The sequence below is a fragment of the Stegodyphus dumicola genome, chromosome X2, assembly GCF_044657685.1.
Source record: "Stegodyphus dumicola isolate Sdum_Otavi_A_Nest chromosome X2, ASM4465768v1".
NCBI lineage: Eukaryota > Metazoa > Arthropoda > Arachnida > Araneae > Eresidae > Stegodyphus > Stegodyphus dumicola.
Genome location: NC_140781.1, coordinates 38,697,859 through 38,842,037, shown reverse-complemented (window position 1 = coordinate 38,842,037; position 144,179 = coordinate 38,697,859). Strand labels below are relative to the sequence as shown.

The window sequence follows — 144,179 nt, the reverse complement described above, 5'->3', positions numbered from 1 at the left end:
GCGATATACATAGCTGTGCAGGTGCATATTTCAAGATGTTATCTATTGTAGTGGGTACAGGCAACATGTTTCCAGGACATTATATATTGCATGCATTAGAAACAGTCATGTTGTTCTCACGTTACAAATCATTTTTGTAAACATGATCTGTTTACTATCAGAATTAATTAAGAACTATAAAATTGTTTACAACGCTTACATTTAAGTACTGTTGTAAAGTTGTGCTGAAACTTTAACAGCTCAAGTTTGACGATTCATTATTTGCTTTAACGTATGCTTTTATGTTAATTGATTTTCAGAAATTATATTATTGTCTAGCAGTACATTGTTATTTGCATGTAAAAATTGATTATGACATTACTAATTGTGGTGGCTAGAAGCAACTTATTTCTAGTGTATAGATCATGCCTACAATCATGACTTGTTTACATAATTTTTTTTACAAATAGCTTTTACAAACTTTTTTTTTTACAAAAGTTTGAGAAGAATATAAAATAATAAAAAAGACATAAATAATTAAATCTGAAAACAAAAGAAAGAAAAGAGCTTCATCTGCATACTTATGCGTACTACGTACTCTTATATATATGTGCATACATATGCTGATACATTGCCAACTTATATTTATCAGTTCATTGTATGCAAGTACATGTGTTTTTACAATAATTAATTTACATGAATTACATTCTATGATACATTACATTGTTGATACTTTACCAACTCAGTATTGGCTATTTATTGTACGTGTTCACTTATCAGGTAATTGGTGATCTTATGTTACAAAGAAATGTAGGGATCATCTATTACCATTCACCTGAAGTAAACAGATAGGAGCCCCTTACCCTACTTGTGAGTGACCTATTTTTGTGCTTCATATGGTTTGCGATGCTTATTTCTTCCTATAAAGGTACGCCCGCGTACATTATATCTGCATTTAATTGCTTTATTTTGCTATGGCTGGAGCATTTCTTTGAAGGTTAAAGTACACTACATAGCTCTTGACTTCTAGCTGCCAAAAAGTCAATAACCTTCGTAATTTTATTCCTCAAGTGTGCATATCTTAGAAATGGGAATAAATCCTCTTCTGAATTCGGCTTCTTTAGATGAAGGGAATCTGTAAACAGGCAGGAAAATAGATAATGCTCGGGGTGACCTTTTCATCACATGCACAGGAGTCTGATGAAGAGAGATTTCTTGCATAGAGGTACGTAGGAAAGGGACCATGTCCCGTGATAAACCACGTGATATGTCTGGAGAGATGGATTGGAGGAGAGTCAACTTTGGGGAAGAGGTTATAAACTCTTCTGCCTGTATTTGCACCGTCCCACCATTGTTGCCATAAGTTTTTAGTTGTGATCTGAAGTTTTAGTTAGAGGTGAGAAGCTGGCCAGGGGATGCTTATTTTCTTGGCATTGATTCCTTGTGCTGCCTCCTTGGCTAATATGTCAGCCTCTTCGTTTCCCTTACGACCAACATGGGCCTTGATCCAGATTATAAAGAAGTGTTGGCCTTGTGCATTGGAGGACTTTCTAAGAATTTCCTGAGCTAATGGCGATCTATTATTTGGGTTCGTGAGTGCATGCATTGCCGAGAGACAATCTGTATAGATGTAAGTTCTCGGAAAATGATGAAATCGCGAACATTTCCGACTGAAAAACGCTATTCTCTTTGTCAAGTTGGAACTTGAAGTCTTTTGTTTCATGGTCACTGAGATATATTTTTATAGCACATCCTTTTCCGTTGTTTATGCCAGAACCATCTGTGTAGATCTTTAGATATAATGTTTGGTACCTATTCTGCCTTATGCATAGTGTCATATTATTTCGGCTAGCTGGGTGTCTTTCATATGAATGAGTCGGTGAGGTGTAGGAGCTGGCAGCTACTATCTCATTTTTAATTTTGCAGTCTTTTCTTAGCTGAAGAACTGAAGCCTTTGCATGTTCCTGCTCCGCAACTAAGAATAGGGGGATGCTGTTGAGCTGAAACAGTGCAGCATTTGAGGTTGTTCTGTAAGCACAGGAATAATTTAAAAGGAAGGGCCTTTGGATGAATTGAAGTTGCTTTTGTTTTCTCACCGTCATTGGTGACGCCCACAGTGCTATCTTTTCTATAACAGTGTTATAAAACAGCTTTTGTAGCTGGGAGTTTAAGCCCCATCCGACACCTTGCATTCTTTTCAGATTGTTAGCTATACTGGAGGTTTTCTTCTTAATTTGCTGTAGGTGCTCAATGAAGTTTATTATCTATTGTGATCCCAAGATATCTTAAGGATTTGACTATTTTGATTTTGTTGTTGTCAATGTGAAATTTCGGTAATCTGGTTATTTTTTGAGAAGGTTTATGAAATATCATGGCTTGAGATTTTTCCTGTGATATTGTTAGTTTTTGGTGCTTGCAAAGTTCGTTAAATTTTTCCAGAGTGGTATTAACATTGGCCTCCAGTACTTGTCTAGAACTTCCACTGATTATAAAGGCTGCATCATCAGCAAATGCAATGCACTTTGTGTGGTCTGGCCATTGATGTTGTACTATTTTGTTAAATGCTAAATTTCAGAAATCATCGCTTAGACAAGAACCTTGTGGACAGCCTCTTTTTTGGTTTCTCTCGATGGTTCTGCTGTTGGTTATTATTATGCTCTTTCTATTGGAAAAATAGTTCTGGAATACTTTAAATAGGTTCTTCGGGCATTTGATTTCTTTAAGTGTGCCTAATACCTCAGGACACCAGAGTGAGTCGAAGGCCTTTCTGAGGTCTAGGCATAGTAGAGCAGGATGCATATTTTGGGCTTTATTGTCAGAAATTTGGATTACTGCTTCGTTGATTGCATGTATTGTGCTTCTGTTGGGTGTGAATCCAAATTGCAAGTTACTGATGCTATTTGATTTTCTCAAATGGTGTCTGAGGCGATTCGCAAGGGCTCTTTCAAAAACTTTTCCCAGCGCTGGGAGAAGGTTTATTGGCCAATATGAGCTCGGATTGAACGCATCTTGAACTTTCTTGTTGAACAGTATTATCTGTTCTATCTTGAAGCAGGAGGGAAAAATACCATATTGTAGGCATTTGTTTATTAGTACCGGGATAAGAGAAGGGAAGTGTTTGTTTATTATTTTTATTATTACGTTATCTTTCCCGTCTGGACCTAGAGCTTTTTTCTTTGGTAGATTTTTAATAATATTATTCATTTCGAATTCTGTGAAGGGAGGGTCATCTTGTGTGCAAAGAGGTTGGGTATTTTCTCTTCTCGATCTTTGAGCTGTTGTATCACCTTCTGCATCGTCGTTTAGGAATACGGCTTCCATAATTTTTTTCTATTGCAGTTGTAGTAACATCCTCTGACCCTGAGGTATGTAAAACTGAATGGGGGATTATTATTTGTGAAGGTTTGAAAACTTTGTTTGCGCAGATTTTGTATATCGGATCATAGGGGTCTTTGCTATTTGATATGTATTTTTTCCAGCAGTTTATTTTTGCTGATCGAATTTCTCTTTTATAGAAAGCTCTCTGTTTGGCTAAAATTATGTACGCTGCAGTTCTATCTGCTTCTGTTTTTGCTTGTTTCATTCTTCTCTTTAAAGCTCTGGTTTTATTGCGTTCAGATCGAAGTAAGGTTGTCCACTAGTTAACTTTCTTGATATCACTAGGATTTTTAATGTCAAAGATTTTTCACAGTGGGCTTGAATTGATTTGGTCAGTTTCGTAGTTAAGTCATCTAACTGAATTTCATTAGTGGAATTTTTGAGTTCATTTATTATTAAAGGAACTTCCGTGAAGATTGAATTTACAAATCTTTTGATCCTGTTATTTGTGGTTTTGAAGCGCTTTGTCGTTATTGCTACAGTCTGTGCGACAAATGCATATGATATTAATTTGTGGTCTGAAATTACTTCGTCCTGCATGACCGTCCAGTTCATGATCCGGTGGGCCAGAGCATTATTTGCAAGCGTTATGTCGGGCCACCCTTTTCCAGAACTTGTTTAGAATGTCGGCGGGGCAGAATCTTCATTTATTAATGCTAGATTGTAACTATTAATAAAATCTTCAACTTCTATTCCCCTTTGGTGAGTACGAGAGTAGCTCCATATTTGGTTATGGGCATTAAAATCTCCTCCAATGATGTGGAAGGAACCGGGGAATCTATTGATGATGTTACCTAGTTGGTTGAGGTTTGTAGATAGCTCCTCTGCTGGAGAATTATAGAAGGAGGTGATGAGCAGTTCTTCCTTTGAAGTGTTTAAGGCTATTGTAACTAAATCTTTAGAGGTAAATATTGTTGATGGGGACCAATTCTTGTTGTAGCATATGATAGCTGCTCTTATTTGATTTTCTTTTTCGTCTTGGTGTTGGATTAAATTGCACAATTCAACCTTAGAGACCAAAAGAAGCAGCATGGATTGGAGGCATGAAAGTTCCCCGCCGCTCAAGAAAAGCAAAACGCAGCCGTCCGCTGGAAAGATCACGGAAAGTGTTTTCTGGGACATGAAGTTATCCATGTGGATTTTCTGGACAAAGGGAGCACATTTAATGATCAGTATTACTCCGCATTGTTGAGTGGTGCTGTACGAAAGTCCACTCGCAAGAAAAGGCGTGGAATGTTGCCTGGAAATGTCATTCTTCTCCATGACAAAGCCCGCCTCACACGGCCAATGTGACAACCACAACTCTGCCCTATCCCCCTACAGTCCAGATTTAGCCCCCAGTGATTATCATTTGTTTGCACCCCTTAGGCCCATATCACACGGCGTTTGTTTCACACACACGAACAACTGTTTCGGACAGTTTTTCTGCCTGGTTTACCACTGAAAGAAAGACATGCGACATTTGTTCTTCCGAAACAAACCGACGTGTGATAGCAGCCTTAAAGACCATCTGGGAGAGAAGAAATTTACGACACATGAAGCACTACGCAACGATGTCCTTCCCTCCAGTGGCTACGACAACAACCGAGTTCTTTCTACGCAAAGGAAATCGGGAAGCTGCCACAAAGATGGCAATGGTGCCTCAATGCGCACCGAGAATACTTTGAAAAGCTGACATAGTTTGGTGCTTTTTTGCTATCTGTTTCCTCTGAAGAAATAAAAGTCCCAGTCAACGTTGAAAGACCCGAATATATCATAGTAATGTAGTGAATGATAATATTACATTGATTAACGTAAATAACTAATGATATGCTGAATGCTGACTTTTATGAAGTTCCAAACATTACTACAAATATAATTTATAAAAATTTTTAATTAATTTTACCTGATATATATACAAACTGAAATGTACCAATGTAGTTTCCGAAGCAAAATGCTAATTCTGAAAATGTTGTTATTTAGAAATTTAGTCAGATATATAATGTAAATGAACGCTTTTTGAGAAAGTTTTCAATGGTGGTTGACATATCCATAATTCTTTAGCGCCTGAAAAAGTATGTTAAGATAAATACAGTGGTACCTCGACATACGAGTTTAATTCGTTCCGTAACCTTCCTTGTATGTCAAATTGCTCGTATCTCAAAGCAATTTTCCCCATTGAAATTAATTGAAATGCCATTAATCCGTTCCAGCTCACAAAACACCATCTCAGTTGTTTTTGTTAAGTGTTTTTGAATAAGAAAAATGTATTTACAAGAAGAAACATTTATTTATAAATAACAAATACATATTCTATAAAAACATAATTAAAAGAAAAAGTGAAGTGCTTACGGAAGCGCTTTAATTTTCGTCACTGGTCTTCGCTTTTTTCGTCCCGCTTTGCTCATTTTCACTTGCAGATCGTTTAAAAAAACTGTCTAAGGAGGTTTGTTTCTTCCTCCCTTTCAGGATGTTGCGCAAATGAGTTAGGAAAGTTTCGTTGAACAACCCCGATGCACGGCCAGTTGTACCTTTTTCGGGGTGATTTTTATCCACGAACTCTACAACTTTCTCCCACATTCCCAAGATCTCCTTTATATCTCTTGTAGGGATAACCTCCTCCATCTCTGGCTCGTCTTCACAACTAATTATTCGTTGAACCACTGTATGCTGCTGCGAATGTAGATCGTGCAACTCCTCGGTTGTCAGCTCCTGAGACTGTTCCACGACGTCATCTTCTTCGGATCCATGGTTATACCCAACTTATCAAAAATCCTTCGAAAACGAAGGAAACAAGCACACAGACTGAGGTCTAGTCTGAGGTGGGAAAAACTATTAGATGCTGCACACGCCAGCAACATGCACGCGATTCCTCGTATCTCGAATCTTGCTCTCATCTCAAAGCAAAATATCACTCGCTCGGCGGCTCGTATCTCAAAACACTCGTATATTAGGGCACTCGTATATCGAGGTACCGCTGTACAACGGAATAAATGGAATAAAGCAACATAAAATGCAGAATTAAGAGGTGTTAAATGTTAGAAGTAGTAAAACAAATTGCGTATAAGTACATGAAACAGTCAACATAATTGTAAAATTACAAATGAAAACTGAAATTTCATTCTAATGATTCAGAATATACGAGTATCAATCTGGCTTAAAGGTAATCGGAGTTCAAAACTGAACATTAGGTGACATCAAGAAGCTTAAATCATGCATTCAAATATAGATTATATTAAAAACCATAAGGAGATATCTGAACATGCAGGAATTTATAAATATTGAAAATGTGGATGAATTAATAACGATACAAAATACTAGAATTAGTAATGGTAAGACTATTACAGAATGAAAAATTGCAAGTCATGTAAATTAAAATAGAACTATAAAATATAAACTAAGTAAAGACTTTTTAATGTATAACTTACGAATAATCATTAGCAGTCGTAAAATAAAATGCTTAATTCGAAAATCCAGGTACGTTTAAGAAATTTAAATATCTGAAGAAATCACATAAAATTAATTGAAATGACAACAACTGTAAAATAAAATGTTCAATTTGAAAATCTCAGTATGTTGAAGAATCACGTAGAATTAAATGGAGTAGCAAAATAAATAAAATCAAAAGCGTTCAGTGTCATTATTAACAGAAGATATAAGAAGTAAATGCAAAATTCAGAGTATGTTGGAAACTAGTGATGAAAAAAAAAATGTCAAGAAGTTAAAAATTAGTGTTTAAATAATGTGCTAAATAAAAATCGTGCATTTGAACAATTACGCTGGTAAAATATAACAAATAAGTTAAAAATTAAAATATGCTGAAAATTACAAACGTCAAGAACTACAAAAAAGTTAAAAAATTACATCTAAAATTAAATAATGATCATAAATATGGTCAGAAAACATAAGAAATAAGTTAAAATTAAGAGTATGTTGGAAATTACTAAAAGGATGTGAACAAAAATCTGTGTAAAATAAAATAAAAACCATAAAAAATTAATACCATTTTCCCGAGACAAGCACTGAATAGCTTAAATGACAGAATTTAAACAAGAGGTCGAAAATATAGAACTTTTAATTTTCATCACTAGAGGGCATCATGAGCGTTTTCTCCAAAATTAAGATACGCGACCAGCAAAAATCCTGTTACTCGCCTATCTGTTGCTAGTTTTGAAAAACTAAACTGAAATGCGAAACCGAAGCTACAAGAAACATGAATCATACTGTAGGGTTTATATTTATTTTAACTAACATTTATTTTAAGTTTAAACTATCTTTCCTGTCAATCCTTACTTTCCCCTGGAACTGCCAATGCCAGAATATGTAAATTTGAGTAGAACGCGCAAGCATTCAAATTATCAGCGGAAGTAGTATGATTTAAATAGAAGGAAACAAGTTCGGTGAGAGAGAGTTATTCTTACTTAGCGAGCGCGGAGGTAGTTATAGAGATTTGAAAAACCCCGCGTTGCGGCCTATGTGCTTGGCGGGAAGTAGTTGCAATTGTTCCAGTGAGCTTCAAGTCTGCTGAATTAGCAGCCGTATTGTAAAACGCGGTGAGTTAGTTATTTGAGAGAGCCTCGTAGTTAGAATATTGTCTTTAATTTCTTTTCAGGTTTTTATTTTTATTCTGACTGCCGAGTTGGCACCGTTTGTAAGCGTCAAGAGAACGCAATTGTAAATTAGTACGTTGAATAAAAAGGGACTTAAACCCTTTATAAGACTCTGTGGTTTATACAAGCTTTCACAGTCACCTCTTGGTTGCGTGCTAGTTAGAGGCGCGCAACGTTATATTGGCGCCCGAACACTTATCGAACTGAAATGGCCGAAAACTGGATGGAAGCCGCTGGACAACACCAAGAAATGACAACGCAGTTAGAAGGATTTGGATACCTGGTCCAGACTTTGAGAGCATCAATCAAGCCAAACGTCTATTTCGACGGAAAAAATTCGGTGTCCGTATTTTTAGAAGGTATAGAAAACCACTTTCAGCTCTATCCTGTGCCCGAAAGACAAAAAGTTGCTATCGCCACATCAGCACTAAGAGGACAGGCCGCGCTATGGTGGAAAAATATAGGCAAATTTCTTCTAGGTGAATTTGGAAGCCCGACGTATACTTTTGAAAATTTCAAAAAATCGTTAGTAAAGGCCTTCCCCATAGTGAAAGCTCGCGCACGGCTGGAAGCCGAGCTATATAGTTTCTATCAACGGGATACAGCACAATTGACGGACTTTATTTTACGAAAAATCAAGCTAACGGATATGTTGTATGGGAAAAAACCCGATGCGGAGATTATTGAAATAATATTACCAAGATTGTTACCCGCTGTCCAAGACTACTTTGAAATTAGAAACCCAACCACATTGCAGGAACTTTTCGAATTGGCGGTGAAGTTTCAAAATCGCAGAATCGCGGAAAGAGCGAGAGGGGAAACATATTCTCAAAGTACCAGAAGGAAGGAGGAAACAAGAAATGGAAATCGCTCATATGGGGGAAAGAACTATCAAGCTAACGCATCGAAACTTGAAGGGCAAGGCCCAAAAAGAAAATTTGAAAATAAGCATCCGCGTACCCAGAAGACACAGACTGAAAGGAAAGCTTTAAACGACTAGAGGGGCCTGTGAAAGGGAGGGTCCAGACCCCGGAAGTTTTAGAAAAACCCTCAAATAGACATCTAAATACAGTCATCGTAAAAAAACTCACAGCTACCAATTATACAAGTCCTGGTTGGCGATGTACCAGTAGAAGCCCTCATCGATACAGGGGCAGAAGGCAATTTCATGAGTGAAAAGTTCTTCAAAAAGAATTTTTATAGGATACGACTCTTTAAAACCAGAAATACGGAAATTATAGCGGCGCAAGGAAAAACATGTCACTGCATCGGGAAAGTAGCATTAAACGTATAGGTAAAAGAGGAAAATCTCAAAGTATTAATTTTTGTGGTGAAACACCTCCAACACTCTCTTATTTTAGGTATGGACTTTTTAAGGGCCGCGAGGGCCAAATTAAATTTTCAAGATAGTTCCGTGGTGCTGGAGATAGACCAGAGGGTGGTGGAACCGGTGGAGACACCTGAATTGGACCTTAGCCATTTGAATGACCAGGAAAGTAAAGCAATACAGCAAGTGGTGAGTAATTTTTCTCATTTATTTTCAGAAAAGCCGGGAAACTGTCAGATTGTAACTCACAAGATTCAATTAAATGCCGAAAAACCTTGTAGGACTAAACCTTACCGCTATGACAAACAAAAAGACGTAATCATCGAAGAACATATTCAGGAGATGTTAAAGAATAAAATAATAACGCCCATAAATAGTGAATACGCGAGTCCAGTCGTACTATGTAGGAAAAAGAACGAGTTCCTCCTTCGGATAAAAGGGCTTGGAGGTTTGCTATCGATTATAGAAAACTAAATAGCATAACTAAATTCCCAGTTTACCCTTTGCCGGTTATAGACGAGATCATTAGACAGATCAAATCGACGAGATATATGTCTACTTTGGACTTAACGTCTGGCTACTATCAAATAGCTATGAGACCCGAAGATATACATAAAACCGCGTTTATAACAAAATCGGGCACTTATGCATTTTTACGCATGCCTTTTGGGTTGTGTGGGGCCCCGTCAACATTCCAGAGAGCTATGGACATTGTTCTAAAGCCTGTCCTAGGAAAATCAACTTTAATTTATCTAGATGATATAATTATAACGAGTAGTACGTTGGAACAACACATTAGTGATCTCGAACAAGTTTTTAAATTATTAAAAGAGGCCGGTCTTACAATTAACGCCTCAAAATGCAAGTTCGCAACTAAAGAACTTAAATATCTCGGTTATAAAATTTCGCAAAAGGGTATAGAAACGCAAGATTCAAAAATAAAAGCTATTAAGAATTTCCCACCGCCCAACACCGCCAAGAAACTTTCGTCTTTCCTTGGACTATGTTCTTACTATCGATCTTTCATAAAAGATTTCGCTAATATTGTTGAACCACTCTTAGTAATCAAAAGAAAAAAGAGTAAATTTACGTGGACAGCGGAAGCTAACACGGCTTTTGAAAGATTAAAAGAAGCGCTTATTAATGCCCCTGTTTTAAAATTCCCTGAGGGGGACGAAAACCTGGAAATTGCGGCAGATGCATCAGACTATGCGGTGGGTGCGGTTCTTATGCAAAATAACCATCCGCTGGCATTTTTTAGTAAAACATTGAATCAAACACAAAGGAATTATACAGCTACAGAAAGAGAAACATTAGCCGTATTAATGGCTGTACACAAATTTCGAGTTTATTTCGGCAAATCGCCAGTAACTGTCTTTTCGGATCATGCGGCTGTTGGTAGACTTTACTCGGGAAAAAACCTAACGCCCAGGTTAATAAGATGGGCTTTAAAACTCCAAGAATATAATATCACAATAAAATATAAACCGGGTAAGGAAAACAATGTAGCTGACGCACTTTCTCGTATAAAACTGGACGAGGAAGGTAATGAACTTAAATGCGCTGTGTTGACTTCAAAAATTTTAGATTCTAGAGATACGGTTATTACTGAACTGAAAGCTGATCCTGAATTTGGAAATATCTATGCTTATTTGAAAGACCCCGAAGGCTTTGAGCATACAGATATCGATGCGATAAGAAATAGAGCAAAAAACTATGATAATTTATTATTCTATACGAAAACAACGAACGAAAATCTTGAGTATAAGCCAGTCATCCCAGCCTCGCTTCGATTAAGCATTTTGAGGGAGTTGCACGAAAAAAAAACAGCGGGCCACCTCGGGGTCAGAAAGACTTTAAAAAGGGTACGCGAGGCGGTATATTTCCCGCAATTATACAAAATAGTAACGGCGTATGTCAGGTCCTGCAATCAATGTCAGTTAATAAATGATATTAATTACAGCCCGGCCGGGTACTTAAATAGCATTCGCGCTACATTTCCGAATGAAATTTTAGGCATAGATCTCCTTGGTCCCTTCCCCCAGAGCGAGTTAAATAAAAATCGTTTTCTTTTAGTAATAGTAGATCATTTTTCAAAATGGATAGAAATTGTTCCACTTAAACGCGCGTCAGCCAAAACAGTCGCAGATGCATTCTTACAGATACATTTTAAAATACGGTGCACCGATAAAAGTCATTAGCGATAACGGAAAACAATTCATTAGTCAAATATTTGAAAACATATGCAATGGACTTGATATACGCCATATCAAAATGGTTCCGTATAGACCACAGTCTAACATAGCAGAAAGAGTTAATAAAAACATTGTAAAAATAATTCGCAGTTACGTTAGCACACATCACAAGCGCTGGGATGGCTACATAAATGAATTAGCTTATGCTTTAAGAACGGCACATCATGATACTACGGGAAAAACTCCAGCAGAATTATTTTTAGGCAGAAAGTTAATTACGCCTTTAGATAAATTATTCTTTGTGCAACAAAGAGAGCAGGAATTCAAACAAAAGGACGTGCAAAAGTTGATTGATCAGGCGCTTAAAACCTCGGATACGGCAAGAAATAGGCAGAAAATTTATTACGATAAAAAACGCCGTGAAGCAGATTTTAAAGTTGGTGATAAAGTATTGAAACGGAAATTTTCTTTATCAAGTGCCCCAGACAATTTTATGGCAAAGTTAGCTCCAAAGTTTGAAGGCCCCTATGTAATTCAGGAAATCAAAGGAGTAGTTTTATATCTTAAAAACGAGAGAGGGGAAATCTGTAAAGCAAGTCCCGACCAGGTGAAAAAATACTATAATCCCAATGATTTTGAAATCCTTAAAAGTTTCTTGCAGGACTCAAGTCTAAACGAAATAGAAGGGCCAGAGACTGCAACAACTATTCCACCACCCAAGAAACGGAGAACTGAAGAGAGACCTAGCACTTCTACAACCCGGACGTCGGTATCAAAAAGAAAAAATGATTATCAAACTCCGGCGTTTAAGAAAAACAAAAGTACAGATGAACCGGGTAAAGAAACCGTGGTAAAAAGAAAAACACCACCTACAAAGGATGGCAGGAGGAATTACACATCAAGAAGAACGCGCACACGGCCACAGAGTCAGGTGCCAGCAAGGCCGCCGTTCCGGAAACTGAAACGCCAACACGAAGCACAGAAGTACGAGGAACAGAAGAAATTCAAGGACTCCAGACCGGAGGACGTCAAGACCAGCCGTCCCAGGCAGAAACGCAAAAGCCAACAACCAGACGATTACTCCGTCAAGAGGCCAGCATGTAGAGGACGCAAAAGAAAGATCAACGGGGACGACAATTGGAGATCAACAAGGAGAAGATTGACATCCATGACACCTCTAACTTGGGATCAATTTTGTCAAAAACGGATGACGGAGTTTCAAGCATCGAAAACTCAAAGATAAGTTAAAACCTTCTATAAATATTTTTCTCTTTTGTTCCGAAATGTTATGCATAAGTACGAAGTTCTATGTTTTGACGAAAGTCAATATGTCTCGGTTGAGACTTAGTTTTGTTTTACTTTATTTAGCTAAGGCAAAAGTATTATTTTCTTTAAGTGTAAAAGCTAAAAACAAGCATTTTCTGTTGGTCGAAAGACTAATTCTGTTATGTTAAAGCCAAAATTTGGCCGGAGATAAAAATAACTTCGTATTCTTGTATGTACTAATAAGAATTTTAGTTTCAGTGCCGCCAGCTTGGCGAAGGATGAGTAAAGTAAAAATTTATTTTCTCTTATTCATTTTATGGTAAATTGTAAAAAGCATATGTATTAAACTTTTGTAAATGTATGTAAATACTTGCATGTTATGTAAAAGTAGAATTTAGTCTAGAAGCATAAAATTGTAGATGCTAAAAGTGAATGCTTAAAAGCAATGAAGTCAAAATTTAAGTATTAAACTGTAAAGTCATGCTTTAGAGCGAAAGCCTGCATGTTTAAAAGATGAATGAGGGGGAAGTTAGAATGAATGTGTTTTGTAGGGTTCTCCACCTACATTTGAATTTTTAAGAATATTAAAGTAGCTCATTGAGTTGTAGAATGTCGAGTAAGGTGTGTCTATTTGGTTGTTGAATTCTAACAAATCATGGTGGTTAGGGGAAGTGTTGTAAGACTAAAACACGAATATTCCCGTTTGACACCACACACGGTGGAGAGCCAGGGTAAAGTTAAATTAATGCTTGAAAAATTGAATGAATGTGAAGTAAGCAATAACTAAGAAAAACGAATCGTTAAAAACAAAAATTTATTGTGTCAAGAAAGTGTAAATTATAATGTATGTAGAAAGATACTGATACTTATTCCTTCCAGATGCTGGAAGGAAAGACCAAGATTGATTGATGAAGTCCAGGAAAAGTTGCTGTAAGAAGAAACCTTTGTAAAGAGTAACAGAATTTTAATTGTTACATAAGATTATTTTTGTGTAAACGAGGCTTTCGCCAGTTAGTTCAGAATTAGGTAAACTTACAACAGGTCGTTTGTAGGACCTGCTTCCAAGTTTTCCAAATTCTGGCAGCGGCAAATGTAGGGTTTATATTTATTTTAACTAACATTTATTTTAAGTTTAAACTATCTTTCCTGTCAATCCTTACTTTCCCCTGGAACTGCCAATGCCAGAATATGTAAATTTGAGTAGAACGCGCAAGCATTCAAATTATCAGCGGAAGTAGTATGATTTAAATAGAAGGAAACAAGTTCGGTGAGAGAGAGTTATTCTTACTTAGCGAGCGCGGAGGTAGTTATAGAGATTTGAAAAACCCCGCGTTGCGGCCTATGTTCTTGGCGGGAAGTAGTTGCAATTGTTCCAGTGAGCTTCAAGTCTGCTGAATTAGCAGCCGTATTGTAAAACGCGGTGAGTTAGTTATTTGAGAGAGCCTCGTAGTTAGAATATTGTCTTTAATTTCTTTTCAGGTTTTTATTTTTATTTTGACTGCCGAGTTGGCACCGTTTGTAAGCGTCAAGAGAACGCAATTGTAAATTAGTACGTTGAATAAAAAGGGACTTAAACCCTTTATAAGACTCTGTGGTTTATACAAGCTTTCACAGTCACCTCTTGGTTGCGTGCTAGTTAGAGGCGCGCAACGTTATAATACAAATCATCTCAACCAGCATTCTTAAACAATTCACCTCCACTCGGTACATCATTGATGACGCTGCACGTTGCGAATGTGACATCGCTGGTTGCACTTTCTGTGACATCACTGGCCAAGCCCTACATCGCAGGTCAGTAAACTTCCACTTAATATCTACAACCATCATTAACGGGCTGTACTTCTACTATTTCTGCCAGTCTCCAATGCTGCAGCGGAAGATTCTTATCTTGATAAGCAGTAATTTAGCCCTTTAATAATTCCTTATTTTGGTGAGCAGTAATTCATCCCCTTTAATAAGTCTGTGTTTTCTTGTATCCATACATCTGATTTCGCGGTAGGCGGCGTGCTTATGCAAGACGCACAACCGGTAGCATATTTTACTAAACACACAGTCCAACTCAAAGAAATTATACAGCAATATAACAGGTTAGTCATATGCGAAACCCCTCTTACGTCCCAGTCTTTGTTATGTCTTCCCAGTTTCGGTGTACTCCTGCCGCAACAATCTCAAACAGTTAGAAACGGCTGAGAACTGCTTCCTGAAACAAATTTCTGGGTGCTCGTGGTATATTAGAAATAGTAAAATTCGCGGGAACTGTGAATTATCCAGCTACGTGCCTACTATGATTTTATAGCCTATAATTTTGATTTAAGCCTCAGGAAAAATAGCAATAGCATTATCTCAGTTTATAACTATAACTACTGCTCTCCAGAAAATATGAAGAGACCTATGGTCATTTTAATAACCTAATGTAGATTGCATGCCACTTAGATTGCATGTGACTTATGTAACTGTTCGATGTTATTCTTTGTATATTAATGTATTTTTCGGTTGCCTATTCTGATTTAATTTACCTTATATGCTCAGTTTTTACTTCATCTTCAAGAGCTCCCCACACATGTCGTTTCTTATAACGAACCTGCATGCATCTCTCGAACTTAAGAACTTTGAATTTGAGAGCAGTGATGCTCAATGCTCGCAAATTTGAAAGAGTCGGAATTCTCGAATCTAGCGCACAAGAGCTATTTTGCCCTAGTTAAAGAGAATTCCCTTCGCATGAAACAGACCCAGGTTCTATTCCCCGAGGCCAACGAGCCCCTCGCACCGCACTTCTGATTCGACCCATAAAAGTCGCCACGAGCAAAGCCTCCGCTAAAGCAGCGAAAGCGTCGCGCAACTGTAAGCCATACATCATCTCGACCCGCGACTCACTTTTCCAATAGTGAATTATCATAGTAGTGAATTAATTTCGAAATTTGGTATTTTATACCTAAATCATTTGGACCCGTGAAATAATTATAAATTTTGCATAATTATAAATTTTGCAGTTTTGACAGAGGTTGGTCTCACGCCCGAGTATTCTGATGATTACATCCCTAATGCGTACCTTCTAAAATTTCGAATTAATTTGGCAAAAGAGCGCTTACCATATATACGGGCGATACGGTCATTGTGCGCTTGTATTCGGGGACGAATTTGCCACCCATACTCGTAAAATGGGCTCTTAAATTATAAAAATGCAATTTAATAAAATTACGTACTCCCGGAAAGGAAATTTTGTAGCGGATGCCCTATCACGAATGAAACAAGATGATGAGAGAAAAGAATTAAGAATGCCATGTTAACTGCTAAAATCTTAGGACCACGAGAAACAATTATTTAAAAACTAAGTAGACCCAGAATTTAAAACTATCTACACTTATTTGAAAGATATCGATCATTCATGACTAACGAATGCTCTTCTCTTTTACCAAGGTCAGATATTTGGGAAGTGTAGAAGTTTTTCTTTTCCTGTTTCTCGTAGTATTACGGAAACGCTACGATCATTTACTTTCGTTAAAACAGACTCGACTGAACTACGCTATGTGGCAAGAAAAAATACGCTTCATAAGAGTAATAAAAACATAAATGTATTTACTAAAATACATTACTACAATTTTTTACAAATAATAATTTTATAAGTTCAGTCTCTTAGGAGTTTTAATCTCACGACCACATACCGATCGTTTTGGTACAGTCACATAAAGTTCTTTTAACTTTTCTGTTGCCTTCTGGCTCTCATCACTTCTGAGCTGGGCTACGTCTTCTGTTACATGAGCAGCATCTTGATGTCCAACAATTTCCATCAGATAGATTCTTTGCATTGGTTGTAACAATATGCTCGATGCTGCCTTAACATGCACAATTCTCACTTTACAGTCGTGGTCTGAGATCACTGGGCCTCTATCACTTTCGCAAGCGGCCATTCTAAACGTATTTTTTATTATCACTTCTGATTAACACGAAATCATCAACATTTATCTTCTTCGACGATCTTTTTTCTTTTTCTTTTTTTCTTTTTTTTCTCTTTTTTTTTTTTTTTTTTTTTTTTTTTTTTTTTTTTTTGCCTCCACCTTCAGTTGGCTCAGTATTCACGACGAAATCTTCGCTGCAACTCTTCTCTCAATCTTAGTCTGTACTTGAACCGTTTATTGATATCTTGAGCTTTTATCAAGTCTAGATCAGCTACCACAACTTTTTCAACATCATTCAGGAGCATATTAGGATTCAAGGGACCTGGATTACTTGGATCTTCGGAAATGTAAGTTAGAGGACGAGAACTAACAATTTCTCCACAGTCACAGAGAATTGTCTGTAGTTCTTCGAAATCCAGCAACGCTTTCCCAAGAACTTTCCTTAGCCCAGCTGTCATTATCTCCCGCCATCCGCCCCACCATGTTACAGAAAGAGGAATGAATTTCCAGCTTATCTTCTTTGCAGAGTTGTAAACCTCAGTTTCCTTCCACTTAATATTATTTAAAGCACTAGAAGCTCCTACAAAATTACTTTCGTTGTCGCTATAAATTATAGATGATCGTACTGTACGTCTAATAAATCTTCTGAACCCTCGTGGAAAACGATCAGTTGACAGAGAAAAAACCAGCTCGAGATGTACCACTCGATATATTCCACGTGTAAATAGGCATATTCATGCTTTCTTCTGGGTCGTCTTCCCTTGGCTTTTGAGGTAAAAAGGACCAACTAAATCTACACTTGCTATTGCAGAAACCTTCGCATTACGTACGCGATCTTCAGGCAAGACAATTGGTAAAGCCTCCATATTTTTTACTTTGTACCTGTAGAATATGTAGAATATATATATATATATATATATAAAATATGGGATATTGGGCAGACCTGTTTTTCACTAGCAGCGACATCTGGTGGCCCACAGACAGCAGCCGACTCTCGGAGCGTATTAGAATAGGTGTCCAGAACTTGAAGGTTTTATGAGTAAGTTCGTGGCTGCCCCGCCTCATGAACTGAATCACATTACGGGTCTACTCCCCCTTTCAACCTCCACTATTACCCTTCCAGGGGAGAAGTGCACCACCTGGATACGACACCAGGCAGCACTGGTCGTCAATTGCTCCTGCCGGTCTCATGGGCAAGCCCGTCGCAGTGGGCTGTTACCCAGCAAACCGGGGGGAAAACCCCTGGCTACGGATCCGTACCGCTCAGGACATGCCAGACCCCGAGCCCGGCCAATACGTTACCTTTCCCAGGGCCTTCAGAACCACCAAGTTCATTAATTGTATACCCCCGTGGCCGGGACTGCCTAGGTACAGATCCTAGTCAGTAGCTTTGCAGTTTTATGAGTTTTAGTATATTTATGAGTGAAGCATCTGAGGTTATGAAGAAGGCACAGTTTGATTTGGGAGGCTGGGAACGCAGTTGTTTAGAGTATGGAAGTAGTGGAAAGCGCGGAAAAAGAGGTTGCCGCGTCGTCAGTCAGGCTTGTCCAGTTGACGTTCCAAGCAGATGATGGCTTTGTTTGTGTTCTCACAACTAATTTTTCATATTTAAATGAAGAATATGGTCGTAGATCGTCGGCGAATTCATAGAAAACATGACGATGCTTTTGCTCTTCCAGTAGATATTTTCATCATTCATTCTTTTCTATTTTAGACTGGCAAAATTTATAGTTATTTTAATTTGCGATGAATTAAGAGAGTATTTGGAGCCACATTCAGAAAACAATAACGCAATTTCTACTGAAAGAAAGGTTATTTATACTTTTCCTGAAATAATATACATTCTTAGACAAAAAAAAAAAAAAAAAAAAAAAAAAAAAAAAAAAAAAAAAACACGCATCGCACCAAGAAGGAGTTATCCGAAAGGGACGAAAATCGGTATAAATGATGTACATGTACAGAAAAAAAAATGATTACAGTTTGAGAAAAATTGGATGATTTACTGAAGTGATAGAGCTTTACAAAGTGAAAAAGTCAGTAACGCGTTTGTTCACCTCTGGCCCTTATGCAAGCAGCTATTCGGCTTGGCGTCGATTGATAGAGGTTCCGGATGTCCTCCTGAGGGATATCGTGCCAAATTCTGTCCGGCTGGCGCGTTAGATCGTCAACATCCCGAGCTGGTTGAAGGGCCCTGCCCATAATGCTTCAAACGTGCTCAATAGGAGAGATCCGGCGACCTTGCTAGCCAAGGTAATGTTCGGCAAGCACTAAAGCAAGCAGTAGGAATATGTGAAGTGTGGGGGCGGTCATTATCTTGCTGAAATGTAAGCCCAGGGTGGCGTGACCATGAAGGGCAACACAGCGGGCCTTAGAACTTCATCGGCGTACCGCTGTGCTGTAAGTTTGCGACGGATGACAACCAAAGGGGTCCTACTATGAAATGAAATGGCACCCCAGACCATCACTCCTGGTTATCGGCCTGTCTGCTGGAAGACAGTCAGGTTGGTAACACACCGCTGTCGGGGGCATCTCCAGACTCGCCTTCGCTGGTCATCGGGGCTCAGTTCAAAGGGGGACGCATCACTGCAGACTATTCTACTACAGTCAGTGACATTCCAGTGCGAATGAGGACGACACCACTGCAAATGGGCTTGACGTTGTACAGAGGTCAATGGTAGTCTGTCGTTTCTCTAGACCTACCGCTTCCTTCTTAACGCTGTGTGTGGCCATAGTTCACCGATTCCTGCCCACATCGTCTAATAGTGGCATCGCTCCTGCTCAAATGTCGAGCTATTCGCCGATAAGACCACCCGGCTTCTTTGAGCCCACTACACGACCTCTCTCAAATTCTGACATCTGCGCATATCGTTCGCGCACCTGTATGCGAGGTATTGTTACTGTCTACCAAAGTACACGGAATGAAATTCGTGAAGAATTTATGGCCTGGAATCGTAATTTCTCTTAAATATACTTCCAGTTACGCAGATCAGATGCACTGTAGGGGCAAGCGTTCATTCACTGGCAGTCAAAATGTAAAATTTTGCATTTTCCGTCGAAACCTGTATGCATACCAATTTGTGTCCAATTTGCTTTATATCTTCTCGGTGCGACTTTTTTTTTTTTTTTTTTTTTTTTTTTTTTTTTCTGGTCTAAGAGTGTATATATATTATAATATATTTTATAAGAGAAACGTTTAAAAACTAATGCTAAATACATTTGGCACTATAGTTCCTTAGCAAAAATGTAAAACCATGTAACAACTAGAAACAATATTAAAGTATTAAAAGCTATCTCGTAAAAACTAAGTGTACAAATTACAAATCAAGATGACTTCATAATCAAAAAGGGTGAGAAAAAATTAAGAAATTTTAAAGCACAAATAATTTTAAAAGTAACTCTTGTAAAAATTAAAAACATTTCAAATACACAGCAAGTATGTGCAAAAAATTGCAATAAATGATATATAGCTCAACTCGACGTTTGAGCTGGATTTATCAAGGGAAAAAACAGCTCAAAACTCGAATCAAGTTAATACCTATAGCGCGTTTAGTCAAACGATAATAATTGAGACTATAAACGTAATTTCACTAATAGAATAGTCCAACTTAATAATCTAAAAAAGTTTAGTAAGTCTCAATTATATAGCTTCTTTTCATGACGCGCTGTAATTTAAACTTTGTGTATGCTGTAACCTTGTTCTGTGAGAATTTCTTTAGTTTCTTTTGCGTCTATATCAATTGGTAATACTCGAATAACGACTTTATTTGGTCATTGATGGCATGCACTGATGAGGTAGTGTTCAATAGTTCAATATCTCAAGACTTGTGTGAGTATTCTGTGGTCATCAGGTGTGTTAGGCAAATTTTTAAAAACGCCCCACTAGAAATATAGTAGTGGTTTGCTTGGCAGGCTGCTTGAGGTATGCTTTATGTTTCATGTGATCTGGTGGTTTGATCATTACGGACGGAATTGTTTTAAGTTGTGGTGGTGTAGGAGATTGTAGTGCAGTTGTACTTGGATATTACAGAAATGATTGACACAACGGCGCTCAGAACGAAACTATTACAATATGCGAAGGGAAAAGAGTGAAATAGACACAAAGGGGAGTTAGCTACTCAGAATACATAGGTGGAGCTGGCCGCAAGTGAACGGAATAAGAAGTGAGACCCATCGTCGCATGGTGTAGGTGTGCGGGAACAAAGCACCCTCCAGGCGTATCGTATCCCGTTGGTTGGCCAAGTTTAGCAGTGGAGTGGAGACCGCAGCCAAAGATGTCAGGGTGGAACGACCAGCAACATCGCATACGGCACCAAATGTGGCAGTGTCGGATTTCATCATGGTAAATAGGCGCATAACATTCAAGAAGATGCAGGAAGAGACAGAAACACTGCATTGCTGCTTGCGCAAGGAACCTTGTAGGCGACTGTGCATGGTGATTTGGAGATGACAAATGTGTGTGCAAAATGGGTGGACCTCGGACCTCGAACCAAGACTTCGGACTACGTCTTGCTTGACAAGATGAAGGACGTAGTCAGGGGCCGACATGTTGAATCTTCTGCAGAATTGCATGCAATTGTCCATAGGTGGTGCACCAATACCCCCACAGACTCCTTTACCAAAGCCCTTCGGGACCTCCCAGTCAAATGACAGAAGTGTATCGACATGGGCAGGGATTATTTCTAACTGTTAACTACTATCAGTTTTTTGTTAATAAATTGTATTCCGCTCTGTTTCAGCATTTGTGCCATTCATTTCTGTATGACCTAAATATATGGTTGTGCATCAGAAATAACCTCATTCTGAGTGTTGGTGTTATTTTTGTCAGAATCCAAAGGGCTGAATTTATTTTTAGTGGTGATCTAGAAGCATCCGTGAGATTAATGTCCTTTTTAACAATTTTTGCGTAGCATGTAGGCTTAGTAAAGCCGTCATCCTTGGTAGAATTGTTATCAGAATTATCCGAGGTTTCCTGTTGTTTAGATTGTTTGGATTACTAGCAGGATTAGTAGGAGGGTTTATAGCACACTGGGAAACAAAACATTCACTTACCCCTTAGGAGCTCCAGTTCTGTCCTCATATATTAGCCATGGGGTTATGCTTGTCCGGGGCGGAAGCGGGACGAGTAGCATTCATTTACTCCTCGAGGTTGGTTGGTTGGTGTGTCTATATTCTGGCACAAAACCTTAGAGGTTATACGCACCGAACCACATGCCAGACACTTAAAACACAGCTGATAGATAAAACAGACATATACACAAATAGACAGACAGGGTTAAAATCAAACGAAAAGTATAAAATCCAAAACTGATGAAATGATCAATGCTCAGATGAAGTTGGGAGTAAAATTCTAAAACATGAAATAATTTAAAATACATTTCACTAAAATACTAAGGTGTAACAGCAAGACAAGATCAAATTAAATTATAAAGACCTGTCTCTTTCAGGTACTCAAATAAATTTGTATTGGCCTCTTTCCCTATTATAAGGTCCAGAGGCGAGTCAGGGGCAATGTATTTCATTCGAAGTCTGTTAAAATGTGGACATTCTATTAAAAAGTGACGAACAGTTAAAACATCATTACAATTTGCGCATACAGGTTAAAACTCGGCCTTCAACAGATAACCGTGCATGGCTAGAGTGTAACCAATACGAAGGCGGGTTAAAATTACCTTCTCCCTCCGGTTTCTGTTTGTCTCCCAGTACTCTAATTTAGGTTTGACACTTTTCAATTTATTCAAAAACTGATCGTCCCAGAATAATGCCGTTTATTTGAGATTATCTGCTTGATGGCTATTTTGATATCACTAAAAGTAACAAGCGGATTCAACAAAGCAATTGCAGACTTTGCAGCTGTGTCTGTTAGCTCATTACATTTTATGCCTACGTGTCCAGGGATCCAGCAGTAAAGAATATCGTACCCTTGGATCTTTAGTTTTTATGCATTATTAGAATGTCTACTAGTAGAGGATTTCGAGTCTCAGAAAAATTACTTAAAGCCTTTAGAGTACTTAAAAAGTCTGTGTAAATTATAAATTTGTTCTGGATTTGTTTAGAGATGAATGTAAGAGGGATATACACAGCAGTTAATTCAGCAGTAAATACAGAACATGAATTTTGCAATCGTTTACTTTCAGTGTGGTTCTGAGTTACAAAGGGCGCTCCTACATAACCGGCAGATTATGAACCGTCTGTATAAATGGGAGTAAAAGTGCTGTATTCATCTCTATGCTTAAGAAAAACTTGCCTGTATATTACCTCATTAGTGACACTCTTATTAAGATTTTGAAAAACATCCAGTAGCTCAATTTTAGAATTATACGAAGGTGGGAATTCTAGATACTTTACTGCCTGGACCTTGATATCAGACAAGCAAAATTTTTCTATCAGCATTACTGCTCTTTCTAAGAAAGGAAGTACGTTAAGAGGTCGTGCAGAAAATAGAAGTTTGTGACAGTCATCAAGCCTGCAGACCTGGAGGGGATGATCAGATTGTGATATAATATTGGAAAACTAGTAAAGAGACAATTGCTCACGCCGCAGTTGAAGCGCCGGTTCATAACAATCAACATATAGGCTCTGGACAGGAGACGTTCTGAAAGCTCCCGAACTGATCCTCAAGGCCCGATGATGCACGGGATGAAGTTTCGCTAACACAGAAGGCCGTGCAAATCCATATACAGTTGAGCTATAGTCTAATCTGGCGCGTACAAGCGATCTGTAAATACGAAGTAAAGAGCCACGTTCCGCACCCCAGGAGGAGTTCGCCAGTACGCCAGTACTTTTTGTAGATTTACTATTTTGAAACACTTCTTCCTTAAGTATAACACATGAGGAAGAAAGGTAAGCTTACGGTCAAACACCACACCTAAACATTTTACTTCAGACAGGACTAGAATCAACGAGCCGTGAAGGTAAAGCTCAGCCTCAGGATGACGGTTCCGCTTTTTACAAAAGTGCACGCATAGTCTTTTCTTTTGAAAATATAACGCCCTCACCATCTGACAACTTTTGAATTCAATTCAGAGCTATCTGCAACTGTCTCTCCACGTATCTCATATCTGAATCTTGACAAGACTTTATAAAAATTAAAATTGTTTTGAAAATTTAAATAAAAATGACATATCAAATATTTTCTACATGTACATTTATTGTGCAATTTATGTTGTATGGGAAATTTTGAAACAATTTCTATGCTTATTTAGACATGATGCTATAGCGCATTTTTCACATCCAATAAATGTTTGAAATTTTCAATTTGGCCCTTTACAATGAGAGCGATTTTTGTTCCATATAGGAACATGTTGAATTTTATCCTGTCGCACGCAAGTTGGAGGAATGTTTGATGCAGGCCTCTATATCTTTTCACATTGTAATCATTTTGTAAAAGACTTCTCGGTCTTCCACGCTTAGGAACTGAACTTTCACCCATTTCGGAACCAAACCAACCCGGAAGGCGGCCAGGTTTAGCAAATCCTTAAGGTTGGCTTCATTCTGTAGAGACACTTTTACGTACAGCAGCCACGCATTTATGACCGGAAGGTCTAAGAAGTGGTAAAAAAAGATCATATAACACTTTTTTATCTCAGTTATTTTGTATTTTCCTATGTGGCTATCCTGCAAATCTACGCCCCCCATTAGTTTGTTGTATCGTTTCACAACATTCGAACAGTCCACAGTAACTCTCTTTTTTTTCTTCCTATCGAAGCTAGATATCTGTTCAATGGGGTATTTCTCAGCAAACGCAGACAAGAGGAGCACATTCTTCTTTCCACATTAAATTACATATTTCAGTTCCATCACAACCTGCAACGTATTCAACGTTGAGGGGATTCAACTCTTTCTTCAGCTGCTCATCTGTAGGGAGCTTGCAACCTGGAATTCTGTTCCTACGCACTGTTCCCAAACAAAGAATGCCCTCATCAGCTACATAATTCATTATGTCAAGTGAAATAAAAAAGTTGTAGAAATAGAATTTGAAATTTTTATTTCGAGGTATCTCTCTAGAAAGTCTAATCACAATACTTCCACTGGTGTCCAGTTCTACCTCATTTGCTAAGCAGTTGTGAGGTAGATTTTCTTGGGCTGAGTATACATCAAAGTTGTGATCAAATCCATCGAACCCACACAAAAGATGTTTGAAAAAATTACTCACTAAATGACCATAAATAAAAAAAAATCAAAGGAATTTTCAGTACAAACAAACAATATACATACTACATAATTAGAAACAAAAAACAATATTTTGTGACTCTAAATAACAACAATGCACGCAAATATCGAGTGGGTATTGCTGATATAAAAATAAGCATGAAATAAAAGGTATTATGAAGTCTTATGATTAAAATTCCACTCTAAATTTTAACCTGATTCATGCATAGTGATGCATATATGAATCAAACAGAAAAATTTAAATATTTCATTTTAAAACAATTCCGTGGTTAAATCTTAACACAGAAATGAGAAATGCATACCTTCAGCTATATAGAATAAAATTTTTAAGCCTCTAATATCGAATTTATGAATAACACAAAGCTACCGAAAAATTGACCACCGAAAAAACAGAAACGAATTCTGTGTTCTTGGCACTAATGAAATACATAGTACAGTTTTATTTTGCTACCTACTCAAGAAAAGAACAACTAAACATTGACATAGATATATTAAGATAAAAATCAGCCCAGTAAACCGTTTGCTTCGTGATTTTTTCAATGCTAAATTCAGTAAAGACTGGTATGATTCATATGTACATCACCATGCATTGAAGGGTTAAAGGTCACAAAATTTAAGGATGTCTTGAGTGCAACCTTAATGCTGAGTATAATTATTATTGTATTCTGCGAGTGTAAAACATATGGTTTTGGTCTATATTTTGAAGAGCATAGAGAAATCTCTCATACAATGAAAGGACTTAATTTTTGCATGTAATAGTGATAATACTATATAATATGAATTATCTTTTGACTCTTACAATCCCTACTTCATTAACCTTTTACAAGTCAAACTATGATGTGAAAGTAAAATAAACGTTTTGTTGTGAAAAATCGATTTAAAACTCAAATATAAGAATTATGAAAAAAGAAAAAAAAAATTAAAATTTTTTTTTAATGATTTATAACATGTTCCATAAATGGAACATTGGCGAGAAACAGTTTTTTTACATGAATTTTGTAAAAGATGATTATCGACATTCTAATTCGAAGCTTCATTTTTGTCTGCACTTTTTGAGCATTAGCAAGTGAATTTGTCAATGTTATTCGGAAGTAACATAGATTAAGCAGAGAAATAGGGAGCCTACACGTTTATAACTACAAAGCTACTCCACCAAAACTTCTTAAAAGATATGAAGCTTCCACAGAAAAAAGCTTTCGTAATAAATTAAAACAAAAATTACATAGCTGATAAGCAAGTATTTATAAAAGAATTCTACATTAATTGTTAGCAGTTTATACTGAAACAAGGAAAAGAGTTGTAGAAATAAGTAACAAATAATCTCCATACAAAAATTCACACTGCAGGAATGGAAGATGCCGAACTGTTGAAAGTTTTTTTCCAGTTCTTCACAAAAAGGAGAGACTTTTCCTGTTTTATCTCCTAATGCCAACTTGGTATTATTTATAATATGAAAATATTTTTTCAGTTTTCGAAATCTATTTCTTGGCATTACAGAAGAAACTACTGGGACAGATAAATCTTCTTGAGTGCTACAGTATAAATCTTCACCGGGTACTCCATGATACCCACTAAACAACAGTAATCCAAAAAACTGTCAAATATCGTTTTCATCTACAGCTAAAATTTCTCCTTTCTACATTCCATAAAGACCTGTAATATTTGCTAAATGCAGCAAATATTCTCTAGTTAGGAATTTGTGAAAAATTTCAACTGGAGATAAAGTAACTAGTTCAGGACACACTTCACAAATATTTTCAATGCTGCCAGTTTTTAGAATTTTTTTTAATTTAAATTTTTCCCCCCACCGATGTTCAATGATTTTCTCTTTCACATTTAGTTTTCACTTCAAATTCTTCCTTCCCTTTGAAGATTAAGGATCTTGAGGATCGAACGAAACTTCTTGAGATATTTCATCATCATCTATTTTATTAGAAATTTCGATTTTTCCACATACATCTGCTGGCAGAACAGGCTCAAAAATATCTTCATTTACATCTACCTCATCTGTCAAACATCCACTTCCTTTTGGAGGCAGTTGACAAATATCAATACACTCTTCATCATCTGATAATGAATAAAAATATTCCAATGCTTCTTCAATAGACTGAAATGGTTTGAACGAGCCATCTTATCAGCGGAGCGTATCTTCACGAACTGAAAAAAAAAAATGCAAACAGTGGGAAAATAATGTAATCCACACTCCAAAATATACGCCTTTTTCACTGAAAGTCATAAACAACCTCTAGCGCAAGGATGTCAAACTCGCGGCCCACAACAAATATTTTTGCGGCCCGGCCAATATATCGGCAAATAATAATACATAATAATAAAATAACATATCGACGAAGAAAAAAATGAAATGTTTACTGCTAAGTAATTAACGATAATTTATTCAGTGTTGTTAGATTACTCACAGCGAGCTGACACACACACTACTTAAATTACAAATGCGTGTGAGTAGCTTGCGTTCAGCTACCTTCGGCTTTTGGGGGACACGTGCACTCAGAACTTGTACGTATCCCCCGATAGCCAAATGTGGCCGAACTCATGGTCTCAGTTTTCCAATCATAGTTTTGTACGATATATTGGTGCATGCACTTTGCTTTATTATTAATTATTATTACTTAATTCATACTGTTACGGATTTCATAGTTATTTATTTATTTAGTTTTTTTTATTTAGAATTGTAATTAGATTTGCTTCATGTTGCCTTAGCAACGCAGACGATTTTTGAAAAGACAGCTGCGTTGGAAGGTTAAAAATAGAACAGCGCATGCATTTAATACCTAATAAATAAATATCTCGTAGTTGCTGTTGCCATCCACAAAAATCCAGATATTTATAGATGTTTCCAGTATATTCAAAAAATTAATTATAAAGCTTATAAAAGCCGAGAACGAACAACTCATCTCAGTAGTAGCTGTAGTTCTAGCGAACTGTTTGTTTACTTAATGCTGTGATTGATTTGTAGCGATTTCGCTGTGAGATAGAATTAGTTTCTCTGTTTTGAATTGATTTTTGCTAAACGTTTGACATTTTGTGATACTGTTAGAATATTTTTGAAGAAATATTTCAGCATTTTGATTTATCTCTTGTGGAAAGAATAAATTTTTGTTAACTTTTTAACGTTAACCATGTTTATTCCAGCCCTTTGTATTCAGTATGTCTATATCAAAACCAAGTGGTAGTAAAATTTAACGAAAAATCGCTGACAAATATAGAATATTCCAAGTAAAATGGGAATTAGAATATTTTTGCTGTGAAATAAAAGATAAAATAATCTGCTTGATATGTAATAATACTATTAATGTACCAAAGTTACATAATATTAAATGTCATTATGAACAACACAAATCGAAATATAACAATTACGAAGGATTAATGAGAGAAGGAAAGTTGAAAGAGCTCAAGTTAGGAGTGAAAAGTCCATGTTTAGTAAAGTATTGCAAGAAAGTGAAGCGGCAGTACATGCAAGCTACGTCTTGTCCGAGTTGATAGCTAAACATTCGAAGCCTTTTACTGACAGTGATTTCATCAAGGAATGCCTAATGAAAGCTGGAGAAATTGTTTGTTGTGGAAATGTGAAGGCTTTTCAATCATTTTCATTGTCTCGAAATACAGTTGCGGAAAGAGTTACTGATTTAGCCGCGAATTTAAGTGATCAGATCAAAGCAAAATCATCTAGTTTCGAAAGTTTCTCCATTGCCTGTGACGAGAGCACGGACATTAGTTGCAAAGCTCAATTAGCAGTGTTTCTTCATTCTTGTGACAAGAATTTTAACATTTTTGAGGAATTACTGGAAGTAATACCGATGCCTGGTACTACCACAGGAGAAGATATATTTACTTGTGTTTTTAGACTTCTGCAGAAATACAATCCAAGATTCTCAAACAATTCTGGGATTTTAAAGAAGAAATATGTCAGTTTTTAAAAACGAAAAATCAAGACGTAAGTTTGTTTTACGATCCAATATGGATACAAGATTTATCTTTCTTGGTTGATATAACCAAACACTTAACTGATTTAAATTTATCGTTACAAGGTTTTCCTTGATATATCATATCTTTACGAACATGTTTGACATAATTAAAGCATTCAAATGTCAACTAGTTCTTTGGGAAAAACAACTTAAAAATGAAGATTTGACGCACTTCCCGACGTGCAGCATGAACAAATCAAGTTTAGATGATACTTGTTCGTATCAATAACACGCAGAAAAAATTGCAAATTTAACAACTGAATTTGAAATGAGGTTTAATGATTTTAGCTCCCTCAAAGACAAACTTTTTTTGTTTTCTTCGATTTTCTCAATAAGTATTGACTCAGTACCCAGCCATATGCAAATGGAGGTGATCGAGATTCAATGCAACTCAAATTTGAAAGCAAAATTCATTGAAGTGGGCGTGCCTGAATTTTACAAATATTTACCAGCCAGGTTTGAAAATACTCGAAAATTCACATATGAAATTATTTCCATGTTTGGTAGCACTTATCAGTGCGAGCAGTTATTTTCAGTCATGAAAGGTAATAAGTCTCCTATTTTTTTCCCATTTGGAAAATCTTTCTCCAATCCTTCATGGCAATCAAAGTAATTTCATCATGTTAAAAAATATACCTTTACATGCCAATGTTCCCTTTCTGGAACATCCACATTTCTTACCTCATAGTAAAAAATAATAATCATCTTTCTATGATAACTTACTGTCTATGCATAAAATGATCCTTTTTAAATATCCTCATTGAGTTTTAAAAACATTTGTTGAATTTTTAATTTTATATGAATTTCTGAATTTTGCTCTTAGAAAAGAAGGAAAAAAGGTGAAATAATAAATTTTTTTCCCCAAGATAATTTTTCTCTTAGAAGAATTATATTGCTACTAAAACATCAATCCATATTTACTCTCCATGTAATAATTTATACAAAACAATATTAATAAAACTGTGTTTATAAAATTTTTAATTCGATGTTCCATTTATGGAACATTGGCGTGTAAAAGGTTAATATATAGAAAGTATTTATGTATGATCATTAGTAGTAATAATGTGTTTTTTTTTTTTTTAAATTTCTATTTCAATTGCATGAATCATAATTTTCAGTTTACATAAATAAAGAACAAATTTAAATAGTGAATGCCAGAATCTGAATATTTCAATAAAAGCAGATGTTATAGAGCTTTCTTGTCACATGTTAGACTTAACAACAAAAAGTGTTCAGGCCAACAGTGATGCTTAGTGCTCCAAGGTTATAGGCCATGGAAAAAAATCATTCTTCCTAAACCAAATTAAAACAACCCTCCTAAACTATCTCTAAAAATGAGCAGCATTTCAACATTTCATTAAAAATGTTTTGATACTAGATCATAAACGTTGATACAAGCATAATGTTTCTTTAATACTACTGCTGTTTATTATTCAAGTGCATGTTATCATAAATATCTAAATCCTTTTTGATTGTATTTTGTTTTCATGAATGATTGCAGTATTGCATATTGATTTACTTACTTATTTGTTGCTTTTAGAATGAGAATTTAAGGTTTTATTTTGTATTTAACTGCCTGTGGGGCTGCTTTATTTTTTTATTCAAGTGTTACTTTTTATATAGAAATGCAGATTTTTTAAATTCTGAGTACATTTGAATTGTAGAAATAGCTCTAGTGGAATGCGAGATATGAGCAACAGCCCTTGAGGAAAATTGCCAAGTTTTGTCACCAACTGCCAACTTTCTGGAAGATTCAAGAAAACACATTTTTGAAGCTCTATGATCGATTCTTCCAAAGGCCCATAGTAAAGTATATAAGTATGGGTCTGAAGCTAAGGAGCTAGTTAATCAGTTGTGAGATTTAGCAGTCAGCTGATTGTGATTTAGCATTTATTCTGCAAGTAATTTTGAAAGTTTACAACATTTCTTGTGCGCACATTACCATCCACATTCTCATCAAACTATTTCTAGCTATTTATTTATTGCGCAGTGTGGCATTATTTTTACAATAAATTTTTAATTTCTTCCTGCTTATCTGAAGGGGTTGTTTAAAGAGAATTCAAAGAACCTGTAGTCCACAACAATTTCGAATCTGCATTAAGTATGACTGCAGAGAAATTTTATATAAAACGCTGGAAAAAAAAAAAATCATAGAACAAAAACAACAAATTGGTAAAATATTGTTATATTTATTATAAATACAAAAATCTAACAATTGTTATTACACAATTTATCAAAAGATGTTTCAAAATCAAATATTACAATGACAATTAGTATGACAAGGATCAGAATGGAATGATCTTGTTTATTTCTCATTTCTTATAATTAGAAGTGACCAGGCTGGGCTAAACCTCATAATTCATCATGCCTTACTCTCTAAAACATACAAAATTGTTTTATAGTCAGATACGAAGTACTATACAGAAGAAAAAATATTTACATTTGTCAATAATAGATATATATATATATATATAATAAGATAATTAAGAAAACCCTATCATACTTTTAATTTGAAATGTTAAAATGAGGAATTAATATAAGGGATACAACAATTATCATGCATAGTCACAGTTTAGAATGAAATGGTTAGAGAAAGAGAGCAGATTTATTCAGCATTAAAAAGAATCAGTGATATAAAACTGAAAAACATGCTTAAAAAAACTCATGAACTTGATCAAAGAAGAATTACCAAATAAGAGTACACAGAATATATTTAAATACCTAATAAATGTTCTCAATAATTTCTAATTACAAAGGTTTTTGATTATGTTCACTAAAAACAACACATTTGAAGATTTCATATTGAAAAGAAGGCATACCCATTTTGATTAAACAGGCAAAAATACACTTTTTTCATCGGGTTAAAAAATAAATAAAATAAAACAAAATAAAATGGTATAAAAACAGCATTTTCTCATTCTAAAGAATGTTAACAGGCTCCCTCAATACTCGATTTATTTTCTACAGCATTGGTTTTCAACCTTGGCCCATGCACCCCTTTCACCATTGCTTGGAAGATCATTTGCCTCGTCCTCTCCAAAACTCCGAGGGGAAAAACCCAAATAGACATTTATCTAGATTTCGATTTTTCTAAAAATGTTTTACAAATTCAATAAAAAACAGAATATACTGATAAATAACAAAACAAAAGTATTTTTTATATTCATAAACTAAATACTTAACAGCTAAATAAAATATTGACTGCATTTTCCCCCTGAAACTACGAAATTCCCCACAGGCAAGAATTCCTCCTTGGTTGAGAACCTTTGCATTAGAGAATGATTAATAAATTAGAAAATGCATGCTTAGTGAGAATATATGTAGGCTGTATGTGAGTAAATGCATATATCACATTTATGTCACATATATTTGTACATGTTTTTCCAGTATTATGTATCTATAAAAGTAGTTTTTTATATTCATAAACTAAAACTGAATACTTTACAGCTAAATGAAAGGCTGACCGCATTCCTCCTAGAAACTATGAAATCCCCCTGCGATCGAGAATAATCCATATGACATGTATAGTACATGGATTGTGACAATATCAGGAAGGAATTGAGAAGGGTAAATGACAATTGCTACTATGAAGGAGATCCTTATAAAGACCTCCAGCAGTAATGTTTTATACCAAAAAGTCCTAGAATTTATGTCATAACCAGGTGGGGAACTTGGATCAGATGTGATTTGTTTTAGAGGGTTAGTAAACTATCAAGAACATCAAATGCTTTATATCTGCCCTAGATTAAATGAAAGCAGAAGATATAACATATACCCAGAAAATGATAAATAATAAAGTGAAGAATTTTTGAAGTTCATGGTTTCATGTACTTGCCCAATATGATTTAGAGTTTAGAAGTATTGAGAATGAAGAGAAATTTACAGCTATGAAAGACAAACTTGATGGACTTTTCAAAACCAAACTGAATTAAATGTAAAGAACAATCCACACATGGAAGACTAACTATGAATGAAATACATTTCCACCATTTTCATTAAATATGCTGTATTGGTTTCTATTGAGGATGACTGGTGCAAGGAATTCCTGAGGCTGAAGTGCCAGAGATTTATGTTCCAAAACATAGAAATGTTTTGAGAGTTATCCTGTACAGTAGGTTTCTCAAAATCCAGTAAATGTCATATTTACTTCCTAAAGATGGTTAGGTTATTTTTACAGTGTTTAATTATTTATTCAGGAATGTATAAAAAAAAACTAAAAGTTTTAGAATCGAATATAAACATTTCACCAGCACATTTGGATATCCATTTTTAAAATTCTTCTTTTCTCTCAATAATTAACACCTTAAACACTTCACTACTTATCAGATTCACAAGACATGATTTACAATGATCACTATACTGTACCAAAAAATAATGCAAGAAATGCCTTTATAAACATTTTAAACTAACAAATCAGTTTCAGCTATTTGAAAGATGTGCACTCCTATCAAATTTTCATTATTTTTAACATCAGCGTCACATATTTTCATTGATTACTCTTCTATATATTTAAAAATATAATCTTTAATATGCACTAATTACCTAGTGAATAAGATCATTGCTAATTCATCACTGGTAACTGATCTCGGTTTTAGGTGTTGACGAATGAAGTAGCTGCAAGGAGTATTCCCATGCACAATGCAAATACCCCTCAGTTATATCTTGAAAATTCTCCACAAAGGCATTATTGTCCTAAACCCTTATGTGCTTTGCTGTATCCATTAAGGTGCACTGAAAGCTTAAAAAATTTTTCCTTTTCAAAATATTCCATCAGAATCTCAAAAACAGAGAAAGAAACTGGTACAGCTACACAGCTCCTAAACGAAATCTGTATTTTAAGCACATTATTTATAAACAAAAATCAAATTGTTTGATAAACATGGGGCATAAAGTAAAGTAGATTTTAAAGTCAGTAAATTTCTTCGTATTCCATTCCTTCCTGCATGCTGTTGCGTGCGTACGTGTATGTAAATTGAATGTACAAGTCCGATGAAAAGTGAATAAAACTTTTTCTTATCACAACAAATAAAACAAAATGATGAAATTTCTTCAGAGACATTTGTACAATATCGCAATATCTTATAGTAGTTATATTTTAAACTACTAAAATGTTTTCCAGAACACAATTCAAAGCAGAGAAAGCTAGTCCGATCTCACTGCGAATTCGCTACAATCGATGACAGTGGTAAGTAAACAACTACAGTTATCCAAACAACAACTGAATTGAGATGTTTTCCTCCAGCTTTTATAGGCTTTTTAATTATGCACAAGCACATTGTCATATTTTCTCGATTTTTCTGCATAGCAAAAGCAATTATAAGATATCTATTTATTACATGCACATGCTCCTGTATTTTAACTTTTACGGTGTAGCTTTCTCTTCAAATAAAACTCGTATTGCATTGCACGGGTATATAAAACAATTTCATTTACAAATTCTACTGAAAATAACTAAATAAATACAAAATCCGTAACAATATCAAAGCCATACCATTGCCGTATCTTTAAGTTAAATCATTGTATAAAAATTCATACAAAATGTTCATCTATTGCTTCAAAGATTTTAGAAATTAATCAGACAGTAATTGACACTAGTTCAGAATGATTATAGGTTCATTTGCTTAAGCCAAAGAATGTTACTACTTCATGGTGATCATATTCTAGCATTCTATGAACAGCAATATTTGGTTTCTTTTTAATATGCTTGCTATTCCTTATTTAAATTTTCGTTACCTTTGACCTGTCTTGCACATGTGATCCAAAGAAGTGAACTCCCACGCTTTACATCATTTTTAATGTTATTTAAATGATTTTCTTTAAAACAATCAAATAAACAAAATTCAATTATTTAAAAAAATAACAGCCTCTATTTCACTGGTTCTCAACCTTTTCTGCCCCACGCATCCCTTTCATCATTGCTAGACAATCATTCCTGTAGTGTAACTTCTTATCCAAAACTAAAAAAATACATAATTTATCTCAAGTTTATTTTTAATGTGTTTTATACATTAAAAACGACAAATAGTACAGAAAATTTTGATAAACTGAAAAACATGCTTTAAAAAACCCATGAGAGAAAGCAAAAAGTGGAAAATATATTAAAAAAATTTAATACATTTTCCAAATTTTACTTTCTACAGTTTCACAGCATTTACTAAGATTTAACTTTTAAAAATATCTCTCATTAAATTAGCATTTACTTTTCGTTTCCTAGGAGGTAATCAAAATGAATATTAATAATTAAAATATAGATACATATGTATCCTTTTGCTTCAACTTTTTTCTTATAAGAAATTGTACCCATATTGATAACAGTCAGGTCATACCTTTGGTCAATTGAGTATCATCTAATGGCATATCAGTGAATTCGGTATACCCTGGTGGTTCTCGAAGGTTCTATTCTCTGCTGCAGCTAAATAAAACTTTTGTTTTTTCTCCCACAAGTACAATGAACATATGGGCCAGTTTCAGGTGGAAAGTCCTTATCAAATGCTCACCAAAGGTTGAGTGATAAAAAAAAAAAAAAAACCACTGAATACTGGTAGTTCAGTCTGGGATTCGAGTCCCGGCCAATGGGCTGACTGCACGGTCGTTTTTGAGGCCTTCCTCATGTGTAACGTACATATGAGCCAGTTCCCCTTAAAAAAGTCTTCCATGAAGCCTCCCTCCCTTTTTGAGTAGTGCCTAATGGCGGAGGACATAATAAATGAAGCTCTTAACGATGTAATTTTTTCATATAGGCAAACAGCACTAGCATAATCATACAATCCAATTCATCTATACTATCTAATTTTATCTACATTATCTAATTTATCTTATTTCATATTTTACCAAAAGATTGGATTACTTTCCTGCATAAGCCTTTTTTTAAAAAAAAAAAATTAAGAATGAAACTGTTGTCACTGTGGTGAAGTAATAATGGGAAATGCTATTTTAATTACATCTGTAATTTCAGTATTTCTCACATTATTGTGCTTAATGAAAATGCAAGTTAAATTCTTGCAGAAGTGATTTACATAACATCATCTGTATTTTGACAGGATAATTATCTGTTTATGACAATTCCAGTCCTTATATGACCAAGGCACAAAGGGCCATCTGCCCAATTCATGGAGGTCTTTTTAAGGGAGATTGGTTGGTACTCATGCCACACATGATGGCACATACAGCACCAGAATGTGAACCAAACCTAGCTATCAGTGTTCATCGATTTTACTGCTCAATCTCTAGTGGGTCTATATAAATTAATAAATAAAGTTAATAAATTCATATGAAATTTTATGATATAAGTATTAATTTTGCCAATTTTTCATTGTTATCGAAAATGTATTTCTCCCGCTTTTTATTCTAATTTTTGTACTTAACGTTGTTTGAAACATGCAAAATGCAATGCAATAAAAATATAATCAATAAAATATTTTCTTTATAGTAAAAGAGAATATAAAAAAAAAAAAAAAAAAAACGCTAAAGAAGAAATAAAAAGCTTTTATGGCAAAAACACAAGAAAGAACAATGAACAATGATATAGTTGAAAGATAAAAAAATTAATGATACAATGGGGAAAAATCAATAAATTAAAAAAAATGAATAAGAATACCAATGAAAAAGGTAAACGAAACTAATATCACAAATATACAAGGGGGTTAGTTTAATATATAAATATAAGCTGTTACAAAAAACTTTATAACAAAATGAATGCTAACTGGTGTTTTATACGAGAGGCAAATATAGTTAAACATCATTTTCCTTCAGTACATGAAATTCTAAAATAAATTCAATTTGAAAACAAATAAAAACCGATTAGACAATGTACTGATTTTAGGTGTACCAGGGATGTATTTGCTGCTAAGGCCAATTTTCATTATAATGCAGAGTCAAAAGTTAATATTTTACTATTCGACAATTACTTAGCTATGGGATTTCACCATCATATGATTTCCTAGTTGAAGGAAAAAGAGACACAGAAAAGAAAGGAATTTTCTTTGTATTATGAAAATTAACAAAAGCGACCTCCAAAGGCGACCCAAAAGAAAGGTTTCAAAATAGCAGTAGTTTCCCTTTACAATGGCAGCTATAAAGGGGTGGAATGCATTTGGATTACTCAACCTTTTAAATGAAACTTTTCGAAGCTCCCCAGTCTTTTAAAGGTTAATCATCAAGATATAATCTGCTCTGGTGTGACCCTAAAACAAACACCAAATCTTGAATAAAAGTAGATTTTTATAGTCATAAATACACAATAAGTAAATAAAAGAGAAAACTCTTCTGAAACTATGAAATTTTCCCTAGTTGAGGGTCCCTGCTCTATTTGATTCATAAACTTTTTATGACATACATCTGAAAAGTAACTATTAAACTGCTAATTGTTCCAATTACTGAAAAAAAACCGCAGAAAAAAGAAAAAAATTTAACTAGAAATATGAATATATATATTTCTGCCACCTGATATTTAATCAGTATAATGTTTCTATGAAATTCACGTTACTGCAAAACAAAGAGATTCACATATATAGCACGTAATTTAATTATCAATTTTTGCTGCACTCTTGAGACTGCCACCCATAGACAATGCCCGAGTTTGATTTGCCTGCTGCATCATGGTAATAATAAAACTATACTCTATGGAAGGGGACGGCGAAAGAGAAAAAAGAAACTCCATGAAAACTACTGACTGGCACATTAAATCTGCTTTCCATATAAAAATAACCTTGTACAAGCAGTTTCATTACAAATTTAAATACCAGCAGAGAGAAAAAAAGTCCCATTTTGATATTTTAACTTTGTAAATAAAACATACCTGAATATTTATGGTCAGTTTCTCTTCTATAAATGATATAACTCCATTAAAAGTTAGAGTATGTATTTCTTCTGCAATTGGATTCTGAAACAAGCAACAAAGCACATTTCTAAATATAAAATAATAAATAGTTATACAGAGCTAAAAATGTTTACTTATTTCCAAATATTTTCCTAAAATTATGAATACTTTTCACTGAAATTAAAAATTTAACACATTCTAAGAAGAAATATTATATGTGTGCATATTTATGTTTTTTAGTTTCGCCAATGAAGCCAAAATGGCAAGCCTGTATGTCCCTACTGCTTCACATCTCTTAGTTTAGACTGGTGTCTAATGAGAGTGCTCGAAGTTCTTAATTACCTCCTGTGTGTTCTAATTAGGTTTTTCTCAACTATGTTTTATAAATTCACTCACATTTTAACTCGTTGGATTATCTGTTTAAAGGTAAACATTTTGATTTAAAAATTTTTCACTAAAGTATTTTGTTTTTTCACTTTCGTTTTCAATTTTTTTTTTTTTTTTTTTTATAAAATAGAATTCTCTTTATTTAAGGTTATTCTAATTAGAATTTACTTTATTTTTTCCTTGCTTTGAGGAAGGGCCAGAATTTTCGGCTGAACTATTATAATTAAAATACATTGAAATGGTTCATTGGCTAATTCTGGATACAGAAAAGGAAGGATTTTTGCAGAAGAGAGATTTAAATTGATTTCAATGTTCCTCTCCCACCCTGAAGAAGTAGCATTGAGGTTGATTGAATTCCTCTTCTATTTTTGTTAATTTTTTTTAAAATTTCATTAATTTTTTAAATTAATGGGGCTTTGCTTGTTTAAAAAGTTTTAGTTTTAACATTTTTAAAATTCTTTGTTGCATTTATAAGATTATTTGAAATTTATTAATTATGAATTTCAATTTTTGGTCTGTGTGAAATATTAGTTCTAAATTCCTTACTTTATGTCTTTAATGATAATTTTTCTGCAGCTTAATGTGCGAAAATACTAGGCATGTTTATATTTTGTTTTCAAAAGTTATATAAAAAGCTTTCAAAAGTTTGTAATAATATATATAGTTTCAGAAGAAAAGTTAAATTTAATCTAAATAATTGCACCACTGCTGCAAGGAATGATATTTGAATTTAACAAATATTCTCTCATTCATCTAAAGCTAATTCATATTTAAATATTAAATTATGAAAATTTAATTGTATACAAATAAAAGATTAATTATTGCTGCTAACTAATTTGTAATATCATTTAAATTGAAACAGCATATATAAATTAAGCGCAAATATTTAAAACCATGAAAAAATATTTAATAATCCAAAAAATTAACTCCAAATATTTAAAGAATTTTTAAGACTAAATTAATTTGCATAAAGTTAATAATTGTTGAGTAGTCAGGAGACAGATCTTTTCAAGGAAAAGTTGCCTCCAAACCTAACTCTTTAATTACTCAATTCGTGTTTTATCATCCATATAGGCATGAGTAAAGTATTATTCAAAACCAAAAGTAAAAATCAAATGCAGTGAATTGTTTAAATTAGAAATTTATTAAAGAATTTTGAGAAATTTAGTAAGCAAATCGACTAGGAAACAAAATTATTAATTAAAAGTACACAGCAAGTGAAAGGAATTCCAATGGGAGCAAACAGTTCTACACAAATATGTAACCAATTTCTTTTTGCTAATGAATATAAATTCCAACTAGGGTTGGATAAAAACGAATTAAAGTTATCTGCAAATACATTTAGATACACTGATGATATTATAACTTTCAATCATGATTCTGCTATTGAACAATTTAAAATTTACTCAAATAGATTAACACTTAACAGAACTAATACGAATCAAGATCATATTGACAGGGTTCGTAGACATTTCTGCACACGGAAATGAAGTACTTTTAAGAACCTTTAATGAAAAAAATTAAGGACCTATGACTGGAACTGAATAAATTCAATTAAAAACATTATCTATGCCTGAACTTCACTTTTGTAATGCCATCCTAAAAATAAAATATAGATCTGTAAGTAGGATGCATTATTATTAAACATAAGTTAATTAACATTATTATTAATAAGTCTGAGAATAAAATAAATTTTATGAAGTTTATCAAGTAGCATTAAATATTTTACACTTATAATAACTGGACATATTTGAAGGAAGATAAGTGACATTTTATTTACGTTTTACAAACTTACCTTTATGTTTATTTATTATTATTTATATCTCATTTTGTCACATACTCACTCAGTCAAGAGGTTTAGTAAATAGTAAGCCTATTTTATGTCAAGTGGCACAGGTTAAAATGAGAAATAAGATCATAATCAACATGCTTCATAACAAAAGACTGGCTGTTGTCACCACTGCCTAGAGAGAGACCTGCCAATCAGAACAAACCTAAAAGGCCTGATGTAGGCATAGTTGACAAGTTCTGAAATTTAGCTGGGCTCTATCTGATGCAGTTAGTGTTTTAGCTTCGTGTAGAGTTCCAGGGGTTGTGACTCAGATAATATACTTTAAAGGTTCTAATAACCAGAGGTGATAAGTTGTTTTTCAATGTTTTAAGTCTCACTAGATGCAAAGAATAAGTTTTTACATGAATTTTTACATTTTTGTGTTTTCTCTTTGGCCAAGGTAAGGGTTAATGAAAAGCAATAACTCGCTTTAATATGCAGAGATCATTTTTAAGGGTAAGCAGTTAGTTATAAGTAATGGAATTAAGTATTAGATTAACCTTAGTTATTATAGATTTACACGGCCACTATTAAATTTTATTTTTTAACAATATTTGTTAAAAATTTTTAATAGGTCCTTTTTTAACAATATTTGTTAAAAAAGGACCTATTAAAAATCACAATCTAATGAAATTTCACAGTTTAAAATACTTGTAATTTATGACATTAATTCTAAAATGATATTAGGATAATAACACATTAAAAGCTAAATATTTATGTGTCTTTTTAATCTGAAGCCTTCCCAGATATTTTGGCTAATTTATATAAATTTCCTTCTCTTTAAGAATCTTTTCTAACAATTAGAAATTTGTCTCAATACGCAAAAGAATATCGTCACTAGTTTCAGTGTGTTTTATCTCTTAACCTGTCAACCTCTCCACAATATACCTATGAGGGTTTATTTGATCTGGTAAAAGTTAAATAGTCAAAAAAAAACCCTGGCAGATACGAAGCAAATTATCGCTATGTCTGAAAGTAACTACAAAAACAGACAAAGGTTTAAATAAGCTTTTTTTTTTTTTTAAAGTACTTAGAACATAGAGGCATATTCTTATGCTAACAAAATCAATTACTGCTCGTGGGGATGTAATTGAACAAGAAGAGTTAAATTCAAACTAAAAATATTGACTAGTGGTCAAAGACTAAACAACTTAATTTCATTTTAAGCTGGCTCAGTAACTCTATCATCATAACAAACTCAAATGTCCACAGCGGTAATGCAAAGACAAATAATTACAAATTATCAGAGCTGGCAGGAACTAATGCAGGGATCAAGTGGAGGTCAGAAACACTCTTGTCTTACATTTCAAAAACCTCAGTTTAAAAACATTCTAAGTGATTTGCATTTTGATGAGGAAATAGAAGTGGTAAATAATAGTAAAGGCTGAAATTGTAAACAACTGGGCAATTTACATAATAATAACTGTACATATCTTTGAATAATAATTTTTTTTATGAATTCAGTTTCTTTCTTCCACGTTTACTTTTCATTTTAGAATTTCTGGATTTAAATAAAGATTTGTGTTATTCTAAATAAACTAAATGCATTTAGAATGTATAGAAAAAGCTGATAATTTTATTTCTTTAGTAATATGAACATTCAGAAGAAATAATAAATATATACGATAAGTTTCCGGTTACAGAGCTGATATTGCATAATTTTTAGAATTTAGTGACACACCGAGCAAAAAAATTCCAGAAATGGCAAAACTTTTAGAATTTAGAACAGGCATTGGAAGCATAATTTAGAAAGGCATTAGGCAGCAAAATTTAAGATCCACAGAGACTGTATCAGGTGGGAAAAGGCATAGTGCCAGCCATGTTTAGGATGCATTAAGACACATTAGATGAAACTTTTAAGTTGTCAGTTATTAATTTCTTTATTAGTAAAAAAATTTCTTTCTATAATGCCTGTCCATACGATAAGATTAGAAGCATTTTTGATATTTTCCATGCTTGTGTCTAGTGAAAAGTATAGAAAATAAAGGGAAGATAAAAATGTTAAGAAAAAGATTCTAGTATCAGAAGTAAAACATTCAACTAAAACGTTTTCATTGTTCTTCCAGATGTTCTCCAAAAAGTAAGAAATTATGTGTTAATACCCTGGACACATTTTTCATTTTGTCACATTTTTCTGGCATCTGCTAGAATCATGGGTCTATACATCTTGACTTCATATCTTTCTAAACTTTCCAAGCTGTGATGTCTAAGAGCCTAAAGAAAAATTACCCCTACCAATTCCGTAACAGCATAATATATTTTTTTTTGGGCAAAAATATTTTTTTTGGGGGGGGAAGCAGGAAAAAGTGTAAATTAATTTTATAAAGATAACCAGGGCTTAAATTCTAAAACTAGATGTGCTGGAGCCCTGCAGAACACTGTCAGGAAAGAGAGAAAATAAATAAATAAATAAATTACTAATAAAATCATTAATAATTAAAAAATAAGTGTCAAAACAATTTACTAATTAATGCTAAAAATAATTAAATAGTGTAAGTTAAAATTTAACAAAATATGAAGAGACAAATTAAAATTTAATAAGCAATTTTTAATATAATTTTATAACTAAAAATAAAATTTTCGAGATTTAATTTATACTGAAATTTAGCTCAGGTACATAAAAAAAGTGTCACAGCTTTCTTATTTAGGACTCCAGGTAGAATTATGAATTATCCACAAAACTAAGAAGTACGAGAGCAGGGCTCCTGTGGGCTCGGGGGTAATTTAAGCTCTGGAGAAAACTGATACATATTCTGAAATAATTACATGGGAAAAACTCATACCACGAAAAATTCATTTTTAATTAATCACAAAGCTATTTTGCTTTTGCTAAGAAATGTTTCATAAATGGTGCTTTACAGCATTATAACTTACTTATTTTTCACATTCAAAATATTATATAACAAGTGGCCAAAATAGAACTTTATAATATGAGAGCGAAAAATAAAAATGCTTTATTTTAATGTTATTTCCAAAATATTACCATTATTTAAATAAAATTTATCAATGTTACAATGTTCTAAAAAAAAAAATCGCCGAAAAATTCTCATATCCCAGAAATAAAAATTTTCTATAGAAACTGATCTTAAAATTGCCAAAATGTTGATAAGTCACCAAATTTAGAACTGTTTAATAAAAGAATTCACATCCCCCAAAGTGAAAAGTTGTTTAAGAGCTTTTTATTAGAAAAAATGACTTTCAAAATGCTTACGTTTCACTTCTAGCTTAGAAACTCAAGTATCCCATCATTTATATTAGAAATAGAAACAAATTATAACCCATGAACCCATTCAAAAGATAACCATATACATCAGTGAATCGCCAAAAATATTCCTCCAAAATGCTAATTCACACTCAAAATGGTAGTTCTAAAAACAGACATAAATTTCAGATGATGAAAATTAAGAACCTTCTGCCGATTTTGGTCGAAATTAAGGACTTTTAAGGACCAAAAATCGATTCTAAAAAACTTAAGGACTTTCAAGGACCGTATGAACCCTGTATTGAATACCTACACCTGCTCATTATTAAACACAGCAAAATTAAATTATGATAAAAAGAGGGATTTCTAGTTTGAAACTATCAAACTAATTAATTAGAACTCTAATATTTCTAAAAAAGGTAATAGGTTACACTTTTAGAGCCAAATAATTAGAATAAAAATATCTGTACTGAAATAGAAGATTTAAAGGAAGAAATAAAATATGTTAATTAATGTTCAATTAAATAACCAGGTCCCACTGCAATTTATTAATTTCTACATTAAAAGGGCAAGCATTTACTCTTTTAGTTAAATTTTTGACTCTTTATGGTATGATAACATTACCTTAAATCTTAACTGGAGGGTAATGGAGGATTTTAAAGAGTTAAAGGATTAATTCTTGTAAATAGTAATTATTTGTAAATATGTATATTTTAAATCTATACTAGATTCTTTCCTTTTACTAATGAAGGGCCAACTCTTTTCAAAAGTCTCAATCATAGTCTGAATTGAGTGAAGATTTTTATCTTTTTCTAATTTTCCTTACGTTTGGTCAGTATTTAGTTAAAGTTTTGATTTAACTATTGTAGAACTTCAATTTAATAAATTCAGTTTAATTCAAAAAGTTTCTTACAATAAAATCATTATCCATTTCTTTCAAACTGCATATTTAAATTTTTTTTCAAACATAAAATTTTTTCAAACTTTAAATTAATTTAATTCAATTGAATTAAAATGCTTATTTGAAATTTTAACTCATTAAAATTTTTTAACCTTACTTCAAAAAATTTGTTTCGAGCTTTATTTCAAAAAAATTTTTTTGAACTTATATTTTTAGAATCCTTATCAGTTTGCACATTTTTACAATCCTTAGCAGTTAGCATTTTTTAATGTTTTTGCAATCCTTAACATTTCGCAACATTTTTCACACAGAATAAGCATTTTACATTTTACTTTAGAGTTTGCAGCATAGGTATTTGTACAATAGATCACACAAGTAGCATCTTCACACTCAACTTTACATAGTATTAGCAACCTCTATTTACCCAGTTAGCAGAAACACACTACTTAAACTCACTTGTTTAGCAAATCCTACTTCACTCTCTGATGTACAAAATATGTAGTTAGAAGGTAAGTTAAATTAAAACTTACCATTTACTTGCATTTTTAGTATTATTTATGTATTTTATATATTGCATTTAGTTTATTTTGGTTTACAAGCATAATTCGTGCCGGGGAGGTTTCAATAGTCAAGGGTTTCTAAATTACTTTGGATTTAAACTCTTAATTACATTAGCAATGTACTTTTAATTAATAATTTTGTTTCCTAGTTGATTTGCTTACTAAATTTCTTAAAATTCTTTAATAGTTAAAATTTCTTATTTAAGCAATTCACTACATTTGGTTTTTACTTTTTGTTTTGAATAATACTTTACCCATGCCTATATGGATGACGAAACATGAATTGAGTAACTGAAGAGTTAGGTTTGGAGGCAACTTTCGCTTGAAAAGATCTGTCTCCAGCCTGCTCAACAATTATTCACTTTATGCAAATTAATTTAGTCTTAAAAATTCCTTAAAGTTTTAGGATTAATTTTTTGGATTATTAAATATTTTTTTATGGTTTTAGATACTTGCACTTAATTTACATATGCTCTCTGAATTTAAATGATATTGCAAATTAGTTTTCAGGAATAATTAATCTTTTATATGTATACAACTAAATTTTCATAATTTAAAATTTGAGTATAAATTAGCTTTATACGAATGAGAGAATATTTGTTAAATTAATATATATATTGTTATATAATTTAAGAAAGGAGAACAAACTAAAAAAGACCTTGAGTAATAACAATGTTCACATACCTGTGTTTTTCCTCTTTGTGCTCCTTGATAAAATACGACAGTAGGGTAAGCACGCACAGCTGCTTGCCTGCAAATATTTGGGAACTCTTCACAGTTGATTTTTCCAACTTTTACCTCTCCTTTCAAATTCTACAATGTTAAAAAGATTATTTAATGCACCACATTTCAAAATAAAAAACTTTTATAATATATGCAGAATAATTACCTATCATATAAAATATAAAATAATAGAAAGGACTGTATCATTGAATAAGAATACATGCTGTTTATTCCTTAATTCAAAAAGTTTCTTACAATAAACATATATTTACACAAGAAATTAAACTGCATGCACACGCACACACATATCAAGAAATAATAATTAAATAAAAATACAGAATACTTTAATCTTAAATAAAAAATACTCTTATTACAGAATACTAATAAGAACAGCCCAAGAATTTTTAACAATCACTTACTGAATTATATTTGGATGACTATAAATTCTTCAAATAATTTGAAAGAAATTGTGATATGAAAATTAAAAAATGAATTTAAAATAATAATTTAAGGTTATTAAATTTCAAAAAGAAAAAGAATGCAATGAAGTACAAAAATAAAAATTAAAAGTTTTTTTTTCTTTTTTTTTTACATTTTAATTAATCATCAAAATATAATCAAGTAATACTATAAAATAAGAACTCTAAAAATTAGAGATCAGGAAAACCATTGGGTAAATTAAAAGCAATGGGTGAAACAAATACTTGAAATAAATTGTGAACCAAAGAAAATGCAAAACTGCTAAAAAACACTGTAAATCAAATATAACTATTGCAAATCAAAAGTATATATATTTTAAAATTAAAATTTTCTGGAAATGACACTAATTTATTTTGGAGGGAAATTTATTTAAAAAGTAAAATAAATAAGTTTTAATGATAATTTATGCCTCCCGAAAAAGGCTTTCCAAATAGAGGGGGGGCATGCAAATGAATGGAAGGTTTATTGCCTAAAATTGAAAATAATATAAAATTAATTTGCCTAAAATTATGGTTTGGTTTGGTTTGGTTTGGTTTATTAGATTACGGCAAAGCACTCGAGGGCTATCTGCCTTAAGAGAGGGATGCCTTTGTGGAGGACATTTTAAGGGGAACTGGCTCGTATACACGTTACACATGGGAAAAACAATGAAAACACCCATGCAGCCAGCCCGTTTGTGGGATTCGAACCTCGGACCGAACTACCAGTGTTCAGTGACGTTACTGCTTGGCCGCTGGTGGACCACCTAAAATTATGACAAAGAATTGAGTAAATATTAAACTGAATCAATTAATTAAATTGAAAAATAATATGAATGGAATAGGGAAAAAAAAGCCAATATTCAAAACCTCGTGGTGAATTTTTGACGAGAATTTAGAGAACGCTGTTGTTAAATGCAGAATCAAGTTGTGTAGTAAGAGGGTAATTTGATAAAATGGAAATAATAAAAAGCAAAAACTGAGTTCAGTAGTATAGATATAGCCTGCAAAATTGAAAATGTTGGAGACTGTAAATGCAGTAATTAAATTTTGAAATTTAATTACAGAAATGAAATAGTTTAAAAAGGTGTGTTTGGTGTATTTAATTATGGCAAAGCACAAGAGGGCTATCTGCCTAAGGGAAGGGGTGCCTTCGTGGAGGACTTTCTAAGGGAAACTGGCTCGTATACACGTTACACATGGGGAAAACCATAGTTTAAAAAGGAAAAATAAATTGTGAAAAGTTAAAAAATAAAATAATTTTTTTTTTTACTGTTACTCTTCTTTTCACAATCTTTTCTACTCCCTACACATCACTTTTCGTTTTAAATTAATGATATATTTATTTAAATTCCGTTTTAAACCCATTTAGAATTTATTAACATCTTTACTTTTTTAAGCACACTTAAAATACTTAGTAATTTAAAGTTTGAAAAAAAAAAAAACACTTTTTAATTTTTAATTTTTTTTCTAATTTACAAATTAATTTTTTCATTAAAATTAAGACTTTAATTTCAATTTTTAATTTCCTTTCACCATTCATTTTTAATTTTTCACTATTTTCCTTATTTAAAACATTAAATTTTACATTTTGAAATTCTTTTATTTCTGTAATTAAATTTCAGAATTTAATCACTCTGTTTACAATTTTCAACATTTTGATTTTTCAATTTTACAGGCTACCTCTACACCACTCAACTCAGTTCTTGCTCTTTATTAATCCCATTTTATCAAACTGCCTTCCTATTATTAACTTGATCTTATACTTCCCAACAATGGCCTTGTCTTTTTACAGTATTTCCCATTTCATTCTATCATTCTTTGTAGGATTCTGCTATGTCTAGAAACTTGAGTCAAAGTCCTTCGGACCCAACTAGAGAAACAAGTGAATTATCAATTTAGTCTGAATTAAGTCTTAGGAAGATTAAAGTAACCATTTTAATGAGCTCTTTAAATTAGATGGGACCACTTGTGTTTCAGAATATAATTCCATTACTGACAGGTATTTGAAACAAGAAAGATGTTAAATCCAAGTAATGTAGTTGAAGACTACACTAAAATGGCCTACTTAAACTGCCTCAAGCAATTAACAGCATGTATCTAAACATTGGCTAACAAAATGCCTGAAGTTGATAGAAACTGGCACAGCTGGCAACAACACATAACTATAGTGCGAGGTTGCCAGAAGTTACGAAATCTACAACCATTCAAACCCTCAGCTTAAATACACAACTACCACATATTTCTGAATATAAGCTGAGAATTCATTTTTCCTTAAAAAATTCCCAAAGTTCAAAACCTGTATATAAGCTGAAAGGGGGTGATCCTACAATTTTAATACAAAGAGAAACCAATGCAAAACATTAAGAAAAAAATAAGTACTTAATAATAAACTCTTAACACAGGCCTTTGAACACAATATATGTTGTGGCAGATATTACAAATGCAGTGAAAGATAAACAATAATATCTACATTTGACAAAAATTTCAATTTTTAGAATGAAATTTAGAACACTGCATTATATATATAAATTATAATTATAAATACCTCAGCAATTTTTTCAAATTCAGGTGCAAACGTCTGACAGTGTAAACACCATGGTGCATAAAAATCAATAACCCACGGTTCAGTATCTGCCAAAACTTCTTTGAAAAGTGAACTTGTTAGGGATTGAACTTTTGATGGTAAGAAGTTATAAATCCAAGCTTGGAGTGACGATGCATCTCTACTCCATCCATTGAATGAACTGTAAATTAAGATATTTATATTTGAATCCATAGTATTAAAAGAGCAAAAAATCATGACTTAATAATAAACTGGAGTTTACAAAAAATTTATGTTTAAATAATAATAAATTTTGAATTCATTTTATTGTTAAGCCAGAAAGATCTACTCACTAAAATCGATTGGGTCCCATTTTCCCTCTTGGATATAACCTTATAGTTGGATAACTGTTTACTTCATTAGTGTTACACAAAGAATAGTAAATTTGACAATCAATCTCAGCAATATGCACAGAAGGTGTACGGACTAGCATCTAAGTGAAAAAAAAATTAGATTAAATAAGCTCAACATGTATTACATTTTAAAGCAATTAAAAAAAATACCTGCACAATATAAAATGACGATATTCAGAAAAATAAGCTTCACTTGATGGAAGATTTTATGATGAAAAAGCCTTTTTCATAAAATTATTATTGGTGCCAAAGTATTACATGGTTCCAAATACACTAAACAAAACATTTTGCTCACAAGATGCTTTGAAGGAGCAATAAAGAGAACATTAGCTCGTTCAGGAGATGGAATATAACACTCTGAAGGACTGAAGAAACAGGGGTGATATGGGGCATAGGAATACATAATGGTTTTCTCTGCGTTATTTCCATTCATGCATTCTGCTCAGAAGATGAGAAATGAATGCCTCTGTAATGGCTGCACCATAGGCAACAAAATATAGTTTTCATATATAGTTCTGAAAGAACTGAAAACTGACCACAGTTAACCAGCTCCCTTAACTTATCAAGACCCCTTAATGACAGATTGTATGGCAGACTACTGTCCAATGTGTTTACAGATGTTTTATTGATCACAGCTGCTACTGAAAATATTGCAAGTCTGACTAGAGACCATTACCAGTATGCAAATTCATGCTAACCTCCTGGAAAATGTCAGAGGCCCTTCAAGAAGGATATAAAAGTAGGTTGCATACCTTCACTCACTATCACAGAGCTGTTGGCTGAAAGAGCTTTCTCTGGTGGTGATGATGCTAGGTTGCGCTAATGGATCTGCTACTCAAGGGTGACTATAACCCCATTTCAAAAATCATGAAATACATTGTGCAGTAAAAGGTCTGCAAAAATTTCATATAATTCAGAATATGAATGTGAAACACATACATACATATATGCATGCATATACACATATCTTCCAACTATTACACTAGCATAGCAAAAACGTATAATTTTGAAAAAAATAATAAAAACTAATTTATATTTCATTACACCACTTCATATAGATGCCTGTGAATTTGGTTTCTCAAAATTTAAAAATAATTGTGTTTTGCTTAAGTGTAACTTGTGTTTTTTTTGCGGGGGGACCTTTCTGGAAGCTACTGAGTTTATATTTTTCATTGCTAAAAATTGAAAATTCAGTATGATCAGCAAGACAGTTTGATTTGACTTTTCACTTAACTCTTAAGTATCATATTAAAACTTGCAGTATGTTTAGTGACAAGTGTTAAAGATAATGAACTGCTAGAAAGATGAGAATTGTTCACGGAATGTAAAGAATTTTGGTAAGCAGTCCAATTATACAATGAATTATCTTTAATAGTCATAACAGCGATTCCCTGATCCATGCATTTTGTGCAGTTTTCCATACAATAAAATTTCTCATAACCAGAACCCAATTAACCAGTAATTTTAAAATAATAACACTTCTGAAGTAGGGATTGACAGGTTTTCAAACCCGATTTTTAAGGTAAAGTTGTCACATTCGAAAACCGGTTTAAAGAATTGATATTATTATGTAAAAATTAACTTCAAACTTATTTGATCTACTATTCAACTGGCAGCAAACACATTTTTTTCTAACAAGCCAATTTACTAAGAAGTGAAGGTATATTTAAATTTCTGTCAAATGAATTAAAAAATTTAAACACTGAAGTAAGTTTGAAATCATTATATGCTTTAGAAGAACAAATTCAAGAAAGAACACAAGTAGAACACAAGTAGTAGTAGTGAGAAATTAAAATTAGTGAAAATAATATAAATATTATTTGTAATTTTTGTTTGAGATTTTGTTATTTTGTGTAAGTAATATGTATATGTAATCCTTAGTTTTTTTATATTTTGACTTTGATATTGATTTCGTTTTTTTTTTTTTTTTTTGTTACTTTATATAATTTAAATAAAATATTTCCCCCTATCTTATTTTTTTGACAAACATTTGAAAACTGGTTTTTCAAGAAATTTGGTTTTTGTATAAACCCTATTTTGAAGGTCTAAATTTAAACTTAAAATTTAGGCTTATGAGATAAAAAATCTATAAGCTAACAATCTGAAGACTTAAATATGGAACATTTGTGTTTCTGCTGTCCAACCTCAAAATCCTTAACCAATCAATGGACCAAGGAATTATTTAGAATATAAACGATCAGTCTCTTTTAAGAGTACATATGTGAACTTTACGATAGTGCTTATGATTTTCAGAAACAATTCCCATTGAATGATGACAAATTTACTTTGTTTCTTGTTTGAAAAGATATAAAGAACAATATATCATTGTTAGTAAAAATTTTGGCCTATGAATATGTTCATAGATGATGAGTCCAATAACGAAGCTTTTCTGGGTTTTAAAAAATGTTTGGTGCCCATACCCAACATCTTGGATTCAGTTACATGCTTGGAGAAGGTAAGTATCAGTAAAAAGGAGGAGCAGGCTTGGATAAATGTTAACAATTCTGTTCCCATTATAATCCACATGCATTGAAAAGTAGAATGATGATCAGGAAGAGGAGGAGGAGGGAAGGATGAAGATGATGTCAACACATAGAGTTAAAAAAATGGCATGGAAGACAACTGATGAAGGATTTCACTCTTTCCTTAGATTTTCCAAACAATGTTCATCCATGTCAGCATAAGATGTTATGAAGCTTTACTGTATACACAGCAAAATTTTTAAAATTATAGCTACAATCTTTTAAACAGGCAGTCGTTCAAAGAGAAATGTGATCACACTAAGAAATTAGTAACTTTCATCTGATAATATATATCGTAATTTTAACATATTTAAATTTGTTTTCCTGAAATACAAAATATCGTGCACATGCTTTAATTTTAAATAAGCAGAAGATTTTCGATATTATTTATTTAACTATGGCCATTAGTTCAAAGGAATTCTACATTAGTTTTAATAAATAATATTTTAGACTATGCAGCATCTAAGCTACTACTACTATTCTGACATATCACCCATATAATTACATAAACTTTCAGCACTGGGTCCATAGAAGCAAGTTAAAACAGATTAAATCAATTTTGTCTTTACTGGGTATACCTGTTTTCCCATCTTCTTTTAGTAAGAATACTTCAGCCCAAAACTTTACAATATCAAATTTTTCTGTTCCTGTATATGAAAAACAGCAAAAACAATTTTCCTATACAAAACAAACGTAGGCTGCTCAGACAAGATGTCTCACTAAATTTTCCACAATCAAAAATTTTTAAACTCATGCTATTTTTGAATGATATAGACTTGTTGTAAAACAAAATTTTAAAAAGTCTATTTTACAGATTTACCATTTACAGACTCTACATTTTACAAAACTGGAAACTCCAGATTTAAGTAAGAAATCCAGAATGTCTGGACCACAATTAACCAACTATCATTTCTTCCAGGCATTTCATCATACTTTTTAAGCACGAAGAAAAAAAATATTTTTGTGTGTATATATGACTAAATATCACTAACATGACAGTTTTGTGCTGCAAGCTTTGGTTTTGAAAATTAGCATTTAGACTGCATCACAAACTGATTTTAAAAAGTCCCCCTTTTAAAGATAAGTATAAAATAAATAAAACACTTATAAAATAAAGAAAACCATGAGCTGTTCTTGAGGATGCTAAAATCATCTATTTATAGCTCAGTTTCAGGAAAGACAAGCAAGAAGTGAAGTACTGTTGCATACAATATGAATGAAAACATTAAAATGAAATGCTATAAATATTTTTTCCTTGATATCAGATGTTTATTTGTACGAACAATGTAAAGCATACAAGAGCTACCTATCTAATGGGAGGGGAGATTTCATGGAAAACTTTCTAAAGGAAACTCAGTTTCAGAGAATATAATACTTGAGTGTGTTTAATTATACTTTGTAGTTATATATATGTGTGAGGAAAAATTAATGTTACTTTAAATGAGTTTGATTACACCTAGATTTCTAAAAAGTTAAAACCATATTATATAAAATGTAATTACTCAGCCCATATACTCATCATACTATATAACTTTCCACTTGGCTAATTAATAACTATTTTAATCCACTTATACCTATCGTCCTAAATGTAGAACGGTTTGTTATACGTTGTATTACTCTAGGTCCATACAACACAAAATACTTACTTTTTGTTTAAAATTTCCGATTTTTAGCACTTTCGGCATAAATGGGTTAAGTTTTTCAATAAATACCAGGTACAACAGCTAAGTATTAAGTAAAGATATATATATATATATATTTTAAATTTGCTAAAATCTGTTTAATCAAAAGACAGTTTTTAAAGCGTATCAAAACAATTTTTTTTTTTTTTGGTTATAATTGCTCACGCAGGAAATTTAACAATTATTTCAAGGAAATGATTCTGTAACTTCTCTTTTCTTCATATGAACAATTTTAATTTCTACTGTTTGATAAATATTGCATAGATACAGCAGCATCACTTTGAGTTTTTGATTATTGTAATTTAATATGACAGGTTTGATAATAGAATTTTTTACAACTGAAATAAAACCAAAGATACTAGGCTAAATGTACCTGTAAGGTACACATGGAGACATAAAAGATGCCATAGATAATTAACAGAAAAACTGCAAGTTCGTAAATTTTAGTACGGAAGTAGGATCAGGAAAGGTTAGAAGAAAGAAGTCTTTAGGGACATGGAATCACTGACAAACTGGACAGCAATTAGAGTTTATTCAAAAAAGTTAAATACGAACACTTCCTAATGAACAGAAGTAAAATTAGTGCAAGCTAATAAAATTTCCTGATGAGAAAAATGTTCTAAATTTTACAACTTAGATATCTGCAGGGAGAAGTTATTAGAAGATAATATTGAAGGAAATTTACCTAAAAGTTTTCAGATGTTGTACACAAGAAAAATCTTACCAGTGATCGATCTGCTACTCAAGTAATGGGGCATAAGTTTTGGCACCTGAAGAAAATATAAACAGCACTGCAAAAAGGGAGCAAAATCTAGTCAATTTCCAAATGAATAAACAGAGAAATCATTGAGGCCTTATGCATGAATGCTGCTAAGAGTTGACCACCACCATTGCGGAAGGGCCCAGGTTCAAACCCGGGAGAAGGCATGGATGTTTGTATCTGTGCAGCTTGGGGACATCCTAAATATGGGACAAGGCAAACGTCCTCTTGAGAGGTTGAGGTAGGGGAAGAGGGGTGGGACACTCTTGGACCTACCCCCCCCAGGGTGCTTTCTTCATAATTGGTGGCAGAACTGAGCAAAGTCATACTATCACCTATATGGTAGCCTTGAGTACTATACAGGTGACAGTATGACTTTGCTCTTGCTAACAGGTGCAATTTAGCACTCCTCTATATGATGAATTTTATGGGCTTATTCTGATATTACAGTCCAACAAGCAAGATAAAGTCACAACAACAAGTATTTAAGACTAAATTTTCAGCTTGGCAGTTTAACTGAATTCTCTATTTGAAAAATGAGCTTTCAACTGAACTAATTCTAGAATCACAGATATACTTAACACGCATTAAAATGCTGCTTAAGCTATGTATGTCCTTGACACACATCCCTTATCCTTTTTTTTTTTTTTTTTTCTAACTGCAAACAGATTATGTTCTGATCACGTACCACTGCACAAGCACAGAAGTTTAATTCAAGAAGGTACCCTGGAAGTCTTCAGATAAGCAAGTCTTGAGAAATTTTAGACAGAATAAATAAACAGAACTTATTACGATTCCTGAAAATTAACCACAATGCAATTCATACTGTGGTTAACAAAATTAAAGACAATTAAAGTCTCTTCCAGTGTACCTTGTGAACCAGACATATGAAGGACAAACAATAACGCATATGGAGTGGCTAATATGCTCCTCAGGTTTGAATTTGACAGAACATTTTACTGCTAGACAATGACCTTCAATTGATGCACCTTCAGTTGCAAAATATCCTTTTGGAAAAATTGAAAAGTATTTCTTTAAGCCTCATCGAACACTTCATTAATGAATGCCTCAAAAATGGGAAAGAGGCATTCAAAGTGGCCACGTGGCTTACTGGACAGATGAAAAAATTTATCAATGCTTATTTCAAATTGTAATCATTTTTTATGGCACCAGGTGAATTCTTCATAAAATGATCTTTGTTTACATTCAAACAATTTCAACTGTTTGATTTTTTAAAAAATTTCTTGTCCCTTTTAAAAATATATATTTTTATATTGTGCTGCATACTTACAATCAATTATTGGTTTTCGTATAATCACCAGTTCCTCTAATTCTGTTGAGCAGACGATACTCGGTTTTGTGTTTGGTTAAATGCTTTAATGATTATTTAGATAAAAAAAGATGCCATGACAAAAACATTAATTTTGGACTAATTTGTACAAAGAATCGAACCTTGAGGATCTGGCTGATGATAACTTGTTCTACTTAATATCTAACACAGTTACTCAAATTCAAACCCTTGGATGGAAAACATCAATAAATATTTTGTGAATAACTTCTGCTGAATGACATATTGAAGGAAAGGGGAATTATCACATGAGTTAATAAATATCACAGATTAAAAAAGAAAAAAGGATTAGAAAGATAAAGAAGAAGAAGGGAAAAAAAAGCAGAAGGGAGAATAAGTCTGCTTGTATATGTAATATCAAATCCAAGAGAAAGCTGATGCAACATTATAAATACAAAAAGAAACCTACAAGGCTTGTAGCTACAATAACATAAATATAAAAGTGCTTTCAATTAAAAAACTTTTATTAATTAATTTATTGATTAAAATCATAAAAAAGGGAAATAGAAATAATTTTTGACATCAACATACAAAAAATAAATTTGAAACATTTCTCTCAATTTGAGACTTTGATGCAAACTTTTTCGCTCTTATTTAACATGGAACAATTATTCCCTATTTTAGTAGCCTCAGGAGCAGTTTGGTGATTTTATTCATATTACATCCAATTTTGCACTCATCTTCAAAAGAAGGAAAATTTGCTGTTGTCTACTAGCAAAGAATCTAAGTAGTAACCTTTTTTAAAGTTGAAGTGTGTAATAAAATTATTGCCTATAAAAGGCATTTTATTCACTCTTTAAAAGGACTCTTCTAATTTTCATAACTCTTTCTAATTTTCATAACACATACAAAATTATTATCCCACTTTCTTAGACATTTGGAAAATCCAAAATATGATTTTCTGCTTAATTACTAACATGCTTTATTAATAAACCAATATTCTTACATATTTCAATAAAAACACAAAAATGACAACTGCTATAGCTATATTGATGCTAGATTTTACAATTAAATAGTCTAGTAATATTTTGTACATTTTAATTGGAGCAGTCTACATTCATTTGACAGCCCTGTAACTACTAGTCTACTAGAAATGATGACTTAAAAGTCATCATTTTCTTGCACAGACTTAACTACAGCTATTACTGTATCAAACACCACACAAACATAAAACAAAGATAAAAAAAAACTTTGGTCTGCCTAAGATTTAAAAAAAACTCAGAGCAATCAATTTGGGCCCCAGTCACTTGCCCCTCACATTTAATAAAAAGCACATATAAAAATATTCTTTTAATATCTCTGGCTACTCATTCTTACTGCAGTAAAATTTAATAAAATATTTGCTTTTTTATTAATTGCACTTGTAGTATTACACACAGCAGTATAATTTTTTTAACAAAATGTAGATTTTACAAGGTTTTTATCGCTCAGCATACGAAAGGAAAAAATTTAGTAATATGGACAGACTTACTTTTGCTAATTTTCTCCACTGGGGAGCAAGTTGCTGACAAGGTCCACACCAAGGAGCATAAAAGTCAATCACCCAAATTTCATCACCTTTCTTGTCTTTTATTAACTTTTCAAACAACTCTGGATTTAAAATTAAGACAAGGGGGTGCAATATGTCCTAAATCAAAAACAACAAGTATCTGTATAAATAAAGCCCAAAAAAATCCCATTTAACATGAAAACAGAATCCTTGAAGTTGTTAAATAAAACAACAAAATTATAGAATAATAAAATACTAAAATTCTTTGGCATCAAATGTGAATAAAATTTCATATTATAAGAAATAATCTAGAAGTGAAAAAAAGATTAAAAATGAGGAATTTAGTTATCACAAAATTACAATATTCTGCTAATTAATCTCATAAGAATATTTATTTCACACTTCTCAACTGTTACTTATAAGCTGTTTATAAACTGAATGCTTTATACAGCTAAAATTTTTGAAGTAAACATATTTTGGCAATTCCACTTTTATTAATTTTTTTTTCAATCTGCCATACACACTCATATGCAAAACTGAGAATGAATTTGCACATTATGTCAAATTTCTGAAAAACTAATAAACAGATTTTAATCAAATATGGTATGAAAGTAATTTTATAACAGAGAATGAGATTTACCATCAAAAGTTATTTTACATATGCATGATTATCAGTAAACATCATATTGCAGGTATGTCCAAAGTCAACATTTTCATATCGAAGAAAAAATTAGTCTAATATGGGCAATGGTACCCTCTCACAGCCAGACAAGTCATGCAGCATGATGGCATACTGCACAGGAGGCAGCTAATCCCAATCTTGCGGCAAGGCTGCTCTGGGATGGTTTTTCGAGGGGTATGCCGAGATGAAATTGCCCTCCCAAGAGCATCCCAGATAGGAGATCTGGCTGGCCAATCAATGCAGCAAATATCCTCACTTTCCAGGTAATCATCCACCAGCGAAGCCCTATGTGGACAAACACTGCTGTCTGTTAGCAGCAACCCAAGACAAATGTGCCCCGGAAAAGTTGAACACAAGGCTCCTCTCTATACCTCATAGCAGTCAGGGATCTCTTATCAATGACATGCAGGGGAGTGCACACATCCAACATAATGCATACCCAAACCATTACACCTCCACCAATATAATGATCTTTTTCCCTGATGAGGGAGGGATGGTATTGTGCTCCAGGCTCTCTCCATACACAGGTACTCTGACAATACTGACTCATCCAGCCTCAATCTTGACTCATCTATAAAATGCAAAGTACCCCATTGAAATTTGGTTCAAGGTGCATGTTGTCTGTACTATGCTAAATGCCTTTCTCTTGTGTGCTGCAGTGGCAAACAGCAAGTCTGACATACAATTTGATGTCATGAAGCCTTTGGGTAACTGTAGACTGTGAAACTTGGGCTCCAAGAGGCAATATACAATTCACATGAGAGCTGTGAAGCAGCAGCAGTATTGCATTGCCACACTGAAAGTGGCAAATAATTATCAACATTGATCACTGAGGATCTTGGTTGACCTCGTCCAGGTGTTCTTGATATGGATCCAGTGTCCTGAGACTGTTTCCACAAATTGCAGATGACACTAGGTATTCAGTGAGCTCTGTAGCAAGCTGTGCTTATGATTGGTCTGACTCCAATCTCTTGACATCTACTGACAATTCTCTATCTCTTACTGTCTTCCATACATTCATGGTTACTCATTTTACCTAACAGCTTATAAGATTTACCCAACTCTTATGAAAAACATACCGAATATTATGAAAGAGCATAAGAATACAAATTATCAAAAACTCGGTGCGCTTATATCCCCTCACAATCACAGCTTTGCAGACACACCTGTGTATGCTTATGTATTTGACTCTGAATATTTTCAGAATTCTTTGGTGCCATAATTATTATCTTTGGTTTAATACTTTTCATAAAAATAGACATAATTTGCACGAGTATACATTATATGTGGTAATGGTGTATTTAATTATGGCAAAGCACACTAGGGCTATCTGCCTAAGGGAAGGGATGCCTTCGTGGAGGACTTTCTAAGGAAAACTGGCTCGTATACATGTTACACATGGGGAAAACCATGAAAACACCCATGCAGCCAGCCCGTTCGCGGGATTCGAACCTTGGACTGAACTACCAGTGTTCAGCGACTTTACCGCTCAGCCGCTGGTGGGCCGAGTATACATTATAAACAGAGTCTTTCCCATTATAAAAAACATTGCATGCATATGCGTATGTGCTTGTAATATACTGAATGCACACAGGTCCGATTATAGGTTGATAAAATTAATTTTATCAAAAGAAACATTTCAGTTTCCGGAATCTTCCACAGAAATACTTGTACAGGTGTTCACAGTACCACAGAGTACAGTCATTAGTTATACTTCAAACTACTAAGAAATTTAAGCTCTATGCAATAGAAAGCGCATCTGAAGAGAAAGCTCACCCGGAGATATCTCAGTACTCCAAACTCATACTGAACTGCTTGAAACAGGAACTGATAGCAGATGCTCTCTTTGGCCTTATATAGTTTTCACCCAGCTGCTAAGCTATTTCAAGTATTTTCTGCTTCTTGAAATTACTGGAAGGCATGTGAGGACCGAACTACGGTTACAGCTACACATAACATCAATTACATTTATTCAAACATAATACTTATAATGATGATACAGGGACCAGACCTAAATGCCGCCAAATGCATTCATGACAAAACCGTTGCCAGATTGTCCTTATCTCGCCAAATTACCGATAACCATTTATTCAATGTTAAATGGACTTCCCTTGTATTCTTACTTTTTGGCATAGCTTTTCCCTCTAAATTTTTCATGTCACATTGGACAGAAAATACAACAATTTCATATATAGTTACACTAAAATCCTCTATCTATGTACAAAATTCGTAAAAATACAATAAATGATATACAAAACTATTACAGGACATAAAAAGCTTTCTTATACTACCTCCACAAATTCTTCAATCTGATGATGAGAATGCGAGCCAGTGAACTTATGAGGCACAGAATGGTTATAAAGGATGGCAGTAGGATATGAATTAATGTTATACTGCAATGCAAAACAGAAATTTAGAATCAGGTTTGTATAATATGCATATCCACACAGAAACATGATTTACATACACATACTACCTTTTGCAATTTTTTTACTCTATTTTTTTCAAAAACTACAGACTTTGTGCTATAACAAAAACTTTTTTACTATTGAAACTGAATGTTAAACTTTTTATATTCCTCAAAAAATAAAATAAAAATAATACATTGGCTCTAAATGTTTGTTACTTCAATATACTTCATTTGAAATATTTTAATTTGGCATATTTAAAGTATTCGGAAAAAAAATTTACAGTATAAGATGATATTGGCAGCAATTTAACGCTTTTCATTCCCACATTCAGATTTGGATTCATATCTGTCCTATATGGTCAACCTTTCATACATTTCTTTTCTTTTGATGATTAAATTTTTAGCATCATCTTTTGGTGTTATTCAGGGTCTACCTCAGCAAAAGCAAGCTCTGTAGTACCCAATTTCATTTTGTGACTTATATAAACGGTACTCACGGAACTTTATCTAAGAGGAAGTGAAATTAATGCTAATTTAAACAGGTATTCCTTTTGTAATGTGAAATTAGCAAGGAGTTTTTTTTCTTTTTTTTTTTTTAATAGCACAGTTTATTAGACCAAACAAACCCATAACAGAAGTTGAATTTTCTGGAATGTTGACCTACCCAAGAGCTGAGATAGTGAGGTTTTATTGTACTTCCTTCTTTTCAAGAATTAAACTGCTAGATCTCATAAAAGTCATATTTATAGCTGTACATTAAATTACCTCATGCCATTAAACAATTTTACTGTTTCACACAATATTTATAATAATTAAGGAGAATTACCCTACTTAATAATTTTCAAACAATCAAATCTTTTTATAATGAATTAATGATGCAAAATATAAAATTCAATTTAAAAAATAAGGCTTACATTTTGAATAAAATGATGCAGATTTTTATATCATTCAGTTAATGCCTTCTTATTGAAAAGCAAAATATTCTTATAAAGGAGGAAGGAAGGAAGAGGTTGTGATAAGACACTTTACCTAATTTTCTACCTCTATTACTTTGGAAGTCCTGTAAGAGTATCAGACACTTTTATGAATTTTTAATACTGTACAGTACAAAGTCTGAGATGCAAAAATCACTACAACCTCAGCAATTTTCGGATTTTAGATCATCATTTTAAAACTAAGATGACATGCAAAAATTGTAAAATTAAAAATATGAAATAGTTATTTATGAGGTAATGAATTTACAAAGTTTCACTGCTCAAGTCCTGAAATTTCTATGTCAATCCTCACTAAACTGTCAATCAAAATTTTTTTCATTCTCAGCAACCTCTGTGTCATTTTATTCACTACTGATAATGATAATTTCCGTATTTAGAATCATACTACAGATTTTTCTATTACTTGACAGACGACTGGGGTATTGTCATCATAATGGAAGGCACCTGTTATACCATCTTCATTTATTATCATTATTTCCTATTCCTTCACAAATTCAATAAATTGGAAAATTTTGCTTTTTGCTCGAAATATCCCCAAACCTTCAAATCACATGTATTACTACCACCATGAAATATAGCTGGCCATAAACTATGCCAGGTGTTTAAAAAATATCTGCAGACACATCTTTCCATGACCTTGCAATGCTCCACAGATCACATTTTGTTAAAATAATTACAGGCATGAAAGTGCAAGTTGGCAAAAAAAAAAAAAAAAAAAAAAAAGCTGAACAATGCGCGGACATAAAATTACACAAAAACTAAATGCGCACGCAAAACCTAACAAAAAAAAAAAAAATTAATAAAATATAAACCTTTTAATATAAAAAGTATTAAACTAAAATAATACTTGTACTTACTATTTTGCTATTAATTTTATCTTCCACTTGTAAAAAAAAAAAAAAAAATAACTAAATCGTCAAGAAATTGTAATGAATTACCCTTAAGATGCTCTTTATGTAACTTAATTTAACAGTTCATACATGAATACTGTACACAGCATTACAACACACTAATATACATATTTATGTTATATATTACTGCCCATTTGCAGGCAATGACAAGTTTTAGAGATAAAAAAAATATACATGTATATAACTGTTACTATCGCTTTCAATTATCTTCACTTTTAGTTTAATAAACAGTACTTTCTTTATATAACACCAGAAAAAGTAGTCATGTGAGATAATATAGTTACAAAATAACATAGTTAAAGGAGGAATATAAAAAATAACTATTTTGGCTCGGTCTCACTCGAGCCTGATTAAAAATTTTTAGGGAATAAGGCTTTTTCTTTTTTGCTACTTTTGCAGCCAACTTTTCTAATTTCTGTTTGCGAGCTAGTCTCAATTTCTTTTCAGTAGCTTTTATACAATCCATTGATACTTTTTTTCATTTTCTGCAATGTTTAATTGCTTTTTTTTAGATTCTCACTCCTTTGTGCTCATGATTCAGATTTAAGATATTCATACTGAAAAACTTACAGCAACAAACAAAAAAGAAATATAATGATCTACACTCCGAATTACAGTATGCCACTTTACACACTCTAAAACTCACACGTGCTCCGGATAACATCAGTAAGGTATCCATATGTCCGACAGATGACGCCAGCACCGATCGCGGAAATTATTGAAGTCAGCTCTCGTTTGACGGTTGCTTGCTCTTCTTTTATTCGATATTCGTACACATCTCGTTCTGCCTTTCCACATAAGGCCCACCTACTTCGCCTTGATGTGAAATAACGCATTTCACGATCTCTGGCATGATGCAATGTTTTTTTTACAAAAAGGAAGAGAGAGAGAGCATGTCCTCTGTTTACCCCCCCCCTCCAAACACACACACATTTGCCGGTCGCGATTTCTCAATGGTTCTGCATCGATCTCAGAAACAGCCCAGGTGACATTCAAAAAAGTGGAATTCCGCGAAAACGCGGAAAACTTTCATTCCTGTAATTAAAAAAATTCTTAATTGCCTAGCCACAGCTCAGGTAACTTAGCAAAATTTTTTAAAAAGACTACTTTATATTTGCATTTCAGCATGTGCACTATTTCGATATCCAATGGGAGTATCTCTGCAGTATTTTAAAGTGATTAATGACATTTTGAAACTGAATAAAATCATGCACAACCACCTTTTGTTGACTTTCAGCTTTAAGTATTTGCATAGCTTTTAAGTACTTGGTGACCATTAAATGGCATCTTATTATCAAAACATGCAATGCTTTGCAGAAATAAACTGTACGCTTTCCAAAAAAATATCTTTTTATCTCTACTCTATTCAATTTTCTGTACTTCAGTGAAGTCTGCTTCTTCTGTCTTGATCTGCATACATTTAATCAGGCTCATATTGATACAAGAGCATCAGATACACATACAGGTATGGCAACTACCATATTCATTTTACGTTCCTTACTTTTCATAACTAGACTAGAGCAGATTGGTGAAGCGTAAATTTGGGGACGACAGACATATGACTGGAATAGATTTTACATGAAATTTCAACTGATTTTGAGGCCAAGTGACATAGATTTCATCTGCAAGAAACAAAACAAAACAAAAGAAAACAAAAAAAAACCCACAATTCTAAGTTTTGTAAAAAAATCCATCTTAACCAAAGTTTTTTCTTCTTTCATTTTATTTCAAAATTAACAGAACTTTCCACAAAATCTATCCTAATCTAATACTTTTTTTTTGCCTTATATTTCATACTGCCATGCCCCATCAATGCTATATTGGTAAAAAAAATATTTATTTCTAAATAGACAGTTTAAAATTTCACATAAGACATTTGGTATGTATATGAGTTGTCCAATACAGGAGTAAGAAATAGTTTAATAAATTACTTTACGGCAAAGAGTACCATGGATGGAACAATCAACAGTGCCAAACTTCACTAAATGACCAGAGGAGTGCGATGCTTTTCTCCATTCAGGAAGGAACTGCATACAAGGAGGGCACCACTAAAAAATTACAAAAATATAATATTTCTCTTTAAAGAACTCTGATTATGAAAACTATAGAAAGTTAAAATAGTAAAACGAAAAATAAATAATTTTCAATAATAATTTTTTTTTTTATTTTTGTGCATGAACTTAAATAAAAATTTTAAAATTTGTTTAGAAATACAGCAGTACATCAGAAATGCAAAAATTAACCTTAGTGCCAGTAATTATCATTAAGCAGTTTCACTTACAAAGACAGCATGAGTTTAAAAGAAATCAGTTGGACTGATTAATAGACGTACAGGGAAAAAGTACCAGTAGTATGCAATTTATTGTCATTCCATCAATTACATTACATACTTTACAGAATTCTAGCATAAATATATTATTTTATCATCCTCAAAACCCTTATTTTTCATAGCTATCACATCAAATTGCTCAAAATGATATAAAAAATTAAAATTTTTAAGTTCTTAATATTGCAATAGTAGGCATATTAAGTAAGTATATTTTTATTCTACGACTCAAATTATGCCAGACTGCCAAGTTTTGTAAAAATCGCATGGGTAGTTTTTAAAACATTAGCTCTCAAAATTTTAGCTCCTCAGTATTAATTGAATTTGGTATACATTTATTAATATCTTTTTTTAGGAAACGTTTTTGATTCTTCTTTTCGCATTTCGAAATAATTTGTATTTTAAAATAATTTTTATAAATTTTTCGAAAAACTTTAAAATTATAACCTATGAAATCTTAACCATCATCTTAAAGTATGTGTATTTCTACGCATACCTGCCAAAAATTAGAGTTTTTTTTATTCAAAATTTTCTACGATATACACAAATTTACATATTTTCACGTTTTGAAATTTGGAATTTTTCTTTAGCGATAATAACGCCAAATGTGGTTTATGAATTTTGTTACAATGATTTGCCACAGATATTTTTAACCTTAAATTTCAAATAACTTTTTACGGAGAATTAGTTATATGAATTTTCTCCCTCAATCATGTGTAATAAATATTTATTAATACTATATGAAAAGATCTTTTTTAAAAAAATTACAGATGATATTATTCAAATTTTTAACTTTTTAAAAAAAATTATTTTTTTCTTTTTTTAAAAAAATATTTGTTAGAGTAAATTTTTACCTTCGCCGTATTATCGTCTGCTACTCTACTTTAATTTCATTTAAAGTGAATTGTCTAAAACTGAGAAAGTTCGTTTGATGTTTATTTTCACAATGTTTTTAAGCAAACAGAACGTTAACAGTTTGGGTCATGTCCCAGCTTTAAAAATATATAGAGAAATATAAATTTTTACATTAACCCTCTTAGAAAGAATGTTTTAAGTAGTAATTTTTCTCTTGTGCTGTAGATTATGTAAAAAGCATGTTCTTTAATATAGAAATCATTAGGCTTAAAAACTCTAAATAATATGATTTTGATTGTTTGCACCCAATATAAGAATCGAGCTCCTCCGTGGTACAGGATAAGCACTGCTGGAGTGGTTTATTTCTTTATCATTTAACAAAAATCTTTGAATTCAAATATCTATCCTTTGGACTTTGCTTTAAACTTTATTTACAGTTAAAATGTCTAGAAAATGAAAAGCTATCTTCAGCTGAAATGCATTTAATGCAACATATATTTCAAAAAATTTGACAAGAATGCAAAATTTATGGAAGTGTAATAGTCAAAAAATCTTATTCTTCTTGTGTCAGCACTGAAAACAAATGTAGAAGTAAAGAAGGAAATTAGGGAGAAAAAGCAAAAATTTAAAGGGGAATCTACTTCAGAGAAGTTGCGTGTTCAACGAGAAAACACTTGGAGTGCACACCAGCAAATAGCAGCAATTGAGATAGTACTAATGGAAAAGGCAAAAACCGGTACTTTTCCGTTTTGCCAGCACAGGCGATAATAGTTGCCAATAATGGTACAACTGATGCCAAATAGAATATCCTTGCTGGTAACCTTTTACACCTTATTTTCAAAACAAGTCGCAGCCATTTCTTATCAGATTGATTGTTTCTTTCAATACTGGCATACAATCACATAGAATTTTTATCAGGTAGTTCAATTTCATGCCTCAAGGCCACTCGCGGTAATTAAGTTAATTAAGATGTCGACACACCGGTCACCCAAAAATATAGAAAAGGCAAAGTCAAGGATTAAATTCATCAATTCTAATGAGAAGGTACTAGCAAAATAAAGCACTGCGGTTTGACATAAGCTATTCGTACGAATTGAAGTAATTCTTGCATTTAAACTTGTTTTCCAAATTAAGATTTAACTTGAAATTAATGGAGATAAATTAGAATTTTGTAGCGTAGTTTACATGAGATCACTTGGGGTCACGTGACACGAACCAGCAAATTAGGAAGTTGAAGTATGAAAGCATATTAAATTATTAAACTAATGTTATTTTACAAATTTATTGTCTTTATTTATTGGCTTTTCACAAAATTTTAAACAATATTAAAATGTTTATGCCTTCAAAATTAAAAATTCTTAGAACTAACATTTGTTAACGTTTCTTATGTGTATACTGTATGTTGTCGATAATAAAGTCTGCTTGGCGAGATTATCGTCGGCGAAACGGAAAAGTACTCAAAAATCTTATCATAACAGATTAAATCGAAGAAAGACTGGTTTTCGACTATATGGTTGTATAAATTTAAATTACGTCATAGAACATCATATCGTATCATAAATGGAACATTCCCATGGTTTCTCAGTCGAATTATTTAAAGATTTAGGAATTTATACAGTGACATTATAAGGTATTACTCCCGCCTTTTTAGTGCACCTTCATGGTCTGCACGCTTGGTGCATATTTGAGAGGTCCATGGTTTGATTCCTGGTGAGCGCATTTTTCATTTCTCCTGGTTAAAAAGAAAAACCTAATGTCTCTACAGTGGTGCCCGAACTAAAAAGTGGTGAATGATAATTCTTCACCACCAGGGTTTGGTGACTGAATCCCTAATCCCCAGCCACCCATTAAAAGGGGGAGTATATAAGGTATTTCTCCCGCCTTCTGAGCGTGCCTTCGTGGTGTAGTGGTCTGCATGCTCAGCGCGTATTCAAGAGGTCCGTGGTTCGTTTTCCGGCGAGTGCATTGCTGTCTCCTGCTTCCAAAAAACATAAATGGATATCATAAACATAAATGGATATCATATTAAAGATGTTTTCTCTCTTGATGGAACCAGTCTTTCCTTTCATCTCATGCCTTCAAAAGGCTTAGCCTCTAAAGACTGATAAAGACTCTGACCAAATACCGATGAAATGCATTGAATTGGATTATTAAATTATGGCAAAGTAGGGATATCCACCTAAAAGGAAGCATGCCTTCGTGAAGAACTTTCTAAGCGAAACCAGCTGGCATACATGTTACACATGAGAAAAACCACGAAAACGCCCATGCAACCAGTCTGTTTGCCAGGATTCGAACCCCGGAGTAAACTAGCAGTGTTCAGCTACTTTACCGCTCGGCCATTTGTGGGCCTTTATGAAATGGAAGGCGATAATTTTATTTAAAATGGATGTCAGAAATACCAAGAGGTTTCGAAAAGTTAGATGCTTTTTAACAAACTTGATGAATGTCTGAAGAAAAAGAGCACACCATTAAGAATTAAAAACTAATTTTTGTATAAAATTTAGTATTTTTTTTTAATTAAAACTTTTTAAATCTTATGATATTTGATTCTTGCAATTTCAAAAATAAAATATTTGACTAAAATATGAATAACATTTTAAGAAACTAAATGTAGGATGATAAAATTGTGTAAAGCAACGGGCACAATGATAAAACTGTTTAAAGGAATGTATGCAAGTTATTCCAAGTTAAAATATCGGTTATACATCTCTCTTATTTATATATCTTTTCTGAATGGAACATTGAAAGGTGTGTTAACTGTGCTTTACTGTATTTTCTCTTTTAATACGAGGGCCATCCAGGAAGTAGATTACGTTTCCGTCTGTGTCCGCTAGGGGCGGGGCTAGCGCGGCCATCTTGGGGTCAGAGCGTTGCGCAGCTCAGTCTGCATCTAGCCGTGCTAGTGAGAGGTTCGTGCTGTGCTCCGTTCAGATACTGTGACGGTTTGAAATGTCTGCGTTAATTGAAAATCCCGCGAGCTGCGAGGTGCGCTCAGTAATAAGGTTTCTGACTGCAAAAAACTGTAAACCGATAGAAATCTATCGGCAGCTTCGTGAAGTGTATGGGGACAACATTATCACTGAAGGTGGAGTGCGTCAGTGGGTCATAAGATTTCAAAATGGCCGAACCAATGTTCACGACGAAGATCGAAGTGGGAGACCCAGCATAGTGACCGCCGAACTTCTCGAAAAAGTCGATGCTAAAGTCCGTGAAAATCGAAATTTCACAATAACGGAACTTTCTTTGAGTTTTCCACAAATTTCGCGAAGTTTGTTGCACGAAATCATCAGCGAAAAGCTTGGTTACCACAAGTTTTGTGCAAGATGGAAGGCAAGAAGAGGTAACGAAGTGGTTGAAGGCGCAGGCGGCCGAATTTTTCGACGAAGGAATTTCCAAGCTCGTACATCGCTACGATAAATGCCTTAATTTGTATGGTGACTATGTAGAAAAGTAGTATTTGAGTGTGGCTTTCATCTGTATATAATAAAATTTGTTTCCTATACTTTGTTTATTTTTTTATTCCAAAACGTAATCTACTTTCTGGATAGCCCTCGTATATGCAGTTTTCAAATGCATCGTAGTCTGTGTCACAAAGTATTCTTCCGAAAGAAATGCAATTCAAATAAATAAAATCAAATTCTGAAAAATTTATATTAATAAATATATTTAAAATGCTCAGTTTGAAGGAATAAATAGAAAATTTTAAAACAATTATCTGAAGAGACAATGCAACACAAACAATTAAAATAAAAGTCTAAAAATTACCTAAAACAATAACTATGATTAAAAATATAAAGAAAACTATTTGAAAAAAATAAATGATGCACCTTTTTATTTAAATTATGCAGTTCGAATGAGTAAATAGAAAATTTTAAAACAGTTGTTTGAGAAAAACCATGCAACTTAAACAATTTAAATGAAATTCAAAAAAGAAAAAAATTACTTAAAATATAATATAAAGAACATTATTTGAAAGAAGGAATGATTGTGATTTTTTCCCCTCTCACGCACAATGTAAAAAAGGGAAATGAAAATATGTAGCCATTACTATTATGTTTGGCAAGTGGAAAAAACTTGGCGCAACCTGAAAAAATAGAGCCAACATAAATCGTTGAATTTCTCCATAAATTTTACAAATATTTAGGAATAATTTGAGTCATAGAATCGAAATATGTAAAAAAAAAGGGTATGTTATTTAAGAAAAAGTCCGATTTTGTGTCAAAATACCTATGTTAGAATAGTGCGATATAGAAATCTAATATATATCTTAAGTCGTGCTTTCGAAACATGAAGAATGCAATATGAATTCTGTCAATCGGCCCAGTAGAACAGGAGATATAGAACTGCCCCCCCCCCATTTTTTTGTGCAGTGTACTTACGACCTCACGTGCTGAGTCTTTACAAAACTACTCCAAGGCAAAAATTCAGTGAAGTAAGTATACCCAAATTTTACAAATACTTGTTTTTGGTTCCTGGACAGATGAAAATCTGCATCACACATGATTTCCATGTTCAGTAGTAAGTACCAGTAGAACAGATTTTCTAAGCTATGGAAAGGAACAAGATTTAGGTTAAAAGATATTCATCAGATCTCTGTTCTAAAAATTGCAATATTTCTCCAGAAATCTGAAAGTTGGTTATAGTAAAACAAATGTTAGGAAAGAAATAATAGAGATCCACCCACTATCCAGATTTCCTTATGTTCCTTCTATTTTTAAGAGCTACAGTGTTAGGTAAGATTTTATGCATTTACTTATTTTTTCACTCAGTATGAAAATGGCATTTTGTTTCATGCAGCTGAAACTATTGTACACTAATGGCCATTTGGCCCACTCAAGATGCTCAGTCTGACATGCCTGATGTAAAGTAACATTACAAAAGATTTCAAAATCCATGTAAAGTGAACATACAGGAGATTTATATATTGGTTAAAGGTCTAATATTCAACTAAAAAGTGGAAAATTTTACTTTTTATTGCTTTCAACTTTCTTCTCACAGAAGATCACATTTCACCTCTTTCATGCAATAACAAGCTCATTATAACATAATACAGTGAAAGAATATTGAAAAAAAAAACTTCAATAGGAAAAGAGCCCTTTTTTATGAGTTACTAAACTGCAAAAAATAAGTATACATAGAATGTCTTACAAAAGGGAGCTGAATGTACCTATATATTCAATGAATGGTGATAATTTTCATATCATGGAACACTGAATAACAAGACTAATTAATGCCCATACTCAAAACACATTTGGTGACACAATTTTTTACACATAAAAATGAAAGTGAGGAAAGAAAGAGATTTAGACTTACTGGAGCAAAAAAGTCAATGAACCAGGCTTCTGATGATTCTAATATTTGAGGAAAATGTTCAGGAGTAAGAGTATGTACTTGACTAGATAAGGCTTCTCGAGAAAATCTTGCGATATCATAAGCTGTAATTCTCCCTATAAAATAAATAAAATACTACAGAATAATTGCTAGTATTAATTTATGTAAAAATGATCCATTACCTTTGTAATAATGAATTAGGCATGTAATAATAAAAATCTCAACTTCACAAAAATATGAAACATACCAAAGAATTAAAAAAATATACTATCTAAAAATTTTAATAATAACAAACAGTTATAAATATCCATAGAAAATATGATATACATGGGTATCCTTTCCTAACACAGCACTCACTTTGCATACATTGCTTTAACAAAAGATCTACATTAGAAGTGCTAACCAAAAGAAATCTTAACAGTTTTATTGCTATTGTGAAAAGTTAAAATAGTCTGTACTGTTCATTTTGTACAATATCTGTACAAATTGTACTAGTCAAAACACGGTAAAAAGCAACAATTTTAACTCTTATTATATCAGTACATCAAAATGGAGAACAAACACAACTAAAGAGCACAATGACATCTAAAAAGAAATTAAGTAAAATCACTAATTGCTTAACTTTATGGTAGTTGCTTTCAAATGGGATCATCCAATGTTTTATTATTTACTCCAGAATCACTTTTAAAACTGCAAATATTGCTTCCTATCCTTTACGCTTTTGTATTCAAATTTTTATTTCCTCTTTTTAAAGCCTCTTAATGGTTTATGAAATCAGCCTTTATTTCAAGGCTAAAAATGATGATATTTAATTGCATATTTGCCGTTTGAATAAAATGTAATTGTCAGGTGATTATCTTTGACCTGTTTGTTTCAACTCTGACATGGATTTAAATTACTTTCTTTATAATCCATAAAACATTACCCTACAAATTGTTTCTATTGCACTCTCTGCATCAGACCTATTTGTATCTTTTTTTTTTTTTTTTTTTTTTGCAAAGCTGTGTTAAACCCCTCTACTTTTCCATTAGCTTCCAGACAAAATAAAGTTGAATGATAGCGATTAATACTTTTTAATTTTTTTAAACACATTTGAAGTGAACAATATGCTAAGACAAGTTCATTTAGATTATCCTATTGAAATGATTTGCTCGAAAACCTGTTGCACATTGTAATATTGGAAATAAATTTAACTTCTCACAATAAAAAAAAAATGAATTAAAAACAGCTTAAGCAAAATTATGAAGAAATTCTAAAAGGAACAGCATATTGGCTCCTATCCCAAAAAATATTTCTGCCATACATGTAGAAATGACATATCATTATGCTCATGTCATCTACTTTTAGATAAGGAGAACAATGTTATGGCTAAGCAAAGACTTAGAGTACACAAAGAACAGTCGGAGTATATATAGAACATGCATGTTTTTCCATTGATTCTTTTAGGTAACATACTTTTGCTAGACATAGTAGGCAAATTTACACATGAAGCATATTAATCCAGCTCAAGGGCTTTCAATCAGGAAGGAAATCCCTTAAATTTAAATAAATGTATATGTATTATATGATTTAGGAAATGACAGGGGGAATGATCATCTAGCAACAGTGAAAGTTGTGCACGGGGCAAATAACGTTGACAATCACTGATCTAACTTCTTAAAATCTGTAAAATATTGTGTCATTCAATGACTAATAAATAAATGGGAACATATAAATAAATAAACAGGTTTAATTTCATTTGGGCGAGAAAGGAGAACAAAAGACATGAAAAATTTGAATTCTGAATAATTAGAATTCTACAGTATTTTAGCAAAACTTAAAAGAGCAGATGGTACTTTTTGAATATCAGCAATCCCAAGAAAAGCTGCCAATTCAACGCCAATATTATATGTTGGAGAAACATGTTTGGTTATCTCAATTAAAAAAGAAGTGCACAAAAAAAGTATTAGTAAAAAACAATAAATTTTGTAAGAAAATAATGAAAATCTACATCATCTATACAAAAATACTAATCAGTGTAATGACGACTAAATACAAAGCATATAAATCCATGTATACTCTAACACACATGTGAAATGCTCATGTATGTGTTGCTAATTATCACATATAACACTCAAATTATAATATATTAAAAAATTATTTTAACGAATGCTGAAATTGGTGGTGTGGGTAATCAGAAAACACCAAAACGATTCAACACACTTTTATGTATTTAGTAACCAACATAAGCTAAAATTGGAAGAAATTGAAAATAAAGAACCAATTTCAGAGAGAAAGCCTTACATTTTAAAAACAATTTAAAACAGAACTTCTGTTCAACAAGCTGAATGTAATCAAGATTAGTTTGGAAAAATCTATTGTCATATTAAAGTAAGTGGGTTGTTTCAAGTAAATTATTTATTCTGAAACATTATGCTATTAATTTTTTAACGCAACTTCTAAACTAACATATAAAATTAATTAATTTTCAGAAATTAATACCTTGTTTCATCATTAAATTATGTTTTTCTGAGTAAAACAAACAAAATATATATGATAGATAAAAAATATATAAATAATATTACTAACTTTAATTTGCAATAGTCTCTTAATTCTCTACGCAATGTGGATATTTTCCCTTTCCATCTTTTTTCATAGTACTTATGATACAGAAAATTCAGAACTGAAACTCAAAACTGTAAACTAACACACAAATTCTTTTGAACTGAGCCTTCAGCTTGGAATACATAGCATTTGCTACTCTGCTTTGCTTGTGTCAAGTTGCTGCTGTCTGCTGTCCTCAAAATTACATTTAAAAATTTTATGTAGAGGCAATTATTGTGCCAAGTTATTTGTGGCTGAAAATGTCAACTACAATAAAATGAAATATTTAATTCAGCCACATCTGCAAGTTTCTTCAATGCATCAGTATGCATCTATTATGCCACTAGCTTATCCAAATTATTACCATATATTTCTAAATATAAGCTGATGTGTGTACATACAGAATGTGCTTTCTCTTCTAAATTTAGCCAAAATTCAAAACCCATATATACGGCAAAATGAAAGAAATATCCTGTAAATTCCAAACATGTTGCCATGAGAGTGAAAATGCTGCTAAGCAGGTAAAGTGGTACAGTTTCCAACCAAATCACTATATAAAGTAAAATGCTAGATGCCAATGATGATAGTTTTAATTCTGGTAACCTATTTGAAACTAGCACATTTTGTCGATTTGTTTGTTGTCTTGTATGCGAGATATGCGATATCTGTGCCATTTTATTTTTTGCCTGAAAGGCATAGAAATTATATGACATATTTCAAACTACAGATAATCAATCATGTTTGCTGAAAATTCTAACAGCATGGCTGCTCGGCATTTCTCTGTAAATGAAATACAAATTCAAGAAAGGAAAAGGTAGGTGAAAATTTTGCCAACATCAGAATTTTGATTTTGGTGATGATGCAAGAATCCAGCATTATAAACAACTTCAAAAACAAAGCAACTCATTTAATTTTTTTCATAAACTTAAGAAATGTTCAGGATGATTATAATTAAAGTTATGATTTTAAAACGCTCCAATTTTAAAATTATTGGTTAGAATGACTTGATATTTTACCAGAACAATCGTGAGGCACTGGAATTTTGTTTGGCGAAAAAATATTTTCAAAATGTGCCAATAGATGGTGCTATTAGGGGTAAGGCCTAAATAGATTCGTTAAACATGGGAATGTTGTTAGCCGAAAGGAAACAATAGACTCCAAGGGTTTACGACAGGCAAAAAGAGGTGTTCACAGTGAACAATTTAAAGAATACGTCTTTATAGTGAAAAGAGGAGCTTCATGAAACAAATACCTTACGGATGGAATTAACACATAAGTTGTTCGAAATGGCCTCTGCATTGTTTTGCTACTAGCTGAAGTGCAAAACGGCATGTTCCACAACAGCTCAGAGGGTATCTGTACTGATGCTATGAACGTGGCGCATGATGCTTGCATTCAAGTCGGTCAGATTCCCAATCCACCCACTGTAAACAACATTTTTCAGATATTGCCAAAGGCAAAAATCGCGTGGGTTTAGTTGGGGGAATGTGGCAGCCACTCTGTTGGAAAATGACGGCTTATGATTTTAAGAGTAATCAGCAGATACTTGACACAAGTAGCAATGTCTAGAGGAGTGCCATCTTGCATGGACATTGTACGATCCACACACTGTCTGGCTGAATTGCTGGAAGGATGTGGTTAAGCAAAACTGCTTCTTACCGCTTGACAGTAACGGTGAAATTAATGGGACCCGTAGTTGCAATCTTGAATAACAGACCGATGAGACAAACGCTGCAGTTATTCTGCACCACACCTTTTTAAGATTGAAGAGATAATGGCTTTAGCAAGAACGAATTCTCAATCACCGATATCATGCAATTTTGCATATTTTCAGAACCTTGCAAATGGAAATAGGCTTTGCCAGATCACAGAATGTTCCCTGGCCATTCATTGTCGACTTCCATCCGGATAAGAAATCATTGCGCAAATAATTCCTATGTTTCCATGTCAGCAAGTAGCAACTGCTGCACATGAGTTATCTTGCATGGATAAACAGTGCAAGATGTTCCATAGGATATTACCATGCTAATAGGCATATCCAACATTCATCCATTTTTCTGTTGTGCTATTCTTGTAATATTGTGGCTACATCTTCCATTGCTACTGCCGAAACTGGTTTTCATCCTCTACCTTGCTTCACGTAAAATAAACCGATCTCTTCAAATTTATCTATCATTTTCAGCATGCCGTAAGGGGTCATGGGGCCAGATTTTATGCCTTTTAATGAAAAGAACTTCCTGATAGCTGTTGATGCTAGTCACTGTTCTGATCAGAAAGCTTCACGGGCAAATCACGATCCTTCTTTGTGAGTTATGATGAAGCATTCAGGCAAAGCATTACTTGTTCTGCTAGTTTTCTTCATTTTTATCACAGCTATGTCTGCGGTGCGCATGTCAAGTCTTAGTCATACCTTCATAACAGCAATGTGAACCCTGACAACGCCATCTATCGGCACATTTTGAAACTTTTTTTTTACTTCACCAAAATTGCATTGCCTCACAACAGTTCTGGTAAAATATCAAGTCATTCTGACCATTAGTTTTAAAGTTAGAGGGGTTTTGAAATCGCAACTTTAATTATAATCACCCTGTACATTAAGAAATTTTAAAAGATGCAATATTTGGCAATTTATTGCTTTCTGCCAGCTGACAAAAAAATAGCTACATTTTTTGTGAGATTAGTGGACGCATATACAAGCCAACTCCATAATTTAGCTTCAGAAAAAGTTCTGAAATTCTTGACATAGAAATATCCGGTACATCGAGTCGATATGGATGCATAGATGAACGAGTATTTCTAATGAAAGTTTATCTTTAGGATTTATTTACTTGAGCTGTGCTATGATTACTGATTTTATTTTATTCTGCATTCATATGAAATGATTCATATGATTTAATGACTGTCTAAAAGATTTGGCATTTCAAGGATCATTTACCCAAGTTTACAAGAATAAGCTTTGAGCTATCATATGCAAGATATTTTTTCACGTCTGCTCTTCATCATTTATATTATGTTTGTCAACCCAAAACTTGAAATTATTATTTTCAAGTGGACTTGTTAAGATTTGTTTAGCAGCGATATAAAATAGGCAAATTCGCTATCGAATTAAAATTTTACATCAAGTACTTTTATGAATAAATTAAGTTACTAATTAATTACTGTTATTCAAAAATTTTAATATGCAATAGTTTTTGTATTGAAAATTTTAATTACAGAACTCTAAAAATTGCATTTACTTTTAAATGATACAATCAAAATTTATATTTTGCTATTATATAATTCAAAATTTCACATTTATATTACCCAAGCTATAATTTTCTTCATTTTCTTTGCTTTAATAAATTTTCTTAATATAGATTTTTCTGTGGCTAAGCCTTATTCTCTCTAAATATGCAAATCAAATCACTAATTTAAATTTTCAGTGGTTCCTTAATTCTCTATTTTAATACTGATATTCACCTTTCTATAATGCTGATAGTTCAGACTTGAAACTAAAACCCAAATCCTTTTGAGTTCAGTTTCTATCTATGAATATGTTACATTTGGTTCTCTGCTTAGCATCAGTCAACTTACTGCTGACTGATGTCCTGAACATGTATCTAAAAAAAATTATGTAGTTCTTCAAGAACAGGCATTTATTCTGCCAAGTTATTTGTGGTTGCAAATGACAGCTACAATAGATAGGGAATATTTAAAACCCTTACAACTGCATTTTTTCTTGTTGTCACGCGTATACAACTTCAACATTTATCTTCATTTCCATTTCAACACATACACATATACATAACTTTTTATCTTCACATGCCATAATCTGCAATTAATAGCATTAGCTGTTTTATTTTTTTAATCACCCAATAACTGTTAACTTGCCTTTAATTGAAAGTATCTCAAATGGGTGATAACTATGACAGCTCACTGTTATTATAAACATGATTTATTACCTAAATTCAATTGCAGTACATACGAGCTTTTGTGACAAGGTACCATAATCAGGAGTAATATACTTACAAAAAGTTTTTCTTATAACAGAGACCTTCAAAAAGAAGCCAAAAGAATAAAAAGGAACAAGTCGGGAATATAAAACATAGAATGCTTAGTAAGCCTGATAAATAAAGGAATAGTAATTATGCATTGTTAGAGAGATTCAAGAACTAAAGTATGAGTGACTTGAAAATTTCGACGAAATTCACATGGACAAATGCATTCTTAATCTCAGATTTTTTAGGAGATACAGTAAGACCCTGCTTAATGCAGGGTATACATTCCATCAAAGTAGAGTGCAATATGAAACAGCATTAAACGAGGTTATCTCGTCATATAAATAATGGGGTTAAGCGAAGATGGTCCACAATTTCTGTTATAGTGGTCAAACTGGTTTTTATTAACGCTGTTGAAAGTTCTTTTTCCTCTTCTTCAGAATCACTACTTTCAATATTTTTATGTTCTTCTTGGTCCACTAATTCCTCAAGCTCATCATTAGAAAGACTTGTTGCTGTTTCTTGCACTATTTCTTCAACATCCTCTACATTTACATCATCTAAACCGGTTTGTTTCACTAATTCCACTACAGTACAAAGTCCAAAATTCAGACATCCATTATCCGGAATGATCTAAAATCTGGACCTCAAAGCCACAAACTTTTTTTTATTAATGCCTTATGCATGGCAATTTGATTTTTCCTTCCATAATAAAACCTGTGGAGATTCACTTCAAAATTCCGATTCTTAATTTCACTTAGGCACTAAATAAAATACCTTGTTATGGAAAAACAATCATGTAAGCATAAATTTGCGAGATTAATAATTTGGCTCCGTAGCTGAGTCTCTACTTGGCATACATCTCAAACCGAAACATTCACCTATTTTATATCCCTGACGCCGACCTGGCGAGTCATTATTTATTATATTTTGCTTTCATCACCGCATGTTTATCAATACATGACAGGTTCAGTAATAATTCATGCAGTGAGGTCTAAAATATTTTTTAATATTAGTAATTGAATAACAAGAGTATGGAAAACTTTTATGCTAACATTATGCTTGGCGAACATTATACATTTTTAAATGCTCTAAGAAATGTTGATGAAGAAACATTCAACAAAAATTTCTTCTCATATGCTAAAAATAGATTTTGATAATGAAACTCATAGGCCAAAAGATTACATTTAGTGTTATTTTAATTAAAAATAACTGATATGTTATTCACCATAAAACCAGAAGCAGCTGCAGAATATGTCGGCACTGGACGGCAGAATTTATGGAAGACAATATTTTTGGAATTTGGGGGGAGCACCGAGCGGCAAAATTAAGGGATGAGAAGTTTTCTATGATTTAGGAAAAGCACTGGGATCCAAAGTTTACATACGGTGAAAATTTAGAACTTAGGAAAGCGCTCTGTAGCATAATTTAAGACCCGCGAGACTGCACCAGGCTGTATCGAGCGCAGGACCTAGATAAAGCCTTAACCGTTTGAGTCTGGCAAAGCGCTATCACACTTCACTTGTCGTATGCCAAAAATATGGCGCAGCCCGATAGCGCTTCTCTTGTTTTGTATTGAGAATGAGAAGATGCTGCTATTGGTCAGTATACTTGACAAAAAATTATTGAAAATTGAAAAAATAAATTATTGAAATATTCAATTGGTTTCGCATCAGGAGGAGGGGCATGCTTTGGTCCAGGTACTTCAGAAAAAGTATTCGATTCATTCGGAAAAATTGTATCCACAGGTAAAAAGTCATCAATAATATCATCATGAAGTTACTTCATCATCATCACTGTTATCACTAATAACTCGTAATCTCTTAGAACGAATGATGATGTCACTTCTACTATCACTTTTAAGGTCATAACTATACTCTTCATTATCACTTCTCATAACATAGTCACTTTCAAATGAATCAGAACTTGACACGGGTTATTTCATAATTATCAGTTTAACACTTGGTAAAAAATTGAAAACAATTTCCAATTCCTATAAAACAACTAGTACTGATATCACTACAACTGCTCTCAATAATTGCGTAAAGTATACTAACCAATAGCAGCGTCTTCGCATTCCCGATATAAAACAAGAGAAGCGCTATCGCACTGCGTATTTTTGGCATACGACAAGTGAAGCGCTTCGCCGGACTCAAACGGTTAAGCATATGCGGGAGTTTATTTATTCAGGACTCGGATTACTTTGAAGCATGCGCAAGAAATAAACGCATAGTACATAGCTATTACAATTCAGGCTTAATTTAGTACGCAATAGGAGCAAGACAATTTAGGGAAACAACTTGGCTTTCGTCGCCAGTCTTCTAATACACAGCTAATGATGTATAACGGACGCTATTAAGCTAGGCTAAAATTATTGTCTTTACTGATTTTAAGGCATTTCAATTAATGTAGCAAACTGTGTCTAATTTGATCCAGCTTATTATTTTTTGCAGACTGTTATTATTACAGAAATTTTATAAAAACTAAGCTTGAACTTTCAATTATGTCAAAAAGAGTTTCCAATTCTGGAGTTGACAAAGGATCTTACAAAGCGAAACCATCTTTCGATGTCCATTAAACAAAAAGTGGTATTGCCGCAAAAAATGGATAAAAGCATATCCGTTTCAAAATTATGTGAGGAGTATGGCACTGGAAATTCCACCGTATATGACACAAGAAAAAGGAACTTTTTGAATTTTTTGTGGGAGCATCTTAAAAAACTTACATTGAAAGAAATGTTTAATGAAGTAAACAAATAAATATAAAGCTTTTTTTTGTAAATTTGTAACCCTTTAGATCATAATTGTTCTTTATTTCATAAATTATGATTTCATATTTTTAATTGTATAATTTCTGCATGCCATCTTACCAGATTTAAATTGATGATCTATTATCAGGAAAAATCCCAAATCCGGAATTGCCGAAGTCCCGACCAGTCCAGATTTCGGACTTTGTACTGTATTTCATTCATATCGACAGAGTGTCCAGTGTCACCGTCCTTGCTTAGATCTGGCCAAATGTTCTTCCACACCCCTTTCAAGCATTTTTCTGTTACGTCATTCCAAGAAAGGTTTATGTTTACGACAGCATTCATGATATTGTATTTTTTCCAAAACTCTCTTATTGTGTGTCTGTTTTTTCAAATATCTGTCTAAATGTTCGCCACAGGTAATAAGCCTTAAAATTTGATATAACGGTTGAACCATTGGTTGGATTAAGGCATTGTGTTAGGCAGCAAGAAAAACCACTTTGACTGGAATGCATGTTATTAAGTCAGATAAATTCGTTGGATGGCTTGGAGCATTATCAATTAAAAGTAGTGCTCTTGATTCAAGTTTTCTAACTTTGCAATAGCATTTAACAGACAGGCAAAAATATTCAGTGAACCAATTCTGGAAATATTTCATAGTTATCTATGATTTTTTATTAAATTACAGGTAAAGTTGATTTGGATATTCCTTTCACTGCTCTTGGGTTTTTGGAATGGTAAACAAGTAGTAGTTTTAATTTGAAATCTCTGCTTGCATTACCACCCAGTAGAAGTATTATGTGATCTTTTGCAGCTTCAAATCCTGGTACACGTTTTTCTGCATGGGATAGAAATGTTCGTTTTGGCACTCTTTTCCAGAACAGGCCTGTTTCATCAACATTAAAAACCAATTCTGGAGCATGGTTTCCTTGATTATTGTTTTTAATGTCGCTGGAATTCAGCCGCCAATTTCATATCACCACTTGCTGCTTCTCCTGTAATCTGCATGTTATGAAGATTATTTCAATGTTTAAATCTATTAAACCCTCCTCGACTTGCAACAAAAGTTTCACTTGTGTCACTTGCCTCAACCTGAATGTAATTAAAAATTCTTCTTTTTCCATTATAATTAATTGGCTTAATGGCATATTGCGTTCAGTTTCGTTGTCAATCCATACAGAAAGTCATTTTTCCATTTCCTTTATTGCATTATTTCTAGAATGGGTAATTCTAGTTGCAGAGCTTGTTATAGTAGCAGTTGCTGATGACAGTGATTTTTCTTTATTCTTACGAATAGTCCTTGTTGTTGAAGTTGCCAAATTCAATGAAATACCAATTTGAGATTGACGTTCACCAGTATCTAATCTTCTAATCACATGCATTTTAGTTTCTAGCGAAATGCTTTTTCTTGTTGCTTTATTTTCGTGTTTTTTATTATATATCACCCATGATAAAACCTAAAAATCATAATATTTGTCACTATATCAATTGTTATATTATATAAATTTATACTTGCAATAAAGTCAACAAATGTTTGAAACAATAAAAATACATTCGTATAACACCGCAGGAAAGAAGAAACACAGAGAAACTGCTTCGGATATCAGGAATCCTGATGCTGTGTATAATTTCGGGGAAACCCACAGTTCAAATAAAAGAGCATTAAACCGAAACAGCATTAAGCGGGGTCTTACTGTACTTAAATGACATCTGTTCACACATTTTTTGATAAGTTCAGGTAACTGATCATTTACGCCAGTACTCCGCAACCTTTTCTCACCTGCGACGCACAAAAAATCTTTCTGGAATTTTGTGGCACACCAAAGAGTTCCGAGTTATCAAGGAAGTGCTGAAAAAATTCAAATGCTGACACACTTACAATCACACACACAACCACACAACAGTGAAATATATAAAAACATTTAAAATAGACATTATTAAGGAAAAAAATTGTCATTGTGTATTAAATACATGATAAAAAATTGCAAAATGTCAAATACATGTATTTGATTGCGGCACACCTATATCCTACTCATGGCACACCAGTGTGCCGCGGCACACCGGTTGCGGAGCACTGATTTATGCAATTGAGAGTCATGGAACATATATTACAGCATACATAAGGAATTACATATTAAAACTAACAATTTCATAACATCATTTTAATAAGCTCATGCTGCTTTAATGCAAAAAAAAATTTAAGCATATATTCCTCTTTAATATGGTAAGTTGTCAGAATATTGCCCAAATAAGATTATTTGCATTGTAAAATATTTATCTTTTTAACAGGAAGGAAAGACAGTCAATATCAAATATTTTTAAATCCATAGTTCTACTCCCGACTGTACACACAAAAGTTTAACAAATAAATAAGTATTATTACTTATTTTTTTAATTATCATTATGACAAACTGAAAAATATTACAATACTGTACAATTACCATGATAGAATTCATACATGCCACCTGGCTTGAACAGAATGAATGTAGGAAATTTCTGTATATACAAGGATGAACAAGTAGACATATGATGCAGGCAATCAAACAGTCCAAGCATTACTTCTGGCAAAAATGCTTTAAGGCGTTTGAGATCCACATCTTCATCAAAAGGACTAGTCTTGTTTTTTGTGAACTGGATTAACCACGGTGATGATGTTAAACTCTTTGTAGAGCTTTGTATCTCCTATGGAAGTATTAAAAACTGCAGTAAAATATTTGCATATGAACTAATTTCATAAAATATCATTACATTCAGATGTACTTCTGCAAATATATTTTAGCATAGAAATTTTGGTCACCAAAATCATTCAAAAATTTTTTAAGAGATGAAAGGAATGTGTAAAATTGGTCAATGGCTTTTATTTCTTTTCAGTTCTATACAGCTTTTTATAACCCTATATTTACCTCTATATCTGCCAAAATGCTGATTTCTCAAAAACTGTTGCATAAAATAGAATGAATTTATTTCGAATGGCAGATAACATAATAACATGTAAACTGAAAATTGAATATGAATGCATATGTCTAGTCCTATATATAAATTTAAAGTAAAATGTGATGATGACACTGCAGTTAAAAGTTAATAACCTCACAAAAAGTGCAGACTTCTGATGATAGAAGAACATGATTAACTTGTACACGCATACCACAAAACAATTTAATATTCTTAAAAAGGTGGTAAAAGAGAATTTTTAACAGTTAATTCCTCTGCAAATGTGATCTTAAAAAGCATTCAGATCTTTACAGGACCATTCACAATGGGGTTTACCTGAGCTAACAGAGTTATTTCCATGTAGTGACTAGCTTTGATGTATGTGAGATTAAGATTTTTAACTGGATCCATTGTGAAGAGAAACTGATTTTTCCAATACTATGGAGCAGTGTCGGCTGCATCAGATGTCTCCATTAGCTCAGGTAAACCTAGTGTGAACGGCCCTTAAGAGAAATTTACCATGCAATAGCCTTTCCAAGGATGTCCCATAAACTCTTTCTATCGAATTCAGATTAGGAGATTTGGTTTCAAATGTCTTCAGTTCTAAGACATTCATCAATAAGGTTTGCTGAATTTGGATAAATGTTGTCTCAAAAAGAAAATCAGACAATCAGATTTCTAAAAAGACTTATTCTGAGTTGTAAGACTTAATTGGGTAGACTACATATCTTCTGCAGAACATGTGCAAAAGGAAGTGTGCACATTGGTGATAATTTCTCTCAAAACCTACAACACACAGACTATTCTTTAATATTGGCAGGAATATTTCCTGCTTGTGGTTCCTTACAGTTGCAAATGTGCTTAGAATCTGATGTTAACATAGAATTTTCACTAAAAGAAATTAGGCTCATTGTTATAGACTTTAACTATTATGTTTTCTGCACAAATTCAAGCAGGCCTTCTTCCATAATGAGGACATGTACAACAATGCAGAAAGGCTTAGCAAAAAGGCCTTTCTTTTCAAATCATCCATATGCCCTTTGTTCTAATATTACTCTATATACACTTTCCTCCAATATTAAAGTCCCAATTATGACTAAGTTAAAAACTTTGCTCTGTAGCAGTTAAGTTTTTGGTCATGATAGACACTCAATGAATATTGAGAAACAGCTGATTTCATTCAACAGAATGCCATAGCCTCCCAGCAACAGTTTCAGTCTTTAAAATGTTTTTTGACAGCAAAGACACCGTCTTGATGCCCATTATCTAAATGACTAACAGCTTTTCATCTCAAGGAATTTTCCAAATACTTTAGTGCTATAAATATTGTTTGGGATTAAGAAACACTGAAATCACATTACGAGTGCAAAAACCTAAAAGAAAACATACTCTGTGCAAAGTGCTTGCCAAACCTTATGATGATGTCATGCTATTCAAAAATACACTTGTCAGGTATTCATTTTAAAGTGTTTCTTTCCCTCACCAGGTGGCACCAGGGGTTCCACTAATGAGAAAATTTAGAACGTTTCTTTTTTTTTTTTTTTTTTTAATTTTTTTTTTTTTTTTTTTTTTTTTTTTTTTTTTTTTTTTTTTGTAATAGACAGTGAATTTTCACTTTTGGTTCGTGCCAGTATAGATGAGCAGTTGATTCTTACAGCTATGAATGGGAAAGGGAGGCTGTATAAGAAATAGTACTTAAATATTTGTTTTTCCTTTTCAATGTTTAATGTGAATCAAAATGTGGTGTCAAGAAATAAAATTGTGTTTTCTGTGGAAAATATTCGTCTTTCCAACTGAGACACCATGTTTATAGTAGAAAAGGTAAATGAACTTTTTCTTAATTTTAACCCAATGGTACCAATAAATGGTCCCAATGGTCAATGGTACCTGTTATGTATTGGTACCATTGACACTCAAAATGCCAGCACATGTCAGTAGAGGCTGACAACTTCAATCAACAGCAGTTGATTTACTTAATTATACTGATCAAGCTGAATTCAATAATACACTGGTCATCAAAATTAAAGAATAATGACAGAAATAAAACATAACCGATATTTAATGAAAAATTATTACTAGAAATTTGTACAAAAGCATTAGTTAACATAAATTGCAATGCTTGGCAGTTGATTATTTGCAAAACATTGATATTAAAACCAAATTATGGAAACTGAAAAATGACAGGAAAATGTTTTCTTTAATATCGTGTACGGTCACCTCGAGCAGTTATGCATACCTCACATCTTGATTTCATAGACTTTACCAAAGTGTTGATCAGTTTTGTAGAATTGCACATCACTCTTCTAAATGAGCATTTTTCAACTCCTGGAGTGTCCAGGAAGGAATTTGATGCACTGAAATTCAGTGCTCTAAGGTATCCCACACATGCTCAATTGGGTTCAAGTCAGGAGAGTAAGATGGCCAATCCATTCGAGTATTATCTTCTGTTATTCTGACACCATATATGGCTCAATGAGGTCCAGCATTGTCATTCATTAGCAAAAACTGGGCCAACTGCACCACTAAACAATCTAAATTGAAGTTCCAATACCTTGTCCGCATATCTCCGAGTGTTTGCAGAACTTTCCTAAAAGATATGCAGCTTGATGTGGCCATTTGACATGATTCCTCCACAAACTATTAAACCCGGTCGTGGAAATAGAATATTTCATGGATAAGGGAAAGCAATTTCCGTCTTCCTTCCTCTCTCCAGATCAAAAACACATCTAGAAACACTGTTCAGACTATATCTGGATTCCTCAGTAAACAAAGTAACTGAAGGTTGATAATAACCAAGGACAAATTAAGTCTTCCACCCAGTAAAATTTAGATCATCAAAATTTTGATTTTGGGCATTAAGATACTTTTCATTTCTCCAATTAAATTTACAAATCTTGCAAAAGCTTTGACTTTATTGAGTCAACATACTCCAGTATGCAGAATGTGATGAGAATTTTCAGGATTTTCTAGTTGGGCCTTGAAAAGGTTGTGTTGCAAATGGACTGCTCGAATAAAGTTTACGATTTTTGTAACTATTTTCATTATATGTTTGAAGGGCAATATTTTATCATACAAAGTTTCCTGGTGAGTGATACTGTGATACAATATAAAGTTTCAAAATTATTTATTTATGCAAAGGGCAATAAATTCATTAATATTACCAACCACAGCTGGTGCTCCATCAGTGGTTATTGCCAATAGCTTGTGCGGAGGCAAACTGGGCTAACTGTGCAGTGTTTCATATATATGTAATCATCCAACAAATCATCCCCCAGGAGGGTCAACTGGGGGGCCCCAGCATTCTGGCTAAGAAAATCCCTCATATAATACAATCAACAATATTTAAAAATGCTTCTTTTAACAACTCACCATACTGGAAAGGCTTCTTCTTTACGAGTATGGGAGAAATTTTGAAAGAATAGTAGCATTTTTACATTTTACCACAGGCTTAATGAAAACTGACAGTTGGGCACAGAGGTTCAAAACAGAAACTAATTTTCTTCTCTTTTACTTCAGATTTACTTGAACAGGTTGTACTGAAAAAGTGGCATGAATTTTCTGAAAACGTCACTCACATTATGTTTTATCAGTTCTGTAATGTTACTTCCACATAACAAACACATTCATCTTTAAAACTCATGGAACACTAGAATTCTTCCGAGTCAGTATTGAAATCATAGGTTATTTGCCCTCTACTTGAGTCACTTATTTTGGGATTAAAATAAAAAGGCATGTAAAAAAATTTAGTAGAAGATAATAATAAAGTAAGAAACATGTGCGCTAAAAATATGAGCATATTATTAGAGCTTAGTGAGTGAAAGCGTGCTTGTAGGAAACACATGCGCTAAAAATATGAGCATATTATTAGCAATAAATATAATATGGTATTTAAGGTAATACCAATTAAATGGGAATTCCCCCTCTGTAGATGTCATCACAATGCAGAATACATAATTATGCTCTTTGTATGGCACCATCTATGAAAAGCATTATGCAATACAGTAGTATAGGGAGGCAAATAATAATAATGCATGTATATTTGAAATTTTTGAATATTTAATAAACAAACAAAAACACCAAAAATTTACACCAAAAACTTTTTTTATCGTGATCACATATAAAACTTGTGGTGGGTGCAATAGTGACGGCAGGTATAGAGTTGGCGACCCTTGGTTATATTTTTTTTTATTAGATTTAGCTTTTCCCATTTTAATTTGTGCAAAGCTGTAACATTAACTGCCCCCTCTATGTCAAGCATCAAAAGTTTAATGATTTGTGAAAGAAAACTTGTATTATGCTATTCAGTACACTAGTTTGACAAAGAGAATGTGACAGTTACATTTATCATCTGATCAACTGAGATATGTAGTTTATCTTGCCTTACTATAAATACACAAATCAGTTATGAAGAGCATGGTATATTACTCTTATATGGGATTACAAAACAGTCTACTCTACAAGTCTTGATGGAAAACTGATCCCAGAATGAAAGCAACACAATTACAGAAAACACATAAAAAAGCAGATCTCTTTGATAGGTATCAGTGATACATAAAAAATTTTCAACATAAAAACATACATTGTTCCTTCCCTCAATAAATGCAGTGCATTTAAATTTTATTCTAGAGCAAATACTTCATTTAAAGCAATCACATACAAGAATTCAGTTACATTTTATTACTCACCTGAAATTTCTCTGTTACATCTTCTGGTTCAGGCAACAGTTGAAGTACTTTCTTCACAATTTCAAGTGTTTCAACATCATCAATAGATACACTTCTCTGTTCAGTCTTTGGTAAGGCTAAGCTCAGATTAAAATAATATGTAACTGATGACTTACAGTCAATAATATCACAAATTTGTCTCTCATTTTCAACGTCTACTTCACCAATATTTACTAAATGTTCCTAGTAAAAGAAGAAATGCAATTTGTTTTATAAAATTACAGAACATAATAACCAATTTCTGTCATTTAAAAAGTCATACCCTAGCATAAAGAGACTGAAATTTATTACATACCAGTATTATAGCTAGTTTTTTCATGTCATCTTTATGAATACAATCTGAAATATTAAAAAGTAAAGTTATACTATCACTGAATTTTACTGTTATATTCAGCAATCTATTAATAACAAAACATGTTTGCTTGATAAAATTAAAAAAAAAAAAAAAAAAAAAACTCATTATGAAACATTAAAGCCTGCTATATGAAATATGTACTTAGTTTGTCTAACCTAATGACCCAGATATTTCAGGTTACATTCTTTTAACAGTGAATTATTGCCAATAGATTAGTTAGTAGCAAAATAATCAAATAAGTAAAACATTATGTACTTGCTAAGTCATAACTCATGAACATAATCTACAGACTATTACAGTTACAAAACAGAAAAACTCGCATACTTAAAATAGTTGAGCCCAAGAGTCCACTTGATCTGACGAAACACTTGGAGTAAACTTATTCTATCACAAATAATTAAAAATCTTATCAAATCTACCGAATCTAAATCTAATCTACCACTAAGCAGGTCTCATGAGAGAAGCTAAATTATGATGAAAATAGCATGTAAACTCTCACTCATGGACAGCAGTTAATTTATTTAGGGCAGAGGAATATTAATCGGCCAAATACATAGTGGCTTCAAAAGAAGGGTCTGGCCAAAATACTGGCCACAGTAATTCAATCCCTCCATTTATTCATTGTGAAAACCAAAAGACAGACCAAGAATGATCAGCCGAGACTTTGGGTTTTCTTTCACCCCCCCCATCTTATCTATGGTGCAACTCTGAATTCTTGATGTCTTATAATAAGGGCCTTACATGCATGCCCTCTGAAGGAAATTTTACTGCTAGTTGGGTAGAGAATGATGGAAATGTAAAATTTTTACAGGAAACAGGAAATATAAAATTTCTGTGTTGCAGCAATTTCAAAAAAGCAAATGGCTCTCTTGCCTATTCTTATTTAAAGACACTCATTATCGACATTCAATTATGTTTTTGTTATACATTTTATTTTTAATTTTCCCATTTTAACATACATTTTATTTTCTATTTGCACATTTATGTATTATTACTGCTTTTGCTTTGGTGTTTACACATATTTATGAATTAAACTGAATTTTGGCTATGGAAAGTCTCATTATTAAATACTTCTTAACTTAAATGAGCAACCTTAAATCTTTAGACAGCTTTAAATGTATAGCCGTAAACAGATTATTTTAAATGGGTTATAATTTAAGTATGACTAATAACAGGTTTTAACAAAGTTCCTTGCCACCACAAATATCTGCAAAAACAGTTCACGTTGGCGTGTTTAATCATATTTTGTCAAACAATTTTTGACATTGGAAAGAAAGAGACTTGCTTTAGAACACTGTGCTGTGAAATCTGTAAAAAAATATCGTTATCACTAAGTACAAAGTGTCTGAAACGGAACTATAATGTTACCAGATTAGAACCATCGTCTACTTCCAGTTCTGTTGCAAAATGTCAGATGCAGAACGCCACCAAATCATGTGTACAGCTTTATGTACTACTGTTATATCATATAACACTGTGAAAGTCTGGTACCTAAACTTAAAAAAACAAGGACTGTGACATTCAAGAAGCAGACTGCTCTGGCCGGCCTACTGATATTGATGAAGCCCGTCTGCGAGAACATGTAGGTAATGATCAGTATGCACTAGAGAGCTTACTAAGGAGTTAAGATGTTAGTACCATGTACATTAGTCACGTGATATATCGCATAAACTTGATGTACAAGTTGAATCACTGGGTGTTGCCATGAGCTAAGGATGGACATGTTTGGGCTTGCACGAATCTACTCAAATATCAACGCAAAGACAAAATTCTGGACTGGATCGTCACTTACTATGAAACGTGGATTTACTTCAGAAATACAGGCTGAAAAAGGGGTAGGTCTTCACCCGGTAAGTCTTTGGGCAAGATAATACAAGACCATATATGTTTGCATTCACCGTTTGGACTCTGTAAGGACTCAAATAGGATCTTTTGTCAAACCTACCATATAGCCTCGACATCGCTCCTTTGGACTTCTACCTTTTGTTCACACCTACAGCTACATCTTGTTGGTGCTATCTTCCATTCTGCATATAATGTTTAAAATGAGGTTGAGCTGTGTTTGGACTCGTGGCCACCAAGTTTCTGGACCGAAAGCTTTGAGAAACTACCAAAATGTTGGCAGAAAGTCATAGATTTGGGTGGTGATTACTACCTGCACTAAAGGTACCGCTTGTGTGTTTTTTTCCCTAACATTATTAAGAATGTTTTTGGCAAGAAACTTTTGTTGCAACCCGATAAAATAAAAAAAAAAAAAAAGAATGGCAGAAAATCAGACTTGGTACTTCATAAAGTCTATAGTGAACTAGATAAAGCTACATTTCTGGTTCTATCTACAAGCATGATGAATGTAATGAATTCAGTAGCTGTATTTCAGTCTTTTTTGCCTCACATCAAATAATAGTCAAAACATTGTACAGAAGTGAAAAAATAATTAACTTCAATACATCACTATGAAGATTTATTGAAATAAAAGGAACATAATAAATATCAGTCAATTTTTGACACTAGTAAAACAAATCCTTGTTAGAGATTGTCCATGTTTTTATCAAAAGATACGACAGTGTCTTGCAGTTCCAAAAAAGGGGAAAATTCTGGAAGCAGTAATATTTCTATACATGATGGCATGCATTACACAACTTCCTATCATGCAGCAAACTATGCAACTGACAGCTGAAGACACTGCTTAAATCTCTGACAATGCAGGAAGTCAGTTTTTGACAGTATTTGTTTATGAAAGTATAATTTTAAGTCTTAATATTTGGCAAAAATGATTTTTAAGACTATAAAAGATCTTAATAATATATCTAGCAGAAAATATATTTGACAGTATTTGTTTATAAAAGTATAATTTTAAGCCTTAATATTGGCAATATTAATGACTTTTACCTGACTGTAAAAGATCTTACACAGGAAATGTTATGATTTTGGAGAATGTGCTATGATAAAATGTTCTTTAATAAAAACCTTCTTTTTGCATTAATTATTAATGCTTCTTTTGGAAGTTGTTTATAAAATATAACATTTAGAAATCATCAATAGTTTTCAAAGTAATCAGAGCTGTACAACATACTAATGCACCGCAGTAAGCTACAAAAGGTGACTTTTAAAAATGTTGATTCAGTGTCATCAAACTATGCATGAATGTACGGATGGACATCAATAGCTTGAAAACTAATTTCAGGAAGAACAGCATAAAATGTTGCTTCACCAATATCTTCTAAGGTTCAGAAAGTTACACATAATGAGATAATGAAAGTAAACAGCTCAGAGAATGTAATGGTGAAAATGAGGTAAATTTATATATTAAGCACAAACATTCAAAACCAAATATCAATGGTTTTGAATAACTAATTTCTGATATCCATTCAGAAGAAAATGATGAATAATATACTATTTAAAAACAGATATTATTAATGCAATAAAATTTTCAACATGCATACATTTTTTAGAATATTTATTTTTTATCAAATTAAATCTCTAAGAATAGAGGAAGTCAATTTTTGACAGTATTTGTTTATGAGATTTTTTATAACTATAAAAAATCTTAATATATCTAGCATCAGTACACAAAATCTCTTTGATAGTATTTGTTTATAAAAGTATTATTTTAAGTAAAAGTCATTAATATTTGGCAACATTAATGACTTTTACTTAATATCATAAAAGATCTTAATATCATCAGAATAGAATGTTATGATTTTGGAGAATGTGGTAGTGCTTGGTCTGACAAAATGTCCTTTAACAAAAACCTTCTTTTTGCACTTTTGGAAGTTGTTTATAGAATATAACATTTAGAAATCATCAATAGTTTTTAAACTAACAGTGAGCTGTGCAACATACTAATGCACTGCAGTAAGCTATGAAAGGTGACTTTTAAAAGATGTTGATCATCAAACTATGCATGGATATATGGATGGACATCAATAGCTTGAAAACTAATCTCAGGAAGAACAGCATAAAATATCGCTTCACCAATATCTTCTAAGGTCCAGAAAGTTACACACAGAGAGATAATGAAAGTAACAGCTTGGAGAATGTGACAGTGAAAATGAGGTAAATTTATATATTACAGCACTATCAATGGTTTTGAATAATTGAATTTTGATATCCATTCAGAAGAAAATGATTTATAATATTCTATTTAAAAACAGATATTATTAATGTAATAAAATTTTTAAAATGTGTAAATTTTTTTAGAATATTTATTTTTTATTCAATTAAATCTCTTAGAATAGAAGAAGTCAGTTTTTGACAGTATTTGTTAAGAAAGTATAATTTTAAGTCTTAATATTTGGCAACATTGATTCCCTCCATGATTTTTACGACTATAAAAGATCTTAATATCAGAATAAATGTTATGATTTTGGAGAATGTGGTAGTGCTTGCTATGATAAAATGTTCTTTAACAAAAACCTCCTTTTTGCATTAATTTTAAATGCTCCTTTTGGAAGTTGTTTAAAAAATATAACATTAAGAAATCATCAATAGTTTCTAAAGTAATTGTGAGCTATGCAACATACTCATGCACTGCAGTAAGCTATGAAAGGTGAGTTTTAAAAGATGTTGATTCAGTGTCATTAAACTAAGCATGGATGTATGGAAGGACATCAATAGCTTCAAAAGTAATCTCAGGAAGAACAGCATAAAATGTTGCTTCCCCAATATCTTCTAAGGACCAGAAAGTTACACATAGTGAGATAATGAAAGTAAACAGCTCAGAGAATGCGAGAGTGAAAATGAGGTAAATTTATATATTACAGCACAAATATCAATGGTTTTGAATGGTTGAATTTTTATATCCATTCAGAAGAAAATGATGAATAATATATTATTTAAAAACATATCATTAATGTAATAAAATTTTTAACATGCATAAATTTTTTTAGAATATGTATTTTTTATCAAATTCATCCCCCCCTGCTGTGGATATAGAAAATAAGAATGTCTTGAAGACACATGGTATATACTGTTCTGATATGGATTAAATATATAAAGTTTTCCAGTATTTCTGAACTTACTTTTATGGCTCTTACATGCAAATACTAGCCAGGGCAGAGATGTCAATTCTTCTCTCGATATTACTTCAATAAAATCGGTTGATCTTAACTTTATAATATTATTTGGTAACATCTGAAGAACATGTTGCACCAGAGCCTCCACCTCTCTTGGACCATGATATTTTTCTTTCTGAATTTAGTAATAAAATTATATTATGATTAAGTTCTTGAAAATGCATAAGTACTAATAAATATTTTTGCAAAAAATCAGACAAAATACATGCAATATTGATACACAGTTAGTATATCAGGCATTATGTAGATGAATCAAAAGTCAGTTCAAAATGGATTTCCAAAAATATATGAATTATTTCATAAATATTACAATTTAAAAGAAATTCCTGGCCATATAGTAGCACCAATCAAAAATATATTAATTTTACAAATAAACTCATGGTATACAGATGAAGTAATTAAAATTTCAAGTAATTTGAAAGAAAAGACTGAATACACATCATTATCTCATGTAACTGCCATAGGTAAACAGCAATAAATGCTTTACACGGGAGAGTATACAGTGAACTAGATACTGGACGATAGCTTGGGACATTGCAATCCATGATGAGGCTTAAATTCTTTACCAGAGTTCATTTATTTATATGCCTTGATAACTGTAATCATAACAAACTCTGCAGAACCGCAGACCACACATATTCAATCAATAAAAAATGTCATGAAAATGAAGGGCAAAGCAGGAGTGAAATATGCTGTCTATCAATGAAATGTTGGACATAATTTATTGCTGGCCATTAAAACTGCTACACTATGAAGGCTGCATGCATCAAACGTCAAATTTGTATGAAACGTACTACATCCTGGGATTATACAAATGATCAGCATTCCAGCATATGTATATTAAGTAGGTACAAGTAATGCCATCTACATTGTGTAAAAATGGGAAAACTGCACAGCAGGCTTTTCGTTTGGAAATCACGTTTGAACATTAGTTGTTCGTATAAAGATTATGTTATGTCTCATGTAGGATGCAGAAACTCCTACCAGCATATGCTGGAATTCACCTGAGGAAGGTTCATGGACTATCAGGACTTTGGCTTATTATTCTGCCAAATTGCTGTTTGTGCAAGTTAGAATCCCATGGATGTTAAGCAAATACAGAATCGACAGGTTCAGAAGGGCATATTTGAATGCCATGCAGGATCTCAGGCCAATAATACCAGACAGACATGTTGTCCTCTTGGCCTTGCGGGATGGTACAGTCCTGTCACTCCCCTCAAGTCAGGAACTTGGCTGGTGTGCAGGATGACAAATGTCAGCAACGACAGTGTGATGACGTCTGCAGTACCATACACGGCTACCGCAGCAACCATTACCATACCTTTCCTTGATGCCACAGCATAAATAACCATGCATAATGGTGTGATGAATGATGACACTGGACATGGGAGTGGCAGCATGTTTTCTTTTAGGACAAATCCAATTTATATACAAAGCATCATGATGGATACATCCATGCATGGGGGCAACCAGGAGAATGAATGTTGTCAGCTTGCATTTGTCATCATCACTTGGGCTTTAGCAGTTGGCATGCCATTTACGTACTCCAGTCACCTCTTCTTCACATAGCTGGTAATCTGGACAGGACACACAGAATGGCATTACAGCATTTGTGATCATGCTAATGACTTGATGATGTCATGTCATTTGTCTTACAGCATTCGACAGAATGGCAATACAGCATTCGTCATCATCACATGGGCTTAGCAGTTGGCATGCCATTTGTGTACATATTCCAGTCACCTCTTCTTCACATAGCCGGTAATCTGGATAGGACATACAGAATGGCCCATGACACAACCTCATAAATGATAACCAATCAAATACATGAATGAATGTTAATGAATAGCCCAAAAAATATTGCTCCAAAATATTAATTCACACTCAAAACAGCAGGCATAAAAATAGGCAGAAATGTCAAATGAGTCTTTTGCTGATTTTGGCCAACATTAAAGGCTTTTAAGGACCAAAAATAATTCCTAAAAAAAAAAAAAAAAAAAAAAAAAAAAAAAAAAACCATCATGCAAAGCTTTACTTTTCCATTTTTGTTGATTTTACCACTGGGTGCTTAACTTTTTCGAAACTAAGGTGCAGAAATCACTCAATTGTCAAATCCAAATTTATTACTCAGCAATGGCGAATTGCAAACCTAATTTATGGTCAAAACAGAAAATCAAAACAGTATTATCAATAATGAAAGAAAATTTGGGTAAGGATAATTCTTTTGCTCTGGTGCATGTAACTTAGGAGTTGACCTTTGCTGCTTGCATTCCAGATTGAAAATACTCTTGGTAATCTCATCAAAACCGTTACTTTGATAAAAAAATTTACGCTCCTTAGAAATTAGAAGTTAAAAAACCCTTCTTTACAATTCTTGACTATTCTTTAAAATTTACTGGCATTGTTGGTCTGGCTCAAGAAAAAATGGCTACACAGGAGTAATAATCACTTGAATATCAGAAATTTTACATCTTGGAATTTATATGCAGTACAAAATCCAAAGCCTGGATGTTCAATATCTGGCATGATTTAAAATCCAGACCTCTGGACCACCACCAATCTTTTCTTCTTAGAAATTTTTTCTTATGCTTTACACTTGGGCATTGATATTGTTATTTCTTCATTCTTACTTTCAACTTGGCACTGACGCTAACCTGATGAATCATTATTATTTTTTTGCTTTCATTACTGCATTAATATCAAAACACTTCAGCTTGAAAAATGACTCATGCAGCTAAACAATATCTAAGTATTTTTTTTTAAATTTTTAATATTAGTAATAGAATAGAGAGCATAGTAACCTTTTATGTTGGCATTACATTTGGAGATGATTACAAACTTCAGCTGCACAGTGTTAAGTATGTTGATGAGGAGAAGTTTAACGGAAATCTCTTTCCATATGCAAAAAATAGATTTTGCAAATATATTGAATTTAGAATAACTGATTTGTGATTCAGTTAAGCCCAGGACTGGTGCCAGTGCTCTTACGGCTGCACCAGTGGCAGAATTTAGAGATTTAAACTGATAAACTAATATCCGCAAAAAATCCCCAATCCTGAATTGCCAAAGTCCCAAAGAGACCAGATCTTAGGCTATACACTGTACTTTATGAAATTCAATGCATAAAATGTGCAGCAAAAGAAAAATAATATGCAAATCATTTGCTCAAATCATTACAAAAGAAAATGATGTCAGAAAATATTTATCATGTTAACAACAAAGATTGAGACAAAAGCCAAAACTTTTATTGTCATGATGACTAAGCAAACTAAATTAATCAGACTATTTCCTGCTAATTGCATGGTTTCATAGTTCTATGGACACTGAATTACAAAAGATAAGATTGAAGCCCACATTTTTTTTCACACAATGCTTACATCATCTCCTTTTTTTTAAAGACAAATATCTTGTTTAAATCCTGCCACACTGAAGTATTTGTTTCAGCATTTATTTTCAAATTTACCCACTCACAAATTAACTAAGTTACATGAATTAATTTTGTGTACATATATGCAAAGCATACAATAGATGGTGCAACTCTGAAAACATCATATTAGGTTTCTAGATTGCTGTTTAATTTTTAAAAAATTTATTGACAATAAAAAAGGCTAATTATTTTCCTTAAACAGAAAAATTTTAACTTAATAATAGTTGTCTTCTTGTGGTAAAGCTCAGGGAAAATTTCTATAGCCCAAAACTTAACTTTCGATGCCATGTGTGTGTATGTGTGTATTTAATTATGGCAAAGCACACTAGGGCTATCTGCCTAAGGGATGCCTCCGTGGAGGACTTTCTAAGGGAAACTGACTCGTATACACGTTACACATGGGTAAAACCACGAAAACACCCATGCAGCCAGCTCGTTCGTGGGATTTGAACCTCGGACCGAACTAACAGTGTTCAGCGACTTTACCGCTCGGCCGCTGTTGGGCCTTCGATGCCATGTGAGATGATATCAAATAATTACAGTAATTAGCAGCTTACAGACTGGCAAGTTCTTAAAACAAATTATGAATTTAAAACTTATGTTAAGAAAAAAAGATTACTTCAAAAAAAAAAAAACACAAAAAGGATTTAAAAATGATAATTTAAATTAAAATATTATAACTACATTTTATAACTTTGCAAACGAAGTATGTTTGATATAGTTACAGTAAAGACTTCCATTGTCTATATAAAACTGAATGCAATATTCGATTTCAAAATTTGACTTCAATTTCAGTACATACAGCAAGGAACCAATTTTTAAAATGCTAATTAACGTACACAACATGAAAGCCTGTATTCTTCAGCAATGTCAACAAACACAGATTAAAATAATGTCATTAATATTCCACAACTGATGCAAAACTGGGCATAGAATGTTTAAAATTTATCAACTTACAACTCTAAAATAAGCACCTAAAATCAACAATCTGATATATACATATTTTTCTATTTTTAAATTGATATTATCTAATCATAATTAAACAGAAATAATATTTTACTAAATAATTCCTTAACTACTTAAACCAAGTTTCAAACAAGTACCAACAACTTCTTTTTAAAATTACTACCTGAGGATAGATGATAAGAGAAGGATAAGAATGAATATTTTGCTGTCTGCACAACATCCAGTCATCTTCACAATTAACAGCACCTATTCGTAGAACACCTTTGAGCTCCCGAGCTAATTCTCGCCACTGTTAATAAAAAAAAAAAAGACATTGTAAGAAAATAATTGGGAAAACACTAAACTTACATACACAATAGGAATTGCAGTTATATTTTATCCCATACACCAGTGCTCCTCAAGCTTTTTAGCCTTGCAATCACAAGCATAAATGCGAGATTTATTGCGACTTAAACACTGATGAGCCAAAAAATTATTACCCTCCCCACATTTTTCAATGAACTCATCTGCATGATGTGGAGGGATTGAGTGGGAATTAACTGCAGCTGGAGAAGGTAAGGAATAATTCTTGCACTTACTTTTGCAATTGATGGGAAAGCCAGCTGATCTAAAGTCCCGCTCACATGCAATGCTCCTATGCACAGCTGCCATTAGCAAGAGGAGATAAATCAGACATGAAGGCATTTTGTCTTTAGGATCTATTCAGAAGACCACTGTATTCCTTCCCTTTACTTATTAACTATTACTAAGAATCTTAGAGTATTATAAACTGCTGTTAACAATCATGTCACAAACATGAATTGAACTGGTTGACTTCTAATACTGTTCACACTTTTTAAACATTAATTACTGTTGTCACTTTCATAATAAGTACTTTCGCAACTGATATTGGAACTTCCATAATGGTTCCCAAAAAAGATATGCTTATTATTATTTTTATAAGGTTTTATTTAGCTCACTCTTGGTCCTTGTCAATATAGTTAAAAGATGACCATCAATTTTTAAATTGCTTCCTGATAAGATATCAAATTCAAACTTTGAACATGCAATGCTTGTGGATGTGGCGTCACGATTTTGATTTTTAGAGGATTTTTTTTTTTTTTAAAGATTTAAAGTTGAAATGATTTTTTTTTTCACGTATTTCCATTACCAAATTAACTAAGAATCTTAGAGTATTATTGTTTGCACCATAAGAGAGTGGAAGGGGAAAAAAAATTAATTTTTAACGTAATTTTTTCTTATTTTGGGAGCATTTTTGAAAATCGCTTGAATTTTTTGGTGCCCATTACTTTTAAAATTTCACATTTAAAAATATATTGGTTACAAACTTTTTTAATTTTCATAGATTATAAAACAATCTGTTTGCACTTTTTAAAAGGACATTAATTGGATGATTTTTTTACTTTTTGAAAAAATATGCAATGAAGCAGAATGGGAAAAAATAGTTCTTCTATGCACAATTTTGAAACATCAGTTTCAGAATTATAATCTGCTTACATCACACTATTTCTTGTGCTCCATATAGATTTCTCTAAAATTAATTTAATTATTGATTACTTTCAGTCCCCTTGTTGCAAAGAATTACTTGCAAAGAAATTAAGCTTAAGCTTACTATAAAAATCTTCTGCCATTTTACAAATGTTATTTCTTCCTTTTTTTAAATAGACTTTGTTTTGCAATTCATTTCATGTTAGTAATCGGGGGGGGGGGCAATCAGTTACTGTTTAAAATTATTTGCAAGCAATGTCTATCCCGTAATTTTTAATTGTTTCCATTTCATTCAACTTATATTTTTCCTAGCATTTCTTTCATTTAAGACTGAATTTGTTTGGTATATAATATTTTATTCGTTTTAAAATTCTAACATCCAAAAAGATATCCATTACGAAGATCTTAAACTTTCAACAGGTTATAAAACATATTCTTTGAACCTTTTTAAAACAAGAATAATAAAAATTGTCTATTTAGAATTATGCCTATTTAGAGTTCAAATTTCGCGTGCATACTCACTGAGAGATGAGAATGAAGTTCATCTTACATTTTTAAAACTTAAAATTGAAGCGATTTTTTGCACATATATTAGTTTAACCTTTTCGCGATGGCGCACTTTTATTTAAGACGCTCATGCGGGGCGGAAGAGAATCGAAGGCAGTCACCGTACAGGACGGAGGTTTTGCATCGCTAAGCCTAATTTTATAACAAAAATCATAAAAACAAAAGTTTTGCTTCTAGCATCGTAATTTTTGGTATTATTTTAAATTACTATTTCAGCTCTTATATATGTTAAAATTAACCCTTAAAACATTTTTTTTCTTTATTTTACATGAAAATACACGCAAAAAATGCTCATCTTCTAAAATAATTTTCGGAAGCGCTATTCAAATTAGTCCAAAGTTTTAATTGATAAAATCCATCAATAAAGTTTAAAATTAATAAAAAGAACACAATAAAGACTACTTACAGTAAGAAGTAACACAATTTAAAATGAAAACGAGTGTGGTAAATCTCGAAGCACAGAGAAGTAACTCTTACAAAAAGTATCACTTTTTAACTCTTTAGAAAATGAATCAGTACTCTCATTTGTGTTAGTTAAATGGTTCACTAACCATACGAGGGTATTCTTCCTCTGATAAATGGCGCCTTCCCACCATAAAAGACTGGAGGTGAGGCTTTCCTAAATAAAAAAGAAGGAACGGAAATATATCTGAAGGCAATGCAAAACGTAAAAAAACTCCGCACGGTAACCCTAAAAGACCGTACATAGTAGGGGTAAAAATAGAATAAAAAAAGGAATTGGATATAAATCAGTTACGAGAATGCTTTCATTAGCACGCAGCGATTTAAAGAGCCCACCTCTGTTTATGCTTTCCCTCCGCCCCCCCCCCTCGAACAGCTGATGAGTAAAATACCAAAGTCAAGCAGAATATATCAAACTCAAGGTCAGGAACCTAAAACTGTGTTCATTTCAAATGTAATGGACACAGGATGCCATCTAGTGGCCTTCAGAAAAATGTTCCACCTTAAAATGCGCATACGCATCACCCGTCCTCTGAATGCGATCTTTACTGATGCGTGGATGGGACGCCCGGCTGTAAGAGACGTTCTTAGGGAATGCGTATATGGGACGCCCGTCCTGAAAGGGTTAAGGAACAAACTAAAAATCTCTGAATTTTACTGTTTGCACAATCAGATAGAACAGAGAAACAACTTCAAAATGAAATTTTAAAGTTATTACCCAACTTTTTAATCGCTGGATTTTTTTGTAGTCATTTGGCATGTAACAGAATTGTTGGGAGAAAAAGAGAGTAATTATGCATTGTCAATATATGATTTTTGAATTGAATAATCTGATTGACAACATGTCACTGAGACTAAAAAGATGGAAAGAAAAAAAAAAGAGGGGGGGAGTTCTTATAAAATGAGTTTTCTTTAAAACCCACAAAATACTGAACTAAAAGTGAAAAGAGAATTTATCATATGAAATTAAATAATTATTCTCTTTACGAAATTCATCTACAGTTTTATATCACTAATATAAAAACAAAGTAGCCTAAATAACAAAATCTAATAATTGAATTTCGTTGTCAAAAGTATAAGTTATTATCTTTATATATGTGTATCTAGGTCGCCCCACACTTTTGACTAATGTGATATAAAATACAGTACAAAGTACAAAATCTGGACGTCCATTATCCGGAATGATCTAAAATCCAGACCTCAAAACCACCAACAAAATTCCTCTCGTAGGCTTTACGCATGCGCGTTTAATTTCCCCCTCTGCGCATAATAAAACATCTGGAGAGGCCCGATTCTTAATTTCCCTTTGACACTAAATAAAATACCTCGTTATTGAAGAAACAATCATCTCAGCATAAATTTGTACGATCAGTAATTTGGCTTCGTTGCTGTGTATTTGCTTGGCACGCATCTCAAACTGAAACATTCCACATAGATACATCGTTGATTTGATGCTAACCTGGCAATCATTGTTTATTATACTTTCCTTTTATTGCCACACGTTTATCAAAACATGACAACTTGAGTAATGACTCATGTAGCGATACCTAAACAATTTTTTACGTTAGTAATTTGAATAATAAAGGAGTGTGGTAACCTTTTATGTTGACATTACACTTGGCGATGATTACAGATTTCAGTTGTGCTAAAAAATGTTGACGAGGAAAAATTTACCAAATGCTAAAAATAGATTTTGTTGATGATACTCATAGACCCGAAGATTACATTTAGATCTTAAATACTTCATTATCTCAAAAATCGTGATTTCATATTTTTAATTTTATAATTTCTATTAATCTCTTGTTCTAATTAAACTATATGATAAATTATTTTTCTCCTTTTGGTTCATTAATTATTTTATGAGTTTTAACCAAAAGCTTACGTGAAAAAAAGTTTTAATTTCCCTGATAGACTTATTTTTGCATAAGACAATTTAAATTTAGTATGTGGTATGTAGAACTGAGGAAAGATTGTTATTTCATTGGAGACAGTGGATTCGCTGACAGTTGTCTGTTCCTTTATAAATACAACATTAATGCTACTACAATTGGCGAACTCACAGCGATGACATCCTCTGTGTTGCGGGCCATATTCATCTAATATACCTACACACAACTAAACTTATATATATCACTTTGTATACTTTTGTATTGTGTTTTAATTCCATCTAATCCTTTCTTGAACACTTTTACATCCCCAGAAAGCTTTTGCATGATTTTTTTTTCATCAATGCAATAGTTACGCTGACACTCTAGCAAGTGGTGAACTGCCTGCTGTTTCTTATATATAGAAAGAGAGATAACGTTTTTTTCACCTAGGGTTTGAAAAAAAAATTAAACATTTTAATTTCCCTAAAATAAAATACAAAATAGGCATTCTAAGGCAAAACTGAAGTGTAAAACCCTTTTTATTCACCAAAATGCACGACATATTTCTGTTTCAACTAAAGGAAGCAAAATTAAATTTTGTTCATATAACTGGCTGGCTCAGTTAAAAATAAATATATAATCTTTTTATTTTTCCTTCTTTCCTCTAAGAAACTAAAATTCAACAAGATACCCTTTTTTTTTTTCCAAAACAAAACGCGTAATTTAGTCATTTTCAACTAAAAATAGTTTAGACCTTTTGGATATTGCAGAGCATAAGAGAGCTATTTATTGCAATTACACGAGAGCTGCCATTGTGAAAGGCTTTCTAAGGGAAACTGACTTTGCACTAAACACCAATGATGCAGTCAGCCCATTTACCTATGTTCGAACCTAAATGAAACTATTAGTATTCATCAAGTATTTTACTATTTGGCTATTAGCAAGGTACAACTAGACAAAACCAATTCAAAAATTTTATTCGCATACAGTAGTAAACTCAACGACCTGCAATAAGGGAATTTTAGTCTTACTATATTTCTTATGCTCTGTAGTTAGCTAGTTTTAATGCAATTAGCAGGTAATATTGATATTGGAAAACTTTAAATATATATTACACTTTTGAATTTTCTTTCGCATCATTCTAAATTTAAGAGTGTAAGCCCAGGATACAAACAGAAACAGATAATAGTTAAATATGTCCGGGGAGTCTTGACTCATGGACAACGGAAAAGAAGTCTTTTTCATCAAAGGTACCATATATAATATATGGAATGACCATGCCCATTGCCTTTCATTCTTATCATCTCGACTCTAATTTTCAACGCATATCCTATTTTTTCTTCTATTTGTTTTACATTACCGCTTCTTTTCAACATGCACCCTATTTGAAAATACTTGATCTGTTTTTAGAAATAGAGGCTAAACATTTCTCAGTAACATAGGAGAAAGAAATTCAGCAGAATGTAAGAACGCACTTCTGCGAGTAAAATTCTGTAGAAAAATCTTTTTCAAAAATGCTTCAATTTTATGATAAATATGTGCGTAATTTATACGAAATTTAAGAACGGATTTCATAATTATATATATATATTTACAAATCTATTTAACTAAATCATAGTTTTTTTTTGCTCACAGGGGCGCTAAAACAGAAGGGCTACTAGTCTCAAAACAGCATTTTGTAGCATTTCACTATGTTGAGATATTTCTAATCGCATTCTTACTGGTTAAAAGGAAGTATAGCTTTCTGTTACGTCCGATACATTCATTAGCTTTCAGTCAGGTCCGAATTATTCTGAAACTTAATCTCATTCTTCATCTTATTTTTGATTGGTTAATCATTGTGTCTTGTTTATGATTTGTTAAACCATGATCTGTTGGAAAAGTTATATATATGACCTCTGTAAATGTTTTTGCGCTACTTATCTCTGCTTGCTTGTATTTGTTAAATAAACCGATATCATATGAAGAAGCAAGTCGAAAAATAAGAAACGTATCTTTTCACATTTTTTATTGAAATTTAACAACACGTACACAACATTACAATGGCCTCCATAGCTCGCACGCAGAGAGAGGACTTGGTGTTGCCAATGTGGTAACTATAAATGTACCAAACTAACACGCCTCCTTACATTTATACTTACTAATTACAAACAAACATAGATATAAGCAACCTTTTCATCTTTACCATTTACAATTAAGCATAGATATAATAAACAATAACATTTAACACTTAACACAAATTATTTTTTTAAAAAAAGTTTCTTTCATTAACTTAAATGTTAAAATCAAAGTTAAACAAAATTTAGTTTACATAAGGACATTACCACAATCTATTTCGTTTCAAGCAAAAAATATTTAAATAAACAGTATACAAAATTTATTTCAATTTCAAACCTTCTCTGAATTTCATAAATTTAATCTTTCCTAAAGACTTAGTAAAGATATCTGCAATATTTGATTCTGAATCAATCTTTACAATTTCAATTACTCCATTTTGAACATTTTTGTGAACATAATGATATTGAACTTCTTTGTGTTTTGACATTTTAGTGAAGTTCCCATAGTTAGCAATGGCCAAAGCTCCTGAATTATCTTCATAAATTTTAATGGGGTGAGTTGTATCAGCAAAAACATCATTCACAACATTTTTTAAGAAATTAATTTCTGTCACAGCCTCAGAGAGAGCAAATATTCAGCAAAAGTGGAAGATTTTGTCACACAATTTTGCTTTTTGGATTTTCAGTAAATTGGATTACCAAATAATTCAATAACAAACCCAGTAGTTGACTTTCTGTCAACAATATCACCTGCCCAATCAGCATCAACATAACAATTCATAATAACAGTTTTAAGATTTTTACTATAGGTTAATTTTAGATGTTTTGTTAAGTACAAATACTTTAAAACTCTCAAAGCATATTTGAAATGTGTCTCATCATAACAATTTTGAAATCTACTTAAATAATTTATGCTGAAAGATATGTCTGGTCTAGTACCATGACTAATATACAAGAGTGCTCCTATTAGATTTCTATATTTTGATTTAATTTTGCTCTTTAGGTAATTGACTGTTCTGTCCTTCTCTGGTAATACATCTATTAAGTCACCAAAGTGAGTGTAATTTGAAGGTAATGCTCTTAGCATACAATTCAATTTTTCTTGTAAAGTCACGGTGGCGCCGGCATGTTTGAGTTCGTTCACATACTTCTCAAAATCATCGAAAAATAGATTTACATCAGGATAATTTTTCAGTTTCACACATTCTAAGTTATTTCAACAAACAATTTGTAGAGATGTTGAAGTTTTTAAATACATTGCATCAAATTTCATAATTATATCAAATGCAGTCTCACACTCGTGAATATATTCCAATTGCTTGTTTGTTATGGTGCCGTAAATGTAATTTGTAGCTTGGATATCCTTTTCTTCCCATTTTTCCACGTCATTCGTTTTCACTGACTTTTCGCTGAACCACATCTTTACACTTTTTAAATTGAAGAAATTTCATCATACGCACTTTCCAATTAAAATAATCCGAACCATCAAATAGCGGTATGCCGATATCACTGCTTCTTGTACATGCCATTTTTATGCTAGTATGGATAACTTTTAAAACAAATTACAACTACTAAATTCTTCATTCATATTCACAAACCACGAGAACTGCTACCATGTTAAATAAACCGATATCATATGAAGAAGCAAGTTGAAAAATAAGAAACGTATCTTTTCACATTTTTTATTGAAACTTAACAACACGTGCACGGCATCCATACCTCGCACGCAGAGAGAGGACTTGGTGTTGCCAATATGGTAAATAGTATTTCTTTGCATGTCTCTGCATATCTCAGTAATAAATATTTGTTTTGCGAACCACGGCATTTTCTATGTTTAACAGCAGAGCGTGGTTCGTCAAAAACTAAAATACACTGATATTTTCCCTAATTGAACCTTCTATTTCCAGTGTAATAATTTATCATTCGTGCGATTTTGCTTTGGTGTTTCGTGAATGACGGCTTTTTCAACCGGAAGTTAAAGGGAAGCTTTTGCTGTTGCGCCATTTGATGGTGTTAATAACTTTACTGTTTGGTGTCGAAGAGTTCAAGTTGTATTTACTGCAAGGGAATTGGATACATTTTTGGAAACAGAAGCAACTGCGGACAGAGTTGCAGATGTTTTGAAATCGAAAAAGGCTTATGCCATAATACTTGCACTTCTAAGTGATAATGAAATTGTTTTTCTTCAACGTGAAGACACGGCATGTAAAATATGGAAGAAACTACAAGCTACGTATAGCGCTAAAGGAGCAGTGAGTCAAATTTTAACACGTAAATGTCTAACTACCATAAGAAAATCCAAAGATGTGTCAATGAGACAGCATAATGAACTTGGTGAGTAGTCTATGTGTCTCTGGATCTGAATTAAGCGACTTTGATGTTATTGTTTACATTTTAATGTCTTTGCCAAAGGAATATGAAAATGTTAAGGATCACTAGAAAATCAACCAAGTGATAATTTGAGTTTGGATTTTGTTTGTTTGTTTGACTTTAGGCAATATTTCAAAGTAAAAATTTAAGCCTTTATAAAAATTAAGTGATTATGTCAAAAAAGAGTTTCCAATTCTGGAGCTGCCAAAGGATCTACAAAGCGAAAGCATGTTTCGATGTCCATCAAACAAAAAGTGGAATTGCTATAAAAAATAGATAAAGGCATATCTGTCTCAAAATTATGCAAGGAGTATGACATTGGAAAGTCATTTGTATATGACATAAGCAAAAAGAAAAAAGAACTTTTAAAATTTTTTGTGGATTCTGACACCCTATTTGCAATGAATAATAGAAAAAGGATTCATTATGCTAAAAGTGACGATCATGACAAAGTGATGATTGAATGGGTCAGACAGCATCACAGTTAGGGCATGCCATTAACAGGTCCAATGCTAATGGCTCAAGCCAAAATATTTCATGAAGAAATGAACTTAAACACTGAGTGCACATATTCGACAGGTTGGTTAACCAAATTTAAAAATCGCCATGGTACAAGACAAAAAATTTCAGGTGAAAAAGCTTCAGCTGATATTGATGCTGCTGAACAATTTGCATATGAATTCATTGAACTTATTACTAGTGAACAATTATCTCCATAACTAATTTACAACGCTGATGAAACTGGTCTTTTCTGGCAATATGCACCACGAAATACCTTAGCAACCTCTACAGAAAACGCTTCAACTGATGTCAAAGATTTCAAAGCGAGACTAACAATTTTAACGTGTGCAAATGCTGCAGGAACGCACAAGTGCAAACTTTTCGTAATAGAAAACATACACGACCTCGAGCATTTAAAGGAGTAACTATTTTCCTCATTATATATTGTGCAAATAAATGAGCATGGATGACACAAGTGTTGATGAATGATTGGTTTGAAAATCATTTTATACCCGAGGCTCGGCGAAATTTGAATTCGGTTGGTTTACCTGATGATTCAAAAATAGTCCTGATTGTTGACAACTGTTCGGTTTGGTTTGGTTTGGTTTATTTAATTATGGCAAAGAACACTAGGGATATCTGCCTAAGGGGAGGGATGCCTTCGTGGAGGACTTTCTAAGGGAAACTGGCTCGTATACACATTACACATGACAACTGTTCGGAGCATACTTCACTTAAAGTTTTAGTGAAAGGTAATGTATCCGTATTATTCTTCCCTCCAAATCGTACATCTATCATTCTGCCTATGGATATGGGAATAGTGCACATGCGGAAATGCAAATATAAAGTAGCATTTTTAAAATCCATGTTTAATTTCTTGAACAATGGCAAGACTATTCATAACTTTTTGAAATTTTTAGCATAAAATCTGCTGTGTGGAGCATCGCAAGATCATGGGAGGATGTGTCTCCAGATATGTTAAAAAATGCTTGGCATAATTTATGGCTACCTATTTCATGGTGAAAACGATGAAGATGATAGCCGCGAATTTGAAGGTTTTCGAACATCGCAAACTAAAGGTGACATTTTCCAGTTATTGGATTTTGAAAAGAAATGTGGAGAAGCGGTAATAAATGAAGATGATATAACAGAATTTTTTCATAGCATCAACAATGCCCCATTCATCAATCAATTAACAGACAGTGAAATCTGTAATATGGTTCTAGATCCAGAAAATACTGCTTCCGATAGTGAAGAAAGTGACAGAGAGGTTATTGAAAATGAAAAAATTTCGATTGACAAGTTAGTTGGTATTCTCGACACAGCAATTACAGGACTTGAACAGTGGAACTTTGTAACTGAACAAGAAATTATGTCTGTTTATAGAATTAAAGAGAAAGTATTAGCACAAAAAACGAAGCAACTTAACCTTTTGAAGACGGGATGGCCATTATAGTGGCCATAGAGTCCTCTGTTTGAAAGGACGGGATCGTCCACTTTAGCTACCATGTCTTTTTCCCCCCATTTTCCAGGCTGAAAGAGTGGGGTGAAATGTTGAATTTGACGTCCTTGGGGTTTTAACCACTTTATCTCTTTCAAAGGTCTTTGTGTTAAGAATCCGGTTTTTCTCAATTTTTCTGTTTTAGTTCTTGTAGCTACATAGCTACAAAATTCACGATAACTGCATTTGTAAATTGTAAACAGAGTCTTGCTTTAGAATATTGCATATTTTCGTAAGTTTTTAAGGAATTATTTTGACATTTTTCTAGCAATATGCTGAAAAGGAAAAGAGGTCTGACTGAAGAAGAAATACGAAAACTTCTTCAAGAGCTTGATGATGAAATATATACACATACATATATCTGTATGGTTATACACGTATGTATAAATCCACACGCAAACACATATATATAAATGCATAAGTGTGCCTGTGTATGTACATGTACGTTGTCTGTATATACATTATTCCCATTTAAGGATACGCATGCTTTCCGCTTTATGTGCATCTGCACTTGTACCATATTATATCAGTGCAGACATACATACTACATGGATATGTAGGTATACATTTCCATAAACAAATATAAATTCCCACGTACTTGTATACATGTACAAGTGCCTTTTTCTGACATTCTTATCAGTTTATTCTTAACAGTTCTGTCTGTCTTTATTTCCATATATACCTATTTATGCTGAAGTGACCTTCACATACGTAAGTTTACTATGATGGTACTGTTAGTCAGATAAATCACAAGAATATAAATATAAATTTTGCGTCAAAGAAACAATAGTTTTACAATTTTAGTCTGATACCTGGAAATCGTAAATACACTGCAAGTAAAGATACTCGCTAATATATCGTAGAATTTAAATTCCACCATATAAAATATGCCGCCATGGGGTTGATGTCAAAGCTGCTACAAAGACAGTCTGGAGTTGAAACAAACTGGTTTAAACAATAGAGGAAATAGAAAATTCACATGGGACGATGATTTCAAACGGGAGAGAATTTTGCTGACTGGGCACCTTAAATTATCTGGAAATTTCTCTTAATGTGCTAAATTATGTAGCATAATAAAGAATAACATGATACAATATTGAAGACAACAAGTAATTATCGTGTAACTTTTGTCCCACAGTTTTTGCAGACACTATGCATAACAAAGAATCTTCCCTTCAATTTCAGAAACTCTTTGCACTAAGAAATTACCTAAATTTTGATACCCAAGTGAACACGTTCCCATAGTTAGGCTGGGAAATTTGTTTTAGACAAATGGAAAAAAAGACAAATGGAATTTACGTTTTGAATTATGGGTTTGCATACTAAATAATTTGACATTCTATTATTAACACTTGAAAAATATCACTTACAAATTTTCAATAAACAGTATAAAACGATGCACTATTAAATAATCTTTTTTTTTTTTTTTTTTTTTTTTTTTTTCCAAATTTTTAAAACAAAAATATTCTAAAAAACAGTTTTTGGGCTTCTGTTTTATTATGAATTAATTTTGGAAAAGAATTTTGGAAAGAATTTTAATTAGTAGCTCTTATGTAGTTGGACATTGCAGTAATACCAGTCTACAATAAAATAAAATTATTTTTAATTAAACAAGTTATATTCTAATTTGCTGAAAGCTTCCTCCTTAAATAGTCAAGCAGATTTTGAACAATTATGCAAAATTAAAATTTCATTATGCCTACAGAGCATAATTTTAACAGTTCCACTGAACTTTAATTTTTAATCATTTCTATAGCTTTAAGCGTTTATTTTTTAATTATTCCCTGTATGGAAGAAAGTTCAAAGATATATTTGATAATATATACCAAAACAAATAAAAAATTATAAGGAGATTAGTTAAAAAAAAAGGGGGACAGATGAAGACTGGTTAAATTTTAAATTGTCCAAGGAAACAATCAAATAGTTGAAATATTTTTTTGACATAACATCAACATAAAGATATAATAGAAAGAATTATTGCAAGCACTTAGTAAAGACACATAGTTTTGCAGTGTAATTTAAAATTCAAACCAAAATTTTATAAAAACAAAAGTAACGTCCTACAATATAAAGAATGGCATTTTTTTCAACGGAGGTTTATACATTTCCCAGTAGTCTCAATCCAGAACAACTGTAATATGAAATTTTCCCTCAGTGATGAAAAGCATCTTGAAGTCTGGTCGCTAATCCCTACATTTACCTTCGTTTTGCGACATAGATGCACCCCTCTGAGAATCCATTAAACTACACACAAGAATCTTTTTGTTGCAAATCGGAGGTGATTTCTTAAAGGGGAGGAAGCATTCGGTTCAAGATTCCCCGTCCTTTCAAGGCTCTTACTGATACCAAAGTCCCGGCCTCAAAAGGTTAAAAACTTACATTAAAAGAAATGTTTAATAAAGTAAACAAATATATATTAAACTTTTTTTTGTAAATTTTGATACCCCTTTAGATCATAATTGCTCTTTATTTCATAAATTATGGTTTCATATTTTTAATTGTATAATTTCTGCACGCCATCTTACCAGATTTTAATTGATGATCTATAATCTGGAAAAACTCCTAATCCGGAATCGCCGAAGTCCCGATGAGTCCGAATTACGGACTTTGTACTGTATTATGATAATTAACTTAAAAAATAATACGTCCACCAATGGCCGAGAAGTAAAACCGCCGAACAGAAGTAGTTGGGCTAGAATCTCAGCAAACAGGCTGGCTTTATGTATGCTTCCATGATTTTTCCATTGTGTAACATGTATAGGAGTCAGTTTCCCTTAGACAGTCATCCATGAAGATATCCCTCCTTTGGCAGATAGCCCTCGAGTGCTTTTTTGAATAAACCAGACCAAAAAGAAATATTTCAAATGAAGCATAGATATTAAATTTTAGATATTCCTATTTTGTTCTTAGGCTGTGAAATTATTTTAGTGGATGTGTAGGAAGGATACCATAAAAACTGCACATGAAATGTTAATAGGATGTGAAAACTGATTTCAAGAAATCCATACCTATATTGGCCTTTTTAGTCAAACCCCAATTATAAGTATTAACTAATTTAAAAATAAATGATAACCAGTACCTAATTTAACATACATCATCAGGCCTTTGTTGTAAATAACACCCACTAGCGGCTGAGCAGCAAAGTCACTAAACACTAGTAGTTCGACCTGGAATTGAGTTTTCCTTATGTGTGACGTGAATACGTGCCAGTTCCCTTTAAAAAGTCTTCCACGAAGGCATCCCTCCCCATACACAGATAGCCCTCCTCTGTCTTAATCAATTAACTGTAGTCGTAAATAACAATTTGTTTTCCCTCCAAAAAAAGTCCTCCATGAAAGTTAAAGTTGTCTATTTAGCTTTATCTGACCCATCTAATTGTGTCATTCCAAATCTTGATTCAGACAAAGAATCAGAAATTCTTATTTCCTTTTTCGAAATTTTTTGCATCATGCAGCTCACCACCATATTTTCCCCACCTTCGTATAATGATTGCAACAATTTTATAAAAAAGCTATTTACATTTTTCTTCTACTAAAAATTACTTTCCATAAATATTTACTCTTACCTGCTGAAAATTTTATGTCCCAACTATACTGCTGGCCACCCAAATTGCAACACCAAGAAAGACAAGACATATCACAACAAAATTTATTTAGTAGATAACATGTTGACCAAGAATCAAATGATTAAATTTATAGACTTCTGTGAAGTGTGGTTCCTTCCAGGATCAATAGCCGGAGTAGCCGCCATTGTAGGAGATCACCGCTGCCACACGCCTCGGCATTGATTCAAAGAGACTTTTGGATATGTTTTTGACGTATAGCAGACCAAGCAGCTTCTGCACGTTGCCAAAGTTAATCTGGTATGGCAGCTTGAGATGTAATCTGGGTCAATCATTCAGCATCCGTGTTTCCTATTGGCGAAAGATCCGGAGAGCAAGCCGGCCAGGGAAGCAATTCAATCTGGCAATTGATGAAGAACCCTTAGACAATGCGTGCCACGTGTGGTCGCGCATTATCCTGTTGAAATATGGCTGTGGGAAAGCCCTGAAGGTAGGGAAGGACAACTGGCTCCAACACCTCGGAGATGTAGCGCTGGCTGCTTAAAGTACCTGCAATGCATACTAGAGGAGTGCGAGAGTGATATCCAATACCACCCCATAACCATAATACCCGGTGCGGGACCAGTGTGACGGTGCATAAACGCAGCTGTTCAACATCCTCTCTCCACGGTGTCTCCAGACTCGAATCCGACCATCGTGGTGTCGCAGACAGAAGCATGACTCATCAGTAAAGACAATTTCATTCCATTCTGCCATCCACATCCTTCTTTCGCACCATTAGCGGCGAAGACGTCTGTGGTTCTGCATCAAAGGTAGACAAAGCAATGGATGTCTTGCGGGCAGACCACTCTGCTGTAAACGGCGTCGAATTTTATGCGCAGACACTGGATGATGTGTTACAGACTGAATGTGCCGTGCTATGGTTTGTGATGTGACTGAGCGATCCATCACTGTCATGCGCACAATGTTCCTGTCATCAAGTGAAGTGTGAGGTAGATGCAATCAAACACGCCGGTTCGTCGTACCCTCCTGCATCCAACGGTCACATATCCGCATTACAGTTGTTTGGTTTTGTCCAACACGACTACTGATTTTCCTGAAAGATAATCCACACTCTCGGTAGGCCACTATCCTTCCTCTGTCGAACTCGGATACTTGATCAAACGATGATCGCTGTTTACTACAAGGCATAATTGATTGTTTTTTCGAAAAAAACCAAGAGAAAAACACGATTGCCGAACTTGAAATCGTCGAAAACTCCAAGCCTTAAATAGTGCCACAGGCAAGCGTAATGTACGTCTGCATTGAAATTCTAATCATTTGCATATCTCACCTCCGCTAATGCATGTTGTAAATTTCGTGTTATTTGCATTCTTCCTTCTGGGTGTTGCATTTACGGTGGCCAGCAATGTATTTCGAAATCTTCAATAAGCACATCTTCATAAGAATAAAATATAAACGATAATCAAATGTAATTTGGACCCCTTTTTATTAGGTAACACTTTCAGTAAAACGGAAATATTTTGCTTAGAGCAAAAAATACATCATATGATTTCATGTACTTTCAGTGCTATTTTTTATCAATGCCATAAAGGGATTTAATCTCTCAAGATATTATTTGTGAATGATTTTCATGTCATGCCAAGTAAATTTCTCAGTAGTTCTTTTTAGACGACAAACTAGAAGAGTAAAACGAATTTTTCTTTAAGGAAATGCAACTTGTCTTCATATTTCAATGTATAAAATGCCCAAACTTCATATTCACACAACTAAATTAATTTTGATACAAACATATAAATGATATTGTTAGTTTAAAATGGAATTACAAAATTTGAACTCTTTTAAAAATCTCATTTTCCCCTCACAACAATTATTGAAAATATATATTGAAGTAACAGTTTTAAAAAATACAGCATTTGAAATCAATGTGCACAGCTAAGAATAAAAATTATCTCAAATTTCTGTAGACATAGTAAGATACCTGTTTAAGTATTTATTCCATGCTAAAAGAAATATTTGTAAATTAGGTGATGCTAAATTCGTTAAAAGTTGTTCATGTTTTCCATGCAAATTACATTTACTTTTGCAGAAGAAACTCTGTTTCGCAAATTTTTCACATACACAAAGCTTTCGGTTGAAGGCTTTCCAGTATTTTCCAGTTTTAGCACAAAAATCACCCTCAGGTCGTCAGCAAATGGTACGCCTGGATTTGAGATTTTATGCGAGGTTATGAGGATCCTCGCATTTTAACATCTTTCTCTAACGATTGCTGTTTCCCCATTACCAATTAACCCCTTGGCTCACATAACTGCTAACTGCACGAGATATAGTAAACAAGAAAATCATTTGCGCACCTTGCCATTCAACTGTTCAGCCGTGTACCCGAACTGGCGCAAAATGCATACTTTTCATGACATACATATTTCATTGTAATGAAAGGAACTGTGAAATAATAAACAATGTTTAGGTACAAATAGTAATTTTAAGACATGTAGGGTGTAATCATAATCAAATGACAAAAATAATTGCATGATGGGTATAAGAGTTTGACGTGATAGATATAAGTTTTTTAATTCTTTATACTAAATTATATCTGAAACGTGTGGACGCAACGAAGCTTTATGAGGAACTAAAGTAACACATCATCCAGTTTCATCAAAAACAACTGAAAAATACAAAATACTGACGTTACAATCAAAGGAAAAATATTTGATGTAGAATAACTCCAATCATTTGGTTCTAATAATAATACGCAGCATTTTATGCACTAATTCCTCAACACGAGTCAGACTCGTGGCTTTTGTTTATGACACAAATTCCTTACCACAAGTCACACTATTGGCTTTTCTTTATGACACAAATTCTTTACCACAAGTCAGACTCATGGCTTTTGTTTATGGCACAAATTCTTTACCACAAGTCAGAGTCATGGTTATAGGCCAAAGGCTCAAGCACTACAGGAGGTCAGGAGAATGACAGTATAGAATATTCTGCCCTCAATGATTTCAAGGAGGAAAATTTAAGGCAGAAAAATTGTTTAAAATGATTTCAGATCTATCAAGAGCTGACAGAATATTCTGTTTGTAATGATTTAGAAAGCCATCTTTCAATACGGAACAATCCATCGGTAATGCTGAGGGGAGTTAACACAATAGTAGACATATGAGATGTCACGGAGCAGAAGCTCAGAATAAAACACCACCATGTCAGAATATCTCGACACTGTGTGACCGCTGCTTAGATAATTGGTGCAACCTGTCTCCAGTCATCTACCAAGAACTTGTGGCATCCATGCTACAGAGATTTATAGCTGTTCTGCAAGCCAAAGGTAACGCAACGAGTTATTTAGTGTGTGGTCATAATATTTTGACTCTTCAGTGTATATGTATGCATAATTGCCTTGGGAAAAGAGAGGAGAAGTAAGAAATCTAGAAAAAATAATAAAACAATAAATAAATATGTAATTAACTACTAATAATTATTTTAACTATTAATAATTAAATTAATTTGTAATTATAGGTAAACATGTGTAATTACAGAATGAGAAAAAGATCACTTCAAAATTTTAAAGAACCTACAAAAATTTTCTCCTCACTCTACAGTACTGAGTTTAAAGTTTTGGATGCAACCGCAAAAAAAAAAAAGTTTCAGTACACACAGCAAGCACCTTTGAGACACACTGCTACACTACACAGAAAAATTCTAATTCTGAAATGCAAAACATCAACATTTCAGATTTCTTTGAAGAAATGTTTAATGACAAATGTCAAAAAATAAATGATAACTTTAAAAGGTACTCTTCTGTAGGGAAAAACAGAAATATGCTATTTTCAGCTACCTTTCTAATAACAACTGCAATGTTGAGGGAAATTATTGCTATCTCAGTTAAGAGTCATAAATATGAGTATTCAATAAAAAAATGTTCAGTTATAAACTGTATATCAAACTAAAGGAGGTCAGGAGATTACCTTTCATCATTCTTTGATTGTATATCAAAGATTATCTTTTTCATTGATTTATAGGTACTTCAATTTATTACCAAATTTTTAATTAACTAAATACTTCCATGTTAATAGCATCCCCAAAAGTCCTCTCTATGCCCATTTTCAGGTTCAAACTTAAGTCATCCAATGCTTTAAAAAAAGAGAAGTTAATCAGTTTGAAATTAAGTGGATCGTTTTTGTCTTTAATCTTCCTTGAGTATATGAGATTAGAGGCAGGTCTCTGGATAGAAATTTAGTTTTGTAACATTTATCACTTCTGTGTGCATTATGGAAGGGCAAAATATAAAACTGTTAGCCTGCCTCCCTGTGAAAAATAATTTCCCTAATTATTAAATAACCAGTCACCTTTTTTCACAATAAGATTACGTATGAGCTGTTCATTGAATATCCCAGTCTCTTAACTCAATATTCTCCCACACAGCCAAAATTTAGTTTTGAATTTCTTAACAGATTTGTACTGCTTGTTACTGATATGTACATGATACACTAGTACTGCTCTAAACCATTCATTACGTAACAATCCAGCAAACAAGAGTCTTATCTGCCCAACTGAACTAAATCTTGAGCCTTATCTAACTGACACAAAATGAAATTTATCAAAAGTATTTCAGAAATGAAATAAGATGATTCTACAGTGCTTTAATATACTCAGCACTATGCATTTGTGAAACAGTGAATGTCAACTGCAAAGTTCTCAGTTGAGAAAATGTGTTCCATATCACATTACTATGCATTTTTTCTGCATAATAGAAGCAAATTATCACTTCTAAATGAGTAACTAAACAGTACTAAAATGAGTAACTAAACAGTACTAAGACTAAAGTGCAACAGAATTATATCAAGCCACTTTTGAAGTATTTTTGACGACAACAGTTACACAGGAGTAATGTAAAACACTGATTCTGCGACTGGCAGATTAAATTTTGCCTTTGAAAATAATGGATACATGAGTTTGAACATACACACAACGAAACAAAGAGGATTATTCGGGGGATAAAGGAAAAACATGGGAATATTGATGCGAGTGAAAACATTAATATCTTGAGACAAAATCATAAATGGATGTGATCATGTGATACGCAGCATATATTTAATGCTTGAATTAAAAAAATACAAAAGAGAAAATAATTTATAAACTTTTATAAACCTTCTCAAAAACAAGTGGAGGACTAAAAACATGTTTAAAGTAATTCTCAAACTTTGGAAACAAGTACACTATAATAGCATAAATTTAGTTAAAATGTATTTATGTTTGTTTTTTTATAAATTTTAGGATTTGAGTTTGCATGAAGACACTGATGACCAAATTCTGCCCACTATCTGAACATGGCCAAAATTACTGGATCAAAATGAACAGTGTGTGGTACTAATGTATTAACGCAACCATCTTAGTAGAACTGGCCAAATTTTCAGAATGTGCCAAACTCTGATAACCATGCACATAAACATTCTTCCAGCAACCATGCCTATAACTAATAACAATCTTTCTGTCAACAACACTGCCACTTTCATATGCATTATTTTTTGTTATATTCCAAGTTCCAGTAGTTTTGTAAACAAATCATGATATTTTTTGCCTTAAGCTTAGTTTAAAAATATGAGTGGTGGAATTTGTGAGCAACATAAGAAACTGAGACAACTGCAAGAGTGCAGAATTTTTCTGAAAATTTTCTAGAGGAAACAATGAAGAAATGCATTTCCTTGATAGACACTGTTGCCAAGGATTGTACAAAGTCAAATCTCCACAATTCTCTGACGTTTTTAAGTAAAAACAAATTGCAGCGTATTTTGGGAGAACAGTACAAAAAAAAATTACAGAAAGATTTAAAGAATGTGTTTTATTTTTTAAATGTATCAGGTAATCCTTATTTAATAATTCAAATTAGTATTTTAAATTGCTAAAATATGCTTTCTTTTTATATGTTGATAACATTTACCAACTTAGGATAACTATCAATAGTTTGGAAAGGTTGTTTAAAAAAAAGGTTCGAAAACCACCAAGTTGCACCCAATTAGTAACTTACCTTTTCATCTGTAAAAAATCACCAAATTGCACTAAGGTCATTCATTGCATTAATACTTGAGCATGATCTACTTTGAAATTTAATCTAGCTTTTCATATCCATCCTTCGCTTATCAAATATGCTGCTGTAAACAAAGCCTGATGGTGTACTAGTAGCTAGCAGTCATACTCTGCTTTTTTAAAATAGGCCTTTTAAAGTTATATCAACCCTCCTGTCATCTACTGTTGTAATTTATGTAATTATTAACACACGAAAGGAATTGGTGGGGTTTTAGCAAATTACAGGATTAAACCATCTTCTGCTGCAGTCATTAACATGGTTATGAGGCAAGCCAGAAGGGAAAAAGGACCATAATTGCCTACTTTAAAATAACAAAGTATAGCTGCTGTAAAATGTTTTTGCTTTTAGTCTTCCCTGAGATTAGAGGCAGGTCTCTGCGTAGGAGTTTTGTAATATCTGTCGCCTCTGAGTGCCTTATAGCAGGGCAGAGTATATAACTAATAGCCTGCTTCATTTCCTCTCTGTAATCAAGGAAATTTGTATTGAGCTAATTATTACAAAAAAAATTAACGTCTAAAACAACTGATACATGTTAACTAAAAACACTATAGGGATATTAAAAACCAAAATACAATAGATGGGGAAATCATAAGAGAGGAAAAACCTAATTTTTCTCATCAAGTTCAAACAATAATTACACTATTGTTGTTTTAACTTATGAAACTTAACTTTAGATTGCTGTCATATACAGAAGAAAACTAAAACCTTAGTGTTAATAATATTATGATGGAAACAGGCTTGAATTTTCCAGTTAATATACTACTAAACACAAATAATATACATTGGACGAATAAAAACCCTTTAAAACTATTTACGTAGTTTCAAGCAGATAAAATACAAAATAAAATGTGACGTATCAGTGTGCAAACATATAAAATACACAATTAAATTTTATATAAGATGCAAAATATTACATGACATTAAGAAAATTACTTATGAATTAAAATAATAAATCAATGTTAAATTGCTTAGTAAGTTATGCAAACAGTATTTTTTACAAAGTTCAACTGAAACATAATACTTTTTTTAAATTTAGAAGCTATCAAAGGCATGCTAAAAATACATCATGTATTACTTACAGCAGGTGCCAAGTGATGACAATGGGAACACTGAGGAGAGTAGAAATTCACAAACCAGAAGTCTGAAGACTCAAGAACAGATTGCACTGTAAAAATTACATCATTAGAATTTCATTAAAAAAATAGTGTACACCAATGCAACTTTAAGAGGGCAGAAATCATATCAGTTGTAAAGTATTTCAAATCAGAAACAATTCCGTTTGCTGAAAAGTTTATTCAACAGACATAAGGAATTTATGCACAAAAATGGCATTGCGCACACTCTTGACTTTATCCATGTACATTGCTAAAGTCCTAGCTAGTAACCTTTATCACCAAACTACCTGTTACTATATTCCAAAAATTAGCCATCTCTTTTATGGGAGCAGAAAGTACTGTCTCGTTGGAATTGATTTTTTTTTTTTTTTTTTTTTTTTTTTTTTTTTTTTTTCCTCCCAGTAACAGGAATAACATCTGGAAAATGTCCATCTCTTCATAATCACTATCTGAAAAATCATCGCTTTCGCTATCTTGTATCATCACCATTATTTTACTTTTTTCTCAATGCAACTATCCTTCTTTATATATTACTAATCCATCTTTATATATTACTAATCCAACCTATACTATACAACAGGAAAAACACGTGACCAGTACCGCCAAAAGAACCGTGGAACCAATAAAACTTGGCAAACTGCCAATCAAAGCAGAATATTTCCTTTCATTTCCTCTAGGCCGAGTAAAACCGTCATAAAACAAATCATACTGACAAACTCTGCTTCACCCGAGTTTTCTCGGGATAATAATTAACTGTAATATATAAGAACCCGAGATAATCAGGCAAGCGGTTAACATAAAAAGGCACAAAATTCAGCATTCCCCTCCCCAAGAGGAGGTTATAACAATTCTAGGGAAAAGACCCACAGCAAAAAAGCTCACAGGTATAAATGCTCACAGAAAAAAAGCCCACATAAAAAGCTCACATGGGAAAACACTCACTTAGAAATATGCTCACACAGAATATAATACTTTATATTTTTATTCCTTTAACTGCCAATAGTTAATTTTTCCATTTTTGCATACTTTTGATGTGTATCTATAGAAATTGATGTCTGAATGTAGTTATTTAATTTTAGAACCAAACAAAATTTTAGAAGACCACAGTTTCCAATCAAAGTGTGGAATCATATGAAAGATAAAAAATAACTAAATTTGGCAGAGCATGAATAATCAGAGAGATAATTATAAAATTTAATAGCTGTTATAATTTTATAGGAATTAATGATGCCATCATTTCTTATATCCATGCTGACAACTTTTAAAAATGACATTTCCAAAAAAGCTTTTGAGCAATTTTGCAAGCAAAAAATTCACCAATCCTAGTTTATCATAGCTTATATCACATTCCTACATGAGCACCTCTGCAAGCACTAATACAGAAGTAAATTGATAACTTACAGATGAAATTCATATCACTCATATTTAAAGGCAGTAAAACGAAGAAACTTAAAGTAGTGTTACTCCCATTCATACAATTATAATACTTAAAATACCAGTTCCATTTGATAGTACTAATTTCAGTCATATAATTATAATATTTAAAGCCATGTTAAAAATATATATTGACATTTCAGAACCTTTCATATGCATTTCATTTATAACTTCACTAACAATCAAAATTTTAAGAAATAAATTGGGAGGTATTATACATACTTTTCTTGAAAAATGTTTATTCCCCAAGCACAGAAAAAAAAAAAAAACTTGGACCATATAAACTCTTTTTGTTTTAATATTTTGATTAGTTAATCAATTATGGTATTTTAAATTTCAAAGTAAATATAACAAGATGGCAAAATTTCCTCTTTTCCAAAACAGCTCTGTTTCAAACATAGAAATTTCAAAATGCAACTGATATGCATTTTAGTTGTTTCAATCCATGATGATCTATTTGGGGGAAAACAGTCTCCCATGAATGAAATAAGCAATTTTAATGTTTTTAATGAGTTAACTAAGTACCCAAGCTGTGTTCATTTTAATGACAGTTAAATGATATCTAATGAACTACATGCTGTTCTGACATCATCAGGTGTTAATTGTGCTCTTTTGGTACTCTCACTATCCTAAAAGTTAAATCTATTTTCAAATATAGCAATCAATTGTTAGTTTTAAGGAGAGTTTCAGAAGCAGTTTAAGTAAAATAACAGCTATCCTTGCAAATACAATTAATAATTCATTTGAATTTCAAATGGATCTAAATTGCATTTTGTAAACAGTCTCATGTCACTTTATGCTGCAAGAAATTTTTCAGAGCTCAAGAATTTATTAAAATAATTTCTAATTTATTAAAATATACTTTTCATATTTAAAAATTTTACTTCTCAAGAATATTACTACTTCAAATTATAGGAAACTTAAGTGACTATTTACCTCAAATGCAAGGAAAAGTATAACTAGACACCATTAGAGTACATATTTTAAGTTTTTATAACTTTCTGGAATTTATTTGAAAGAATTTTTAAAGCACCCTTTCCAATTATACATATTTTGTTTCAAAAGGCAAAATTTACTGCGTTTTGTAACAGTTATGGCTAATAGTTGACAGGATAATAATAAGTTAAAATTTCAAATGTTACATTCATAATTTTTTTTTTATTTTTTTATTTTTGTAATTTACAGGCTGATTTTGATATTATACTTACTAAAATGCTACACAGCACAATTTGTAGCTACATCTATTTTCACAAATTGAATGTATCATACCTTTTTCACTGGTTAATGTTGTACTTATTACTCGATGAAATTCTGAATTATCCAATATTTCAAACTGTTACACAAGTTTATTTTCATTGCACATACATTGCTTTTCCCAACTTGTTCTAATTTTGTCAGGTGCCTGATGGCGTAATGCTTCTGTGCAGAGACGGGTAAAGCAAAGGATTGTCAGTTCGCAGCTAACACACTATTCCTACTGTCCATGATTCAGATCATGAGCCTTCTGCATATTTATTACTCTCAAAATTTATTTAGCCTTTTCACGCGGACTGCACAGACTAATTTTTTATGCATTGAAACCATTTAGTCAACTATTCAATCAGCAAAGAACAGAAAAATAAATCAACAGGGTCTGTCATTTTCTTCTGTGCATTAAGTAGTAAATTTTAAATCTCCAGAGTAAAGTGAATTTTTTTTTAACCTTGTTTAATGTATTGAATATGTGGTACATACGTGTCCCAGCTCTCAGGAAAAGGTTATTTTATGACGGATTTCCTCTCAAGATTATAAAGTTACATTCATATTTTTTAATTAAAGTATTTTTATGTTCATTTAAGATTCCCTTAGAAATGCTTTAATGAAAAAATTTTCCTTCAAGATAAAATAATATTAAAAGAATTAAAGCAACCAATATTAAAGAGGATTGCTAGCAGCTGGACTATGGACCATGCATACAAATGCACACGTACACACATACACACACCATATATATATATATATATATATATATATAATTAATAGGAAGAAATATTGTTGAGAGCTCGCTAGAAAGTTACCAGGAGCTGTGGCTCCAAGAAATAGTTCAACGCAGTATTTTTTAAAAAAATTAACATGGAAGTAATTTTTAAAAATATTAACATGGAAAAAACAGCCTACACGCGATATAAAATACAGAACATAAAACTGTTAAAATGTATTGTTGGAAACGTGAATGCACAAAAAAAGAGCAAAACCTATTGATGTGATATGTGAAAAGTTAACACATATAAAAAAACTGATCGACGGAACAAGTTAAAACAAAATTAAAACATAATAATTAAAACATAAATTGCAAAAATCATAAAAATTATAAAAATTACAAAGCGGAAAATGGTAAATTAGCCCAATAGGACCTCCAACCAGGCCTTTCAAGGGAAAATTAGTTGAATGTCAAACTAAGCTAACACCATTATGCGTTTCATTTACTAAAGTAATATTGATTATATTATCTCCTAATATAAAGTTAGTAGAATGTATCAGAATGAAGTAACCTAGAAGTATGAAATTTAATCCCAAAAATATTTTAAATGAATTTGAATTTAAATCATGAAAAATAAAAATGCAAACTTTTAATATGAAAATTAATAAACTAAGTAATTATCGTCATTGATTGGAAATTAGATGACTTTTCAAGGGGAACAAACTAACCCTCATTCAATTAACAATAATTAATAAATTAAAAAATGCTAAGGTGCTTAGTCTTTTACTCAAATAAGAATGATGATGCCAAACTGGCAATTTTAGTGAAGGCCAAAATTGTAGTCGAGTGTTAATTCTATTAGTGAGATGAATTAAAGGGAAGTACTATAAAGAATTCATTTTGAATGCAGCAGTTCCATTAAGTTAATGGATTTTTAGAAATCTCAAGATATTATAGCCAAATTAAGCAGTAAACATTTTTTATCATATACTTGAGTAAAGTGCCCCCCCCGGACACCCTCGCTTTCATACATGTTAATTCAAAGATATTTTTATAAATATAATAAACAGAAGTTAATCTTTGCTACATTTATGAAATAGAACTCATAGTAATCATAATAATCATTAGAAACATAATAAACAATGTAATCTTTGCAAAATTAATGAAATACAAGTTGAAAAATTGAAATATATATAAAATAAGGTACAAGGAAATGTACGAAGCTAAAGGTACATAATATACAAAAAGGCTAAAATATGAAGTAATTAATTTACGTTCTTTCTAGTGGGGTGACGGTGAAGCGTTCACGTCAGATATATATGTATGTATGTATGTGTACATTCACACGTACACAGGCAATTAGCTTTCAAGACAATGCATACACAATGCAAGGAGCTTATAAAAGACCCTCTTATGCATCAATTACAACTCTACTAGGCAACTTTTTTATATGCTTTAATTAGCATGGATAACAGGCAACAAATGTTTATAAAAAATGTAGCAAAGTAAGTGCTGAACAGAAGGATTAAGAGAGGATTTTACACCTGCTTTTCCTCATAAATAATTTTTTTCCCAAATGTTTAGGCAAACGAAGCACAATATTTAAGAAAGAATAATAAAGAAAATTTTCATGCATCCAATTAATGGTGGTAAAAACTGCTAGTTAAGATTCCAGAATTTGAAACAAAAATAGATTTCGATTTGCGCACTTTACAAATATTAAATTACAATCCATTTCAAACAGCTTATATAACAAATTTTTATTAAATGAATTTCAAAACTGAATTGTAAATTGATTTTCGCTAAATATGAATATGTTTCTTACCAAAGTCATTTCTGCTTAAGGTTATTATCTCTGGATCATCATCATAAATTCCTAAAAAAAAATTTACATTACACCCATATTTTTCAAAAACAGAATTTACACATAGTCCATGTAATGCATTTACGCAGTTTTATGATAAAACAAAGAATTTTTCAAATCAGACATAACAACATGAAAAAAAAATGAAGCAAAATAAAATATATGCAGCAAAGAACAGAAAATTTATGAAGAATTGAAAATCATTAAAAACACTATTATTCAATAAATAAATAAATAAATAAAGCTTGTTAAGAAGTTTTAACAGATAGTTCAGAAAATGTGAATAAGTTTTGTGTAAGAGAAAGAATTGTGAACTGTGGCTGAGAATTAAAAGGTTTCGTGGCCTTGAACCATTATGCTGCAAAGGAAAGAAACAGAGCTTCCAAAATACATTGCAAAGCATTTCAATTTATGTCTAAAAATGAATTTCTAATAAGAAGCATGTCACTGAGGAAACTCCACCAGCTTCTAAAATTCGAATAGCCTAATAAATGTCAAAAATGAAATGTTGATACTTAATGATCAAATTTCATTTTTGATAATATCTGGTCATTACTTGAACAGGTCTTAACATTAAGTATCAAAGTAAGCTATATCATTCTATTGATAATTGTTTCTATAACTCTCTCAAATAAATATAAATAAATATATAGCCCAATTTGTTTTTATAACTGAAGACTAGCCATGTGTTATTTGAACAAGACTGCAGTAACTACAATTTTTCATTAACAGGCCAATCATAATTAAGACACATAATCATAATTAAGACATTAGTTAGGCCAATCATGTTAAAACTAGCACCCTCACACCATGAGCATGTTTTGATCCAAACATGTTTTCTTACAGTATATTTTGATCAAGAAACTGAGATTTTACAATTTACAAATTTCCAAATAATGAAGAGTCTACCATTAGAGGAAACCTTAACCACTTGTGCTAAACAGACGTGCCAAGCACGTCGAGACGCTTTTGTCTCAAAGCGCAAGCGATGTGAATACCTAGTCGATAGGCATTTATCGCAAGAATGAAAATAACGTGGTGCACACGTCGCCTAACAACGAGATTGTTTATTTCTCGAGTTACAGCTCTGGACACTCGCAGACGCGGAGCGGCGTAAATAAGACACTTTACCACTTGTTATATTGTAGTGCACGGCACCAGAACCGTGAAGTTTAGTTGTAGCACAAGTGGTTAAGGTTGTCATTACTATTTCATTCTACACTTTATGCCAGCACTTATGTTTGTGACTGTGATCTTGTCATTAAGAAAATACTGGAATTCTTCACTTGTATTTCATTTATTTATTGGATTAAAAATAGTCCTTTTTTGTTATATCAGAATTTCTAATTCTAAATAAAGCCATGCAATGGGTATGGAAAGAATAAATTTAGAACGATAAGATTATGCAACTGATTATGAAGCAATGACTATACAATTTCAGGAAATGGGAATAAATTAGAATATCTTACAATTTTACAGCAAATTATTGTAAATAGCTGTTTGATTATTTCTAAAATAATAGTTATATAGTTTTTATAGTTATCTTCTTTATGTACAAAATTAAAGTATATTTAATTGGATTCTCTATTAAAAAAATAATTGCCTTTTTTTTAAAAAAAATGAGTCTGTGTTTAATTTTTTAGCTTAATCTAATTAATTTTGCTTTGTGTTTTGATAAATCCAAAGCTCTGAGGACTCTCAGCCCCCTACCATTTAAACAAAAATTAAAGTATTTTGCAATATATATCATGCCTGAAACTTAATGCAGTTCCTGATTTAATGATAAATTATTAAGTACATGATAATTTTAAATGTTATTCTCTTAATAACTGTTATATCAACAAGTGATAGTTTGAACCCTCTTAGCTTTCTAAATGGATTTTGATACAGCAAAATTTTGGTGAAACAATTTTTCTATTGGACAAGCAGACAGGATTATATGGACTACTAAAATTTCTTTCTATTTGAAGCATATTTTGTAGATTACATACAGAATAAGGACAGTAAACAAGGTAAGAGGCAAGATGAATACACCAACTATTATAAATTTAGATGCAGGTTTTAATCTTGATTACTCAATAGCAAGGCTTATAAGAGGAAAAACTCACTTTAAAGACTGGAAATTAACTAAAGGGTGCTATCATTGAGCTGCATTACTGGATAGTTATTAATGACATCAGCCAAGATAAGAGCAGCCTAGATGGGAAATATGGCACTTTTTTACGAGTACCATGATTTTAGCCACATATTTCTTTGTGAATAAAAACCAAAAGGTAAATAATAAATACAGTCAAAAGTCTTCAATCCAGACTCGTCGGGACTTCGGCGATTCCGGATTATCGGTTTTTCCGAATTATAGATCATCAGTTTAAATCTGGTAAGATGGCATGCAGAAATTATAAAATTAAAAATACGAAACCATAATTTATGAAATAAAGAGCAATTATGATCTAAAGGGTATCAAAATTTACAAAAAAAAAAAGCTTTATATTTATTTGTTTACTTTATTAAACATTTCTTTCAACGTGTGCATGCGTAAAGAATACATTACACATAGTCGAAATTAGAAAATTGTAACCAGAAAACTATTTGATGTGTATTCGTGATATTTATAATGACGAGGAATCTGATTTAAATCATATTAAAGACGGACTACATCGAGATGAAATACTACATTTAGTAAGGAATTATAAGCTGAATAAAATAAAAACATCTGCTCTGAAGATAATGATAGTGCTGACAGATCAACTTCCAGTTAATTGCGAGCCGCGCCGTTAACATTAGTAGATAAATTAACATAGATAAATTAACATTAGTTATTAGACAAACAAGAATAACAGCCAGCCATTAGAAGATTTTTTTTTAATTTTTTATTTCAAGATAAAAAACATGGTTAAAAAAATTAAATGGTATTTCATTTGAGTGAAAATAAAACATACCAAAACTTTCATAGTAATAATTCCAGCTATGATAATTTCCTTTCCATGACTTTCCAAAATCCTGTTTTAAGCCTTCCTCACCATATAAGTCATACTTTTTTCTTAAATCTTCATCTTTTAATACTTCATATGCCTTATTAATGGCTATAAACTTTTCATGTGCCTCTTTCTGGCCCTATAAATTGAATAATTCACTTTATTTATGCACAGTGAAAAATGAACGACTAATACAAAGGATCTGGGGAGGGGGGGGAGGTTACAGATAAATGAAGAAAAATACACTTATTTCTGACCACTAATTTATTTAATAATTAGTGAAAAACAAGATAAGCAAGCATACATAATTTTATTCTTATGTACACTGCACAAAGAAAAAAAGGGGACAGTTCTATATCTCCCGCTCTACTGGGCCGATTGACGAAATTCAAATTGCGTTTTCATATAGAATATATATTTCATTTATATACAGCTTTATTCTAATATAGGTATTTTGACACAAAATCTGACTTTTTCTAAAATAACATGCCAATTTTTTCCATATTTTGATTCTATGACTCAAATTATGCCTAAATATTACATTCTGTAAAATTTCATGTGAAAATTACTGAGAAATTCAAAATTTTAGCTCGGCATAATTCTTTCAGTTTGCACCAAGAATAGTTCACTTGGTGAACTTCTTAATTTATGGCAACCTATTTTCCTTTCTCTTTTTACATTTTGCATGAGAGAGGGAAGTCACATCATTCCTACTTCCAAATAATTTTAACAAAGGCGTAAACCCCATTTGGTGTTATTATCGATTTGAACAAATATGCCAATTTTCAAAAGTGCTAATATACACGTATAGCTTCGGAAATTTTGCATAAAAAGCTCTTTTTTTTTTTTTTTTTTTTTTTTTTTTTTGCAGGTATGCTTAGAAATACATCTACTTCAAGATGATGGGAAAAATTTATAGGTTACAATTCAAAATTTTTTTCAAAAAATTTATAAAAATTATTTAAAAATACATCACAAAAAATTGGCAAATTTTATTTGTAGTGGACCTAAATTTTGAAATGTGAAAGGAAGAACCAAATAAGTTTAATAAAAAAAAGAGAGATTAATAAATACACACCAAATTCAGTTAACACCGAGAAGCTAAAATTTTGAGAGCTATTGTTTTAAAAACTACTCGTGCGATCTTTACAAAACTTGGCAGTTTGGCATAACTTGAGTCATAGAATCAATATGGAAAAAATTTTGGCACGTCATTTCAGAAAAAGTCAGATTTTGGGTCAAAATACCTATATTAGAACAATGCTATATATAAATCTATTATATATCCTAAGTCGTGCTTCTGAGACATGAAAAACACAATTTGAATTTTGTCAATCGACGCAGTAGAATGGAAATACAGAACTGTTCCATTTTTTTTCTCTTTTTTTTTTTTTTTTTTTTTTTTGCGCAGTGTACATAAAAGGAACACGAATACTGTTCCATTAAAGCCATAACACTTGGCACTTTTTTGTGCCGGCATACTTCCTTCGCAAAATGGCTATGTACCTTTAATTTCTGTGGGGAATTAAAAAAAAAACAACAAAACACAAATGTGGTTTGCAGGATCATGCATTACTTTTGTTACAGCTAAAAAAAAATAATGTAGGTTGCATTCTTACTCCACAATGGGTATATGGATGATTTTGCAAAATCACAAAATGTTCCCTTGCTGCTATTCCTGATCATTCTGTTCTTTCTCGGGGAGAGAAATAAGTGAAGATGTAACCAATATGGCTCTGAAAATAATATGTGGTATGGCTTTAACAGAAAAATACTGGAATATTTAACTTTTTTATGAACGTAAGTTACTTTTTTCATGCGTTCATGAATGTGCAAGGAAAATATTAACAAAATAATAATATAAACAGATGAAAAGCATGCTGTGACTGCAGGTAGATCATGATCAATGGATACAAGCGTCTAGCCCCTCAGATTCTAGTTTCCTCCCTGAACATCTGCGCAGATTACTGTGCATGCCATCATTTTCCTATTCCTTTTCGCTTACTCTGTTATTTACTCTGCTCTCTGCACTGCTGTGGTAGCGTGCGATTGCCGATACAGTTCTCTTTTATATTTTGTTTTGATTATTATGTCTTCAGCACAAAGTCAAGAAAAACAGCCCTTTTCAGGGACAAATACTTCTGTTTCCTCAGAAGGAATTTTCATCCTGAATCGAATCAAAATCGGGAAAGAGTAACCGTGTGCGATAATTTCAGTTCTGGTACACGTGATGATAGTTTAGATTCTGTTGTGCGTGAAATGGTTGACTGTGCAAACGATTTTAGTGTAGGTGAGAGCGATTTTGTTTGCCCCAATTGTTTAAAAACTTTCAGATATAAATACAATTTGAAACCCCATGTATATAAATTTCCTTATAATAATACTACATTTGAAAATAATACGTCATTATAATAATACGTCTTTGAAAAATCAAAGTTGTGTATCATGATGGGAAGTTCTAATAATATGGCTGATTGTGCAAATGATTTTAGTGTGGCTGAGTAATTTTGTATATCCTGATTGCTTAAACACTTTAAAAAATAAATACAATTTGAAATGCCATGCAAATAAATTACATTCTAATAATATTTAATTGATTTCTTTTCACCTTAAAAATTTGAAATATCATCAAAATAAAATTCATACTTCTAAGACAACCAAACAGGTAATAATGTGTGTCCTGTATGTTATGCTAATTTCGAAAAGCGAGAAATAATATTTCCTTTCAAGAATGTTCATGATGTTGATATGAATCAAACTGAGCTAGAATTTAATTCATTTAATGATTTGTTGTCATGAAAGGAAGAAATTGAAAATAATAATACTGTAAAATATTATAATTTCAGATGTCACTGTTCAGGAAATTTTATATCAGAAAGTAAAGGTTTGTGCCACTTAAAAATCCTTGGTAGCAATAAAATAAATACATATTGCCCAGCTGCATTAAAAGTAACAGAACATACAGATGGCAAATATTTAGTGTCATATCATAAAATATGTATTGGGCATCAGAATTATTTAGGTCACTTATATTTAACAACATATGAAAGAAAAAATATTGCCTTAAAGATACAGCAAAAAATTTCTCTGGATAATATTTTAGATGAAATTAGAAATTCCATATCAGATGATGGGCTTGAGAGGGTTCATTTACTTACAAAAAAAGATTTTTACATGACATCAAAAAAGTTTTCAATTTGTCATCTAATTATGTGAAACATGAAAATGATTGGGTCAGTGTAAATATGTGGGTACATGAAATGCAAAGTTCTGAAAATCCATGCATTTTATTTTATGAAACCCAGGGATCAACATGTACACAATATTCATTTCTAAAAAAAAGGATTTTGTTTTTATAATTATGACAGAAACACAAGGGGAGATACTAAGAATGTATTGATGGTACACATGGTGGTGAATGGATACGAATTTGAACTTATACCTTTACCATAGACTCCAACCTTCAGCAAACCTTGTCAGTAGTCAACGCGCGAACGACATTTTTACAACTTTGAAAATGTGCGCGTAGCGTATGTTGTAATTAACCATTCATTAATTTTAAATTAATAATTAATTGTAATCAATTTTATTACATTTAAAATCCATATACATATAAAACTGAATAATTAAAAATATACCTTATAAATTATATGCACATTTAATTAGAAATTTTCTTTTAACTCCTCAAGCATTCACTAATAAAAAGTACTTCAAATCACTACTAATCATAGAAAAAATCAGAAGCTATAAATCATATCTTTATTCTGGATATGATTTCTACAGGGAAATAAAATTTAAATAACCAAGAATGATACATATAAGTATTAAACAAAATACGCATAATTTATAAATGCAAAGATTTATATGTAGCATGCTTAGCAAGCTTAAGTTCTGATTTTGAGAATGTTTTTTTATAACACAGTTCTTCATTTGCCTGCATATTTATTTTTTCAATCAAAACTGCTTCAAGAGTTTTAAGACCTAAATTTGGTCGAAATTCCGTCTGATTTTTTTTAACAATAGAAAAAATTCTTTCGCAAGCTGCATTTGAATGAGGTATTATTAAGACAGCAAGCATTACAGAAGGCAATACTTTGTATTTAATACACCCATTCATATTTTTTAATTTGGCAATTTCTCCCCATGCTATATCAATATGCAAATCTACAATTTCTTTCAAATCATCTACTTGATACATGGAAAATTCAATTTCTACTTGATTAAGACATTTTTCATCAATAATGGATGGAAAAGTATTCATCAAGTAAAGAACAGATGAAAATGAGACTTCAGTTCTCAAGTTGATGTCAGCAACTTCAGCATGTTTTAGAAATGGATCACTCAGTGGAAATTTATCAATTATATATGAACATGCAGTTACAAAAAAAGCTCGCACAGGATTGAAAAATGATTTCACTTCACTTTCATTCAACTTGGCATTTTTTAAATATAGTCTTGTTTCCACACCAATCACTAAATTTTCATTTTCTTTTTGTTTACTATACTTCTGAAAAGGAATAGACGTTAGAGTAACATCTTCATTTTCTTTAGAAATTACTGATGGTTTTACGAATCTAACAAATAAATTCATTAAAAGTTCAAAAAGTTCTCTTCTCAATTTATGTATATAAGGAGCTTGTTGTTGCAAATTAATATTTACTGTTATAAACAAAGGCAAAGTATTTTTCAAAAATAACAAGTACAATTTGGTGGTCGGTGACTGTAAAATTTTTTTAATGTTTTGCAATCTCTTTCCTTCATTCTCACTGTTATCTGGTTTATCTCTAAAAAAATTTATCACAGCATCCCACTGTTCCAAAATCCTTGTTATAGATTCTAAAAGAGACAACCATCTCGTACTGCAATATTTCAAAATTTTATGAGATTTTGCATTCTGTCCCAAAATTTGTTGAGCAACTTTGAAGCTATGCTTCCGTTTCGAACTTTTCTCCAAGTAAAAATATATATCTATTATCAACATTTCAATTTCTGAGCCAATTAATTTTTCAGTAGCTTTTTTTGCAGCTATATGCAAGAGGTGGCACGGACAATCTCGGGTGATTATACTTGGTTGATGCATTTTGATAAATGATGCTACACCTTTAAACTTTCCAATCATATTACTAGCATTATCTGAAGAAAATGATAAGCAATTTTTCCATTCTAAACCTGTGTTTTTAAAGTTTTCATTTATACAATTAAAAATACCTTCTCCTGTATTATTCGTGCATTCTAAAATAGAAATCAATGAAGTAATTATCACTCCCTTTTCTTTACTGTAGTATGTTATAACCAATGGGTACAGTTTGTTATCATTGTTAGCATTACTTCCATCAGTACTTAGAGAAAATGATGTACTGCACACTGATTTTATAATATCAGCAACAGTATTTTCTGCAAGCGTTTTCACAATAGCAGCAGTTTTGGTATGACCGAAGCTAAATTTTTTTGCTATGGCAGAATCCGGAAACATTGCTTTGAAAAGCTCTTTGGAATGATCCGAAACAGAAAGCGGTAGATTATGTTCAATTAAAAAACGAACAAAATAGCATTCGGCTTTTATAGGATCTGTTTCATCATCTTTTATTAAGAAATTTGTTATTTCTTTAGATTTTACGGTGCCAAGTTCTATATGCTTTTGAGAAAACACATGCCGTTTACAGTCATCTTTTCCGCCATGAGCAACTGAGAAGTCTTTGTTGCATACACTGCAGTGTGCGTGATTCACAGAAATTTCGGACGCTTTAATGCATGGAAATTCTGAAGAATACGAATCTTTAAACTTCTGCTTTGATAATTTTGGCTTCTTCGTTCGAAGTAGCATTATGATTAAAAATCTTTCACCTGATTCACAGTTCACAAGACACACGCTAAGCTCTCGCCGTAAACTACACAATGCAGCCGAATGCAGCCTAAACATGCATCAGCGAGGAACCTGGGAGACAGACAATTGGGTGGAACTATTGATAAGTCAATGGTTGGAGTTACTGATCTACGATTGGCTAATTCTTCAAAACTAGGAACGCACTCAACACATGATATATGATAACACGAGTATTCAGCCAATCATCGGATGAATTAGTTGGTTCCGTTTTGCGTACTGGTTCTCCTGCTCTTGTTTCTGTAAAATCCGTAGTTTTTTCCATACTTTTCGTAGCTCGTAGTTTTTCATGAATTTCCGTAGAAACTACGGAGAATCCGTAGTAGTTGGAGTCTATGCTTTACTCACAATAGATGATTTGCCTGTGTGCTTTTTTAATTTCTAATCGATGTGATCAATCAGTGCTATCAAGTTTTTTTCATGTATTAAAGAAAAAGTTGGGCAAATACAACCACAAATATTTATGTCTGATATGGCGGAATCTTTTTTTAATGCTTGGAAGTATGAAATGGGTTTATCATACAAAATGTCTTTTTTTGTGCATGGCATATTGATAGAGCCTGGAGGGGAAAAAAATCAACGGTGCTAAAAAACAGGCAAAAACATATACAATTATTAGATCTCTCTTAGAAGAACAAGACATTCAAACTTTCCATACGCTGACAGAAGCAGCAATAAAATTGCTTAATCCTGATACTATTGAATTTGTAAATTGACAATATTGAACTTTGAAACATAGTATTTACAATGATGAACTTTGAAACATAGTATTTAGTGGCTGGGCACACTGTCACAGACTTCACAGTGGCATTAACACAAACATGCACATCTAACGAATGCACTGAACATTAAAATATGTTTATGTTCATGGAAAAAATGTTAAAGAGATTAGATAAGGCCATATCTCACATGGTATTGTGAAATTCGTAAGAGATAAAATGACTGATTGCTTAACCTTTTGAGGCCAGGGCTTTGGTAGCAGTAAAAGCTACCAAAAGACGGGGAATCTTGAACCAAATGCTTTTCCCCTCCTATTTGCAACAACAGCAAGAAATCACCTCCTATTTGCAACAAAGATTCTTGTGTGTACCTAAATGGATTCTCACAGGGGTGCATCAATGTTGCAAAAGGAAGACTTTTGAAAGAGATAAGTGTTTAAAACCCTAGGGACGTCAAATTTGACATTTCACCCCACTTTTCAGCCTGGAAAATGGGGGAAAAAGACATGGCCACTAAAGTGGACAACCCCGTCTTTTCAAAGAGAGGACTCTATTGCCACTATAATGGCCGTCCCATCTTTAAAAGGCTAATTACAGCAAATAAAGATAAACTGACAAGTAAGATACGGGATTTAAGAATCAGACATAAACAAGTGAAACGCTATCTTCAAACAAGTGAAACACTATCTTTACAAGAATAGAGAATGAAAATAGGTGGTCTGTTTCATCAACACATAGTACAGAACTATACACTATACATGAAAACATCAAAACTTGTGAATGTCACACACAGTGCACTAAGTGTAATATATGCGTTCACCGATATATTATATATATGGAGCTGTATTGATTCATAGGTTAGGTGGAATATGTGCAAACATATACATTACTTACATCAGCACACTAAAAATACTGCTACTTATACAGATACTGCAACTATAATACATAATGAATCTCCACTTATTATAGATGATGAAATTGAAGTAATTTTGAATGAAGTAAAAAAAAAAAAAAAAAAAAAAAACAGACCCTGTCACTGAAACACAGAAAGAATTAGCTAAAACAAACATGCTTAGAATTAGTAGATTCTTTTAAATCTGACAAACATTGTGATGAGTTAAACAGGATGAGTTAATCAGCACCACTACAACTAGAAGCTGTTGATATGTCAAATGCACAAGAAATACATTTCCCAACTGCAAATAAAGATAACAAAAATATAACTTATAAAAATACAATACTCAAAACCTGTCACCTAATAAAAATATAATACCCTAAAGATTCTCAAATACAGTCAAAAGTCTTTAATCCGGACTCGTCGGGACTTATCGGTTTTTCCGGATTATAGGTCATCAGTTTAAATCTGGTAAGATGGCATGCAGAAATTATAAAATTAAAAGTATGAAACCATAATTTATGAAATAAAGAGCAATTATAATCTAAAGGGTATCAAAATTTACAAAAAAAAAAAAGCTTAATATTTATTTGTTTACTTTATTAAACATTTCTTTCAACGCATGCATGCCTAAAGCATACATTACGCATAGTCGAAATTAGAAAATGCAACCAGAAAACTATTTGATGCGTATTCCTGATATTTATAATGATATTTATAATCGTATTCCTGATATTTATAATAATGACGAGGAATTTGATTTAAATCATATCAAAGACGGAGTACATCGAGATGAAATACTACATTTAGTAAGGAATTATAAGCCGAATAAAATAAAAACATCTGCCCTGAAGATAAGGATAGTGCTGATAGATCAACTTCCAGTTCATTGCGTGCTGCGACGTTCCCCCACCCCACCCCCGCAGAGCAGCGTGAAATTGATAAACAGATTTCGGAATGGTTAGAGAAACAAAGTATATGCCTTTATCCATTTTTTGCAGCAATTCCACTTTTTGTTTGATGGACATCGAAACATGCTTTCGCTTTGTAAATCCTTTGACAGCTCCAGAATCAGAAATTCGTTTTGACATAATCTGAAGTTCAAGCTTACTTTTATAAAATTGCTCTAACAGTCTGCGAAAAATAAGCCGGATCCAATTAGAAGATTAATGAACAACGCAATCTGCAACATTAACTGAAATACATAATTAGATAATATTAGCTTAGCTCATACCGTCCATTATACATTAAACACGCATGCGTTAATTTATTATGCACATGTGTAAACGCATTATGCCTTTACGCATGCGCAGAAAGTTTGTAGCTTTGAGGTCCGGATTAAAGACTTTTGATGGTACAAAAAAGAAAAGGAAACTGACCAAAACGTCTACAGTAACTTCACAGAATGAAGACAATAATACAATTCTAAAAATTATTTTGGATCACAAAAATTTTGCCTACAGTCCCACTGAAGAATCTTAACACATCTAGTGAAAAATATATATTTTAACAATAGTTATTAGTACCTATTCACAATTCTTTTTGTCCCTTTTTACCGTCTAAAATTTCTTTCTTCAACTGCCTGCAAGTGTTTTAAATTTTTCATCTACCAAGTGATACTTTTTTCTTATTTATATAATACTCTGTCTCTCTCTCATTCTTCAGAACTTCTCTTTAAGATAATTACAACTCTGATCCCTTCAATGATGAGGAACAATACATGATGCAGAAGATCAGAAATGGGTCTTGAACCTTTATCTCTGGTGCTTGTGATAGGTTGAATTATTCTGTGATAATTGAGAATTGCTCCTCTTTTTTACCTTACTACCTTCCTTTTTCACAAGGCCAACAATATCAAATACAGTCAAAAGTCTTTATGCGTCAAACCATAATGCGTTAACGCATGCGCATATGCGTCTATGCATGCACATAATATGTTTACGCATGTGCGTTTAACGTATAACGGATGGTATAAGCTAAGCTAAAATTATCTAATTATCTATTTCAGTTAATGTTGCAGATTGTGTTGTTCCTTAATCTTCTAATTGGATCCGGCATATTATTTTTTGCAGACTGTTAGAGCAATTTTATAAAAGTAAGCTTGAACTTTCGATTATGTCAAAAAGAATTTCCGATTCTGGAGCTCCCAAAGGATCTACAAAGCGAAAGCATGTTCCTATGTCCATCAAACAAAAATCGGAATTGCTGCAAAAAATGGATAAAGGCATATCCTTCGATTCTCTAATCATTCCGAAATATGTTTATCAATTTCACACTGCTCTGCTGGGGGGGGGGAACGGCGCGGCACGCAATGAACTGGAAGCTGATCTGTCAGCACTATCCTTATCTTCAGGACAGATGTTTTTATTTTATTCGGCTTATAATTCCTTACTAAATGTAGTATTTTATCTCGATGTATTCCGTTTTTGATAAGATTCAAATCAAATTCCTCATCATTTTAAATATCACGAATACACATCTAATAGTTTTCTGGTTGCAATTTTCTAATTTCGATTATGCGTAATGTATGCTTTGGCATATTTGTTGAAAGCGATAATAACATCAAATGTGGTTTACGTCTTTGTTAAAATTATTTGGAAGTAGGAATGATGTGACTTCCCTCTCTCATGCACAATGTAAAAAGAGAAAGGAAAATAGGTTGCCATAAATTAAGAAGTTCACCAAGTGAATTATTCTTGGCGCAAACTGAAAGAATTATGAAAGAATTATTCTTGGCGCAAACTGAAAGAATTATTCTTGGCGTAAACTGAAAGAATTATGCCGAGCTAAAATTTTGAATTTCTCAGTAATTTTCACATGAAATTTTACAGAATGTAATATTTAGGCATAATTTGAGTCATAGAATCAAAATATGGAAAAAATTGGCATATTATTTTAGAAAAAGTCAGATTTTGTGTCAAAATACCTATATTAGAATAAAGCTGTATATAAATGAAATATATATTCTATATGAAAAAACCCGACGAGTTCGGATGAATGACTTTTGACTGTATTATGTTTTCATTGTTCTTCCAGACATTCTCTAAAAAGTAAGAAATTCATCACAAACTTTGTGTAAAACACATCTACTATGTGTTAATACCATGGCGACATTAATCATTTTGTCACATTTTTCTGGAATCTTCTTGAATCGTGGGTCTATAAATCGTGCCTCCAAATCATTCTAAACTTTCCAAGGTGAAATGTCTAAAATCCTAAAGAAAATTATCCCTACCAGTTCTGTAATAGCAAAAAGCCAGAAATATTTTGGAGAGGGGAAAAGAAAAACACAGAGGAGGAAAAGTGTAAAATTAATTTTATAGAGAAAACTGATGCACATGGGAAAAACTCTTACTAGGAAAAAATTGAAAAGAAGATATTTTTAATTAATTACATAGCTAATTTTGCTTTTGCTAAGAACTGCTTCATAAATTTTCCTTTATAGCATTACACCTTGTTTATTTTTCAAATTTAAAATATTGTATAAGTTGCCAAAACGGAACTTTATAATATGACAGCGAAAAATAAAAATGCTTTATTTTAATGTTATTTTTTAAACATAATTTCAATATATTACAATGTTTTAAAAAAATCGTCGAAAATTTCCCGGATCTAAAAAATTTTCTATAGAAACTGATCTTAAAATCGTCAAAATGTTGATAGGTCGCCAAATTAGAACTGTTTAATAAAAGAATTCACATCCCCAAAAGCAAAAAGTTGTTTAAGAGCTCTTCATTAGAAAAAATGAAATAATTTAGAAATGCTTATGTTTCACTTCTTGCTCAGAAACTCGAGTATCCCACCGTTTATACGAGGGCCATCCAGGAAGTAGATTACGTTTCCGTCTGTGTCCGCTAGGGGCGGGGCTAGCGCAGCCATCTTGGGGTCAGAGCGTTGCGCAGCTCAGTCTGCATCTAGCCGTGCTAGTGAGAGGTTCGTGCTGTGCTCCGTTCAGATACTGTGACGGTTTGAAATGTCTGCGTTAATTGAAAATCCCGCGAGCTGCGAGGTGCGCTCAGTAATAAGGTTTCTGACTGCAAAAAACTGTAAACCGATAGAAATCTATCGGCAGCTTCGTGAAGTGTATGGGGACAACATTATCACTGAAGGTGGAGTGCGTCAGTGGGTCATAAGATTTCAAAATGGCCGAACCAATGTTCACGACGAAGATCGAAGTGGGAGACCCAGCATAGTGACCGCCGAACTTCTCGAAAAAGTCGATGCTAAAGTCCGTGAAAATCGAAATTTCACAATAACGGAACTTTCTTTGAGTTTTTCACAAATTTCGCGAAGTTTGTTGCACGAAATCATCAGCGAAAAGCTTGGTTACCACAAGTTTTGTGCAAGATGGATTCCAAAAATCTTGACAGAGGACCACAAAAATCAGCGAATGGCTGCAGCGTTGAACTTTTTGGACGCTTACCATAAGGATGGTGACTCTTTACTCGATCGCATCGTTACTGGTGACGAAACATGGGTGAAACATGTGAACTGTGAAACGAAATTGCAATCAATGCAGTGGGGGCACACAAGTTCTCCCCAAAAACCCAAGAAATGCATGCAAACAATGTCGGCAAGGAAGATGATGGCGACTGTTTTTTGGGACAGAAAAGGTGTAATTTTGGTGGACTTCCTGGAAAGAGGCACTACAATAAACTCTCAAAGGTATTGCCAAACTCTCCAAAAACTCAGAAGAGCAATTCAAAACAAGCGCAGAGGAATGTTGAGCTCTAAGATCTTGTTGATTCACGACAACGCCCGGCCCCACACGGCAAATGTCACTCGTAAAGTTCTTGAATCTTTTAAGTGGGAGTTGTTTCCTCATCCGCCGTACAGTCCCGACCTGGCACCGAGCGACTTCCACCTATTCCCAGCAATGAAGAAGTGGCTGGCTATGCAGCGTTTTGATGACGACGCACAGCTGCAAGAAGAGGTAACGAAGTGGTTGAAGGCGCAGGCGGCCGAATTTTTCGACGAAGGAATTTCCAAGCTCGTACATCGCTACGATAAATGCCTTAATTTGTATGGTGACTATGTAGAAAAGTAGTATTTGAGTGTGGCTTTCATCTGTATATAATAAAATTTGTTTCCTATACTTTGTTTATTTTTTTATTCCAAAACGTAATCTACTTTCTGGATAGCCCTCATATTAGAAATAGGAACAAAGTCTATGAACCCATTCATCAATTCAAAAGATAACTATATTTGTCAGTGAATCACTAAAGATATTCCTCCAAAATGCTAATTCACACTCAAAATGGCAGTTAAAAAAACAGACAGAAATTTCAGATGACTAAAATTAAGGACCTTCTGCTGATTTTGGCCAAAATTAAGGACTTTTAAGAACCAAAAATCGATTCTAAAAAACCGAAGGACTTTTAAGGACCAAAAGAACCCTCACGGTTGTTAACCGTTAAGCACGCAGAACTACGAGGTTTCCAACCCCTAAAATAGTTTTAATTCGTGGGCTGCCAAAATATGCATTTTAAATAATTAATTAAATAATGGTTTTATTTTTATTATTGATTATGTCATCTAAAATAATGAGAATAAAACAATATTCACGGCTTAAAAATTTAACCAGATAATATATTGTTAATGCTTTTGCAACAATAACCTTTGGGTAGGTGGCAGGTGCGACACCTAATAGATGATTAAATTGAAATAAAAAATACTATCGATTCTCTAAGATGACAGAATAGTTTCATGGATCCCCAGAGTCATCAAACTTAGCAAACCACTACTTGTGTAATGAATCCAAGTACAAATGACGCTAGAAAAATTAAAAAATGTACAATGTTCTAGTTTTATTAACAATACTACTAAAGAGAATTTCAGTACTCTTGAAGATTATTTGTATTGTCAAATATATTATGAAAAAGATGGGCAGTTGTTTCAACATAAAATGCTTTAAGCTGTTTGCATTTAAACTGAAAATTTGTTTATGTAAAATGGATGTATTAAAAGTCATGCACTCATTAATTTATTACAGGTGCATGGCTCTTATTGAAAAAAGACTGTCATTGAATGATTGTTTGGAATTGAACATTTCTTGCTATTTGAAACCTATTTCACCACTTTTAGAATTATGTAAATATGCAGTTGTGGCTCTCACTGACAAGTTTGGCCACGCCATAGTCTATTATATGTATCTATTATATTTATATCTTTTATACGAATAATCTGATACAATTTTGAGAATTTCAACAAGGAAAACACTTAAAAATGAAAAAAAAAAAAGGACTTATAACAGAAATAATAGTATTCTATATGAATTATAGAAAGTAGATATAATGAATAATACCATGACTAAACACTTCAAAAAAAAAGATTAAGTATTCCCTACCTTAGTACTTGAGAAAGCAATCCTGCTATACAGCACGTAGTTAACTTTTGATTACATGGTATTACAAGCATTTTCTTTACATCTGTCCTAAAGTGGTTAAGATGGCTGAATAGTGATAGTTCAATCTCAGCTGAAATCCTGATGAACGAAATAAGCATGCTTTTTTTCAGCTAGCCCTCACATGCTTTGCATATTGAATTAAATAAACATGCAAACCCTTCTTATTAAAATGATAAAGTAATTAATTTTGCATTACATGCAACAAAGCTGATTAAAAACTAGGATACTCTCTTTAAGAATTACAGTGCTAATTAGTGCTGTGCTTTCCAGTAATATGTGAATAAACATCTCCATGTCACTGCTTGTGACACAAAATTTTTTTCAGGTATGTCTTCTTATGCAGTCATAAGCATGAAGTAAACAAAACAGATGGCATGAAATACCTAATCCATACATTTTTAGTGACTGATAATTAACATAGTTTTTATGTTGCATCTGTGAACTACACTGTCGGATTTGACCGAGTGAAATTGTGACTTAATTTCAGAAGACTTCTTTGATAAAATTCATGTGTGAAAATTTAAAAGTGAAATTAAAATCAAAAATAATATTGAACAGTAAAATGAAAAAAGAAATGTTGTCCATAAATATATTAATAATAATTAATGACAAAACTGACATTTAAAATATTCATATAATAAATATATGCAATTGATGTAATTCATATAAATATATGCTTTTAAAATTATCTAACTTTGAACATATTCGCAATTTCTGGTTTAACTTATGGGAGAGATGTGTGCCTAAGAGGAAGGATGCCTTCAAAGAGGTCTTTCCGAGAGGAACTGGTTTGAAATATGTAACCAATTCTTAATGCTTTTACATCATTAATTATGAATAATACGATAATCAATATAACGCTTCAAAAGAATATTTTAACAAACACCAAACGGTATCAGAAAGGAGATGATTCTAACACAAATACATAATTTTAAATTAATTAAAACATAATTTAAACATAATTTTTTTTTTAATACGTAACATGAATCTGATGTTTTCGACTAAATGTTTCAAGATTTGAAGCTTAAAATCAGCTTTAATATTCATAATTAATGATGTACTCTATACTGCACAATTTTACGACTGAAAAAGAATATAATAAATCGCAAGCAAAATGTACTGCTTAACAGTAAAGAAGATCGAATAACTAGCAGAAAAAGAGGTCTATTTTATATGTCTTTAACCACGACTTTTAAATGAATGAAACATCCAACATGAGATGCCAGTTTTTCGTCGCAGAACATTACTAAAATTAAACTATATACTTAAGTTGCCTTTAATAAATTCATATAACATACCTTATTTTTGTCCGGATGATATTTTAAAGCAAGTTTTTTAAATGCCTTACGAATTTCCCGGCTATCAGCATCTTTAGAAATACCAAGTAAATCATAATAATCAACAGAAATAACGCTGCACGCAATAAATATTACATAAAACACAAACAAATATATATTCCTCACTAGCATATTTTAAGTAAAATAAAGAAATGCAATATACGTATAAGAGGTTTCAAATGACAATTGTCAAGAGCGCATCACCGGCATCGTACATTCTAACTCCCTACTTTCGAAATTCCCTTCAAGTTAGCACGGCCGAACAATAACACAGTTCATCCGATTACCAGAAGAGCTACACGACAATTATCGTTAGGTGGCGCTTCAACTCTACCCTTCCGCTAAAGTTTTACAACTGTAAATGAGAGTACATTGAAAATAAATATTTGTTGTTTGTAACTTTGTTTCAAGATGCTCCATTGTTAAGAATCAGAAAAGGAAAATAAATACCACAGCTCATGAATTTTCATGTGAAGAAAAAAAGAAACAGATTGACAGAAAGCATACATCTAAAAACTGAAAATCCATTTTTAGTTAAAATAATTGGACTACTATTCATTATGCCGATGGAAATGGATGCAAATTGACTATCATGTATGCTAGATTAATATGCAACTCTCTAAATAGTAACCATTAAAAATGCCATTAAAGTTATTCTGAAAATGTGTATGATACTTTATAAAGTTATACAAGGGAAACAAAAATGTTAAATAACTTTAACAATAGAAACAAAATGAAAACATTATAATTAAATGATTATTTATTTGCCAAAGGGGAACTGATTTTTCAAGGAAAAATAATTTTCCTATAGCAGATGTACGATAATTTGGGGATTATCTCGTTTTGTCCCAAACGATCCTTCAATACAAATCAATAAATTACTTTTGCTATACATAAAAACAAATATATGTACATAAAGAGCTCTCCAATATTTTTCCCCTGCGGATATGTCAACTATAAGGCAATTGTTTTGGATCTATTATTCTATAACGAAAGTTTTCATTAGAAAAAAATCTGAAAAATATAAGCTATTGTTGAAACGAATAAAGAAATCTGAAGTAAACACATGTAAAGAATTTATGTGGGCTTTTTTGCATGGCTAATTCAGTCTGAAGATTTTTTTCCATCGCAACAACACGTCGGAATGCTCTTGAACTCTCAACTAGAGAGACTCTCGTGGGTAGGATTTTCTTTACATTTTCTTTACATCTGTCCTAAAGTGTGTCACGAGTGTAAAGTGTATCCTAAAGTGTGTTCTTTACATCTGTCCTAAAGTGTGTCTCATGTCACGAGGACTATACTTCACTTCAATAACTATTCTATGCTATCCATGAATTATATCTCGTAATTGTAATAAATATATTTTGAGTTCAATAAGGCAGTAAGTATTTTGCAAACTCACAAATGTACTAATCATTGATTCACCTCCTAAAATCTAATACTTCTACCATTGTCGGAGAGGACTTTAACGCCAAACACCCCTGCTGGAACCGGCGACCTGCTAATAGGAAAGGAAATGACATATTCAACCTCATTCAAGCAAATAATTATAATATGCATGCTCCAGAAGAGCCCACCCATTACGAGTACAATAGCGCCAGCACATTTGACTTCTTCATCTCAAATAACATTAATAACAGATGCAATATTTCTGCAATCCCAGCCCTCTCTTGCGACCACAATCTCACTTATCCCCATTAATAAATGCCCCCCTCACTAGACAGAAGTATTGGAGTTACAAATTGGATGCATTAAGGGAAGCCACCGATACTTTTCACGTGTACAAGCCTTTCCTCCCCCTGCCTGCCGATATAAGAAATAGTATTAGAAAGAAAAACCGACTCCGTTAAAGATGACAAACCACTAGGGATCCACAACTCAAACGTGAATTTAAACTCAATACAAAAAGAAGTCAACAGAAGCATCAAGAACTTCAAAAACCAAAACCACTTTCCTAAATAACCGGGTTACAGAGGATAATTTCCTATTTGACATTTCCTGCAAATTCAAGAAACCATATAAACCAATCCCACCTATCCATGGACCTTGTGGAATTTCATATACAGAAGAAGATAAAGCTAAATCTTTTGCGGACTATATGGAGGATACATTCACTCTTAATCCCACTCCGTACGACAATAACCACATTCAACGGATCAGCCTGGTGGTCAATAACTTCCTTAATAACCCTGCTCCGTGCAACTCTCTCCTGATAACCCCAGCAATCGTAGACAACATCATCAGCTCCTTACAGACGAAGAAAGCCCCAGGGAACGATAGCATCTCGACCAAAGCACTGAAACATTTCCCCATCAACGCTACCACCTGCGTAACATTATCAAATTCGCTCATTTTCCTAACGTGGAATTCACGTGGAATTCCGTGAATAACGTGAAATTCCTTCCGTG

General features: G+C 32.6%; 1 protein-coding gene across 2 annotated transcripts; it reads right to left on the bottom strand.

Annotated features, from left to right (window-relative positions):
• Positions 1-30,951: 30,951 nt before the first annotated feature.
• Positions 30,952-142,024, bottom strand: LOC118186654 (endoplasmic reticulum disulfide reductase DNAJC10-like). 2 transcript variants are annotated; one of them, XM_035356771.2, is made up of 18 exons: positions 141,733-142,023; positions 126,498-126,672; positions 123,520-123,570; positions 118,265-118,350; positions 96,885-97,010; positions 92,275-92,443; positions 87,194-87,237; positions 86,860-87,081; positions 81,685-81,925; positions 69,917-70,050; positions 63,351-63,467; positions 59,395-59,496; positions 56,404-56,559; positions 48,561-48,700; positions 48,211-48,409; positions 45,166-45,294; positions 37,580-37,663; positions 30,952-31,158 (listed from the first exon to the last, which is right to left on the bottom strand). In XM_035356771.2, exons 1-18 carry the CDS (start codon positions 141,901-141,903, stop codon positions 31,135-31,137), a joined length of 2,370 nt encoding a protein of 789 aa, XP_035212662.2. In that variant the 5' UTR covers positions 141,904-142,023; the 3' UTR covers positions 30,952-31,134. The 2 variants fall into 2 exon arrangements, with proteins under 2 accessions (XP_035212662.2, XP_085666218.1); XM_085810092.1 differs by lacking the exon at positions 30,952-31,158 and adding an exon at positions 31,165-31,872 and having other exon boundaries at positions 141,733-142,024.
• Between the last annotated feature and the right edge of the window lie 2,155 nt (positions 142,025-144,179).

Excerpts from the sequence above, each read along its gene's own strand:
- LOC118186654 (XM_085810092.1), bottom strand. The coding sequence starts at position 141,903 with ATGCTAGTGAGGAATATATATTTGTTTGTGTTTTATGTAATATTTATT. Across the intron at positions 118,351-123,519 it reads CTTAAGCAGAAATGACTTTG|TGCAATCTGTTCTTGAGTCT; the intron begins GTAAGAAACATA and ends TAATTTTTACAG. Across the intron at positions 81,926-86,859 it reads ATGTAACAGAGAAATTTCAG|GAGATACAAAGCTCTACAAA; the intron begins GTGAGTAATAAA and ends ATACTTCCATAG.